Raw genomic sequence first — 144179 nt, 5'->3', positions numbered from 1 at the left:
TGTGCTAAAATTTCAATTTTTTCACATGGTAGGTTATTATAAAATAAATCATACATTGGTAGGGAAGGTATAGAAAGCAAAGTTATTTAAAGTCGAATTTTAAAAAGGATTCAAATGTGCCTGGGCGCTGTGGCTCACACCTGTAATCCCAGGACTTTGGGAGGCCGAGGCGGGCGGATCACCTGAGGTAGAGAGTTCGAGACCAGCCTAACCAACATGGAGAAACCCTGTCTCTACTAAAAATACAAAATTAGCTGGGCGTGGTGGCACGTGCCTGTAATTCCAGCTACTCGGGGGGCTGAGGCAGGAGAATTACTTGAAGCCGGGAGGAGGAGGTTGTGGTGAGCCGAGATCGTGCCATTGCACTCCAGCCTGAGCCACAAGAGAAAAACTCCGTCTCAAAAAAAAAAAAAAAAAAAAGACTGGACTGACTTTTTTAAAAAAAAGATTTGAACCATTGTTTTAAAAAGGAAACAGCTTTAGATAGTAAATTATTTACCGCCAGGGCTCAGCCCTGAGCATCCTGTGAAAAACCACACGAGCTTGGTCAAGGTCCTAAGTAGTCACCGGTGGGAGACGGTCATGGTCTCTTCACAGCATAACTCAATTGAGGCTTGAAAAGTTTCCGTCCAACTGCGGTTTTCAGGGACTTTTCTCTTCTGCAAAGTCCAAGGTGACCGGGTGGCCATCATCGACATAGCCCTGCCTCGCTGTGCTGCGTTTCTCTCAATCAGATCAGTCCTGCAAAGTCCCCAAGCCTTACTGCTGTCGTGCTGTCTTCTGTGCCATTTCAAGGCGAGGGCTCATGAAACGTTTGCTCACACGCTGCAATTTTGATACGCCGTGACCTTAGCTGTGGAGCGAGAGGCCGATAATTCTGATCACTCCAGAAATCCTGGGAAGCCAGGGGTGGGAGATGGGTGTGCTGGGGTGGCGTGGCTAGGTAGACCTCATTGAGTGGGTGTTGTTATAAGACCTGGGCGAGTCGCTGTGGCTGCCACTCTCCTGAGAACGATCCCTAGGCCTTAGTCCGGCGCCGCGCCCGCCCACACCTCCAGGTGTGCGGTCCCCGCCCTTAATTACTCTCACTAAAATTGATAGTTTACACTTGCAAAGCTACACTGGGAAAGCGGAAGAGAAATGTCTAATCATGGATATGGAGAACTAGGGGAGCGGACACACTTGCTTCGGTTTGCAGATCCAGTGAAGTGAAAGATCAGAACTAGAAACGTATGCACCTTCCTAGCAGCAAAGCTGCCTCTGCGTTCTTCGCAGTCTCCGGTGCAGGGCAGCGCTGGGAGAAACTTGGCGCCTTCTGGAAAGTTTAGAAAGTGAACTACGAAAGAGAAGGCCACATTTGGGAGTTTTGCCGGCCCCGCGATGTTTTCCAGAGCTTTTCGAGGGGGAAGAGGAGAGCGACAACGTGAAAATGCCCCGTGCCGGGCCATCCACCGGAATCCCACCAGCTGTCCGGCGCTGGGGTGAGCTCAGGAGGGGCGGGGGTGGGACCCGAGCTGCGAGTGTGTCGGCTCGGGGGCGGGGCGGGGGAGCCTGCTGAGATACTGAATGGGAGGCTAAGGCCTCCCCCCACCCCGGCCCCGCCGCCGCCGGTTACGGAGCCAATGAATGAAGGAGGGGGCGCAGAGGTCAGGGGCGCTGGGGGCGCCACACCAGGTAAGGGGTCCAGCTCGGGAGCAGGGAGGGCGGACTCTGGGGGTTTGGGAGTTGCTGACTTGTGCTACGTGGAACAAGCAGAAAAGAAGGAAGGCGGAGGAAGAAAGGAGGCTGGCGTCGGCGCTGTTCCTCCGGCCCTCCCTCGGCGCCCACTTCTCCTGCCGGCGCGCCAAAGCCGGGCAGTAAGGGCCGAGCGGCTGCTGACGCTCCCCGAGTGGAGACTCCGTCTCCAGCCCCCCTGTGGAGCGCGGCCGGGATCTGGGGCTGCCAGGGGCCGGGACCGCGGAGCCCTCCCCGCCGCTCGACCGAGCACGGGACCCCGGCGGGGTGGGCGCAGGGGGCGGCCCAGCTCTGCGCGACGGCCGAGGGGCGGGCGGAGGGCCGGGCTCGGCTGACGGCGGGGCGGGGGCCGCCAGGACTGGGCGCGCGGCCTGAAGCCAGCCCGGGGGCGGCGGGAGCGGGACGCGCGGCGGCGGCGGCGAGCGCAGGTAAAGGGGCAGGAGCGGCGCGTGGGGACGGCGCCCCCTGGGCGCGATGCCAGAGGCCGCGGCTACGGCTCGGCCGCCGCACTGCGCGCTGGGCTCACACTGTCCCGCCGCGGACGGGCTTTGTGGCTGAGGGCGGGCGCGCGTGCGAGTGCCGGTGAAAGTGTGGGTGCGCGCGCTGGGCCGCGGCACGGGTGGGTGGCCGTGCGTTCCTGCGAGCCGGCTTGCAGGAGGCGAGGCTGCCCTGGCCTCCCGCATCCAGCGGTGGACCGAGGCCCGGGAGGGAAGTTGCCGCAGCCGCTCGGGCCGCCGGCCCTCCCGTCCTGCGCCAGGTCAGTGCGCCTCGGGACCCGCCCAAGTGACACGTAGGTGGCCTCCAGTTACCTGGGTCGGGGTGGGTTCGCGGGAGGGCTTGCGAGGGGCCCTTGAAATTCTCCCCAAACCTCGTCCTGTTGGACGTGCATTGCGAGCAGTCCCCGCGCCTCCGGGGCTCCCGCACCTCTCGCTTCCCACTGAAGACTCGATTGTCCCCCCAACTCCGGGCTGAGGACTTTTAATTCAGTTTCTGTCCGACCGCCTAACAAACGTGCTTAGCAAGTAACAGGAGGCTGTAAGGCATGGGAGGGACCTGGCTTTGAGTTAATGGTTTTGAAATCGACAGCTCTTTTGGCTTGCGTGGGACTCCTTTGTGGCGAATGGATTTAAAGTTTATTCTTGTTTTTCTTTGCTGCCTTTTGGCCTTTGAAATGTTAAGAGTGAAGGCTTTCAGGACTTGTTGCTGCCTGCTGTCTGGGGCCTGAGATTGTGGCTCTCCGCTGTTGCTCCCCCTCCTTTTCATTTTTGTTGAAATCCATGGATTTTTCATAAATGTGGGTGCTGGCTTGTTTCACCATGGACGCGTCGTTTCCTGTGGGGTTAGATAGATATTCGTAAACATAAATATTGAAAACGTAAATAACTATCACAGCTAAATCCTCTATTCCTTCAGGCTCTAACAGTTTGTTTTTCACGTATTTGCATAAGTGTGTTTGCTCAGCTAAGCATAACTGGTAAGCCAGAGGTCTGTGATTCAGAGTCTGCAGTTCTGGTTAAAGGGAGACTGTGCAGTTGGAAAATGCTAAGTTTTTGCAAGAAGTTATCCCCTTGCCAGATAGAAGAGTGAGTCCCAAGGAAAAAGAGTATATGTTAGAGATGTGGTTGTTTGAACCAAACTAAATAGCATTAAAATACACAGGGAGGTAGAATGTCACCTAGTTGTTTCTGCCCTTGATTTCCAGATCCCAGTAGGAGCGAGTATAATTGCCTCAAATGCAAAATTATGAATAATAATCATCATTGTAAGTATACTAAGGCTGCATTTTTTCTTGATGCTAATTTGAGAATAAAAAAATCAAGTGGCAGGAGAAGGAGGTAGCTTGAGGCAGGAAGGCACGGGCGAGGAGCGAGGAGAGAAGGCTAGGTTGTCATCATCCCAGCCTGCAAGGCACACCGCGTCCCCTAGCGGCGCGACCTTAGCCAGTCGGGTCAGCCCAGCTGCTCCTGGTCTCTGCGTCCCCATCTGGAAAATGGATGGGGTTGGTGATCTTTGCTGTTTCTTCCAGCTTCGCAAATAACTAGAAGCCGGTGCAAGGTTATCTTATGTTAAAGCAGTAGGAAAAGGTAGGAGGGGTATGTAAAAGGTCCAGAGGGCCCGGAAGATGGAAGAAAACCAGCAACAGAGGATGCCTGGAGGAGAAAAAGCCTTGAGCTGGGAGTTCATTTCCTCTAGTTTTTTTTTTTTTTTTTTTTTTTTTTCTTTCCTTAAGGAAATCAATCATACTTTCCCTCTCAGATCAACCGCTTGTTATCCTTATTATTTTAAGCTTGTGAGTTTGTTTAGCTCATGCGCTAAGGTGAGGTCAAGGTGATCCTTGCAGTCTGACTTCTACCCGGCATCACTTGACCCATTTGCATCATTGTCTCTTAGGGGAACAGCTCCTGCCCAGGGCTGTGAGCACTCAGCATGGATTTCAGTCTCCCTGTGAGTGATGGGAAAGAAATAACAGAGGTAAGAATGTAAGTGGCAGCCCTTTCGAAATTTCTATTTTTATTCGAAGCTAATATTTTCCAAAAAGTAATTTGATTTTTTTTTTTTTGTTTCAAATTATACTGTAGACTCTGCAAGGTTTTACTGAATCTATTCCATTAGTGACCTACTAGAACATTCAAAGAGTAAAATATTCTCTCCTGCTCAGTCTTTTTGATACACAGTGACATTCAGTCTGAAGTAAGTGATATTTAGGGCCAAGACTCATTTCAAATGCTTGGTATGGAAAGTTGCAATCCGGGCAGAATACACTGTATCATTTTCACTGGGAAGGTCTAAGTATTCAGCAGATAACAGCACTTTTAGAATTTAGTTGAGGTCAAGATTTTAATGTCTATGCTTGATGTGTGTGGCCTGTCTTCCTTTTCTTTAATGTTTTGGTATCAATATGCCTACGCCCTTGAGGAACATTATTTATTTTAAAAGCCAAAGTGTGATGTAATAAAAACTTAAACATAAGCTCTTTGTTTAAAGTTGAACAGTCTTCTCTGGCCTTAAATCAGCATGATACAACTTTTTGGTTTCTTATTTTTACATATCATGTTACCCTGCTATTTAAATATCCCTGGCCTGGTGTGGTGGCTCATGCCTGTAATCCTAACACTTTGGGAGGCTGAGGCGGGAGGATCACTTGAAGCCAGGAGTTTGAGATCAGCCAGGGCAACATAGTGAGACTCTGTCTCTACAAATAATTAATTAATTAATTAATTAAAAGAATTATCTGAGTATGGTGGTATGTGCATGTAGTCCCAGGTACTCAGGAGGCTGAGGAGGTAGGATGGCTTCAGCCCAGGAGTTCAAGGCTGCAGTGAGCTGTGATTGTGCCACTGCACTGCAGCCTGGGTGACATAGAGAGACTCAGTCTCTTAAAAAAAAATCTTAGGGAAAACTAATGGATGTCTTAGAAAGTTGAGAGAAAATGAGGCAATTTTATTTCAGCAAATAATTGTTGAATGTCTTCCACTGTGGCAGATGCAAGCATGGTGAAAAGGAAGCTCCAGAAAGAGCTGCAACCGGGGGGAATATGTATATGCAGTGTTGTGTAACTGGGCGGTAGCCGTACAGTCCGAGAGCTTTGGCATGCCAGGGAATGGAGAATTACATTTGATTCAGGGAACTACCTTACAAATGTGGGTTGAAGAATAACATATCTTTTAAAAGATGAATGGTGGAGGAATGAAGACAAAGTGAGAGTCTAGGGTGATGAAGGCTGGAAAGTTACAAAGTGACACATTGTGGGGGACCTCTCATGTTATTTTAAGGAGTTGTGCTACATGGGGATAGGGAAGGGAGGAGGAAGTATTACAGAACCTCAAGATGCAGAAAGACACTGAGTAACACATATTGGGGCCGAGTGAGGGGTGTGATGATGGGGGGGCTTTTATTCTATTACAATCCATGTAACTTATGTATGGCGGCTACGTTTTAAGACACTATTGCCAGTTTACTCAAATTATAAAGGTTGTATAATAAACTAAGAAGTGGTTTCTTCCTCCCTATTCCCCCCAAATTGATAGCATTTTGTACTTTTGAGAAATTTAAGTTAGTAAAAATTAATGATGGTATTGTGTTACAGCTGGACCTCATGGGGCCTTTTGAACATGTGGGGTTGAAATCGTTCTGCAGGCACAGAGCTGTCCAAGAAAACATTTTTTCCCCCTTGCTCTCTTTTTTGTTTAGGGGAGGGCTTGCTGGTTAATGCTAATTTAAACATGACTCTTCTGGCAACTGGCATTCTTGACCCTGTTTATGTTCTAAATGCTATTTAACCACAGTGGTTGGATATTTGCAGCACAAAAGAGAAAAAATTATTATTACTTTGAAACTGGCATTAATGCTGCTGTAAATGATAGGGCAGGAGTGGTAGACGAGAGGAGACAGGAAAAGAGTTGCTCCCTGGGTACTGCAGTGAGAGATGACACAACCATAAGAGTTATTTAAGTTTAACGTCCAATAGAAGTAACTTGCTTTATATATACATATATGTGATACATGTATATATATTTATATATAATATATATATTTTATATATATTTATTTTGTATATATATATTTGAGACAGAGTCTCACTCTGTCCTCACCCAGGCTGGAGTGCAGTGGCTCAATCTTGGCTCACCTCAACCTCTGCCTTCTGGGTTCAAGCGATTCTCCTGCGTCGCCATGTTAATCAGGATGGTCTCGCTCTCCTGACCTCATGATTCACCCACCTCGGCCTCCTGAAGTGCTGGGATTACAGGCATGAGCCACCGAGCCCGGCCTGTATATATATATTTTAAATCCCTAGAGTTAAAGTGTTTAATTATCTGTCACATAGGAAGAAGTTCTGTGGGATCCATTTGGGAGGGGTATTCAGGAGCTCTACAGGCTCACACGCACTCTTCAGTACATCTGTGTCACAGGAGGGAATACATTGGTTTTCAGTTGCATACCAGAGGTGGAACTGACTTGGGTGTCTTTACATTGCTCTTGAATCTGGAGATGCTAGAGTACCCAGGAGACAGGAAAAAGAAGTGGTCGGCCACTGTGGTTCACGCCTGTAATCCCAGCACTTTGGGAGGCCAAGGCGGGTGGATCACCTGAGGTCAGGAGTTTGAGACCAGCCTAGCCAACATGGTGAAACCGCATCTCTACTAAAAATACAAAAAATTAGCCAGGTATGATGCTTGCCACCTGTAATCCCAGCTATTCAGGAGGCTGAGGCAGGAGAATTGCTTGAACCTGGGAGGCAGAGGTTGCAGTGAGCCAAAATCTTGCCATTGCACTCCAGCCTGGGCAACAGAGTGAGACTGCATCTCAAAAAACTAAAAACAGACAAACAAAAAACCAAAAAACAGGAAAAAAAAAAAAAAAAAAAAAAGAAGCTAGACTAATTTCTGTCAATTACCTTGTGAATACAATTTGAATGAATGATCTTCCCAGCAATTTGTTTTATTTTCTGCAAGGGAAATTGAGTTTGGCATGTTTAATAAATTAAGTTGATTAAGTTGGAGGAGCTTAAGGTTAGTATACTTTATTTCTTAGGACACTTCTTTTTTTTTTTGAGACTGAATGTCCTTCTGCCACCCAGGTTGGAGTGCAGGGTGCTATCTTGGCTCAGAGCAACCTCTACCTGCGGGGTTCAAGCAATTCTCCTGCCTCAACCTCCTGAATAGCTGGGACTATAGGCGTGTACCAACATGCCTGGCTAATTTTTTGTATTTTTAGAGACAGGGTTTCACTGTGTTAACCAGGATGGTCTGCATCTCCTGACCTTGTGATCTGCCCACCTTGGCCTCCCGAAGTGTTGGGATTACAGGTGTGAGCCACTGCACCCAGTCTAGGACACATTTTTGGTGGGAGAAGAGGAGGGGTAGCATGGTGGAGATGATTTTATTTAAACTCCCTGTCATTTTTTAGCATGTTAGTATGGTTTCGAAGTAGTGTTATTGTTGTATTATTAACTTGTGGAGCTGGGCCAAAGAAAATTGTCTTAATGCTTGCATGTCCCTGTCATCTAATCAGTGCTGTAGAAACTTTAACCCTGAAGTCCATGTAAAATTCTAATTATTTTTTTCCCCAGAAATGAAAGAGAACTATTTTACTACATTCATGGATTTAGGTTATAATTTATTTTATTTTTGTGGTACTGTTTAAAAAAAGTGATATAATGACAGGGCAGACCCTTTAGTCCGGTGCTAAAACAAACATGCAGCAAGTCTGCATGAGGCAAAGCAAACTGTGTTTGTTGTATTATGAAAATAAAGAAAAATGTTTTCAAAACCAGCCTTTTTCTCTAAAAGAAAAAACCTTTGACTAATAATACCTGGCCATGGATCTCTCTCAAGGGTGGGATTGCCAGCTGTTGGTTGGAGGAAATTTTGTTCATTATGGCCATTATGTGTGCTATGTTTCTTAGAGTCTAGGATTTGCTATGGAGAGATTGCTACTGTGAGCCATTCCTTTTATAGCAAGTTTTTCTGTATTTATTACCTATGTGTCTAAACAATGCTCCACATTAGACTTCATGTCCATCTGCTACACTCATTTTCTTCCTCTATGTCTAGGTGGTTCTCTTTGACCAACCCTTAACTGCCCTGATTCTGAAATTCTGCCCGAATTAAAGGATATTCCTGGTTCTTTGGAGGGAGAAATGGTTCAGGGGCAGAGGAAACATGTTTTATTTATTTACTTTTTTGCCCCTCTATCTCAGGAGTACTTAACTGACTGCCTGCTGTATACCAGGCTTTGTGCTAGTTACTAGGAGTGGGTGTGAATAAGGCAGGATTCCCACCCTCCAGGAGGAGCTTACACACGATTAACAGATCATTACAATTCACTGTAACTAACAAGTGTTATGAGAGAGATAAACTTTGCAGGAGCACCAAGGGAGGCACTTGACCCTCAGGGGTGAGGTGGTGGAGGTCAGGGAACCTGCTGGAAGATTATGATCTGGAAGGACGCTGGGAGATAAACCAAGCCTAGCAGAGATAAAAAAACGTATCGCGAGGCTTTCTGTCTGCAGTTTTGCTACTCCTGGGTAGGCCAAAGTGCCTCTCTTTTTATATCTGGAAAATAAGAATAAGAACTGATATTATATGGTTGGTGGTTCTGGTTTTCATTTACTATGTGTTCTTTAATCCTTTATATTACTCTTTCATTCATTCCATATTCAGTAGGCATTTGATGAGTACCCATCCTGTACTGGGCAGATAGCACTGCAGGAAACAAGATGGGGACAGACCCACTCTCTCTTGAGAATGGGTCTGTTTGCCTTCTATCACGTGACATTAGTAACAGAAGTTCTTTTAGAATGCCTTCAAATTCAGGCATATGTATCTTGTTATTCCTCCATTTTAGGAACATTTTCTCCAAAGTAGTCTTGATACTTTCAGGTGAGTTGGCCTTTCTGTCTTAGGGAAGGAGACCACAGAGCCTGGTAACCTCATTTCAATTTTATATGCTTGAACCATTTTGCTAAGAGTTACCTGTTTTAAAGTCTAGAGGTAGACATAGCTGTGTTTTATCTGTAGCCCTGCTTTGCTTCCATCTCATTTTCTGTATTCTTACTTTTAACCCAATTTGTGTTTGAGATTCTCTGCTCAGTGTATAGCTTGCTTTCTAGAATAATTCAAATCTAGTCTCTGTGGAAAGTCTGACTTATTATTTATTTATTTATTTTGAGATAGGGTCTTATTCTGTCACCCAGGTTGGAGTGCAGTGGCATCATCCTGGCTCACTGCAGCCTTGATCTCCTGGGCTCAAGCTGTTCTCCCACATCAGCCTCCCAAGTAGCTGGGACCACAGGTGTATGCCACTATGCTTAGCTAATTTTTTTTTTTTTTTTTGAGATGAACTCTCACTGTATTACCCAGGCTGGTCTCAAACTCCTCGGCTCAAGAGATCATCTCACTCTGGCCTCCCAAAGTTGGGATTGTAGGTGTGAGTCACTGCATCTGGCCAATACTTGTTTTGGAATCACCCTATCATGGTGCTTTGCTTCACTAATGCATTTCACTTATGATCTTGAAGTCACTCAGGGATACAAATACAAAAGAAAGCATTCCAATTAGAAGTAGCTGCATTCATTTATAAATTTTTTTTTGCAATGATTCAAACACTATAGATGTGTCTAAAGTAAATGTAAAAATCTCTCTCTGCCACTTCAGCCTTACCCATCTGATATAACCCCTTTGCCATCAGTTGGTTCCATAGCCTTCCATAGTTGTCCTTTTGCTTATATAAACCTACAAAAATGAAAATTTATGTATATTTACATGTGTGTGGGATAAGTGTGGGTATGTTTGTACATACATACATACTCATATGTATGTTGATCTGTGTATCTGTCTGTGCCTGCCTCTTATTTTCTTTTGCTTTAGAGAGGCTATATTTGGGGCTGCCATCAAGGGTGAGAAGTTTGAAGCTGGAAGAGCCTGCATGGTTCCCTTCTTGAACTGGTGCAGCATGATGTCACTCAAGAGTTCTTGTCAGAGTGATATGAATGTCTGGCTGTTATTAAGGGGAACAAGAAAACTATTTCTAGCTGTGTGACAACCAAGACGACAAAAAGCATTGCAGAAAATATTAGTACCACGAGGACTCTGCTTCATCGGGGTCTCAGGCGAGGGGAAGAGGGGCATTTTGGAGCACGTGTTTGGCATCTGTGAGTGTTTTGTTAGGTACAAAACAAGGCCTGGGTGAAAGGCCTGTCAAGCACTTCTGGAGCAGAGAAGATAGGTAGAGTTTTTCATTATAGGCAGGTTTCACTGTGAAAGTATTAAATGAGGACCCCCCACCTTAGAAGTGTGTAATCAGCAGATGATAAGGATGGTGTGTTCTTATTAAGAGAATAACATAGCTGAAACAGAATTGCCTTTTGTTAAGGGGATTCTTTGCCTTTTTCCACTACAATTGTTGAGAAAAGGATTATTTTCAAGTAAATGAAGTATTCATTCTGTACCCACTATTTGTTGTAGTTCCACAGAGAACTGCTTGCTTTACTTTCTGTGTAGACACACAGAAGCAGTACAGGTTCAAAGGCTAGGGCAAGATGACTTTTCTACATTCAGTGCAATCTGTTCTCTGGTCACTTATTTGAGACTCTGTCAATTTAGTTTCAAGCAACTGGTATCTTGGAGCCGTTCTGTGTCCTGTGTTTGGCTGAGGACACTAAATCTTTTTTTTTTTTAGACAGAGTCTCACTCTATCGCTAGGCTGGAGTGCAGTGGCACAATCCCGGCTCACTGCAACTTCCATTTTCTGGTTTCAAGCAATTCTCTTGCCTTAGCCTCCCGAGTAGCTGAGACTACAGGCATGCACCACCATGCCCTGCTAATTTTTTGTACTTTTAGTAGAGATGGGGTTTCACCATGTTCGCCAGGATGGTCTCAATCTCTTGCCCTCGTGATCTGCCTGCCTTGGCCTCCCAAAGTTGTGGGATTACATGTGTGAGCCACCGCGCCCAGCCTGAGAATGCTAAATTTTAAATAATTGATTAATTTATTTTTATTTTTTTGAGGCAGAGTCTCACTTTATCACCCAGGCTGGAGTGCAATGGCATGATCTGGGCTCACTGCTTCCTGGGTTCCAGCAATTCTATTGCCTCAGCCTTCCAACTAGCTGGTACCACAGGTGTGCATCACCATGCCTGGCTAATTTTTTTTTCTTTTGTATTTTTTGGTAGAGACGGGGTTTTGTCATGTTGGCCAGGCTGGTCTTGAACTCCTGGCTTCAAGTGAACCACCCACTTTGGCCTCCCAAAGTGCTGAGTTTGCCGGTGTGAGCCACTGTTCCTGGCTTGAGGACACTAAAATTAAGGAAGTATGGTCTCTGCTCTTTTGTAGCTCATGAACACGGAGAGACATGGACTCAAATGATTAAGATCAGGTAAGCAGTGATAAATACTGTAAACGAAGGTTCAAACAAAGAGCTGTCTGCATATCTGAGGATGGAGAGGGTAAGTCAGCCTTAGAGGAGGGAAATGACTTGCAGCAGGATGCCAGCCTTGATGGTCTGTGGAGCTCATTCCATGCAGAAGAGTAATGAGGAAGACCCAGTGTGTTCCCTGTGAGTGACAAGCATGGGGAGGAGTGCCTGGAATTGATGGTTTGTGGCAGGAAGCAGTGGGACCAGTCTTGAAGGTTGTGGAGATAGGAGGGTACTGGAGACTACTAGGGACAAAAAAGGGCGCATTGATGCCATTACCGGACAGCACATGAGAGTATGATGATTGTTGCAGTGAGGCTTGTTAGTTTTAGACATGTCTAAAACCATGCAGAGATTTTCAGCTGGTTGCTGGCAGTTTAAGTTTAAAGCTTAGCTGAGGAGTCAGCTTGCAGTATTCAGGAATAATTGTTAACTAGAGAAGTAAATGCCAGTAAAATTTATGTGATTAGCTGGAGAATACCTTTAGAATGAAACGATTGATATATTTTAACAGCAAAAGACTTACTTCAATTCTTTAGATTATTTTTCTTCAGCAGATTATAGTAGTTTTATGGTTATCAAGCATTCATGGAGCATTTACTAGGGATTCTCGTGATTAGGTGGTTGTGGGGAGATAGGAAGGAAATGGTACAAATTTCAACATAATATTCCATTGGGGTGAACAAAACATCCCTGAAACAGTCCAATCCAGCTGTTGTTATCTGGAAAAAAAAATCCTTATGATAATTAGGTGGTGATTTGAGGTCTGAGGGAGATTGCAGATATAGTTTTAATTTACAAAGACTAGTGGCAGTGAGTGTTATATTGCTGTGATGTAAAAGATAAACCTTTCAGAAGAACATTGGAAATTTTAGTAACCTAAAGACCACACTTTAAGAAACTCCTACAGGTTTGTCATACAGGTTTTAAAAGTCTGATCCCTGGTGATCAATGGGGTGACAGATGTCGCAGCTAGATCGGTCTGTTGGGGGGAAATGGGGAATGATGAGGGGGTGGGGAGGTGGGGAGAGATAGCATGGGGAGAAATACCAGATATAGGTGAAGGGGAGGAAGACAGCAAATCACACTGCCATGTGTGTACCTATGCGATAATCTTGCATGTTCTTCACATGTACCCCAAAACCCAAAATGCAATAAAAAAAAAAGTCTGATCAAATAATTTTAAGCTTTAGTTGTCTGATTGAGATAAAAAGTAGGATACAGTACAAGTTTGTCCTTTACTTAGTTAAAAAAAAGTGTTTTTCTAATTAAGAATTTATTTTCACTTTAGATAATTCTATTGGCGTGCCTTCTTGCATGCAAGAGAGAAAAAAGATAAGTTTATTCTTAGTTTTTTTCTTTCTAAGCTGTTATGATTCTTTTAAATTATACTCATTTTAATTTGATAGAAAAAAAAGTACATACTCATTTAAAAACATTTGGAATGTACAGGGGATTTATGTTCAGTTCCACGACTTAAGATTCACTTTCTTGCCGGGCATGGTGGCTCATGCCTGTAATTCTAGCACTTTGGGAGGCCAACGTGGGCAGATCACTTGAGATCAGGAGTTCAAGACCAGCCTGGCCAACATGGTAAAACTCTGTCTCTACTAAAAATATAAAAATTAGCTAGACGTGCTCTCTCAAACCCAGGAGGCAAAGGTTGCAGTGAGCTGAGATTGTGCTACTGCACTCAGCCTGGGTTGCAGAGAGAGATTCTGCCTAAAAAAGAAAAAAATAAAGGACTTTCTTACTCCATTTAGGGATAATTTCTTGTAGTTTAAAAAATATTTGCTTTTATGGAATATTTAATAGTATTCTGTTTTGTAAGTATGTACACAGGCCATTAAAATCGTTCATTTTTAATTTCTAATTACTATATAGTACTCATACTGTTTAATGTGACTAATTAATAGGTTTAATCATTCCCTATCCTATGCCTGCTTTTTTTTTTTTTTTTTTTTTGAGGACTTGTGTTTCTCTGCCCATCTTTCAGTGCTGATGTTCCCAGACTTCTATCCTTACTCTAAATGATCTCTGTGTTTGAGCTTATCCACACAGTGAACTGTGGTTTCCTGGTCTTTGTCTTTCTGCCTAGGATGTTCTTTCCCAGGTATCCACGTGCCTGCTCTCATTATTCTCATGTATTAACTCAAAGGTCAACTCCATGCCGAGGCCTTCTATCACTGCATTTAAAATTGTCTGACCCTTCATATCTACCCAGCTTGCCTGATATTTTCATCTCCATTGCACTTTTCTTCTGACTTCTTAGATGAGGACAAGACTTTTAAAAACATTCTATTTTTATTTTTTCTTCTGTTTTCCCAAAATATTTTTCTTGTTTTGTTTCTTGGAGACCATGTCTTGCTCTGTTGCCCAGGCTAGAGTTCAGTAGCTCAGTCATAGCTCACTGTGGCCTGAAACTCCTGGGCTCAAGCCATCCTCCTCCCTCAGCTTCCTAAGTAGCTGGGACCTGGGACTATGGGCTCATGCCACCAGGTTTGGTTAATTTTTTTTTTTAATTAAAACTTTTTCTTTTTTTTTTGGTGGAGACTGGGCCTTGCTTTATTACCTAGGCTAGTGTCAAATTCTCACCTTGACTTCCCAAACTGTTGGAATTGCAGGCATGAATGCCATACCTGGCCTGTTTTACCAATGTTTAGTACAATACCTTGCACATAGTAGCACCTCAAATTTTTTTGAATAGAAAAAATAATGAAATCTTGGGAGACTGAGGTTGGAGGATTGCTTGAACCCAGGAGGTTGAGGCTGCAGTGAGCCCTGATGGCAACACTGCACTCCAGCCTGATGACAGAGTGAGACACTGTTTCAAAAAACGCGAAAAACAAAACCCGAAATGTAAAATACAATGAACTTATTTATGATAAATACTTGAATAAATGAAAAAAATTACCATCTATTGAGCGCATAAGGTACAGCCTTAATTTCATGAGATTTACAGTGTAGTGAAGGAGGTAGCCTTTGAACACCTAACTACACGTGATTGAAATTAAGGAAGGTGTCCTGGAAGATTACAAACTTGTCTGGAAGGATGAGAAAAGTTTCTCTGAGAAAGTGGCATTTATGCTGAGACTTGAAGGATGAGTGAAATTAGTTAAGTGAAACTGTAGGTGAGGAGCCAAGAGGAGGGAGACATTGATAAAGAAAGGCTGGTTTGATTGAAAAAAGAAAAGCAACAAAATAGAGAAAGCTCTGGCTCTCATTACTTGAGTTGAAATCAGATCATTTGTTTTAATTGATGAAAAGTATGTAATGATAGAAATTTATCAACTTTGGCATTTTTGATGTACAGAACTAAATTTCCAATAATTTTGAAATCAGCAGTCTTTTAAATTTTGAGTCAGTAACTATTGAGAGAGGAGGAATTTTCCATCTGAAAGTTGTAACTTAAAGAAATTGAACTAGTTTAAACTCTACGTTTTGTGCTGATACAAATTACTGTAAAATTTAGAATAGTGCAGTGAAAGTAAACATTCTTGTTAATATTTGGTACCAGTGGTTCAATATGACATGGATGAAGATTGTTTTATTGTAAGTGCTCATACATGTCCATTGCATTAATCACTGGTTTCATTTCCCTGGTAAGTGAATGTGGACTGTACAGTTTTTATCTCTTGTGAATTAAGAGTTTCTATTTCCTAAAAAAAAGAGCAGCATTGTCTATAGGTGACAAGTATAATATATGTTTATTAATGCAGCCATTATAATAATATTATTCACATTTTCTATGCCCTGTTCATTTACTTCAGCTGTAATAAAGTGATAATGGTCCTTTAGTGTGTATCTACAAATGGGTTTTTGTTAGTTTTTAAAATAACAATTTTTGTGTATTAAATAACAATAGCTTTTAGTATATGTTTATCAATATAAAAGAACCCTCTGTACATTTGGAATTACATTCAACTTTTTCCCTAATATTGATACTGTCAATTTTCTTTTTTGTCTTTGTCTGAGGTAACCTCATTCTCTTTCTGGTTTTAAACTTTTGGTGTCATTTTGTTTCATATATTTTTGCCTGTAAGCAGCATTTACTTATATTTTGTTTTGAACTACCTCTTCATAGAAAACATTACTTTTAAATTTATTGTTATAACTGATACATTTAATTTTAATTCTTACTCCTAAGATTTCTTAGGCATAAGGTACAATATATATATTCATAGAAATGTACTATATTCATAGAAATGTGCTATGCCAGGCAACAGTTTGTTTCAAATCCTTATTCCATCAATATTTAGCTACATGGCCTAAGATAAATTACATAGTGTTTCTACATTTTTTTGTTTGTAGAGAAACAACATATACAATACACAAATCCTCAATAGGTTTTTAAGATGCCCAGCACGGGATTTCCAGACAAAATGGCTGAATAGGAATAGCTTTGGTCTGCAGATCCCAGAGAAACCAACGCAGAAGGTGGGTGATTTCTGCGTTTCCAACTGAGGTACCTGGTTCAACTCACTGGGACTAGTTAGACAGTAGATGCAGCCCATGGAGGGAGAGCAGAAGCAAAGTGGGGTGTTGCCTTACCTGGGAAGTTCAGGGGGTGGGGAACTCCCTCCCCTAGCCAAGGGAAGCCATGAGGGACCCTGCCCTCAGGGATGGTGCTGTCTGGCTCAGATACTATGCTTTTCCCATGGTCTTCATAACCCACAGACTAGGAGATTCCCTCAGGTGCCTACAGCACAAGGGCTCTGGGTTTCAAGCACAAAATTGGGTGGCTGTTTGGGCAGGACACTGAGCTAGCTGCAGGAGTTTTTTTTATATACCCCAGTGGTGCCTGGAATGCTAGCGAGACAGAACCGTTCACTCCCCTGGAAAGGGGACTGAAGCCAGGGAGACAGGTGGTCAAGCTCAGCAGATCCTATCCCCATGGAGCCCAGCAAGCTAAGATCCACTGGCTTGAAATTCTCGCTGCCAGCACAGCAGTCTGAAGTCGACCTGGGACTCCCGAGCTTGGTGAGGGGAGGGAGGTGCACCGTTACTGAGGCTTGAGTAGGCAGTTATTCCCTCACAGTGTAAACACAGCTGTCAGGAATTTTGGAGCTATAGAGTACCCCAAAGCCTCTGTAGCCAGACTGCCTCTCTAGATTCCTCCTCTGTGGGCAGGTCATCTCTGAAGAAAGGCAGCAGACCCAGTCAGGAGCTTGTAGATAAAACTCCCATCTTCCTGGGACAGAGCACCTGGGGGAAGGGGTAGCTGTGGGCACAGCTTCAGCAGACTTAAACATTTCTGCCTGCCAGCTCTGAAGAGAGCAGTGGATCTCCCAGTACAGTGCTCGAGCTCTGCTGAGGGACAGACTGCCTCCTCAGGTGGGTCTCTGACCCCTGTGCCTCCTGATAGAGAGACACCTCCCAGCAGGGGTTGACAGACACCTCATACAGGAGAGCTCCGGCTGGCATTTGATGGGTGCTCCTCTGGGATGAAACTTCCAGAAATAGGAGCAGGCAGCAATCTTTGCTGTTCTGTAGCCTTCCCTGGTGATATCCAGGCAAACAGCATCTGGAGTGGACTCCCAGCAAACTCTAGCAGACCTGCAGAATGTGGGCCTGACTGTTAGAAACAGAAAGCAATAACATTAACATCAACAAAAAAAGATGACCATGCAAAAACTCCATCCAAAGGTCACCAATAGCAAAGACCAAAGGTAGATAAATTCATGAAGATAAGGAAAAACCAGCACATAAAGGCTGAAAATTCTAAAAACCAGAATGCCTCTTCTCCTCCAAAGTGTCACAGCTCCTTGCCAGCAAGGGAATAAAACTGGGCAGAGAATGAGTTTAATGAATTGACAGAAGTAAGCTTCAGAAGGTGATTACTAACAAACTCCTGTGAGCTAAAGGAGCATGTTCTAACCCAGTGCAAGGAAACTAAGAACCTTGATAAAAGGTTAGAGGAATTGATAACTAGAATAGCCAGTTTAGAGAAGAACATAAATGACCTGATGGAGCTGAAAAACACAGCATGAGAACTTCATGAAGCATATACAAGTATCAATAGCCAAACTGATCAAGTAGAAGAAAGGATATCAGAGATTGAAGATCAACTTAATGAAATAAAGCATGAAGACAAGATTAGAGAAGAAAGAATGAAAAAGAATGAACAAAGCCTCCAAGAAATATGGGACTACGTGAAAAGACCAAACCTACATTTGATAGGTGTACCTGAAAGTGACAGGGAGAATGGAACCAAGTTGGAAAACACACTTCAGGATATCATCCAGGAGAACTTCCCCAACCTAGCAAGACAGGCCAACATTCAAATTCAGGAAATACAGAGATCGCCACAAAGACACTTCTTGAGAATAACAACCCCAACACACATAATCATCAGATTCACCAAGGTTGAAATGAAGGAAAAAATGTTAAGGGCAGCCGAAAAGAAAGGTTGGGTTATCCACAAAGGAAGCCCATCAGACTCACAGTGGATCTCTCTGCAGAAACCCTACAAGCCAGGAGAGAGTGGGGGCCAATATTCAACATTCTTAAGGAAAAGAATTTTCAACCCAGAATTTCATATCCAGCCAAACTAAGCTCCATAAGCAAAGGAGAAATAAAAGCCTTTACAGACAAGCAAATGCTGAGGGATTCTGTCATTACCAGGCCTGCCTTACGAGAGCTCCTGAAGGAAACACTAAATATGGAATGGAAAAACTGGTACCAGCCACTGCAAAAACATACCAAATTGTAAAGACCATCAACACTGTGAAGAAACTGCATCAACTGATGGGCAAAATAACTTGATTGCATCATAATGACAGGATCAAATTTGCACATAAAAATATTAACCTTAAATGTAAATGGGCTAAATGCCTCAATTAAAAGACACAGACTGGTAAATTGGATAAAAAGTTGAGATCCCTTGGTGTGCTGTCTTCAGGAAACCTGTCTCACATGTAAAGACACACATAGGCTCAAAATAAAGGGATGGAGGAAGATTTACCAAGCAAATAGAAAGAAAGAAAGAAAGAAAAAAGCAGGGGTTGCAGTCCTAGTCTCTGATAAAACAGACTTTAAACCAACAATGATTAAAAAAGACAAAGAAGTGCTTACATAATGGCAAAGTGATCAATGCAACAAGAAGAGCTAACTATTCTAAATATATGTGCACCCGATACAGGAGCATCCACATTCATAAAGCAAGTTCTTAGAGACCTAAAAAGAGACTTAGACTCCCACACAATAATAGTGGGAGTCTTTAACACCCCAGTGTCAATATTAGACAAATCAACAAGACAGAAACTGAACAAGGATATTCAGGACTTGAACTCAGCTCTGGACCAATCATTCCTAATAAACATCTACAGAACTCTCTATGCCAAATCAACAGAATATATATTCTTCTCAGCACTACATTGCACTTATTCTAAAATTGACCACATAATTGGAAGTAAAACACTCCTCAGCATATGTAAAAGAACAGAAATCATAACAGTCTCTCAGACCACAGTGCAATCAAATTAGAACTCAGAATTAAGAAACTCACTAAAAACTACACAACTACATGGAAACTGAACAACCTGCTCCTGAATGACTTCTGGGTAGATAATGAAAGTGAGGCAGAAATAAATAAGTTCTTTGAAACCAATGAGAACAAAGACACAAAGTGCCAGAATCTCTGGGACACAGATAAAGCAGTAATTAGAGGGGGAATTTATAGCACTAAATGCATACAGGAGAAAGTGGGAAAGATCTAAAATTGACACCCTAACATCAAAATGAAAAGAACTAGAGAGGCAAGGGCAAAGAAGTTCAAAAGCTAGCAGAAGGCAAGAAATAACTAAGATCAGAGCAGAACTAAAGGAGACAGAGACACAAAAAACTCTTTGAAAAATCAGTGAATCCAGGAACTAGTTTTTTGAAAAGATTAACAAAATAAACTGCTAGCCAGACTAATCGAAAAGAGAGAAGAATCAAATAGACACAATAAAAAATGATAAAGGGGATATCACGACTGATCCCAAAGAAATACAAACTACCGTCAGAAAATACTACAAACACCTCTATGCAAATAAACTAGAAAATATAGAAGAAATGGATAAATTTCTGGACACATACACCCTGCCAAGACTAAACCAGGAAGAAGTCAAATCCCTGAATAGACCAATAACAAGTTCTGAAATTGAGGCAGTAATTAATAGCCTACCAGCCAAAAAACACCCAGCACCAGATGGATTCACAGATGAATTATGCCAGAGGTACAAAGAGGAGCTGTTACTATTCTTTCTGAAACTATTCCAAACAATAGAAAAAGAGGGACAACTCCCTAACTCATTTTATGAGGCCAGCATCATTGTGATACCAAAACCTGGCAGAGACACAACCAAAAAAAGAAAATTTCAGGCCAATATCCCCGATGAACACTGATGCAGAAATCCTCAATAAAATACTGGCAAACTGAATCCAGCAGCACATGAAAAATCTCATCCACCATGATGAAGTCGACTTCATCCCTGACATGTAAGGCTAGTTCAACATACACAAATCAATAAACATATTCCATCATATAAACAACCAAAGACAAAAACCACCTGATGATCTCAATAGATGCAGAAAAGGCCTTTGATAAAATTCACCCCTTCATGCTAAAAACACTCAATAAACTAGACATTGATGGAATGTATCTCAAAATAATAAGAGCTGTTTATGACAAACCCATAGCCAATATCATACTGAATGGGCAAAAGCTGGAATCATTCCCTTGGAAAACCAGCACAAAACAAGGATGCCCTCTCTCACCACTCCTATTCAACATAGTACTGGAAGTTCTTGCCAGGGCAATCAGATGAGAGAAAGAAATAAAGGATATTCAAATAGGAAGAGAGGAAGTCAAATTATCTGTGCTTGCAGATGACATGATTGTATATTTAGAAAACCCCATTGTCTCAGCTCAAAAACTCCTTAAGCTGATAGGCAACTTCAGCAAAGTCTCTGGACACAAAATCAATGTGCAAAAATCACAAGCATTCTATACACCAACAATAGACAAACAGCCAAATCATGAGCAAACTCCCATTCATAATTGCTACATAGAGATTAAATACCTAAGAATAAAATTTACAAGGAATGTGAATGATTTTTCCAAGGAGAACTACAAGCCCCTCTTCAAGGAAATAAAAGAGGACACAAAGAAATGGAAAAACATTCCATGCTCGTGGATAGGAAGAATCAATATTGTGAAAATGGCCATACTGCCCAAAGTAATTTATAGAATCAGTGCTTTTCCCATCAAGCTACCATCGACTTTCTTCATAGAATTAGAAAAAAATCTACTTTAAATTTTATATGGGACTAAAAAAGAGCCCATATAGCCAAGACAATCCTGAGCAAAAACAATGAAGTTGGAGGCATCACACTATCTGGCTTCAGACTATACTACAAGGCTACAGTAACAAAAATAGCATGGTACTGTTACCCAAATGGATAAATAGATCAATGGGACAGAACAGAGGCCTCATAAATAACACCACGCATCTACAGTCATCTGATCTTTGACAAAACTGATGAAAACAAGCAGTGGGGAAAGAATTTCCTATTTAATAAATCGTGTTGGGAAAACTGCTAGCCCTATGCAGAAAACTGAAACTGGACCCTTTCCTTACACCTTATACAAAAATTAACTCAAGATGGATTAAAGATTTAAATGTAAGACCCAAAACCATAAAAACATTAGAAGAAAACGTAAGTAATGCCGTTCAGGACATAGGCATTGGCAAAGACTTCATGACCGAAAGCAATTGCAACGAAAGTCAAAATTGACAAATGGAATCTAATTAAACTAAAAACTTCTGCACAGCAAAAGAAACTATCATCAGAGTGAACAGGCAGCCTACAGAATGAGAGAAAATTTTGCAATCTATTCATCTAACAAAGGGCTAATATCCAGAATCTACAAGGAACTTAAATTTACAAGAAAAAACAACCTCGTCAAAAAGTGGGCAAAGTATATGAACAGACACTTCTCAAAAGAAGACATTTATGCAGTCAACTATCATATGAAAGAAATCTCATCATTCCTCATCATTAGAGAAGTGCAAATCAAAACCACAGTGAGATACCATCTTATGCCAGTTATAATGGCAATAATTAAAAAATCAGGAATCAACAGATATTGGAGAGGATGTGGAGAAATAGGAACATGTTTACACTGTTGGTGGGAGTGTAAATTAGTTCAGCCATTGTGGAAGACTGTGTGGTGATTCCTCAAGGATCTAGAACTAGAAATACCATTTGACCCAGCAATCCCATTACTGGGATATATACCCAAAGGAATATAAATTATTCTATAAAGACACATGCATGCATATGTTTATTGCAGCACTATTCACAATAGCAAAGACTTGGAACCAACCCAAATTTTATAGACTGGATGAAGAAAATGTGGCACATATACATACCATGGAATACTATGAAGCCACAAAAAAGAATGAGTTCTTGTCCTTTGCAGGGACATGAATGAAGCTGGAAACCATCATTCTCAGCAAACTAACAGAGGAACCAAAAATCAAACACCACATGTTCTTACTTATAAGTGGGAGTTGAACAATGAGAACATATGGACACAGGGAGGGCAACACCACATACCAGGGCCTTTTGGGGGTTGGGGTCAAGTGGAGGGATAACATTAGGAGAAATACCTAATGTAGGTGATGAGTTGGTGGGTGCAGCAAACTACCATTGCACATGTGTACCTATGTAACAAACCTGCACATTTTGCACATATATCCCAGAACTTAAAGTAAAATTTAAAAAAAAGATACCTAGCACGATGAATGTATTAGCTGCCACTTTTATTATCTTCATTGGTAAGTTGAATCATATGAGATTGCTTGTATTTACTCTTGACCTATAAAAATGGCAGTTTTGTATGGTTCAGTCTAATATTACACTCTTCAGATTTATTTGGCCATTTTCATCTTCTGCATTTCCCGAGTTAAACTCAGGATTCTTTTTACATTTGTTAGAGGATCTGTCTTGTTGAAGTTCAAAAGGTGTGGTATGTATCATGCATATGTTCCCAGAACATGCTTCTTACCCATATTTTGTACTATGTAGTTAGTGGAAATAATGCCTTGACTTTGGCTTCTTTTTCCTCTTATATTTTTAGTATTATTGCCGATTTTTGTCTTTGTGTGCACCTTCTTGAGCATTTTAGTGGGAAATTGGGATGAGTTTTATTGGGACATTTAGTTCAGTGGCTTTCAAACTTTCTAGTCATGACCCATAGTTAGAAATGTTCATACATATAAATGAATGAGACATTAGTTGCATATAGTTTATTACGTATAGTAAACTCTGACATTTTATTTTCTATTTTTTCCTATGATAATTTGTTCATTTTCATTTTAAAAAATACTGGTTACAACTCATATATTTCGAAAACAGTGATCTGATCATAAAGTGCAGTTTGAGAGCCACTGGTCTAGTCTGTTGCTGTGCTATCTAAAATCAGGTTCATTCATTTTCAACATCCATTTATTAGAGACATCTGTTATTGTGTTAGTAGCTGGGAATAGAGTGGTGGGTTAAGCAGTCATTATCACTGGAGGCATGAAGCATAGAGTCTCATGGATGGAGCATATGAACCAAAAAATCATCGAAATGTATAAATATACCGCACGACAAATTCTGTGAGGGAAAAGAGCAAAAGGGATTAAATGGGGAACCTCCTCTGTCTTTGAGGGTAATTCAGGATTTCCCTAGGGAAGCAACATTTGGTTAGGTTTGCAGAATGAGAACGGGTTAACTCTGTGAAAGACTGAGCAGGGGTGTGTATGTGTGGGATTGTAGAATCATGGAAGAAATAGTAACAGAAGCGAAATAGAAAACTGGAAGGGAAAGACAGATGGAAGGCGATCTTTGATGAGTTGGCATTTTTTCTCATACTTAGTGGGCCTTCCTGTTTGTGGCTTTTTTTTTTTAATTCACAAAAGTCAAATAGGAATATCAAGGATATTTTTGGGGGAGAAATGGGTGTTAGTGTTTATTGAAATAGTTTTATGTTAGATTAATCTAGTATATTGCTAAACAGCAGGGTTTTTTGAAGGCTTGCTCTGAGGAGCTGCACAAAGCTGTGTATGATATGTAGGAGAAGTAGATTTGGTTGGATTAAAAAATACTTTATATAGTATAATTACCAATTTAGTAAGTGTGCATAATTTGTAAGAAATTATAACACTGAAGTTAAGTTTTGATAAATGAAGATCAGATGGTTGGGTGAGTATTTCATAGCTTCTTGTTGATTTTGAAAGTAGTGGTAGTAATTATTGCTGTGCTAGGATTATTTTTTATTTTTTTCCTGGGTAGAATTTCAGTGTTCATTTCCCCCACTCCCTTTTAAAACTGTATGGAAGAATTTTAAAGAAATATTTTAAATTAGAAATCCAGAGTAAGTTCGAGACCACATGAGATGGGAGACCATAATTCAAGTGTCAGTTCTTCCTCTGCTGCCCATGGTACTCTTGACAATACCCAACTTTTGAGGCCTTGGGGTCCTTGTCTTAAAATGGAGGACTTGAAATCAGTTTGCACGAATTGTTCTCCCAGTCCTATTATTAATATTAAGTGACTCTGTGCTTTCTATTTTCAACTTTGCGCTGGCTTTAAAGACTTGGCACCCCACCATTTAACTGACTTAGTCCAACAAGCTCAGGTCAAACTTGGGAGAGCTCCAGGCATTTGCATCTTTCTGTGTCTTTGGGGTCAGGCTCTGGTGGCACTAATTCCTTCACATTGGGCAACACTGCTAATGCTTTTCCTTAAAACATGGAACAATGGGCAAAGATTAGAATTCTCTTCAGCAAATCTTTAGGACTTTTTTTTTTTTTTTTTTTGATGGAGTCTCTGTCACCTAGGCTGGAGTGCAGTGGCAGAATCTCGGTTCACTGTAACCTCCACCTCCTGGGTGGTTCAAGTGATTCTCTTGCATCAGCCTCTTGAGTAGCTGGGATTACAGGCATCCACCACCTTACTGGCTAATTTTAGTATTTTTAGTAGAGACGGAGTTTCACCATGTTGGCCAGGCTGGTCTTGAACTCCTGACTTCAGGTGATCTGCACACCTGGGTCTCCCAAAGTGTTGGGGTTACAGGTGTGAGCTGCTGCAACTGGCCTAAATCTTTAAGACGTTAACATCATAGTCTGTAGTTTGACCACACTTGAAATTAATTATTTTAATCCTTTCAGATTCAGTAAAGATAAAAAAAGATGTTTATCTTACATTTATATGCTGGATGCTTGCTTTGGAGAAATATGCAGCATCTAAATTATATATTATCCACATTTTATAAAAACCCATTGGATGAGGGTGATGTTATTTTAAAAAGATTTAAAGGACTAAGGAATCATATGGCAGATGAATTCAGTTTTAATGACTATTCCAAATTTAAGGAATATTTTATAAGAAATGGGCTTATGTGGAAGGGAATGAAAATACTTGGCAATTCAACTTTTCTTTTCCCTCCTAGCTTTATGAGGTATAGTGACAAGTAAAATTGTATTTAAGGTCTACTTAAGATGATGATATATATATATATTGTGAAATGAGTACTACAATTAGGTGTCTGCAACACAGTATTAACTATTGTTACCGTCCTGTGCGTTAGATCCCCAAAACTTGCTCATAACTGGAAGTTTGTACCCTTTGACCATCATCTTCCTATTTCCTGCATCAACTCAGCTTTTCTTACCAGTATATTAAATCAGTTGATTCAAATGCATTTCAACATTACTTTTTGTAATTCAATATGTTCACTTTCAAGTTCACTTATTGTAATGTGAATATGTTATTACACTTGTTCTTATTTTTTGTTTAGAAATTGAGGGAAGAAAGATGAGATGCATGCTTTTTCTGTTTGTCTGAACTGGACTGAATTCTTCATGCATAGTAAAATATTTACTTAGGGAGTCCAGGTAACTGTGGAGATTTTACTTAGTGTGTTTTCGTGCTGATTCATCAGTTGATTTTTTTTTTTAATTGTTGAATATCTTCCTAAGCTGATTATTATATGAAAACCACCTGTACTCTAGGCCTCTGATGTGGGACAAGGCAGGTGCAGGTCACACAGGCACAGGCAATGTTTGGGATCAGTCTGGGTGTAGGTCCAAGCAGGTACTAGGCACAGGTGCTCAAGGCTAGTACTAGGAACAGGTTGGTTCTGAAGGGCTTGGGGTCATGGGCTTAGGGCATGTTCAAGGAAGACAAAGCCAGGAAGAGGCACAGAGCTTTCAGATGTCTGGCCTGGAGTTCCACGAAAGGCATTCTGGATAGCTCTCAGAGAGAACGGTGTAGACAAAAGTCTAAACCTCCCAGGAGAAATTTATTTTCAGAGTTGGAAGCATCAGTTCAAGGGAATCTTAACACTCAAGCAGGGGTTTTGTCACTATGAACTTGGGAAAAAGTCCCAGCTTCTCTTCAAGCGTTTGGCCATCTTAAAGTAGAGAGCTTCAAAATCACAAGTTCTCATCTGATTCAGGGATTAGGAACCTTGTTGAATACTATTTCTCTAGGAGTAGGAATTACCCCAGGTCTCATGACTAAATGTATTCTTTCTACAAGAGATTTATTAAAAAAACATATTTGACATTTGCTGTGGACTGGATTTTATCCCTAATATTTATGTTGGAGCCCTAACCCCCAGTGTAGCTGTATTTGGAAATAGGGCTTTTAGGAGATAATTAGGATTAAATGAGATTATAAGGGTGGGATCCTAATCCGATAGGATTTGTGGCCTTATGGGAAGAGGAAGAGAGTGATCCTTGTCTCTACACACGTTTACCAAGGAAAGGCTGTGTGAGCAAACAGTGAAAAGACACCTGTCTGCAAGCCAAGAGGAGAGCCCTCACCAGAAACCAACCATGCTGGCTCCCTGTATTACATTTCTAGCCTCCAGAATTATGAGAAAATAAATTTCTGTTATTTAAGTCACCTAATCTATGGTACTTTTTGATGGCAGCCTAAGCTGACTAATGTAACAGTCCATTAATTTGGGTAGGGAAGAAAAGTAGTAACTCTGTCCAGTAGCTGTTAAGTAGAAAATACACGCTATCATTTACTTGCCTAGCTCTCTTCTTTTTTCCTTCCTCACCCCATTTTAATGGTGGAATAACTCAGTGAGTAAAAATGTTTCAGTGAACACAAAACTGTTTGACTTATTTAAAACTATTTGTTTTTATATGAAATACTGTTTAGTATCTTTTAAAAATACATCTTTATTATTATTTTTAATAGAGAAGGGGTCTTGCTATGTTGCCCAGGCTGGTCTCAAACTCCTGAGCTCAAGCGATCATCCCAAAGTATTGGGATTATAGGTGTGAGCAACCATGCCTGGTTCTTAGTGTATTCTTAAAAACATTAAAAAAATTATTTTTGAAATCACATTATGGCAATATTTAAATAAACAAACCCACTTATATTTGCAGTTCCCTGAGGAATGTATTTGTTATTTAATCATGTTAGTTTTGTGGTCGATTTCTGTTATGTTCTATTTTATGGTCTACTTCTACCTATAAGTAACAGATGTGTGTTTTTGTTTCTACTGATCATTTTTTCTAACCCACTGTTGCATATGGCAATATAGTCTGAATCATATTTTTAATAGCCTGATAATAACCTATTAAGCTGTTAAACTATTCATTCAACCATTGCCCTGTTTTTTACAGTTTTCTTTTGTCCTTGCTGTTTTAAAAAGTATTGCACTCAACAGCTTTCTGTGTAATTTCTTTAGACTAAGAATGAGATCACTGATTTGAGAGTAATATCATTTGGTTTCTAAGTAGATTTTAAAAGGTAGTTTAGAAACTTAACTTTCAGAAGTAATACCTGTTTGTGTTCATTTTCAAAAACAAAGAAAAATATAAAGAAGAAGAAAGAAGAAAGAACAAGAAGAAGGAAGAAGAAAAGAAGAAGGAGAAGGAGAAAAGAAGAAGAAGAAAAAAAGGAAGGAAGGAAAGAAATAAAGAAGTAAGGAAAGAAAGAAAAAAGAAAGAAGGAAAGAAAGAAAGATGGAAGGAGAAGAAGAAAAGTAGCTATACTCTCCACGTATAGATAGCCATTGTTAAGTTTATGGGATATTCCCCCTTCTAATATTTTCTCTGTAAATTTTATCTAGTTGGAATCCTACTGTGCATAACCAGTACTTTGTCCTTTCTCTTAATAGTATACAGTAAATAGAAGGGATGTTAATTTCATTCAGCTACTGCCATAGTGAACTCACTGCAGTGAACATCTTTGCAAGCCTATTTCTGCATTTCAGGTGATTTCTTTAGAGTTGATTCCCAGTAATATAATTTGCTGCCTTAAAAGGCAGGCATGACTTTTATGGCTAGAGATAGAAATAGTTAAATTGATTTCCATAAAAATGATGATGCTTCACAGTCCTACCAGCAGAGTTGGGGAAAAACTTAAAGATGGAAGTTAGTATAAGTGAAATGTGGATTTGTAAAACTTGGAAAATGATTAGATTGATAGGAAACTTTAATAATAATCTATCCTGGATGACATTGATTAGACCTCATTGGTGGATGTTCTCTCCACTGTGGTGATATCCTTCACTCATCCACAGTTTTGTATTCTAACAGAGAACGTTATGTTTCAAGCTTCCCTTAGTCCCGTGCCCTTTAACATCCTGTGAAAAGTTTTGGTTTTTAACTGCATTCACTGCATCAGCTGACAATAGGGTATTCCTCATGAGTATACTTCTGTTAGATAACTGGTTAACTACTAGAAAATGGAGCAAGTACTCTAAAAATGCATAGCAAAGAATTAAAATAAACTAAATGGTAATTATACCTGTGCTGCTTTAGTGTGTATTTCACATATTAGTCCCCATAAGCTTAATTTTCTTCTAGATGCCATTGATATTACAGTCAGGGACTACTTTTGTGCCTTGGGGAAATAAAGTGAGCTTCTTTAGGAGGTAATAAATTTGCAATTTTACTCATTACTGGAAGTAATCACATGTAATACAAGTAATCACATGTAATAATTGATATCTAATTAATGATCACTTATTAGACCCTGGAGATACAAAGGTGAGCAAGATGGAGGCCCACCTTCAAAAAACTCAGACTCAAGGGGTGGGAACTGAATGAAGATACCATGTGATAAATGCAATGTTAGAAGTTAGTTGCATGTAACTGACAGAAGAGCAGAAGATCAAACACTGCATGTTCTCACTCATAGGCGGGTGTTGAACAATTAGAACACATGGACACAGGGAGGGGAGCACTACACACTGGGGTCAGTTGGGGGGAAATAGGGGAGGGACGGTGGGGGGTGGGGAGTTGGGGAGAGATAGCAAGGGAAGAGATGCCAGATGTAGGTGATGGGGAGGAAGGCAGCAAATCACACTGCCACATGTGTACCTATGCAACAATGTTGCATGTTCTTCACATGTACCCCAAAACCTAAAATACAATAAAATAAATTAAAAAAAAAAGAAGTTGGTTGCATGTGTATTTCCCTACTAAATATAGTGAAATTTAATAAGCATAGGAAGAAAATGGGGAAAGAGGAAGTGAGAATGTGAATTTAAGCAGAGACCATGATCAAGGGCCCACCTCAGGGTGCTATTTACATATTAGAAAAGGGCTACATGTTTTGCTGTTCTTTCTTGTAGTTGACATGAAGAGGGGACTCAATGAGCTATGTTACCCAGAGAGCCCATCAGGATAAGGACTAACCAGGGGGCACAAGTCTTCATGGTGCTGGGAAAAGAGAGGATTTTATCCATGGTTCTCCAAACATTAGATGCTTTAATGTAATGAGTTGTGTCTCCAAATACAATCTTAACAATGAATGCAACGGGGGGTTAAAAAACATTGTATTGCTCAATATAGATTAATGGCATAAGGCCAGTTGCTTATCTCAGAAAAGCCATTCTGTAAGAGCCAAAGCAAGACAGTTCAGACAAGTAGCTCAGTGCTGGCTCTGTCCAAGGATAGACATTCCACATTCTTTGTGGAATGCTGACTTAGATACTTTTCAGGATGTTCCCTATGAATATTACTTCATGCAAAAGGAGATTTTGATAAGTGAGTAGCAGTGAGTTCAAGGTTATTAAGCTCAATACTGCATCCTCTCTGTGTGGTCAGTTAAGTGTGGGTTCCTGTTGGTTTGACTGAGGATAGCGTGAACAAGGATCAGCCTATGAGCATGGATGTTCTGGAATATTTTTGCTTCAAGGAGTAGAAGGAAGAGAAATGAAGGTTTGCAAGACTGGCAGTCTGTGTGCTAAATGAATTTGGCCCCACATACAATTTATTTGTTCAGGTCAAGTTTCAAAAGTCAACATAGACAGGTGGGCATTATGATTGTTCCTAGTGCAAGTGTGGTTTCTGTATCATGAATGTTGAAGACCTGTTTTTGCTAGGCATTTCACACATTTATGATACCTGGTTGGTCCCTGTGAGTCCATGTGTTTGTGACACTTGCTGGTATATGGTCACAGTATAATGATATATGTATAAGTTCAGAAGCAGCATAGAGGAGGTGGTGATTAATCTGGGTAGGGAGTAGGACCATAAAAGACTTAGTCAAGAGGCTGTGACTAGAAAGATGAGTAGGCATTTGCCAGGCATAGAATTTGGACAAGGGGGGAAATTCCAGGAAAAGCCAAGTACATATGCAAAGACAGTAGTGTGGATCAGCATTATATGTTAGGGGATTTCTGAGTAGATTCAAAGTGCTGCCTTCTCTATGCTGCTTCTGAACTTAACAAGCAAGGTGGGTGATAGCCTAAGCCAGAAGTACCTGAAGGACTCAGTTTGCTATACATGAAGAGGCTGGGCTTGGGGCAATGAGGAACCATGGGAGTGTTTAAAACAGATCATTGCCATACTAGCTTTCTGTTTTAGGAAGATTATTCTCCATACATCCAAAAGAAATAGTTGCAGGTAGAAGGGAATAGAATATATATATATTAATATATATATATAATAACATATATAAATATATAATTTATAATATATAATATATATATTGAGGATAGCATGAACAAGGATCAGCCTATAAGCACAAATAAATAAATAAATATATATATATTTTTTTTCTTTGAGATGGAGACGTGCTCTGTCGCCTAGGCTGGAGTCCAGTGGTGCCATCTTGGCTCACTGCAATCTGTGCCTCTAGGGTTCAAGGGATTCTCTTCCTGAGTAACTGGGAACATAGGCGTATGCCACCACATCTGGCTAATTTTTGTATTTTTAGTAAAGACAGGCTTTCACCATGTTGGCCAGACTAGTCTCAAACTCCTGACCTCAGGTGATCCACCTGCCTTGGCCTCGCGAAGTGCTGAGATTACAGGTGTGAGCCATTGTGCCTGGCCTAGAATATATATTTTTAGAAAGTTATTTATGAAAACATCTTTTTTTCCTATAAGTAGTTTTCCCAAGTGTACCCAAGTGTAAGAATTATTTCCTATTCTCAAAAAAGAAATACATGCATAAAATTAAAAGCAAGATTTGGAAAAGAAGAGAAAGGTGAAATATTGGTTCTCTGAAATCATTTTTGTTTACAAAAATGATACTTGTGTTTGGCACCACAGAAAAATTTAGCTAATTGAAAAAATCACCCATAATTACATTATTGAGAGATATCCATGACATATCATTCTAGGTAACTGTTGCTGTTTTTTTTTTTTTTCTCTCTTTTTTTTTTTTGAGATGGAGTCTCACTCTTGTTGCCCAGGCTGGAGTACAATGGTGCAATCGGCTCACCACAACTTCCACCTCCTGGGTTCAAGTGATTCTTCTGCCTCAGCCTCCTGAGTAGCTGGGATTACAGGTATGTGCCACCATGCCTGGCCAGCTTATGCCCGGTCAATTCATACCTGGCCAATTTTTGTATTTTTAGTAGAAACAGAGTTTCTCCATGTTGGTCATGTTGGTCTTGAACTCTCAACCTCAGGTGATCTGCCTACCTTGACCTCCCAAAGTTCTGGGATTACAGGCATGAGCCACTGTGCCCAGCACTATTGCTGTTTTTTAATCCAAAATTACATAGTGCTAAGCAATAATTTATTATCTTTCACTGTACTGGAGTGAAAAGTCAGGCATTGAAGAAGGGCTCAGTTGATACCACTCAGGGTAGAAGGTTAGAAGGGTCCCTAATTATTACTTTCCTTGTGGACTCCACTGAAATAACAAGGAGGACAGCAGGGTATGAATTTTTTTACACCCTTTATTTGCATCTATTGAGATGATTATGTGTTTTAAAAAATAATATATATTGTATGTGTCAAAACATCACTATGTACCCCACGAATATGTACAATCATAATTTTTCAGTTAAAAAATTATTTTTGATTGCCAAACCATAATTGAATGCATTTATAGGTACAATGTGATATTTTGATATGTGTATACAATGTGTGGTTAAATCAAGCTAATTAACTTATTCATCACCTCACCTATATCATTTTTAATGGTGAGACGTTTGAAATTTACTCTTAGCTATTTTGAAATATACAGTACATTATTTTTGACTCTAGTCACTCTGCTGTGCAGTGGATCTCAGAACCTATTCCTCTTGTTTGCCTGAAACTTTGTACCCTTTGATCAACAACTCCCTCTCTCCACCTCGCTGTTCCTTCATCCCTTGCCTCAGCCTCTGGTGACCATCATTCTATCTCTACTTCTCGGGTTCAACGTCTTTTTTTTTTTTTTTTTTTGAGACGGAGTTTTTCTGTTGTTGCCCAGACTGGACTGCAATGGCACGATCTCGGCTCACCACAACCTCCGCCTCCTGGGTTCAAGCAATTCTCCTGCCTCAGCCTCCCGAGCAGCTGGGACTACAGGCACGCACCATCATGCCCAGCTAATTTTTGTATTTTTTTTTTAGTAGAGACGAGGTTTCTACTAAAAAAAGGTTTCACCTTGTTGACCAGGATGGTCTCGATCTCTTGACCTCGTGATCCACCCGCCTCGGCCTCCCAAAGTGCTGGGATTACAGGCTTGAGCCACCGCGCCTGGCCTCGGGTTCAACTTCTTAAGATTCTACCTATAAGTTGAGATCGTACAGTACTGGGACATCTTAAGAGAGATAATTAGGGCTTGAGTTAAGGCAGTAACGGGGTTTGAAGGGAAGAAGGTAGATATGAAAGACTTTTAGGAGGAAGACAATGCAACTTGGCTGTTGAATAGATTTGGTTGATGAGGGAGAGGGAGGAGTGGTAGTGAATGGATAACAATGCCATTGAATAAGACGAAGTAGGAGAGAGTAACAAGGACATGGGAAGTGTATTTATATTAGATTGCTAGGGCTGCTATAACCCACAGACTGGGTGGCTTAAACAACAGAAATTTATTTTTCTCACAATTCTGGAGGCTGGAAGTCTTAGAGAATCGTGAGGACTGCTTTCTTCCGAGACCTCTCTCATTGCCTTTTAGGTGATGGTCTCCACCCATGTCTTCATGTGGTTTTTCCTCTGTACCTGCCTGTGTCCAACTTTCCTCCTCTTAGAAGGACACTAGTCATACTGGATTGGGACCCACTCTAATGACTTCATTTTAACTTTCTTAATTACCTCTTTATTGACCCTGGCTCCAAATATGGTCACTTTCTGAGGTACTGGGAATTAGGACTCAACATATGAATTTCTGGGTGGGACACCGTTTAGCCTAGAACAGGAAGGATGAGGAGTTTGATACATGTTGAATTTACAAACCCTATGGTGTATGTAGGGTGGTGGTGGTGGTTCTATAATGCATTTAGATATGTGAGAACACAGCCCAGAAAATAATCCAGATTTGGTATTTAAAACCATAGACATGGATAAAATTGTCTTCGCCAGTAATACCCAACCTTGGCTTATTTTAAGAATACCTGGGAGAGCTTTTGAAACATACCATGTGCAGGGGGTTCACTTCAGGTCATGACTCAGGCCAGGGTGGGGCCACCTGATCATTCTAATGTACATGCAAGGTTGAGAGGATGGGTCTAGGGTAAGAGTAGAGAAGAGATCTGAAAGAATGGCCCATATCATTCAAGTGGTAGTTGGTGAGAGAGAGAAGGATGGGAAGGATGGAGGTTTGAGGGGCTTCTTGCCTGATGTCCATCAACTTCTCCATGATGGATGTGCAAACTGGGGAGTTTCTTTGAGGGAATTTAAGGCTTAGAAGAGGTGCTCAGATAAATGGCGGCATTAATGGCTTCTCTTTGTGGGCTCATCTGAGATTAGAATGCATTGATTAATAGTGACAGCTTTACCTTGTCCTTAGGTTTTCCCCATGAGGCTTCTGGAGCCTGTGAGTAGGAACAAAACAGGCAGTTTGGAGTTTAATCATGTTAAAGGGCAGATTGGCAGAAAGGAGCATGGGAGATAGCAGGCTGGTGTGAGGGGAGCCCAGAGGGCTGACCATGATATTTAGGCTGGGCATTGAGAGAATTGACCTTGGATAGGGCTGGTGAACAGGAAAGAATGGAGGGAGCAGGAGGCTGGCTATTTTGGAGGGCTGAAATAGTGTGTGTGAGTGCAAACAGCTGCACAGATGCACAGTTTCAGCTGTAAAGGGAGATTTTGAAGTGTCACAGGCAATTCTGAGTGATGAGGGGCTAAGTGGTACAGTCAGTTCAGAAACTAACTTGACAGGTCCAACTGTTGGGTGTGATGAAATTGCCCTTGATAATGACTTACCTGATCATTGAGTTGTTTGCAAGAGGGAATGAGGGTTGGCGGAGATTTGCTAGATAACCTTTAAGGTTTCTTCCAGCCTCAGAATTTAACAAAATGTCTTTGTTTTGAGTCATGGCTCCCTGATCTCCCTTTTTTTTTTTTTCTTTTTCTTTTTGGAATCAGAAGGATAGAGCAATCAGGAAAACGCCATCTAACAATTCCATTTTTATTGATCCCATTGTAATTGTAAATGTTTGACAGCTTATAGCCTCTTTAAATGCCTTTGGAATCCATTAACGCTTGTTTCATAGAGTTCACACAGGGTAAAGTGGTACTTTGGTCGGAACACGCTTTGCTGAATGTCACTGATTTGTCTCCACAAAACAGCTGGCTTCTGAGACTTATAATGGGCAATTAGGACAGGAAGGAATTACTTAAATTCTTTTTAAGGTAACATTAATTGGATTCATCTTTTACCACATGGTGAGGGTCATGGTTATTACATTTACCATTTCGGGTTTGGTGTTTAACCTCTTTATTGTGGATTGGTTGGTTGTGGACATTTTCAGTTTTAGTTTTGTGGTAGGATGTTTTGTCTGTAGTTTGCATGTGTATTTAGAACTGGAATGAAGTGTACTTTTTAAAACTAGGACCCCAATAGCAAAAAGAATTGTACAAGCAGGCCGGGCGCGGTGGCTCAAGCCTGTAATCCCAGCACTCTGGGAGGCCGAGGCGGGTGGATCACGAGGTCAAGAGATCGAGACCATCCTGGTCAACATGGTGAAACCCCGTCTCTACTAAAAAATACAAAAAATTAGCTGGGCATGGTGGTGCGTGCCTGTAATCCCAGCTACTCAGGAGGCTGAGGCAGGAGAATTGCCTGAACCCAGGAGGCGGAGGTTGCGGTGAGCTGAGATTGCGCCATTGCACTCCAGCCTGGGTAACATGAGTGAAACTCCATCTCAAAAAAAAAAAAAAAAAAAAAAAATTAATACCAGGAATTGTACAAGCACTTTTGGCCTTCATCGTTAGAATGTCTTCTTGTTCAATGAGGAAATAAATCTGATCCTCATCGTGGAATTAAAAAAAATCCTCGAATGTGTTTTTTGTTGTTCTTGTTACAGCAAATGCAGATATCAGTGACTTTCATCATGAGTTTGCTTGTTTAGGGGAGAATGTTTTCTAAATCACATAAAGCTTAATATTAACAGAAGAACATTTGAAAATTAAAGTTGTGAGAGTGAAATTCTAGACCTTTCCCGAAGTTATAGGCTGAACCCAGCTGGTCTGCCCTGACCAGATACAGGAATCTCCTGTTACTATTACTTGAGATTTTCCTTCCTTCTTCCTCTCCTCTCTTTTGGCATATTTCTTTCGATTGAACACTTTTGTAGTTTTTTACCACCTACCTCAAAGGACCAAGTGTGAATGAGTAATTCCTTTATTTTAGGCTCTTTATTATGCCCCATCAGCCCCATTTAAAACTCTGTTTCATCCTCCTACCACATCCCAGATATTGTTTTCTTTTTTAGGGGACAAGCTTGGACTGGAACTGAAAGATGTGATTACCAAGGTCTCATTCTAATCCCAGCTTTACTATCAACTGAGACCAACCCAGATTTACTTCCTTTTTTGTGGACTGCCAAGATACTGAGTGGGGGTGTGTGTGTGTATGTGTGTTTGTGTTTGTTAAAGCGATAACAATATGGCCAGCATGGGGTAAGGCTGTTCTCACTGTTTACTGTGATCAGAAATGCCAGAAGTGTGTATTTAAATGCAGAGTTTTTAGCCTGCTTACAGAGTTTATGATTCAGAGAATTTGAGAAGGATCTAGGACTCTGCTTTTTTTGTTTTGTTTTTGTTTTTTTTGAGACGGGGTTTTGCTCTGTTGTCCAGACTGCAGTGCAGTGGCATGATAACTACTCACCGCAGCCGTGACCACCAAGGCTCAAGCAATTCTTTCACCTCAGCTACCTGAGTGGCTGGGACCACAGGTGTGCACCACCATGCCTGGCTAATTTTTTAATTTTTTTGTAGAGATAAGGTCTCGCTATGTTGTCCAGGCTGGTCTTGAATACCTGGGCTCAAATGATCCTTCCCCCTTGGCCTCCCAGAATGTTGGGATTACAGGCATGAGCCACTGCACCTAGCCAAGAGTCTACATTTTTAGCAGATGACTGGTGGGCCATAAATTCTTTGAGAAACAGTGGATTTGGAACTTCACTTTTTATTATTTTCCATCTCATGGTAACAGCATTTTTCAAAGTTTGGCCTATTTGAAATAGCTGTTTTGTCAAACTGTAAACATTTTTTTCCATTATAATGTGCTCTCCAAACACCTCATATCTAAACATTAAGAGCCAGTGGGTTTCATCATATTCTGAACTGGTCAGAACCAGCCAGCAAGGGTACCATATTGTGTTTTAGATTTCGTTCTTGAAGGATAGAATAAATCAGCTCTAGTGTTCTCAGTGAAAAGTGGAAATAAGTGTAAAGGATCTACAGAATAGAATTATGAGACAGAGGAAAGAAAAAAACAGACAATCTGATCTCTATCTTCATTGGCCTGATAAGCTTTGAAGTATTTGAAAAATGGGATTCAGTTTGGTTACAAAAGAGTAGCTGGGTCCCAAGGTTGGGTTTTTCAGTCAGGATCATCTGAACTACATTTGAGAGAGAATTTCTAGCAAACTGCCTGTCCAAGGACCCCACTGCTGGCCTTGGAAGGTAGTGAGCTTCCCATTACTGGAAGTGTTCCAGCAGACATTGTGGACAATAGATTCTGCAGTGACTAAAGCATTGGATAAGATGTAGAACTAGATGACCTCAGAAGTTTTCTTCTGATCATGGGATGCTATAAAATTTATGAACAACACACTTAAAATAGTTTTAGGACACTACAAGAATTCAAGGCTGAAGTAAGACTAGTTAAACTATAGTCACTCAGTTGATTATTAAAACCAAGCTCAGACTTAGACCCACTATACACACTTATGCCCACAAATGACAAATGCCAGGATAGTTTGGACTGCCTTTGAAGTTTATTATTTGCAGGTGTAGAAGCTCTTAAGTTTAGTTTGCAGTGTTTCTAAAAGTGAAGCATTCTCTTGAACTGTCTTTGATGATTTGATGTTTATACATTGTGTCTGCTGTGAATTTGGAAAGCACTGCAGAATCACTTTTTCAAAGATTGGAGGAATGTGGGATAGAAAAAATTAAGTTTTTGGCTGATATTTGGTATTCTTCTTTAGGGATCTGTTTTCAGAGATCTGTTTCTGGAAGGAGAAGGGAAGTCATGACATTTTATGTGAACTCAACTAGGCAATGTGAGGTTTTCCTATCATTAGCCAATAATACACATTTAAAGTCCCATAGAAGTGTGTTGCCTGTGATCTGATTTTTTATTCCTGAATAAATTAGAGATTAAAATCTGTGGTTTCCAGTTCAAGGGTAGTATACCAAAAAGATTTGTCTGATGTGGGTTTTTATGTCATTAAGAAAAGTTAATGACATTAGCAACGGCTAAGCATTATTGGCTTTTCTCTTTTCTTGGTTGCACTGGTCCTTTTTTCTTATCTTGAAAGGCCGTAGTAAATGTTGACTTTTTGCCTCAATTCGCCTAAGTGATTGTACATTTTAACATGTTTTAAGATAGGTGGTTTTAGCCCCTACCTTATTTTCCTGATCCTTGTGCTTCCACGGCTCTGGTTCCCAAGAATCAAAATTGAGGCCAGATGTGTGTCAACATCAAGAAATTCTGACTGGCTCTCTTGTTCTCCCCTTCCCCAGATATTAATGCAAGAAGGAAACTGGGACACCAGGGACAGCCACTGTTAACATTCTCCTATAATTTCTGCCTGTTATTCCTGTGCAAGACGTTTATGAGATCTGCATGTGTTTTTGTTCCGTGCTTTAAAATTTTAACATTGAAAGGCAGTGCTTTCCCATAACATTGCAAGTCTCTGAAAACATTGTATATAAATATATAGATATATTGAATTTTCACTTTCAATTTTAAAATGACATTTTCTTTCACAAAGTTTTATATACAATTCTAAGCCCAGCTGACCTGTGTATCCACATGTGCATATATATGTATATATGTTTTCTTAATTGTGAAATGAGAAATGAAAATCTGTAAAATAAAACTATACAAACAACAAAAAACAATGGGAATTTGCAAAATATAAAAATTATAAATCATAGTAACTTAGGATCAGTAATAAAACCTCTATTAATGTTTTTAAGTACCAAGTCTTTTCCCCTCCATATTTAGACACATAATTTATTCAATTATTGATTAAAAATTATAGGTAAAAATCATCCAAATCATGAAATTCTCACAAACTAGAAATAGTAGTTATTAACAGTTTTGCTGTATGTCCCTTTACACACACACACACACACACACACACACACACACACACACAATTATTTTCTGTTAATTTTTAAATAATGTTTTTTTACTATAAAAGTGATTCATATATAATTCAGAACCCTGAAAAATATAAAAATATAAATAAGAGATGGACTGAAATATTTCCAGTCAAACATAAACATTTTTACCATTTCTTCTAAATATGTACATTTATATCTGTAAACCCCACACTTGTCAAAAAATAAAAATGACACAAGCATATATTGCTTTGTGGCTTTTTAAAAAAATATGTAGCAATGTATCAAATATTTTTCTGTCAATAAATGCTTGATAAAATTTGTTTTGATATGGATTTTTAAAAATCTCGTTCTTAACTCTAAGCAACACTTTGAGATTTCTCCTCTGTGCCTCTTTGTAATTTGTTTGTAGTGATGGTCTAGTTAACTAATTATCTCTTCAGTTGCACTTAATCAGATGTATTACTCACCTGCTGAATTTCTAATTCGAAATACTGTATTTTTTTATTTCTAAGAATACAGTTTCTATTTTTATTTTAGGAACCCTCCTTACATTTTCTTAAAAGTTGTATGGTTATTTTTAATATGTGATCTTTTAATATGTCCTCTTAGTTTTAAGACATTTTTATTTTATAGTCTGCATTTGAAATTCCAGTATCTGTAGATTTTGTGGGTCTATTTCTGCTATTTCTTCTTTTTGATAACTCTTGTAAGTGTTGTCTTGTTTCTGTATGTGCGTTATGATCCCACCCCAGTGCCCAGTCCCCCAGTGTAAACTCATGTTTCTAGGAACCTTTTCTCTGGGAATTCTTTGAGAACTTAAGGTAAATCAGTTCAGAAATAATTGGTATTTTCTTCTATTTGATGCATTAAAGACACTCTCAACCCATGTCCACATCAGGTTGAATTATCAGCTTGAGGTTTTTGGGTGGCTAAACCAGCAGTAGGGATTCAGGTCATCCCCAGTTTATTAAGAGCAAATGTCCGGATATAAATTCCCAAGGGTGACTCTTTACTACCTAGATCCATGTGTGAGATAGTCACATTTTCTGACCCTCTCCCTGTGTGACATGGGTCAGTATTTTTTCTATTAGTTCAGCTGTTAAGGGTAAGATGTCCCAGCTTTTTGCCGAGGTCTTTGATTTGACTTCTATTTTTCACTTGATTTCTGCTTTTAAAAGCCAAAACTCAAAGTCACCTGTGATTATTGGGATATAACTGGCTGACAGACTCCATAGTTTTGTTTTCTTTTCCCAGTTGACTTCTTGACTTATTTTTGCTTCTTGGGAGATTCATGACTTTTGCCAACTTGGGTAGGCATTTACAGAGGTAGAGGTGTGTGCTTGTATATGCATACACACATAGCAGTTTTACGTGATTTTGTGCTGGAAGAGTTTTCACTGTATTTTGCTCCCAGTATTCTGAGAAAACAAGTTTACAGTGTGACTTTTAAAATAGTAGGATATGCTTTATCCTTCAAATATGTTGTTATTTACTTAATAACATTTTTTTGAGACATAGTCTTGTTCTGTTGCCCAGGTTGGAGTACAGTGGCACAATCTCAGCTCACTGCAAACTTTACCTCCAGGATTCAAGTGATTCTCCTGCCTCAGCCTCCCTATTAGGTGGGATTGCAGGTGCCCACCGTCACACCCAGTTAATTTTTGTATTTTTAGTAGAGTTGGGCTTTCACCATGTTGGCCAAGCTAGTCTTGAACTCCTGACCTCAGGTGATCTGCCTGCCTTGGCCTCCCAAATTGCTGGGATTACAGGTGTGAGCCATTGCGCTCCGCCTCTTAATATCACTTCTTGAAACCTTAAAGTTGCTTTCAATTTCACTATTAGGGTTTTGTAATGATTGTCCTAAATAGATAAGTTTACATAGGTTGCTGATTTTTTTCCCATGATAAACATCTTGAATTGCTAGGTCATAGGGTATGTTTGACTGGCTTTTGAGACATATTGCCAGAATCATTCTGCAGGGACAGAATGAGATTGTTCCATACTGAAACCCCTGGTCACAGTGCTCGAAAGTGCAGCAACTTCATTAACCTCAATATTAGAAATTTAGAAAAATTATCAATGTGTTGGGACAATGGCATTTTATTTTTAAAATCAGATTTATTTAATTACTTGAAGTTAGGTACAATTTTTCTTATGCTCATTGATCATTTGTATTCTCATAAATTTCCTGCATATGTTTATCAATTATTTTTCTATTAGGATGTTCATCTAAAAGTCTACTTGTTTATATATTTAAAATATATAATTGTCATTTTTAAAACTTAAAGAATGTTAACAGTTTATCATGTGATATAATGGATTTTTCACATATACTTTTTAAAATATAATGAAGCTTTAAATCTTTAGGTAGTGTATTAGACCATTTTTGCATTGCTGTAAAGAAATATCTGAGACTGGGTAGTTTTTAAAGAAAAGTTTAATTGGCTCACAGTTCTGCCGACTGTACAGGAAGCATGGTTCTGGCATCTGCTCGGCTTCTGGGGAGGCCTCACAAAATTTACAGTCATGGCAGAAGGTGAAGGAGGAAGAGGTACTTCACATGGTGAAAACAGGAGCAAGCAAGCACCAGTGAGAGGGAGAGAAAGAGAGAGAGACAGGGAGAGAAGGAGTGAGTTAGTTGGGGAGAGGTGCCACATACTTGACCATATGTGAGAGAACTCAGATCACTGATCACCAAGAGGATGGTCCAGAACCATTCATGAGGGATCTGTCCCCAAGATCCAAACATCTCCCATCAGGCCCCACCTATAACACTGGGGATTACATTTCAATGTGAGATTTTGGGTGGAGACAGATATCCAAACTATTTTAGATAATTACCTTTATCTGTCTTTTCTTTGGCCTTATGCTAAAATAACCTCCTCTCAACCTGGGGTTGTATAATCATTTCCACTATATTTTCTAGATCTCTTAAGGCTTTATTTTTCATACTTAATTCTAATGCATAAAAATGTGTTTATGTGCCGTAAAGATTTATCTTATACCTTATTCCCCTGTGAATTTATTTGAGTTGGCTTGCCTGTGTACCTATTTGGGGATGTGATTTGGATCAAGCCAAATTATTTGGAAATTTTTTTGTGTGTGTTGAGTCTGTAACTTTTGAATATGGAATTGCCATGGCATGGAATTGGTAATATAGATGTTTGCACAGGCAACGGTGAACTCCAAATTCATGATGGAAAAGGCAATTGAGTGTGTTAAGGAAGAAGGAATAAAATAAAGGATGTGCTAAGATAGAAGGTTAATTATAATGCTTAACCTTTAGAGGATCATTTCCAAGCATTTTATATATGTTTCTTTTTCTTCCTAATGGCCACTGGGAATGGAATGTGTGGGATTGACTAGGAAGGCTCTTGCATCATCGGGGTTTGCAGTGACTTGAGAAATCTGGGTAGATTATGTTATCAGCATTTTGTGTCTTGTGTACAGCCTTTTGCATGCATGCATGAATGAAGGAAATCATTGGACAGGAAAAAGTTGTGTTAGAATACTTGTGCTTTTGGGTAAACCAGTTCTTCAGTTCATTTTTCATTTCTGGTGGCTGTATGCCTTCATTAATTCCTCCTTTTCTTGTTCAATAAGGCTTTATTGAGCCCTGTCTGTATTGCCAGACACACTGAGAATTGGAATAACGAAGTAATTATAGTGCTGGTTTTAACCTCAGCAAGCTCAAAGTCCAGCAGTTGCCTCATAACTGAAAAGGGTTTAGTATGATGCATGTTATGACCTATGTGCAGGGTACAGAGGTGATGGCATATAGCAGGGCACACCAACACACTGCTGATGATGTGTGTGTGGCAGTGATTAAGAAGGAGACTCTTGAGACATCAGCTGGACATTGGAAGATTGAAAGATAAAGGGGAGTTTACCTTGTGGATAGGCAGTGGAAGGCAATTGTGAAATTGTGAAAACAGGATATGGAAAGCATGAAGTAACACGGTGTTTTCTGGAACTCCAGGTAGTTTTGTTAGTAAATAATGCAAGACTTGCTAGTAGGTGAGGCAGAGGCTGGATCAGGGAGGTCTGGTGGAATGTACAAAGGAATCTGAAGTTTGCTTCCTCCCTCCCAGTTCTTTTTACAGTGCTGGGATTACAGGCATGATCCGCCATGCCTGGCCCACCTCCCTCCCAATTCTAAACAATTGAAAGGATTTCCACAGTTTTGTTAGATCCTTGCAAGAGATTACATTGGAGAAAGACAGAGAGATTGAAATGAGATTAGAGATAGAGACCTTTGCTTTTGTCCAGGGGAGGTAACTTGAACAAAGCAAGTGACAGCGGGGGCTAAAGGAGAAAAAATTTTTTTTGAGACGCCCAGGCTGGAGTACAGTGTTGTGATAACAGCTCACTGCAGCTTCGACCTCCTGGGCTCAAGCAATCCTTCTGCTTCAGCCTTTAGAGTACCTGGGACCACAGGCACATGCCATCACACCTGGCTATTTTTTAAAAAATTATTTTATTTTTTGTTTTTTTATAGAGATGGAGTCTCACTTTGTTGCCTAGGCTGGTCTCAACTTCGTGGGCTCAATTGATCCTTCCACTTCACCCTCCCAAAGTGCTGAGATTACAGGCATGAGCCACCATGCCCAGCCAAGAATGGATTTGAATCTATTAAGTTGGAATGTTGGACTATGTTCTGGAATGGGGATGCATACTTAAGCATCACCAGCCTGTAAGTGTCTGTGGAATTTATTGGCATGGATAGGATGGCCTAAGGAGGGTAAGCAGAAATAGAATAGGAAAGGGCTGAGTACAGAGCTTGGGGGTAAGCCAACATTTCCTAGTCATCAGAGGAAGAGGGTCCTGCAAAGATGCTCGAAAAAAGGCTATTACAAAGTTGGATAAGAATCAAGGGAGGATGGTGGCGTGAGTTGACCAAGATTAAAAAGTGATTAATGATGCAAAATGCCAACAAAGGGTCAAGTAAGGTAAGGATAGAGAAAGATCATTTTTAGAGGGCAGTGATCTTAAGGTTTTGATTTGGGGTGGAGGAAGCCGTGGTTCATCATGTAAAAATGTTAAAGCAATAAGCACAGTTTCTTCAGTGTCCTGGGCCTTGAAAAGGGAGAATTGGGGAGGGGGATGGAAGAGAAGGGAGAGAAAGAAGTTGTGGTCAAGGGAGTACTTTTTCTTTTTTGAATAGGAAATTTAACATGTATATATTCTGAGGACTGGGAACTGAGGAGAGAACAAAACTGAAGCCACAGAAGAGAGAATAACTGAGTGAAGTAAACTGCAGTTCAAAACAAGATGTGGTCAGCTGAAGACTAGGATGAATGGGAGAGATGTCTTGCAAAGTCACTGTTAGCCAAAATTGGTGATGGTGACTATCCCTGGAGGATCAAGACATGTATTTCACAAATGTTTTTGGGCACAGAAAACAGGGCAGCCATGTACTGGGTGAAGGATGGAGCCTTGATGATGCCCTCATGAAATGATTAGTTTTTCTTAAGTCTGAGTTGTTGGGGGATGAACCTTTTTGAAATAGTTAATGTGACTTTGACACTAGGAACATTATGAATATTATGTGTCAGTTGGAATAGTGGTCCAAGACATGTGTGGATATATTTAGTTATTTTTGAGTCATGAATTCTTAGCCTAATTATTGTTACCATTACATTTCTGTTTTTGTGGGCCATATAAATCTGAGATACAGCTGGAGGTTTGGGGGAATAATTCCTAGGCTATGTGGCTGCAGTGTCTCTCCCTAACTCCCACAGAGAATGGTTTGGTTTTCATGGTCCAGGTCTGTGGGATGGTGGAGGAGGAAGCTCCTGACCTGGCCACACTGCACTGGCTCCTGGGTGACTGCCATTTCTGTGATTACAGCCACCACTTTTTAGTCCCTGAACCCCAAATAATAGGTCACCTTATGTATCCTGCCTTCCCCAAAGAGGAGATTTTTCTTCCAAATAATCAAACTCTTTAGGGTAACCTCAGGGATGCCTATGTGTTTGTAACTCTTTTAGTACCCAAGATAGCCCTTTTTCTTTTGGTTTGTGGTTCACTCTATTAAGCAAATTACATTCATTGTCCCCAGAGAATGGGTTCTAAGTAGCTTTGTGTGCCACCCTGCTGGTCTCACTCTTGCCAGCTTTTACTTGAGATTTGAGGGTGCATGTGTTGGCTCTGTCTTACCCTGGAATGTTCTGGCTTGCCTACTAAACTCCAGGGATAGGGACAGCCATAATCCTTCCTTCTCAGTTTGAGACTGAATCTCTGTGATTTAAATACTTTACTTTATATAACACTTAGACTTTTCAGCTGATTAATAGCAGCTACGCAGGAACATTTAATTCCAGAGGCAATTTTAATGTAGTCATTGATAAAATACAAACTATCATAATAAAATGATTTAATTTACAATTGATTGCACAGGATCAGAGGATTCCCGTTTCAAATGGGCTCCTGATGATCTGCCTGGATTCCCAGAATGTCTCGTCTGGGTATATAAATTAGGTTTTTTGTAACCAACACTTCATATTTTATTTTTATTTTTTGTAGAGATGGGGTCTTGCCATGTTGACCAGGCTGGTCTCAAACTCTTGGCCTCAAGCGATGCTCCTGCCTCAGGCTCACGAAGTGCTGTGATTATAGGTGTGAGCCACCATGCCTGGCCCCCTTCATATTTTAAAGAGAAGTTAACGTCTGCAGATCTACAGTGCTTTAGACTTTTGATGGACACATCTTTCTAGAGCAAAGCCCTGTATTCCTCTTTTACTGAAAGTTGTAATTGCTTTCTTGCATTAGCCTTAGCTATTGCAAGGCTAATAGAAAAAATTGTACTTCTATAGTATTAGGTCCCCTGGTTTATCCTAATTTCAATTAGTAATAAGAGAATACTTACCTATTTAGCTCTCAAAAAGCAATGAATATTTAATGATAAGTTCAGAAATATGTTACCACATTGAGCCATACTTCTGGTTTTGTGTGATTAACTTTGACACCCTGTGAATAGTGTCTGGTAAAATTAAATGCTTGTTTTGCCTCAAGAAAGCTATAATGCATATATATATTACTGTGATTTACTGTTAAGTACGTAGATTGAGGTGGTTTAGAAGTTTAAAATTGGTTTCTCAAGGGAAATGTACAACAAAAGTATGATAGATATGAATATGTGATTATAACTCTATTCCTTTTTAAAGTAAATTAAACAGTTTTATTATGATAGTTTGTAGTTTATCAATGACTACATTAAAATTGCCTCTGGAATTGAATGTTGCTGCATAGCTGTTATTAATCAGCCAAAACATGTAAATGTTACATAAAGTAAGAAGAGCTATAAACCAAGGAGAAAGTCCCAAGACAGAACTTTTAAAAACCACTGTTATTTTGAGGTAAAATATATAACTTCTAAAGAAGGTTAGCATAAATTAAAAGCGAACTTTTATTCTGTATTTGTTGGCTACATTTATATGAATTTTTATATGGAAGTTTCTATCCAGGATATTTATTAGTCATTTTGGAAGTTTTTATCCAGGATTTTTATTAGCATCTTATATGTTCTTTGAGAAGCTATATATATTATTTTTTTAAAACAGAATTCTAATTGAGCTTTTAATCTGTCTGCTAATCAGGAAGTGGAAGGAAGTGGAAGGAAGCCAGTGGTTAGTTTTAAGTATAAAAGAGATCTTCAAGCATGATCAACTTTTAACTTCTTGTTTCTGTATCATTTCAGGAAATATAGGCAGCTTTTCCTACATGAGATTGTTAGCACAGAATAACAGTAGAAGGGTCAGAAGTGAAGCTAAAAGGAAATAAGAGATCAGCATGTTGCTGGAGTTCCCCTAGGCCAGTCAAATAATGTTCAGGCCTTTAATCCATCTGGATGTTAGTTCTGTGTATGATGTGAAGTTGGAGTGTCTGACTATGTACATTTTTCCTTTTGCTTTAGAACCATTTTTTTCCAGTCCTTTTTTGTCCCCACTGTAATGTCATGTGTATCACCTATGTAACACTGTTTTGAGACTCTGTGTACCTCTGAATGTTTAGTCTGGAACAGTCGTCACATTACCTTCATTACATGGCTTTTTATATGCCTTACTCTTTGGTAGATCCAGTCTTCTACTTCTGTTCTCTTAATTTGTCTTGGCTATTTTGGTCCTTGGCATTTCATTGGAAATTTAGGAGCAGGTTTATGTGTAGACTTTCCTGGACTTTGAATTTTAATAATCATTTGGATTGCAAATAAGGACAGTTTGACTCTTTCACTCATGTTTTTTATTGTTGTCTTGTTTTATTGAATTAACTAGGCTCTCTAGAACTGTGTTGAATAGTAGGAGTAATGGTAAGATTCTTGTTATTCCTGATATTAAAGAAAATGCTTCTAATGAGAACCCTATTCCTTTTTGAGGAGTATTATTTAAAACAGCTCAGCATTTCCATGTGTTTGATTTTAGCATATTAAAAAATAGTAAACATGCAGTGAACAAAAGGGGTTATTATGAGCTTAGTGCAGTAACTCTCTTAATGTTTTCTAGAGGCATTTAGATTTAATTCTGACTCCAAAATAACAGACCTCTCCAGAGACTATATTTTGTAGGTGGGAATAAGACTATTTCCATTTTAGTTGAAAAGTGGTAAGGCTTCCTTCCACTTCATAATTTTTGTGGAAAGTATTCCGGCACTGTCCAACAGATTTTTGCAATAATGGATATGTTGTATTTCTGTACCGTGCACCTAGGAGAGTAACTATAATGTTGGACAATTGCGGGCCTAGACTTTGGGGTTGTAAACACACCCCATGTACTAGCTGCATAGTTCCTGCCTGGTTTTAGAAGGCTTATTCTTTTGGGCAAGCACAGCTCACACTGAGGCAAATGGCTCGGGGAGTGGTGCAGTCCTTGCTGGATTGCAGCCGTGGCTCTGGTGCCTTTGTGCAAGTGAGCAGCTGGCACCATTGACAAGGTTGATCCTAGTGACTACCTCTGGAGGCTCTGGACCCTGACTCCTGAAAGAGAAGAAAACTCTGGCCCCATTCCCCTAAGAAGTCACTCTATCAAAGTGGAGCCCATTGTTTCCCGAGTCACAAGTCAATACCAAGAGATTTGGCTAGTGACAAGGAATTTTTCATGTTAGAATTCTTGTACCCAGATCCTTTAGAACTAGGCTACTGTTCTCCCATATTCAGGAGGCCATGAACCAACCAGTAGATTGTTTATTGTGCTTACTGATTTATGAAAAAACTTCTTTGTACAGAACTGCTGAAAGGAGTGAGAGAAAGGGAGAATAGTAGTGTTATGTACTGAAGATTATTGTGTCTCCCTGAAATTTATATGTTGAAATCTCAGTCCCCAAGGTGATGGTATTAAGAGGTGATTAGGTCGTGAGGCCTCTGCCCTCATGAATGGGATTAGAGGCCTTATTAAAAGAGACCCTAGGCCTGGCGTGTTGACTCACACCTGTAATCCCAGCACTCTGGGAGGCTGAGGCAGAATTGCTGGGAGGCTGAGGTGGGAGAATCGCTTGGGCCTGGGAGTTTAAGGCTGTGGTGAGGTATGATCGTGCCACTCCAGCCTGGGTGACAGCAAGACCCTATCCTAACAGGCTCTTAGGAGTTTCATTAAATGTGACCCTAGAAGAGCTCTCTAGCCCTGTTTCCACTTATAAGGCTACAATGAGAAGATGGAAGATTACAACCCCGAAGAGGGCCCTCATCAGAGCCCATCTTTGTTGGCACCTTGGTCTTGGGCTTCTAGCCTTCAGATCTGTGAGAAAGAAGTGTTTGTTGTTTAAGCCACCCAGTCTGTGGTAGCTTTGATAGCAGCTTGAGTGGACTAAGGCTAAGACAAATGGATAGCTGGTTGTTTTAGAAAGCAGGGCTGCACAGTGTGGGGAGGCTGCTGCTACTCATTCCTGCTCATTCCAGTGTTCTGGAAAATAAGGCAGGATGCAGGAAGCCTAAACCTTCTAATTTATTTCTAGCTGTTCTTTTTTAGCAAGCAAAGCATTCATTGGACACCAGTTTAATTCAGTTCCATCTGCACCGTACTTAATAGATATTACTCCCAGGTTCTTATAAAGGCTGGCTGTTATCTTGGTTTCAGAGCTATTTTGAGTTTTTGTCTTCATGTGTATTTTAACTGGAAATTGGGTGTGGACATATTGGGGAATTGGGACTGATGTCATCTTTATTCAGAAGTCACTTTATGACCATTTGCAGGATTTATTAATTTCACCACAGCTTTTGATCTTAGTAAAATGTCTCTGGGTTGAGCTGACTGATCACAATGATTTTAGACTTTATTGTTTCTTAAGAGGATTGATACAGCCACCCAGAGAATAATGTAGTATATAGGAGTTATCTTTTGACAGATCAGATTCCATTTCCAAATGATATAAAACCCACCTGTGTCCACATCCTTAAGACTTCTTTTAACTCTATGATTTAATAACTTAAGAAATCTGTTTATGCATTAGATACTGCATTTCTGGTAGAGCTATGGTATGATCTTATGCTCATGAACAGAAAATGAATTTAGGAAACCTCAGACCAGTTCTTTTGGCCAGTTCTTTTCTTTAAGGAGAACTTACTATTGACTTTGTCAAAACTAAGTCTGTTGCTTTGGGTGATACCCTCTAAAATTCAGATTCAGGTGGATGACATTAAATAGCTCCATGCTACAGATCAAGTCATATAATGTGGAGGTACATTTTGCAGCTTCCTTATTCTTTTAGACACTTGCTGCGATGAAGTTCTCCTCAAACTTCACATGCTCTTAGGAGTTTCATTAAACATATGGGTGTGTTTTTAATGTGGAAGATTTATTGTTTCTTATTTTTTATTTTTTTAAATTTATTTTATTGCATTTTAGGTTTTGGGGTACATGTGGAGAACATGCAAAATTGTTGCATAGGTACACACGTGGCAGTGTGATTTGCTGCCTTCCTCCCCATCACCTATATCTGGCATCTCTCCCCTTGCTGTCTCTCCCCAGCTCCCCACCCCCACCGTCCCTCCCCTATTTTCCCCCAACTGACCCCAGTGTGTAGTGCTCCCCTCCCTGTGTCCATGTGTTCTAATTGTTCAACACCCGCCTATGAGTGAGAACATGTGGTGTTTGATCTTCTGCTCTTGTGTCAGTTTGCTGAGAATGATGGTTTCCAGGTTCATCCATGTCCCTACAAAGGACACAAACTCATCATTTTTGATGGCTGCATAATATTCCATGGTATATATGTGCCAATGTGGAAGATTTATAAATGGTAACACCTGCCCTCAGTTCTTTTTTCCACTGGTTCATGGTGTTTCAGTTACAGTCTTTATTGAATAATTCAAAAGTTCTCTCTTAAAAAAAATTTCTGGCAATCATTATAATTGACTAGGTGGAACAGCCTTCAATTTGGATGAAAGTCCAATTTATTTTATTTTTGTAAATAAAATGCCAAATTTGCCTTTTTAATGCCAGCTATTAAAAGCACTTAAAACTGTTTCTAAACAACAACACTGAACACTTCAAACACTTAACTTATCAGATACTTTAGTCTTGAATTATAAATTATTTTTAATTATTACTACTTCCAGTTTTATTAAGGCCATGTGAGGCCACTGATTTATTAAATGGACAGTTTAGTGAGTGGTTCTTAAAGTGTGGCCCCAAGGCCAGCACCAGCATCACCTGGGGATTTGTTAGTCAATGCACTTTCTTGGATCCGCCCTAGAGCTTTTGAATAAGACATACAAAGGGGTTGGGCTCATACATCTGTGTTTGGACAAGCTCTCCAGTGAATTCTGTATGCCACATACTACAGTTTGAGAGCCACCGGTGTGATATACTAGTTAACACCCCTAGCTTTCAACCTAGACCCACTTTGGGTGCTTGTTAAAATACAGATTCTTGGTTCTCTCTCACACAGCAGCTTACTCATCGACTTTGGAGACGATGCAAGAATCACTGTTTCTATATTTTGCAGTAAAGCTTGCACTGCTCACCTTGTATCATGTTAGATCACTTAATAGCCATAAATTTAGAATATAATACGTTTGTTCTAAAGAGATACTTGTTCTTGTCCAAGTATCTTTGAAGAACTTTAAGACAATGGCATGTAATTAGACATATGCTTCAGAATTAAGGGGACTTAAAAAAAATACAGGTGTCTAGGCTCTACTAAATCAAAACCTGATTAAGTTTTGTTTAAGTCTGGTTTTGTTTTGTGTTTAAGTTTCATGGGTGCTATACCATCTAAGAACCATTTATTTTTATCTTCAGCTTTCATTGAGGGTTGATAGGAGAAGAAATAGCCATATTAATATTTTTGTATATTTTATACCATTTAATAACTCTTACTAGGATTTAGTAGAAGAAAATAACATCTCTGTCTCTCTCTCAATAGTTAATATGCAACTCTTCATTTTCCCTTTTGCTTTTGTTACCAGAGAGCTCAGAGTAAAATTTTGCAATGTTTTGAAATGCGATTTCCCTTGCAAGTTTACTTTAATCCTCCAAATAAGTTTCAGATAGATTACAGAAGATTATAAAGACAAGAGTCATTGTTCTTTATAATCTTCTGTAATGTATCTGAAACTTATTTGGAGGTAATAGGGCCCCCAAACTATGTAAATGATGGAATGTCTGCCCTTTGCTTTGAAATGGGCCTCTTGTTTGGACTTTTTCCCAGCTTGGGGTCAGTGTCTTCTTTATATCTTCCTTCCTTTCATAGACACAATACAATTGTTGGTAGCCTGACTGTGAAAGAGTTAATGTTTCCCAATACCAGGCACCGACATAGGCAGTAGGAAAAATCTGGTTCATTTCATTTCAAAATACACCATACCACGAATAAGTACAAACAGCTGCAGTTTGGGCTTGTGGCCAAAAGAAATCAGTGTGGCACTGTGAATTTCAGCTGAGACGAGTTCATGTAACTTGGATCAGAGATCAGTATCCATAACGAGACCATCAGACCCAGAAGGAGAAGGGTCCTTGTATGTCACTTCAGTTACCTCCACAGCTACCACCAAAAGAAACTGGGGTAGTTCTTTGGAGAAGTGGCCTTTTAGAAATCTAAAATTATCCCCTTGGAGCCCCTTCTCTGCAATGGGTTGAACACACCACATTTTATCCCTTGCCCCCAGCACTACATGACTGTAAAATGGGGAAATCTGGGAATACAAAAGATTTAGAAACTTGCCACCTGCTCATTTTATCTCTATGACTTGGCTTAAAACAACAATCATTGTAACCTCAGCCCTTTGGCACATTGCTTCCTTTGCAAGGCCCAGGAAATTCTTGGTTGGATAGAACCCACAGCCACTGAGTCTGGTTGTTCCTTCTTCTCCCAGATTTTTTAGGTAATACCGGTTTAGTAAAAACTTATGTTTTTGTAAGTGGACTCCTTTTGTATCAGAATTCCTTTTCTTTTGAAAATATTTTTATATTTATTATTATTTTTTAAGTAGAGAAGGCATCTTGCTATGTTGGCCAGGCTGGTCTCGAACACCTGGTCTCAAGTGATCTTCCTGCCTCAGTCTCAGAGAGTGCTAGAATTACAGGCATGAGCCACCACACCCAGCCCAGAATTCCCTTTCTAATGTTATAATGCCTTATCTCTTTTTTGGAGTGGTCGTCAAATCCCTTTTCACACTAGTTAAAAGTTTTCTGTGTGACGTGTTCCATTCTCTACATATTTGGAATATCCCCCCTATGTTTTTCTGGACATGTAGGATAGCATCTTTCAGGCCCATTAGCAGATAGAAGTCTTTCAAGTGGGGCCTCACAGCTGTTTTTAGGTCTCTAGTTGGTTTTTAGGTCATGTCTCAGGCATAGGAGCTTTGCGGCTACTTTGTGGTTTTACTATTTCTTCGTAGTTTATTAAAAAAGAGATTCCTTTTCCCTTCCATTTTCTGGTGCTTTCTTGATAAACGACTTCAGCCATTATTTTAAAAAGTGTCCACTATTACATTTAAAATGCTTTCATAATAGGAAAACAGGAGTTAACCACTCACATAATTTAGAGAGGGGACCCGCCCTTTTTTTGTTGATTTTCATAGTTACCAAATCATTGTGGACAGAGAAGATTCACTTTAATTCCCCTTGCTTCACTTCCTGATTTCTTCAACAGAATGGTAACATTTGAGATGTTATTCATAGAATATATCAAAGAACGAGGCCAGCTCTTTCTTGCTGCGCCTTCAAGTTGCTAAAATCACGTATGTGACTTCTCAGGAAGCTGGAGTATTTACATATCCTCGACCCACCTAGGAATAATTCATTCTCTAGCACAATAGTAGGTTTCTTTAGATTCTCCTCTATACTTAACTGTTTTAGAGCGGTATTACCAAGAGGATTTTCACTGAGAAAGAATGGTAATATGCTGGGAGCAGGAAAGGAAATGAAATTAAGCATCTCATTATTTTTCCCATGCTGAAAATACTAGGATTGTATTCAACAGGTCTTATTTTCTTCCCCTTCCCGCCACACCCCAAAAACTTTGGGCAGGATGTATAAGTCTAGATTTAGGTTATATGCTGATATTTTTAAAGCTTTTATCTCCAGTTTAATTAGAGGCTGGTGAAGGAAACTAGGTTTTTTATTTGGCTCTCAAACTTTGAAAATAAACAAAACTTTCATATATTTGAATAGCACATTGTGGGCCAAACAACATCTGGAAGACATTAGTCTCACTGGTAGACAGAAGAAAATTCATAATGTACCATCTTCTTTTGTCTTTTTTTTTTTTTCATGCTTGCCTACATGCAGAATAATGTACCATCTTCAAAGAACATGGTACCTTGTCACATTTCTCATGTTTCCTGGAAACAGAAGTACTTAGGGCCACATTGCTGGAGCATCTGCCTTTGTCTTTGTTTTGTGTTAAATGTATCTTTCTAATACTATGAGATTTCTTTAGCTTTTTTGAAAATACAGCTAAGCTTGGTGGTAGATGCTGCCTGCACTGTTTTCTGTGGTCTAGACTTCTCCTTTTTCGGAAGACCTATTTGACTTTTGGCAACATGCCTCTTAGAGCTTGTGATTTGTTTGAGACATCTTTTCCTGTCTTCTCTAAAGTCAGGCACATGTGTGTCGGGTAGTCATGTACTTTGTAACAGTCACTTTTAGCCAGATCTTGGGGATGTCTGTTCTTATGTTTTGTAGTGATACATGAACACTCTCTTCCACTTAAAATTATTTTATGTAAGATGACTGCTTCTATCCCTGCTCCTTCCCCCCTCCTCTACTCTGCCTCCCTCAAACTTATAGAAAAGTTGCAAGTACAGTAACAAAGTGTGAAGAACCTTTTATCTCCCAAGTCAGTTGAGTGAATTGTTTACATTGATGCTCTAACATCCTCAAATACAGTTTTTCTCACAAACAAACACATTCTTCAACATAGTCACAAGGCAACCACTGAAATCAGTAAATTTACCCTGTTATCTTCCTATCATCTAATTTTTCAGATTCCATTGATATTTTCTCAAATTGTCATAATAATATCCTTGATAGTGAAGGATCCTGTTCACCATCTTGTATTATATTTATTATTAGGTCTTTTCTAAGTCTATTATGGAATAATTTCTCTGCTTTTTTTTTTTTTTTTGGCTTCTATGCCCTTGATCTCTTGATGATTATAGGCTATTTATTGTGTAGAATGTTTCGCAGTTTGGATTTGTTTCATGTTTCCTGTTGATTAAATCTGGATTTTGAACTTTTGGCAAGAACATGACAGAAGTGATATTCTCATTGCATTTCATCAGGTGGCACATGATGTTGATTTGTTCCATTATTGGTGATGCTATTTTGATCACTTAAGGTGAAGTCTTCCAGACTATTTACTGTAAAGTTATTATTTTGCCTATTACAATAAGTATTTTATAGAGAAGTGTTTGAGTCTATATAAATATAAATTTTTTGGTCAAACTTTTATTTATATTAAAATGAACTCATGGATTCTTTTTTTGTTTTCAAAGTTAAAAATGGTTAGACCAGTGAGTACCTTTCAAACTAGTTTCCTTGTCCTTTTTACGTGTCTGCATAATTCTTCGAGTGCTGTCTTAACTGTCTGCTCAAGATGTCCAAGGCATCATGTATTTCCCAAATCTGAGGAACAGACATATCTTCAAGGAGCCTGGCTCCTTTCTATAGAGAATGGTATTTAGAGACCAAGATGTAAGTGTTAGGTGTGCTCATTGTTACTGGGATATCACTATTCCCAAGCTTCTCACTGTGCAACACACATTGATAACTATTTTTATTTCTATTTCTATTCAAAGCCCTTCTCCTCTCTCTTTCTCTCCTGGTTGACCCTTCATCTCTCAGGCTTTGACACAAACTCTGGAGTGCCTTCCCATGCGGACTTCCTCTTCACCTCACTTAGACTCTTGACACTCTGCATTGGGCTGCTCTTGCATTGTTACAAACATAGGATTTGTAAAAATTGGTTTGTGGTTAGTGGTCATATTTTCTTGTATGCCAGAGTTTTCCATTTAAGGAGAATGTTCTTTATTGCATTTTAAAAAGTTATATCATTTTTAAGACTTATGCTTTCTTTTTTTTCATTGATGACATAGACTGTGTATATTTAAAGTATACAATTTGATTTGATTTGACATATGCATATACTCTTGAAATTATCACCACAATGAAGATGGTGAACATATCCATCACACCTCAACTTTCCTCCTGTTGTTTGAAATCCTTTCCTCATGTCATTCTGCTCTTGTACTCCCAGGCAACCACTTAATTGCTTTTGGTCACTATAAATTAGTTTGCATTTTCTACAGTTTTACACAGTGGAATTATACAGTAAGTGCTGTGTTTTGTCTGGCTTCTTTCACTTGGCTTATTTTGAAAGTGATAGTATTATCTATACCAGTAGTTCATTTGTTTTTATTGCTGAGTAGTCTTCTGTTTTATGGATATATAGCAATTTGTCTGTTCATTTATTAATTGACATTTGAGCTGTTTCCAGTTTTTGTCTATTTACAGATAAAACTACTAGAAGCATTTGTGCTGAAGTCTTTGTATAGACAAATACGTTCTTTTCTCTTGGGTAAATACCTAGGAGTAAAATGGCTGAACTGGATAACTAACTTATAAAGAAACTGTCGGATTGTTTTCCAGACTAATGCTGTCTTACATTCCCACATGTGTGAGAGTTGCAGCTCCTTTATCTCCTCACTGACACTTGATATGGTTGGTCTTTTCAGTTGTATCCATTCTAATAGACGTGTAGTGGTGTTTCATTGTGGTTTTAATTGCATTTTTCCTTATTGCTCTTCTATGTTTATCTGCCATCTGAATATTATCTTTGCTAAACTGCCTCGATCTTTTGCCCCTTTTTGAATTTTGATATTTCTTTTATGCTTTGGATACAAGTTCCTTATGGATATATACAAAAGTATTTTTTCCCGTTTGTGGCTTGCCATTTAATTCACTTAACAATGTCTTTTAAAGAGTAAATTTAAACGAAGTTCCGTTTTTCAGTTTGTTCTTTATAAATCATGCTTTTGATATTTTGACTAAGGAGAAAAAAAACCAAAACTTTTAAAGAATTTAAATTCCGGCCGGGCACGGTGGCTCAAGCCTGTAATCCCAGCACTTTGGGAGGCCGAGGCAAGTGGATCACGAGGTCAAGACATCGAGACCATCCTGGTCAACATGGTGAAACCCCGTCTCTACTAAAAATACAAAAAATTAGCTGGGCATGGTGGTGCATGCCTGTAATCCCAGCTACTCAGGAGGCTGAGGCAGGAGAACTGCCTGAACCCAGGAGGCGGAGGTTGCGGTGAGCCGAGATCGCGCCATTGCACTCCAGCCTGGGTAACATGAGTGAAACTCCGTCTCAAAAAAAAAAAAAAAAAAAAAAAAAAAGAATTTAAGTTCGTTTTATTCGGAAGTCTTACTGAGAGCTACAGACTGAGGACTACAGCCTGGGAGGAGTCCTTCAGAAAGGTCCTATCAGACTGCTCCAAAAACAGTGTTTCAGCTTACAGTTTATATACAGGTTCAGTACGTATAAAATCACATCAAAGTTTGGGTGCAAGAGTCTATCTGGTTATAGATTACAGAAACATAATCACTAACCCTGTCAGGTGTTCTGTTATGTGTAGGAAAAGGCAAGGACTAAGGCCATTTATCTTTTAAGGAATGCAGTGACTCAGGCAAGAGCTGGAGGGTGGGAAGCCCTGCGCTCTATTCCGTTTTGTTTTTAATGCATCTTTCTGGAGGGCCGCACATTGTCACAGAGTCAGGGGCTTTGGGAAAGCATGTCGACAAGCAGAAATGAGTAAACATGTCTTCTTACATTTGTTACTTTGTCTCACAGGTATCTTATCTAAGGAAACTTTGCCTACCCAAACAAAGTATGCAATGATTTTCTCTTACTTTTTTCCTCTAGAAGTTTTATGGTTCTAAGTTTTATATTTAGGTTTATGACACTTTTCAATTAATTTTTGTATATGGTATGGGGTATGAATCAAAGTTCATTTTTTCAGTTTATATTTTTTGCATATGGATATCTGGTAGTTCTACCATGATTTTAAAATTGTGACTTCATATTTAAAAGTAGAGAAAAGGCTATCCTTTCTCCATTGCTTGATCTATTTTACCATTCAATTAATCAAAAACTAGTTGTCCATTTAAGTGTAGAGCTACTATTGAATTCCCTATTGTGTTCCATTAATCTGTCTATCTTTATTCCATACTATACTGTCTTTATCATTTATTATACTTTCAATGGCTCTGACAGGGACAATAGTAACGACCCCTCTTTCAGTTTTATTATTAGTTATTTATATCTTCTCACCTTTTTTTCTTGACTAATCTGGTTAGAGGGTTAATTGTATTGATTTTCTTAAAGAAACATCTTTTGGATTTGTTTTATAGTTTCTATATCATTATCTATTATTTAATTTTTTTCTTGCTTACTTTGATTTTAATTAGATTATCATTTTCTAGTTTCTGATGGTAAAAGATGAGGTCATTTATTTGAGACTTCTTTTCTATTATAGATGTTTAATGCTATGATTTTCCTTATTGGTACTGGTTTGGTGACGTCCCACAAATTTTGATATGTTTTGTTTTCATTTTCATTTAATTCAAAATATTCATTCAATTCAAAATACTTTGTAATTACCGCTTTTGATTTCTTTGTTTTATAGGGTATATAGAGATATATTACTTAGTTTTCCAGCATTTGATGATTTTTCCAGAGATCATTCTGTTATTGATAATTTAAGTGTGGTCAGAGAACAGATTTTTTATGACTCAAATTCTTTTAAGTTTGTTGAGATTCATTTTATGGCTCAGAATATGGTCTATATTGGTACAGATTTCTTTTGTTCTTGAGAAGAATTTGTAGTTTGGTGTTGGGTTGAGTCTTTTCAAAATATCAAATTAGATACAATTGACTAATTGTATTGTTCAAGTCTCTTACATCCTTATGGTTTTTTTCTGTTCTGTCAATTAATGACCGTGGATTATTTATATCTGGCTATATTTGTGGATTTGTTTATCCAGTTATTGGTTTTTACTTCATATATTTCAAAAGTCTGTTTTTAGATGCATAAGCTTTTAGGATTGTTATACCATCTTGGTAAAGAGACTCTATCATTATGAGATGATTTTTTTTTTTTTTTTTTTTTTTTTTTTTAAATACCTGGTAATATGTTTTGCTCTAAAATCTAGTCTGTTAGATGTTAATATTGGCACTTTAGCTTTGTTTAGTTTAGTTTAGTGTTAGCTGGGTATTTATTTTTTTATCTTTTTACTTTTAATATATTTGTGTCTTCATATTTAAAGTATGGTTCATGTGGGTAGCATGTAGTTGTGTCTTGCTCTTTGATTCAATCTCACAATCTATGCCTTTTAATTGAGTTGTTTAAACCACTTACATTTAGTGTGTGTGTGTGTGTGTGTGTGTGTGTGTGTGTGTGTGTGTGTGTGTTTTGATATGGTAATGTCTAAGTCTATCATCTTGCTTTTGTCTATTTGTCACATCTTTTCTTTGTTATTTTTTGGATTTGATATATTTTATGATTTCATCTTCTTGTTGGAATATTATCTATAATTCTTTGTTTTGTTTTTAATGGTTGATTCAGTGTGTGCAGTAGGTTTTAATTTATTGCAGGCAACTTTTAAGTGACATTGTACTTCTTTATGTACAGTACAAGAACCTTACAACAGGGTACTTTCTTTACTCCCCTGCTTTTTAAAACTTTTATAATAAACTCTATTGTTATTATTTTCATTGATTATCTTTTTTAAGAACAACTTTATTGAGATATAATTTAATATCATAAGAGCCAACCATTTAAAATTCAATAGTTTTTGATATATTAAGAGTTCTGCAGCAGTGGCAAGTGCCTATATCCCAGCTATTCAGGAGGCTGAGACAGGATCACTTGAGTGCAGGAGTTTAAGGCCATCCTGGGCAACATAGTCCTTGTAGAGAAAGACAGAGGGAGAGAGAGAGAGAGAGAGAGAGAAGAGAAAGAGAGAAAGAAAGAGTACAACCCTCACCCCAGTCAAGCTCAGAAAATGTTTATCATTCCAAAAGAAATCTTGTATTTGTTTTCAGTCACTCCCTATTTATTTTCCTCCAAAATCCTGAAAAACACGAACCTACTTTTTTTCTCATAGATTTACCTATCTTGGATATTTCATGTAAACAGGCTCATACATTTGTGGCCTTTTGTGATTGGCTTTTTACTTAGAAAAAAAAATGCACGATACCTCATTTTGTAGTATCTATCTTTCTTTCTTTTTTGTTGTTGTCCAGTAATATTCTGCTGTTTGAAAAATACCATATTTAACTTTATCCTTTCAAAATTTGATAGACATTTGGATTATTTCTACTTTTGATGATTCTGTAATCCTTCTATGAATATTCTTGGAGAAGTTTTTGGGTGGATATATATTTTCAGTTCTTTTGGATATATACTTAGGAGTGGAATTGCTGGGTCATATAAAAATGCTATTTAATATTTTTAGGAACTACCAGATTTTCACAGTGGCTGCACCTTTTATATTCCCACCAGCAATGTATAAGGGTTCCAATTTCTCCACATTCTTATCAACACTTGTTATTCTGTCTTTTAAATAATTATAGCCATCCTAGTAGTTATGAAGTGTGGATTTGCCTTTTGTTTCCCTAATAGCTAATGATATCCAGTGTCATTTCATATTCTTGTTAGCCATTTGTATATTTTTGTAGAAAAACATCTATCCATATATTTCATTTTAAAATTAGCTTGTCTCTTTATCATTCATTTGTAAGAGTTCTTTATTCTGGATACAAATCCCTTATGATTTGCAAATATTTTTTCTTTCTATGAATTGTTGTCAATTATATTTTAAAGATACTTACATAATAAAATGGTTTTTATATTTATTCATGTTGTTACTATTAATATTTTTGGTATCCTTCATTTCTTTATGATAATCTATATTTTCTTTTCTTTCTTTTTTATGCAGAGTAGAAAGGGCAGCTCCTCTAAGCCAGCCTGTGTTGGGGCTGTGTAGAGAGCAGCTGCTCTCAATCCATGTCTCTTACAGGGTCCCTGCAGGCTGTAGTCCTCTGACGGATCCTCTGATCTTGTTTTAGGTGACCTCTGTCCCCTACGCTCTCATTTTGGCTCCACACAGATTTCCCATCCCAAACCTCAGTTACTTACTTTGATGCTTGGCTTGACCTCACCCAGCTCTTCTCCACGATATGACTTCTAGCCTCCATGCTGGTTACATATCCCACTTCTACCAGGAGCCTCCGCCTCCCGAGCATACAGGATCCAGGGGTCAGGACTTTTCTAACTAGAGGAGCTAGCTGATTTTTACTTAGGTCCTGATTCTAGCATTTATTATTTCCAGGCACACAGGCCTTCTGCTTTGTTTTCCTGAGTTTCAGTGAAAGAAGGGGAAGACCATCCCTGATGGTCGCATGCTGGATACTGTTGAGTAAGAGCCAGAGTTCCAGACCTCTGACTCCAAAGCCAACACAGGCTCCAGTTCCCTTGATGCTGTTTCTTTCCATCTCAATTGGGAATGTTTTTCTCTTCTACTCCATTTCTTTTTTTTCTTTTTTTTTTTCCATTTATTTATTTTATTGCATTTTAGGTTTTGGGGTACATGTGAAGAACATGCAAGATTGTTGCATAGGGACACACAGGGCAGTGTGATTTGCTGCCTTCCCCCCATCACCTACATCTGGCATCTCTCCCCTTGCTATCTCTCCCCAGCTCCCCACCCCCCACCGTCCCTCCCCTATTTCCCCCCAACTGACCCCAGTGTGTAGTGCTCCCCTCCCTGTGTCCATGTGTTCTCATTGTTCAACACCCGCCTATGAGTGAGAACATGCGGTGTTTGATCTTCTGCTCTTCTGTCAGTTTGCTGAGAATGATGGTTTCCAGGTTCATCCATGTCCCTACAAAGGACACAAACTCATCATTTTTGATGGCTGCATAATATTCCATGGTATATATGTGCCACACTTTCCCTGTCCAGTCTATCATCAATGGGCATTTGGGTTGGTTCCAGGTCTTTGCTATTGTAAACAGTGCTGCAATGAACATTCATGTGCACATGTCCTTATAGTAGAATGATTTGTAATCCTTTGGATATATACCCAGTAATGGGATTACTGTGTCAAATGGAATTTCTGTTTCTAGGTCCTTAAGGAATTGCCACACCGTCTTCCACAATGGTTGAACTAATTTACACTCCCACCAACAGTGCAAAAGTGTTACTATTTCTCCACATCCTCTCCAGCATCTGTTGTCTCCAGATTTTTTAACGATCGCCATTCTAACGGGCGTGAGATGGTATCTCAATGTAGTTTTCATTTGCATTTCTCTTATGACCAGTGATGATGAGCATTTTTTCATATGTATGTTGGCCTCATGTATGTCTTCTTTTGTAAAGTATCTGTTCATATCCTTTGCCCACTTTTGAATGGGCTTGTTAGTTTTTTTCTTGTAAATCTGTTTTAGTTCTTTGTAAATTCTGGATATCAGCCCTTTGTCAGATGGATAAAGTGCAAAAATTTTTTCCCAATCTGTTGGTTGCCGATTCGCTCTAAAAACTGTTTCTTTTGCTGTGCAGAAGCTGTGGAGTTTGATTAGGTCCCATTTGTCTATTTTGGCTTTTGTTGCCAATGCTTTGGGTGTTTTGGTCATGAAGTCCTGGCCTTCACCTATGTCCTGAATGGTTTTGCCTAGATTTTCTTCTAGGGTTTTTATGGTGTTAGGTCTTATGTTTAAGTCTTTAATCCATCTGGAGTTAATTTTAGTGTAAGGTGTCAGGAAGGGGTCCAGTTTCTGCTTTCTGCACGTGGCTAGCCAGCTTTCCCAACACCATTTATTGAACAGGGAATCCTTTCCCCATTGCTTGTTTTTGTCTGGTTTGTCAAAGATCAGATGGTTGTAGATATGTTGTGTTGCCTCCAAGACCTCTGTTCTGTTCCATTGGTCTATATCTCTGTTTTGGTACCAGTACCATGCTGTTTTGATTACTGTAGCCTTGTAGTATAGTTTGAAGTCCGGTAGTGTGATGCCCCCCACTTTGTTCTTTTTGCTTAGAATTCACTTGGCTATGCGGGCTCTTTTTTGGTTCCATATGAAGTTTAAGGTGGTTTTTTCAAGTTCTGCGAAGAAGGTCATTGGTAGCTTGATGGGGATAGCATTGAATCTATAAATTACTTTGGGCAGTATGGCCATTTTCACGATATTGATTCTTCCTAACCATGAACATGGAATGTTTCTCCATCTGTTTGTGTCCTCTCTTATTTCGTTGAGCAGTGGCTTGTAGTTCTCCTTGAAGAGGTCCTTTACGTTGCTTGTTAGTTGTATTCCTAGGTATTTTATTCTCTTTGTGGCAATTGTGAATGGAAGTTTGTTCTTGATTTGCCTCTCTTTAAGTCTGTTATCAGTGTATAGGAATGCATGTGATTTTTGCACATTGATTTTGTATCCTGAGACTTGGCTGAAGTTGCTTATCAGTTTCAGGAGACTTTGGGCTGAGACGATGGGGTCTTCTAGATATACAATCATGTCGTCTGCAAATAGAGACAATTTGACTTCCTCCTTTCCTATTTGAATGCCCTTTATTTCTTTTTCTTGCCTGATTGCTCTGGCTAGAACTTCTAGTACTATATTGAATAGGAGTGGTAAGAGAGGGCATCCTTGTCTGGTGCCACATTTCAAGGGGAATGCTTCCAGTTTTTGCCCATTCAGTATGATATTGACTGTTGGTTTGTCATAAATTGCTTTTATTGTTTTGAGATACGTTCCGTCAACACCTAGCTTATTGAGTGTTTTTAGCATAAAGGGCTGTTGAATTTTGTCAAAGGCCTTCTCTGCATCAATTGAGATAATCATGTGGTTTTTGTCTTTGGTTCTGTTTATGTGGTGAATTACGTTTATAGACTTGCGTATGTTGAACCAGCCTTGCATCCCCGGGATGAAGCCTACTTGATCATGGTGGATAAGCTTTTTGATGTGCTGTTGCAATCGGCTTGTCAGTATTTTATTGAAGATTTTTGCATCTATGTTCATCATGGATATTGGCCTGAAGTTTTCTTTTCTTGTTGAGTCTCTGCCGGGTTTTGGAATCAGGATGATGTTGGTGTCATAAAATGATTTGGGAAGAGTTCCCTCTTTTTGTATTGTTTGGAATACTTTCAGAAGAAATGGTACCAGCTCCTCTTTGTATGTCTGGTAAAATTCGGCTGTGAACCCATCTGGACCTGGGCTTTTTTTGGGTGGTAAGCTCTTAATTGCTGCCTCAACTTCAGACCTTGTTATGGGTCTGTTCAGGGTTTCGGCTTCTTCCTGGTTTAGGCTTGGGAGGAGGCAAGTGTCCAGAAATTTATCCATTTCTTCCAGGTTTACTAGTTTATGTGCATATAGTTGTTTGTAATAATCTCTGATGATGGTTTGAATTTCTGTGGAATCTGTGGTGATCTCCCCTTTATCATTTTTTATTGCATCAATTTGGTTTTTCTCTCTTTTCTTTTTTATTAATCTGGCTAGTGGTCTGTCTATTTTGTTGATCTTTTCAAAAAACCAGCTCCTGGATTTATTGATTTTTTGAAGGGTTTTTTGTGCCTCTATCTCCTTCAGTTCTGCTCTGATCTTAGCTATTTCTTGTCTTCTGCTAGACTTTGAGGTTTTTTGATCTTGCTCCTCTATCTCTTTCAGTTTTGACGATAGCGTGTCCATTTTTGATCTCTCCTTGCTTCTCATGTGGGCACTTATTGCTATATATTTTCCTCTACAGGCTGCTTTAAATGTGTCCCAGAGATTCTGGTATGTTGTGTCTTCATTCTTGTTGGTTTCGAAGAACATTTTTATATCTGTCTTCATTTCATTGTTTATTCAGTCAACATTCAAGAGCAAGTTGTTCAGTTTCCATGAAGCTGTGTGGTTCTGGGTTAGTTTTTGAATTCTGAGTTCTAACTTGATTGCACTGTGGTCTGAGAGACTGTTACGATTTCCGTTCTTTTGCATTTGCTGAGGAGTGATTTACTCCCAATTATGTGGTCAATTTTAGAGTAGGTGTGATGTGGTGCTGAGAAGAATGTATATTCTGTGGATTTGGGGTGGAGAGTTCTGTAAATGTCTATTAGGTTTGCTTGGTCCAGGTCTGAGTTCAAGTCCTGGATATCTTTGTTAATTTTCTGTCTGGTTGATCTGTCTAATATTGACAATGGGGTGTTAAAGTCTCCCACTATAATTGTGTGGGAGTCTAAGTCTCTTTGTAAGTCATTAAGAACTTGCCTTATGTATCTGGGTGCTCCTGTATTGGGTGCGTATAAATTTAGGATCGTTAGCTCTTCTTGTTGCATTGATCCTTTTACCATTATGTAATGTCCCTCTTTGTCTCTTATGATCTTTGTTGCTTTAAAGTCTAATTTATCAGAGATGAGAATTGCAACTCCTGCTTTTTTTTGCTCTCCATTTGCTTGGTAAATCTTCCTCCATCCCTTTATTTTGAGCCTTTGTGTATCCTTGCATGTGAGATGGGTTTCCTGGATACAGCACACTGATGGGTTTTGGCTTTTGATCCAATTTGCCAGTCTGTGTCTTTTGATTGGGGCATTTAGTCCATTTACATTTAGGGTTAATATTGTTATGTGCGAATTTGGTACTGCCATATTTTTGCCAGCTGGGTGTTTTGCCCATTAGTTGATGCAGATTCTTCATTGTGTTGATTCTCTTTACCATTTGGCATGTTTTGGAGTGGCTGGTACTAGTTGCTCCTTTATATGTGTAGAGCCTCTTTCAGGAGCACTTGTAAAGCTGGCCTGGTGTTGATGAAATCTCTGAGTACTTGCATGTACACAAAGGATTTTATTTTTCCTTCACTTATGAAGCTTAGTTTGGCTGGATAGGAGACTCTGGTTTGAAAGTTCTTTTCTTTAAGGATGTTGAATATTGGCCCCCACTCTCTTCTGGCTTGTAGGGTTTCTGCTGAGAGATCCGCTGTGAGTCTGATGGGCTTCCCTTTGTGGGTAACCTGACCTTTCTCTCTGGCTGCCCTTAGTATTTTCTCCTTCATTTCGACCCTGGTGAATCTGACGATTATGTGCCTTGGGGTTGCCCTTCTTGACAAATATCTTTGTGGTGTTCCCTGTATTTCCTGGACTTGAATGTTTGCCTGCCTTGCTAGGTTGGGGAAGTTTTCCTGGATAATATCCTGAAGAGTATTTTCCAGCTTGGATTCATTCTCTTCATTGCATTCAGGTATGCCTATCAAACGTAGATCAGGTCTTTTCACATAGTCCCACATTTCTTGGAGACTTTGTTCATTCCTTTTTACCCTTTTTTCTCCATTCTTGCCTCCCCGTTTTATTTCGTCGAGTTGATCTTCGACCTCTGATATCCTTTCTTCTGCTTGGTCAATTCAGCTGTTGATACTTGTGCATGCTTCGCAAAGTTCTCATGTTGAGCTTTTCAGCTCCATCAATTCACTTATATTCCTTTCTATTTTGTCCATTCTCGTTAGCATTTCATCAAATCTTTTTTCAAGGTTCTTAGTTTCTTTGCATTGGGTTAGAACTGTTCTTTAAGTTCACAGAAGTTTCTTACTACCCACCTTCTGAAGTCTGATTCTGTCATTTCATCACACTCATTCTCCATCCAACCTTGTTCCCTTGCTGGTGAGGAGTTGTGATCCCTTGTAGGAGGAGAGGTGTTCTGGTTTCGGGTGTTTTCATCCTTTTTGCGCTGGCTTCTTCCCATCTTTAAGGATTTATCTACCTGTCGACTTTGTAGTTGCTGGCTTTCAGATTGGGTCTCTGAGTGGACGTTCTGTTTGTTGATGATGAGGTTATTTCTGTTTCTTGGTTTTCCTTCTGACAGTCTGGCCCCTTTGCTGTAGGTCTGCTGAGGTCCACTCCAGGCCCTGCTTGCCTGGGGTTCACCTGCAGCAGCGGCTGAACAGTAAGGGTTGTTACCAGTTTTCTTCTTCTGCTATCTTTGTCCCAGAAGGATACCCGCCAAGTGTCAATCTGATCTCTCCTTTATGAGGTGGCTCTTTGGATATATAGGGGTCAGGGAGCTGCTTGAGGAGACAGTCTCTTCTTTATAGGAGCTCAAATGCTGAGCTGTGAGCTCCATTGTTCATTCGGAGCTGCTGGTCAGGTACGTTTAGGTCTTCTGCAGCAGAACTCATAAACTGCTTTTTGTTCCCAGGTGCTCTGTCCCAGGGGTTTAGGGCTTTATGAGTTTTGGTTATGCTGCTGCCTTCTCTTTTTTTTTTTTTCCTTCAGAGCTGCCCTGTCCAGCAAGGAGGCAGCCTAGTCACTGTCTGCCTGTAAAGGCTTTTTTTTTTTTTTTTTTTTTTTTTTTCCAAGAATCCATATTTTCATGCGGCATATTTTTCCTTCTGTCTGATGGTTTTATTTTTAGCATTTCTTATAGTTTAAGGTCTGCTTATGATAAATTCTTTCACCTTTTGTATATTTGAAAATGTTTTGCTTTACTTTTACCTCTGAAAAACATTTTTTTTTTATGTGTATAGAATTCTAGATTGATAGTTCCCCCTACTTCCCATAATTTTAAAGATGTTGATCCCCTGTCTTTTTTGCCTGGTTTGTTTCTGATGAGAAATCTGCTATAATCCTTATCCTTGTTCCTCTCTATGCTACATGTCTTATTATTTTTTTAATCCAGTGACTTTAAAGATTTTATCACTATGGTTTTGTAAATTTGATTGTGCATTTTTCCGTTTCTTGTGCTCATGCCTCACTGAGCTTGTTGAGTCTGTGGGTTTATAGTTTTTATTTTTAGCCTTGTTTTTTCACTCCCCCTCTTTTCCTTTGGGGACTTCAATTACATGTACAGTTGACCCATGAACAAACAACATGGGTTTCTACTGTGCAGATCCATTTATATGCAGATTTTTTTCCAACCAAATGCAGATCAAAAATACAGTATTCATGGCATGTGAAACTCACAGATATGGAGGGCCAACTTTTCATATATATGCAGGTTCCACAGGGCTGTCTGAGATATAAGTGCCCATTGGGTTTTCCTTGTCTACTCTCCAGATAAAACTGATTTAGCAAGACAAAAGAATCGTAGTACCGAAAGAATTTAATTCATGTAAAATCGGCTGAACAGGTGACTGGAATTTTATTACTCAAATCAGTCTCCCCCCAAATTTGGAGACTGAGGTTTTTAAAAGAATAATTTGGTGAGTAGGGGGCCAGGGAGTATGGAGTCTATTGATGGTGCTGAAGATGAAATTACAGGGGGTTGAAGTGGGTTCTTCTTGCTATCTGCTGTGCGGTGGGATTGCAGAAATTGTTGAGCTAGATTACCTATCTGATTGGTGCTAGCTGGTGCATCAGAACACAGGGTCTGAAAAATATCTGAAGTACCAGTCTTAGATTTTACAATGGTGATGTTATCCCTAGGAGCAACTGGGGAGGTTCGGAATCTTGTGGCCTCTGGCTGCATGACCCCTAATAATTTCTAATTTTGTGGCTAATTTGTTAGTCTTACAAAGGCAGTCTGGTCCCCAGGCAGAAGGGGATATTATCATCTTTGTTTCAAAGCTAAACTATAAACTAAGTTCCTCCCAAAGTTAATTTGGCTGCACCCCTGGAATGGACTAGGGCAGCTTTGAAGATAGACTGAGCAAGATGGAGTCAGTTAGTTCAGATCCCTTCTCACTGTTACAATTTTTACAAAGGCAATTTCAGTGGGACTTGAATATACTCAAATTTGGGTATACTCCAGTCCTGGAACCAATTCCCTGAGCATACTGAGGAACCACTGTATATTGATCCACTTGAAAATTTCCTATAGTTCACTGATATTCTTTTAGTTTTTCTTGTTTTTTTTTTTTCCTCTCGGTCTTCCATTTTGGATAGTTTCTGTTTCTACCATTTTGCTGATCTTTTCTTTATAATGTCAAATTTTCTGTTAATTTCATCCAGTGTATTTTTCATTTAATACATTGTATTTTTCCCTTTCTAGAATTTTTTATTGTTTTGATCTTGTTTGTTTTTTCCTTCGTAGAATTTTGATTTGGATCTTTTAAATATCTTTTATGTCTCTCCTTAACTTCTGGAACATTTGGAATATAGTTGTAATAACTATTTTAATGTATTTGCCAATTCTAACAACTGTGTTAGTTTGGGGCCATTTCAGTCGAGTTATTTTTCTCCTCATTGTGGGTCATATTTTCCTGCTTCTTTGTACGATTGGTAATAATTGATTGGATCCCAGAATATGTGAATGTTACCTTGTTGGATGCTAATACTTTTACGTTTCTTTATTCTCAGGCTTTGTTCTGAGTCACAGCTCATTATTTGGAAACAATTTGTTCCTATGTTTTGATTTTAACATTTGTTAGACAACATCAGCTTAGTGTTTCATCTGGAACTAATTATTTGCCGTTGTTGAGGCAAGATGCTTTTGAGTACTTTACCCATTATCCTATTAATTATGAGGTTTCTTAGGCTTACCAGTGTGAAAAGAGACTATTTCCAGCTCTGTATGAGCAGCAGGTACTATTTTCTATTTTCCTTCCAGATGGATGTTTCTTCAGCCATTAACCTTATCTCACATGCATTCTCTGATCAGTTTTCTTTTGACTCCTCAAGGGGAACATTTTGCAGAATTCTGTCTTGCCAGTTCCCTCATCTCTGGCACTCTGTTCTGTGAGCTATAGCTGTCATGAGTTTCTTGGAATCTCAGATATGTCTTTTCAACTCAGTAAGTTCTCTGGACTCCACCTGGATTTCCCCTGTATTATGGCCTGACACTCTTGAGGTAGGTAGAAAGCTGGGGCAGTTGGTGGGCCACCTTGTTCTTTTCCCACTTCTCAAAAATCATCACTGTCTAATATCCAGTGTATTGTACATTTTATCTGTTTTGTTTGTTTAGACAGGCAATTGTATCTTGTTCCTGTTACTCCATCTTAGCTCTGTACATTCTTTTTTTCTGTAGAAAATTTAAATGACCATACCACCTCAAGGTATAATACATGCATATATATTATATAATTGAATATACTGTGTATTATATATACAATATATAGAATAAACATATAATTGAATATATATTACATAATATTTGAATTGCATGTAAATGTAGTTTTAATAACAAGGTTGCCAAGTACTATAGTACTGGATGCTTAGATTGTTCCTAAAATTTTCTTTTCATATATGATACTGCATTAAGCATCCTTGTAGCAAAATCTTTGTCTTTTATATTTTTCCCACAGTATAAATTTCTAGTGGGGGAGTTACGTGCCTTCTGATTCAGCATACTTTTTAGGATCTTGATGCAACCCATACATATACACATATATCCCTAATGCATTCCAGAAAGGTTATAACAGTTTCACCTACACCAGAAATATATTTGAGTGCCATTTTCCTACTTTGTATATGAACACATCAGAAAACCATCCTTCAGAGATAACTTTCTTACGTTAAGGCAGTTTTAAATCACTATCCTTCAAGCACTCAGAATTGATTTTGATTCATTCTCCCAAAGGTGCTTGAATTTTAAGCTACTTGAAACCTTAAGTAATGGAAGATGTCTCTGTCAAGGGAACCCTCTGCTGTTGAACACTGTTGTTCAGGGCTGAGTCACTTTTCTTACCACAGCCACAGACTTCTATATTCTGACTAACTATGCCGACACTTTGTTTCCACCCCAATTGCTCTCTTTCCTTCCCTTCACTTCATATAGTCACATTCCTTCTATTTTAGGGCATGACTTTTTTTTCTTTTTAGAATTGTTAACTTTTAAAATTTTTGTTTTATTTTTATTGTTTGTAGAGACGGGATTTCACTATATTGCCCTGGCTGGTCTCAAACTCCTTGACTCAAGCAATCCTCCTGTCTTGGCCTCTCAGAATGCCAGGATTACAGACACGAGCCACCACATTTGGCCGAGAATTACTTCTAATGTTAGAAACATGTACTTACTCTTAGAAGGAAATATTCTTCAAGACTCATCTGTGGTTGGAAGAGTCTAGCCTACGTGAAGTTTGGTTATAGAGGTTGTAATTCTCCTTGTTCTGAAAACACCCCAGCTTGGCTCAGTGGCGTCCACAGTAGAAATGTATCCACCCTGCAGGGTGCTTCTCCTATAGGTGGAAATCCTAATTCTAATTTATATTTGCATTGCTCTGGGTCCCTATGCAAATGGCTGAGCGTCATGGCATGCACACACTAAAATGGTCAAGAGTTTAGACAACTCTGAAAAGAAACAGGGCAGAATGAAATCTGTCTCTTAAAGGGTAGAATTCTACTTTTCAAGAGGATTTTTTTCAGTCCTCTTTTTGAATCCTCTACCTTTATTTTCTCTTAAAATGTAGATCTCATTCCTTATCTTCTTGTTTTCTGTCTTCATGACTGATCGCACTCCCTTGAGTTCAATCTTCTCCAACTCAGAAATCTGTAGTTCTAGGCCATTCCTGATTTAATACTCCTAAGTAAAGATTTTCTCCCACTTCCTAAGCATTGTAACACGAACTAGCTTGACTTTGAGGCTAAACAGTTTGGCCAATATATCCTTTGCCTTGTAGTAGAGACAATTACTCTAAGATAGTAATCTCTATAATTAAATTTTACAATTCCCGCTTATTTTGGTAAGTGTCAGGATAGCATTCTTCTCCATCAGGACCACTTCTAAAGTGAAAACTGTATAGCTGGCAATACAGTCTTTAAAATTAAGACAGTGAGTTTACTTATATAATTTTTGGCCAATTTCTTCAGTTTCTGGAATACTGGACTCTGACCTGATAAAATACATGTAAAATAGCACAATTGTTTTAATTGTGTTTCTCTCTCCAGTCAGTGTGCGCAGGACGGGCTAGTTGTATTTCTTCTTTGGAGTGCATCGCTCTGTGCCATGTAGAAAAAATGATAGACTTTTAGACCAATTTGAGAATAAAAGGTCTAATTGGAAAGCTGGAGAAGGAAATGAGAAAACTGATCTTATTTGTGGAAAGGGAAAGATTTATGAACATAAAATATATTGTGTTCTGTGAGTATACTGAAGCAGGATCTTAGGACTGATACTCTGATTAAGAGAGGAAAGTTTCTGTAGCCACAGCTGGTGGTGGTATTTTAAAACAAAACATAAAGTAGTCATTTGGTTTCCCAAATGCATTTCTGTTTTCTTTGTTTTGCATCTGCATGTGAAACAAATGGACCCATAGCTTCATTCATTGCAGCTGAACCATTTGCTTCACTGTCAGTGAAGGGGATAGGGTCAGTGGTAGGGATAAGCAGCCCAGATAAAAAGTTTAGCATGGCCATACCTCTGTCATCCGGTTTTCCCTTTTCCTTTTTCTTTTTTATTCTTTCAACCTGAAATTCTGATTTTATCAACTTTAGAAATGAAACAGCATTGATTGGCTCCTTTCTCAAAAGGTGAAGAATGTTCTCCTTTTTCTTGTGATTTTTCTAGAGTTTCCATTCTTAGCTTATTAGCTACATGTATTTCAACTGGAATTTTTTTTCCCCATTAAAACTGCATTTCTTTTGGTCATCTTTACTATCACAGGTATTCTGTACTTATCTGGATTGATAGGCTGCTCTTGCCAGAATTTTCCTGAGCACATTATTTTGATTTGTCATATGAGTAGCTGTATTATGCTGTTGAGTGGATTTTTCAGAGAGAAATATACCTTAATTATGCCATATGATCCTGTAATTCCACTGCTAAGTATATACCCAAAAGAAAGAAAATCAGTATATTGAAGAGATCTGTTCACTCTCATGTTTATTGCAGCACTATTCACAATAGCCAAGATTTGGAAGCAGCTTAAGTGTCCATTAACAGAAAAATGGATAAAGAACATGTGGTACTTATACACAATGGAGTGCCATCCAACCAAAAAAAGAATAAGATCCTTTCGTTTGCAACAACATGGATGGAGCTGTGTTAAGTGAAATAAGCTAGTCACAGACAAACTTTGCATATTCTTATTTGTGGGAACTAAAAAAATTAAAACAATTGAACTATGGGGACAGAGAATAGAAGGATAGTTATGAGAGGGTAGGAAGGTAAGATGGTTAATGGATTCAAAAATATAGTTAAATAGGATGAATAAGATCTAGTATTTGGTAGTACAACAGGGTGAATTTATTGCACATTTTATAATAACTAAAAGAGCATAATTGGATTATTGGATTGTTTGTGACACAAAAAAAGGATAAGTGCTTGAGCTGATGGGTACTCCATTTACCCTGATGTGACATTATGCATTGCATGCCTGCATCAAAATATCCCATATACCCCATAAATATATACACCTACTATGTACCCATGAAAATAAAAAATAAAAATATTAAAAGTTGTTTTTGTTATTGCAGATAAATGAAGGCTTGGCTGACTGTAGAATTTTTTAATAATTCCATTTTTCTGACATAATCTTGAAATTTATTCTTCTGTCTTATTTGTTGGGGTGAGGTTAATGGCTGTGTCCAGCTCAATTTTTTTCCCATTATGATTTGATTTGTTTTCCCTATTTGATTTTTTTAATGGGATTTCTTTTAATTTTTAAAGTTTATTAGCTTTAAAACCTGTTTTTCAGTTATCATTTACTTTATATTTTTCCTGGAATTGTCACACTTTTTTTTTTTTTAATCGTTTTAAAATACACATAACATAAAATTTATCCTTTTAACCATTTAAGTGTACAGTTCAGTAGTGTTAAGTATATTCAGACTGTTGTGCAGCCAGTCTCCAGAACTCTTTTCATCTTGTAAAATGGAAACTCCATACCTATTACACAGCAATTTCCCATTCATCCCTCTCTTCCAGTCCCTAGCAAGTACTACTGTACTTTTTCTCTGTGAATTTGACTACTCTATTAGGTTCCTCATATATGTGGAATATTTGTCCTTTTTTGACTGGCTTATTTCACTTAGCATAATGTCCTCAGGGTTCACCCATGTCATAGTATATGCCAGAATATCCTTTTGAAGCCTGGATGATAATCCATTGTACGTATATACCAATTTAGTTTATGTCTGTTCATCTGTTGTTGAAAACTTGGGTTGCTTCTACGTCTTGGCTCTTGTAGATAATGCTACTACAAATGTGGGTATACAAATGCATCTTTGAAATATCATTTTCAATTATTTTGAGTATATATACAGAGGTGGGATTGCTAAATCATATGGTAATTCTATTTTTAATTTTTTGAGGAACCACCATACTGTTTTCCATAGTTGCTGTACCATTTTTGGTCCCGCCAACAGTGCTGAAGGGTTCCAATTTTCCTACATTCTTGCTAATACTTCTTTTTTTGATAATGGCTGTCTTAATGGGTATCAGGTGATATATTGCTATTTTGATTTGCATTTGCATTTTCCAGATGATTAGTAATGTTGAGCATCTCTTCATGTTTGACTCTGTGTGTGTGTGTGTGTGTGTGTGTGTGCACGCTTGTGTCTGTATGTTTATGTATACACATTTTTGGAGAAGTGTCTACTCAAATCTTTTGCCCAATTTTTGGTTGAGTTGTTTGTTGTGTTTGGTTTTGAGTTGCAGGAGTTAGGGAAGTTTACTTTTATTGCTAAGTAACTTCTGTTCCATTTATTCATCTCAAGTATACCAATTATGTTGCTTCTTTATTTGCTGTGATTTATATCCATAATTTCTAATCAGTCTAGTAATTTTCATTATTGTAAGCACATGCACTTTTCCCCAAGCCAGTCTTCCATGGAACCAACTTGGTTTTCTGCAGTGGCACTTCTGTCTTTTGTAGTTTTAAATTTCTAGTTTCTGCAGTGATATTATTTTTTCTTATTTTCTTAAAGAATTTTAAATCAAAGTTGTAAATGTTTATAATTTAAAAATATATAGGTAGATAATTTATTTGGCAAACAATGCTAGCTATCACTTTTACTGTGTTCACAATATTGTTCATAATATCATAAGTATTATTCCAGGTTTCTTAGGTGTATTAATCAATTCAGTTCTTACAGTCATACATGGCAGCCTTACTATTATTATGCCAGTTTTACAGAAGAGAAATCTGAGGCAGGGAGAGATGACATAACCTGTCCGATATATGTGTTTCAGCTGTATAGCCCAAGGTCACACTGGAAGGACGGGGATTTGAACCTAGGCAGTTGGATTCCCTAGCTGTACTAGTAACTACTATGCAGCACTTTCTGTCTTTCTTCCTCTTTGGAAAAAAAAAAGAAATGTATGTGCTTTATTTGAATTCTGACTCAACCAACCAAGCTATTAAACATTATAAGAAAATCAGGGGATTGTGAACTTACTGAATATTTGATGATATCAAGTACCTCTGGTTAATTTTTTAAGTGTGATGATGGTGAAGTAGTTTCCTGTAAAAAGACTTCTTTTAAGGACAAAACAGCTAAATATGTTAACATAAAGTTATTTGTGGCATATATATTATTCTGAATTATTTATTGAAGAAATTAAATGATGCTTGGGATTTGTTCCTCTATATAATCTTTTAATATATTCATTTTAATCAACATACATTTGTACATATTTATGGGATACAGTGTGATATTTTGATACATGTATACAATGTGTAATGATCAAATTAAGGCAATTAACATATCCATCACCTCAAACCTTCATCATTTCTTTTTATGGGTAACAGTCAAAGTCCTCTCTTCTAGCTATTTGAAAAAATACAATAAATTGTTGTTTGCTATAGTCACTCCACAGATCTATAGAATGTTAGGACTTATCCTCGCTATCTAGGTATAACTTTGTATATTCATTAACCAACTTCTCCCTATCCCTTCCTGTCCACTAGGCTTCCTAGTATCCAGTAAGCACTATCCTACTCTCTACTTCTATGAGGTCAACTTTTTTAGCTCCCACATAGGAGTAAGAACATGCAGTATTTATCTTTCTGTCCCTGATTTACTTTGCATAACATACTGTCCTTCAGGCTCATCCGTTGCTGCAAATGACAGGATGTATGTAATTTAAAGTGTTAGCTCTGATACTTGCCAGGAAAGAGGAGTCCTTGCTCTCTTCCTACAATTTTACCTTCCCCAGAGCTGCCACTTTCAGCTGTTTTAGCAGCCTCATTTGATATTTGCATTGAATCTGTAAGATTTTTGTAAACTTCTTTTTCAAAACTTTTAAAATTGTGAATGACAGGTTTTAAAATATGTACTTTGTGGAATTCTAAGCTTATTTCTTTTTGGCTTACCAGTTTTGAATGTTTTATAGATGTACCATGTGCAAAGGATACCATTCACATACTCCCATCCTGAACCTCCTTGTCTTAGTATTGTTAGGTCATGATTTTGACAAGGCCATTATTGAGTGTTAATAGGCAGATGACCTTGTTAATGCCATTCATACCTGAGCCATGTAGAATTCTATGAGTCCTTTTCCTCTTCTGCAAATTTTTTGTTCTGTTTAAGCTAATTGTTCTTTTGATGTTTGCTTAATTTTTGATGTGCTTTTCACTCATTCAGTCCTAAATGATCTAGGTTATCCAAATCTCCTCTTGATATATCCAGAGAGACAGTTATTGTCAAGGCTACTACTTGAGTCTTCTTGCTTATCACCCAAGGATCTCCCTTCACAATTATGCCAGGAATTCCTTTTCTCCCCCCTCCCATCCTGTATTGAACTCCTGTTTCCTGTATCACATGCCTGTCTTTTTCTTAGTTTCTAGTTTCCTCCCTGTTTTGCAGAAGAACATCCGACGATAGAACTTTAGGTTGTAAACTGCCTTCCTTATTACTTCATTGTCTTCTAGCTTTCAGGGTTGCTGTTGAAAAGTCCAAAGACTTTCTGATTCATAACTATTTGCTTATGAGCTTTCCTACCTGCTTTCTGATATTTTATAGGACCTTTTAAATATCCTTACCATTAAAAAAAAATAACTCATGATGACAGATGATGTGCTTAATGTGGGCATATTGAAATCAAATGAAGTGGGCAGGTAGGCACTCAGTGGGCCCTTACAGTCTGCACAGGTATGACCTTACATTTTAGAAAATATTTTGAGTTAGTCATTTGACTTCACCCCCACCCACGTTTCCTTTACTGTTTTATACTGGAATTTGGCTATTAGACTTCTGGACTCATTTTGTAGATTTCTCACTTTCACTGTTCTATTCTCTTTTACCTTTTTTTTTTTTTTTTTTTTTTTTTTTTAACTCTACATTTTGGGCACATTCCTTAAAGTTATATTCCAATCTGTCTACTGATTTTTTTTTGAAATTCTTAAAAATTGGCATATAAAATTATATGTATTTATCATGCACAACATGATGTTTTGAAGTATGTATATATATATATACTGTGGAATGGTTAAGTCTAGAACAAATGCATTACCTCACATAGTCTTTATATTTTTGCGGTAAGAACAGTTAACATCCATGCCCTTAGCATTTTCCAAGAATACCATATATCGTCCTTGTCTATCGTCACCATCCTATACCATAGATCTGACTTTATTCCCCTTGTCTAACTATAGTCGAGCTGACCTTGTGCTTCTTGTCTAACTGTAAATATGTATCCTTTCATCAATATCTTCCCAACTCCCTCTCCCTGAAACCACCCCAGCCTTTGGTAACCACTACTTCTGTGGGATCAACTCTCTACTTCTGTGGGATCAGCTTTTTTAGAGTTTTGAATTACTGCTTTTTAAGCATCCTGTTTTTGTTTGAATAAGTCCAATATATTCTTCTCGATGTTACTATTGTTGAACCTATTCATCTGCTCAGATTCCAGAGAGAAACATCTTTTAGTCTCAGGCCTTAGATGGTATAAGACTGGCTTCAGATGCTGTTTAGCTCCAGTAGGGGAAAGAGATAATAAGAAAGACAAGCTTCATCTCTGGCCTGTCTCTATCTCATCTTGTCCCTTCAGGTTTGGGGTTCAGGATTTTTTTTGTTTCTATCAGACTATAGGGCTCTCTGAAGAATGATACATAGTCTGAAAAATTCCTCCATTTTATCTAAATCGTTTTGTATCTGTAATAGTTTTTGAAAGTTTTGAGGATAAATTTGACTTTTCCTGGTTTCAGCACTGATGGTTTCTTCTTTTCTCCTTTATTGCTTTTTGTTCATCTATTCTGTTTTGGGGATGAAGGCTCTAAAATCTTTACCCACTTAGCTTCCCACAACCATCCCTGAGAAGTCTGTTTTATCTTTTGCATCATAATTTTATTTTTTGCTTTTTAAAAATATTCTACTTTCTGCTTCTTTGATTGCTTTTATTCAAGTTCATAATTCACATTTTCTTTTCTGGTTAATATAAACTCTTTTCTCATCTCATATTTCTTTCTATGACTACCTGCTCTGTGTTCAAAGATTCTGCTGTGTCCTCTGGAATTTTAAGACTATGAGCTAGAAATTTTCCGTTAGTAGAGTTTTATCTTTTATATAGTATATCTATTTATTAAGTAAATACTTGCTCTGATTCTAGAATCTTCCCCTTTTTTGAACCATAATATGTTATATTTGCCTGGTGGATTTAGATTTTTCTTCTTCACTTATCCTTAGGGAAGTCAATGCATATTCAGCATTGCCCTGTGTTCTTTCTTTTTTTCTTTTAAATTTTACCCTAAGTTCTGGGATACATGTGCAGAACACGCAGATTTGTTACATAGGTATACACGTGCCATGGTGGTTTGCTGCACCTATCAACCCATCATCTAGGTTTTAAGCCCCGCACGCATTAGCAGCCCTGTGTTCTTTCAAGAAATTTGTATGAGTCACTATTTGACTCAAGTCCAGACAAAGGGAAAAGGTTATATTTGTAGTAGATTAATTTACCAATTATGAATTCATATTCCTGTGAGGCCTGGGAAAAGAGCCAGCATCTGCTCCAGAAGTAATCAAAGGGAAGTTTGCCTCAAACCAGAGACTTTCTTTTAGGTGTTTGGTGTGGCACCCAGTAATTAGCAAGGTCATTGTCACTTGGCATGGCTGCCATTGCCAGGAGCCAGCTGGGAGTGTCTTTGTTCCACATGTTTTCCGTGGTAGTCATCATGGCCACCTGTCAATCAGAAGTAAATGCAGCCAGAGGTTACTTGCTTGGCTGGCCTCTGAAGCCAGGAATCCTTTTAAAGGAGTTAGTGTATTTTAAATGTACCCCAAGTCTTCTTGGGCTTAGTTCCCTCAGTCCCTATCCCTCTGAACTAGGGGTATCATTATGGGTTTAGTGGATTCTCATTTGCTTATTTTCTGGTCGTGCAGTTGCAGTTTCACACGAAGAGGATATTGTGTCTTAGTTCTTATGTCAACCTCCCATGTTGATTCTTTCGTCAAACTCCCATGTTGATTCTTTCATCAACCTCCCATGTTGATTCTTTCAAGTATGTATTTCCAGATGTTTAAGCAATAGGTGAGATCTATCTGTAGTTTCCAGGGCTGATTCAGGATATTTCCTGTCCTAATCAACTGGTCATTTTTTTTGGCAATCTGGCACAAAAAAATGAGCTTATATAGCTTTCTAATTTGGAAATTGTATTTTATACATGTGATTTGAATTGAAGAGGGGATATTGAGGTAATTTAGACCCAGTGACTGTAAAAGAATGGATGAATCATCCAATAAATAAATAGATGATAAAGTTCATCTTTTGCAAGTGAGAGGCATTAGAGGTAATTTTACAGTTTGAGAAGAGAAATAGAGATGAGAAGAGATGCCTAGGAGAATAGAAAATGGAGACAGGAAAGAAGAGAAGGGGCAACAGTAGCCCTCCAAGGAAAGTTAGAGAGCCCGATGTCAGCAGGGCAAACCCACATTACTTCATGGTTTTCTGTGGCTAGAACACAGTTTTGAAGTTCAAGCAAAGGAAATGGAGAGTTCGGCTGATGGCAGGTTGGAAGACTTGCAGAACAGGTATCCAAGTACTTGGAAGAGTTCAGGGGGTGTAATTCTTTAAAAATTATTGTGCAACTCTCTAGTTGATAGTCTGGGGCTCTGATAAGGCAGGGGTTCATCTGTTAAAGTGAACCAGCTTACTCAGCTAGATACTGCATGGCATGATTACTTAGGGGAATGACTTTTTTGCCATGTTTGGTTCCCCCACGATTTGTGCAGTTTTGTAAATAAGTTAAGAAGTAAATAGATTTCATGATATGATTTTAAGACTTCGCTCCCAAGAGAAAACTGATTTGTACCTTTGAAGTTATATCATGTAGACCTTGTATTTGGCAAAGTAACCGTACACTATTTTTTAAAGCGTTCTTGTAATGTGTGAATAGATTCAACAAAAGGCTCAAAATTAGACATGTCAGGCCGGGCGCGGTGGCTCAAGCCTGTAATCCCAGCACTTTGGGAGGCCGAGGCGGGTGGATCACGAGGTCAAGAGATCGAGACCATCCTGGTCAACACGGTGAAACCCCGTCTCTACTAAAAAAAATAAAAAAAACAGCTGGGCATGGTGGCGCGTGCCTGTAATCCCAGCTACTCAGGAAGCTGAGGCAGGAGAATTGCCTGAATCCAGGAGGCGGAGGTTGCGGTGAGCCGAGATCGCGCCATTGCACTCCAGCCTGGGTAACAAGAGCGAAACTCCGTCCATAAAAAAAAAAAAAAAAAAAATTAGACATGTCTCATGTTTTAGAAGAAGGCATTTAATTTTCTGTCTTATTTTCCTTTTGAAAATGTGAAATTAACAATCTGTCATATTTATTGGGCATCTCAAGGAAATGAAACATCCAAATGAGGGTCACATGATTAAAATTTTATGTAGATGAGAGCAGCACAATGTTCTGTCTCAAGGTTACTCTGCAGGTTGTCTGACTTTCATCCTACTTTCTCCATTTTTTATCTGACATTTTTGCTTCAAGATCCCATGTGCTTTCCATGTTTTCTTAATCTTTGATCACTTAGAGTATTGGCCTATGGAAAGAGTATAAGTCTTATCATTGGTCCTGGTTCAGACCTACCTCAGCTCTTTCATTTCCTGACTGTGGGACTGTGGGTATGTTACATAACCTCACAACGCCTTTCAAAGCCTGCGGTGTCTCCTCTGTAAAATAACTGAATAGTATCTGCCCCAAACACTAGTGGAAATGACAGCTCCAATGGTTGCCATCCAGTGGCCTCATGAATTCCCAGCCTTCCATCTTTCCCTCTGCTGTTGTTAGTAATGACGCCATGTAACATAGTTGTTTGGTGTATCTCATTTATTTCTATATCGCTTTCCTTACTATGAGCTAGGTACCTGTGTTTAGCTTTCAGACAACTCTCTATATTCTGAATATTGAAAATATTATAAGGTTATATTGCTTAATAACTTAGCTTGGTGAAAGGATATTGGACCTGAGCATGTAGTATGCATCCTTAAGAATGGAATCTTGTGTGCTTGATTTTTTGCTTTTTATTTATTATATTATTGATATATTCATTTATGTCACATAGAACAAGATAATGTGAATTATAAATCCATAAGAGGGAGAAAGGAAAAATGAAAGTAGGAGTGGGCACACAATAGTACCAGGAATAAGTTCAGTATAAAACAGTACACTGTGAGGTTCCTGTAATTTTCTTGGGTAGGTTCGGCACTCTAACAGTCATCTTGAGAAAAGCAAGGTTCTGTATACATACACTTTTCTCCTGGACTGTTTATTTACCTTCACAGTGTGATAAGTCTTTTTTTGCTCCTAACACTGGGACTGAGGAGAGTATCAGTAGTGTCACAAGGCAGCTGTGGAATTCTGTGTTGAATGTCATGACAAGATAGCTTGAGAACTTTACTACTTATTTGTCAATAAAAATAATTGCTCTAATGGGGGAAGAAAATAGGAAGGCTCTACGGTTCTAAGTAACTAGAACCTAAAGTGATTGAAACTGTAGCATGAAGGATACTGCACAAAAATGTAGCAATTAAAAATTTAAGCTTATAGAAGTTGCTGTCAAACCTAGATTATTTCTTAGAAAAGCAGCTCTTCTGAGCGTCTCATTTGCCCTGTATCCCTGTGCTAATATAGGGTAGCACCATGGGATTTGGGGGACAAAGGACTTGGAGTAAATGTCTGACTCCACAGTTCCTACTGTACAAGACTTGGATCTTGTGATCCCGGGTTCATTACTTTTACTATTATGAAAAGTATCATTTCCCAATAGTGTAAAAAGTGTTCAGGTATCATCTTCCGTGTTGGTAAAACTAGAAAGTATATTTACAGACAAAAGCTCCCTAAAGGCAAGGTTGTCTTAGCCTTACTTCTTGTGCTCCCAGTTCCCTACAGATGTTCAATAATGTCTTTTTTTTTTTTTTTTTTTTTTTTTTTTTGAGATGGAGTCTCGTTCTGTCACCCAGGTTGCAGTGCAGTGGCACCACTTCAGCTCACTGCAGCCTCCGCCTGCTGGGTTCAAGTAATTCTCCTGCCTCAGCATCCTGAGTCGGTGAGATTACAGGCATGTGCCACCATGCCCAGCTAATTTTTATATTTTTAGTAGAGATGGGGCTTCACCATGTTGGTCAGGCTGATCTCAAACTCCTGACCCCTAATAATCCATTGGCCTCTGCCTCCCAAAGTTCTGAGATTACAGATGTGAGTCACTGTGCCCGGCCAATAAGGTCTTTTGAATAAAAGAATAGATACTGTTAGGGGGCATAAAAACCACCCGAAAATGAAAATGTTTCTAAAAAATGGAAGAATTTTAAAAAATTCTTTTCTTAAAATGAAAACTTTTTTTTTTTTCCTAGACTAAATTGCAATGTGGAAAGAGTCAGATCAGCCTTTGGACAGAACTAGGGCCATGATTTACTGTAGGGAAGTTAGCATCGTTTTGAGTTTTCTTGATGAACATGTTAATAAGAGAAGATTTGGTTATACATTGTGCTTATTTACCTCCTTAATTTGAGGATGTCAAAAGGATTTTAGAAATGCACCCTTTTTCACACAGGTGGATGTCTGATTTATGAAGCTCCCCATCCACCTATCTGAGTACCTGACCTCTCATGACTGACTCCTACAGGATCAGGTATCTTGCCTTTCTTTAGTCTTAAAAGCGGCAACTAAGTTCCTTAAGGAAATATAGGCAGAGAACACAATCACTTTTGTTGTTTCATATAGGCCTGGTGCTATAGTCCTGCTGTAGTCCTGGTTCTAACATTAAATATGTGATTCTAGTCCCTTTTCTTCTCTCAGCCTCAATTTTTCTTGTGCAAATAGGTGGGATTGGACTAGTTGATATCTAATCACTTGATGGTATTAGGGCAGTCCACCCTTATCTGAAGTTTCACTTTCCACTGTTACAGTTACCTGCAATTAAACTTGGTCCAAAAATATTAAATGAAAAATTTCAGAAATAAACAATTTACAAGTTGTAGAATAGTGTGGATGAAATCTCACTGTCCATGTGATTCATCCCTTTGTCCCGCATTTCCACACTGCGTATGCTACCTGCACATTAGTCACTTAGTAGCTGTCTCTGTTATGTACAGGATTGGCTATTATTCACAGTTTCTTAGTTTCTTTCTTTCTTACTTCCTTTTTTTTTTTTGAGACAAAGTCTCGCGCTGTTGCCGAGGCTGGAGTACAATGGTGCCATCTTGGCTCACTGCAACTGCCACCTCCCAGGTTCAAGCAATTCTCCTGCCTCAGCCTCCTGAGTAGCTAGGATTACAGGCATGTGCCACCATGCCCAGCTATTTTTTGTATTTTTAGTAGAGATGGGGTTTCGTCATGTTGGCCAGGCTGCTCTCAAACTCCTGACCTCAGGTGATCTGCCTGCCTTGGCTTCCCAAAGTGCTGAGATTTCAGGCATGAGCCATCGCGTGGGACCCACTATCCAGTTTCAAGTATCCACTGGGAGGTGGGGGTTAGAATTCACTCCTCAGATAAATGAGGGTGGTTACTGCATTCTCTTTGCCCTCTATGTAAGCCATCAGTTCTTCACTGAGGATTATTCAGTTCTTTCATTATATATGTCAGATGGCTTTTCCCCCTCAGCCACCCTCCCTAGCTCTGTGACTTGAAACTGTCTCCGCAGAACATCTAGCAGGGACACAGAGTTGGATTCAAACCTATGAAAATTCCTCAACTTAAGAGTATTTGGACAGATAATATGGAAATCATGGAATTTAGATGTTAGATTTTCCTTATTGGCTTCCTGTTTTCATTAAGCTGTTATTTGGCACTGATGTGTAGGGATTCTTGCCTCCTTTGGCTAATGGTACTTCATACCCATATGCTAGTCTTTTATGCTAAATGTGGGTTTTCCTGTTGTTTTGCAGGTACATAGTTTCTCCTAGCATGACCTCGATCTGATTCGCAAACAAGAACATTTGTCTCCTGTAGTTCTGGGGCCCATTCACTGCCTACAACCACAGAGCGGTCATGGCTGCCATCTCTACTTCCATCCCTGCAATTTCACAGCCCCAGGTAAGGGCTTCAAACTAGCAGAGGTCTGAGGTAGTCATAATTTTGTCAAATATTTAAATTGGGTTTTAGAAAGTGTGTTTGACTCTAGGGATCATGTATATCTCTCTCGCTATCATTTGGTGCATATTTGAATAATGGTGCTTTTGTGAGTGAGGTGCCATTTAGTTCAGGAAGCAGCTGGAACAATGAACAAGTGATTTTAGTGAACTGGCCTCTGTTCTTAGGATGCCTTGGTTTTCAGTGCTTAGGATGCCCAACTGTCAGTATAGGCATCAGACTCTAAATCAAAATAAGTCGACAGTAAACCCTGCTGCTTTTCCTCTCTTGACTTCTGTGGTGGGGGTAGGAGGGTGGGTGGGGTTTAATGAAATATATCAGAATGGATCTAACTTTATAGCAAGTTTTCTGAGGGCTGTCTTATCCTCCTCCTATACTTACTCTTTTGCCTTGACCTGCTTTATGAACTTTGAAAACAAAATGCAAATCCAGAAACTTCTGAACAGCAATCATATGAGTTATTTTTTTCTGTTCAGTGAAGAGCAGTAATATGGCAGAAACGTGGTCTTTGTTCAGATGATTTTACAGCCTGATCTAATCAAGCATTCACTGGACTCTTTCAGATTCAGCAGGCAGCATAGTTCAATGTGGAAACAGACTTTGGAGTCATAAGGCCACAGTTCACATCCCTGTTCCTCTGACTGCGGGATAAAGAGCCTTAGTCATGCCACCCTCTCTCAGCTTCAGTTTCCTTGCATGTAATCATTCCTCACATGATGGTTACATGGATTAAATGATAGTTTATATACATGTGACATATAGAGCACTCAGCAAGTGTCATTTCCCATTTACTCTTCATTTATCTTCTTTCTTTCTTTTTTTATAAAATTATACTTTAAGTTCTGGGGTACATGTGCAGAATGTGCAGGTTTGTTACATAGATGTACACATGCCATGGTGGTTTGCTGCATCCATTACCCTGTCAACATTAGGTATTTCTCCTAATGCTATCCTCCCACTCCCTGCTGTCCCTCTCCTAGCGTCCCACCCCCGACAGGCCCTGGTAGGTGATGTTCCCCTCCCTGTGTCCATGTGTTCTCATTGTTCAGCACCCACTTATGAGTGAGAACACATGGTGTTTGGTTTTCTGTTCTTGTGTCAGTTTGCTGAGAATGATGGTTTCCAGCTTTATCCATATTTTTCTTTCTATAGTGTGACCTTCTCTCTCATTCATGACAATCATTTTTTGCCCAACTTTATTTATTTATTTATTTATTTATTGAGAGGGAGTCTTGCTCTGTTGCCCAGGCTGGAGTCCAGAGGCGCGATCTTGGCTCATTGCAACCTCTACCTGTTGGGTTCAAGTGACTGTTCTGTCTCAGCTTCCTGGGTAGCTAATATTACGGGCACCTACCACCACGCCTGGCTAATTTTGTATTTTAGTAGAGATACGGTTTCCCCATGTTGGCCAGGCTAGTCTCAAACTGCCCTCCCAAAGTGCTGGGATTACAGGCATGAGCCACTGCATCTGGCCTCAGCCAACTTTAAAGAAAAAAGCATACTTTCAAGAAAGAGCTATATTGATTGAAATTTGAATTTAATACAGAACATTATTCCACACTCTTTTTTTCAGTATGATTTTGCAGGCTATTCAATTTTATATGTATTTCAAGTAGGGGCGTGTGTGTTTGTGAGAGACGGAGCAAAGAAAGAGAAAAAGGAGAATAAGGGACATTTTTACTTCATTTAGTATAGTGTTTTCTCCTCAGCACCATTTGGGATGTCAGCATTGTTATCAGCCTTGGGATTTTATCATATGAATAAAGCCTTTAATTCATATCGTATGAATAAAGAATAAAATACTAAGGTCATTAGTATTATTTTCCAGAATGTTTAGTGTTACCACCGTCATATGCATTTCTCTTTCTGGTAAGGGTATCACTGTCCTTTCAACATTTCATTTACTTTGGGTGTTTGGTTTCCCTTATCCTCAATAGATTTTTTTGGCGTGTGAGAGACTTGGAGAATAGGCAAAGGGATTTAGTGCCTGTTACCTGAGGTCACTATTTCAAAGTCCACTGCAGCTGTTCCCATGTAATGACTCTTGTTAGTCCTTTTGTGAGGTGAGTTAGGCTAGCACAGGTTTTCTAGACAAGGCATTTCCATATCCCAGTGTTGCTGCTGTCATCTGTCAGCATTTCCAATGGCATTTTCTTATCAGCTGGTGAGGAATAGAAATACCTCTACATGACTCATTTAATTACAATGTTTAACACTACCCAAGGGAGAAAGAGGTTATATTTCATACAATCACTGGGGGAAATGTATACTCTTGTAAATTCTCTGTGGGAAAGTAAATTGGTACAGTTACTCTGAAGGGTAATTTGACAATATCTATTAAAATTATACACTTTTGCACATTCCCTGCTTCTGTCTTGGAATCTACATTAAAAAATCACTCACACATAAGCTCAAGGAGTGTATAAAATACTCATTGAAGCACTGATAGCAAACCAAGAAGTACAAAATTGTGTGAATATCCAATAGTAGGAAGAGTTAATGAATTCAGGAATGTGGACATGATTGAAATACTATTCAGTAGTTTATTTAGTTTTTCTTTTTGTGACGGAGTCTTGCTGTGTTGCCCAGGCTGGAGTGCCGTGGTGTGATCTCAGCTCACTGCAACCTCCGCCTCCTGGGTTTCAGTGATTCTCCTGCATCAGCCTCCCAAGTAGCTGGGATTACAGGTGTGTGCCTGGCTAATTTTTGTATTTTTAGTAGAGATGGGGTTTCACCATGTTGGCCAGGTTGGTCTCAAACTCCTGACCTCAGGTGATCTGTCTGTCTCGACCTCCCAAAGTGCTGGGATTACAGGCATGAGCCACCACACCTGACCACTCTTCAGGAATTTTCAAATGAAGATATCTACACATCTATGTATCACTCAAAGATATTGTAGGGAAGAAAAAGAAAGCAAGATGCAAAATAGCACGTAGGGAAAGATACCATTTCAATTCTGAAACAAGATTGTGTATTTTTTGGGACAAATATATGATACATTAATGGAAGTACATAATGAAAGATCTAAAACATACGTTCTTGACATAATGGTATTGCCCCAAGATGACAAAAATTGGGTCTTGGGAGATGAAAATATCCCCCCAAAGCTAATACCTCTATCCAACAAAATCCTATTCCTTAGTATTTAGTTTTTTTCTCATTAGAGAGAATTTAAATTTAATTAACTTTCCTCCTTAAGGATCACTAATGAGGATTAAAAAATGGCCAAGAAACACTGGTTTCTTGAAGGAGGCGCATGGGCTCACCAGTCACCCTGCTTCAATTTATTAATTACCTGAGCCTGGAGGGGAAGGTGTTCACCCTCTTAGTGCCTCTATTCCCTTACCCACAGAATGAGCATAGCAATAATGAAGCCAACCTGATAGGGTTGTTTTCCTCATAAGGATGAAATGAAATAATTTCTATAAAACTCAGAACAGTGCCTGACACCTATTCTGGGCATGTATAGCCCAATACGTGTTAGCAAGCATTATTATTGTTCAGCAAGCCTTGTAGCAGGCCTGGGGGATACAGGAATGAATAAAAGAAGTAAGTTTTGCCCTGCCAGAGTTTAGAGATACAGTGGGAGATATATAGGTAAAACAAAAAGTTACAGTGCTTTGCCACCAATGCAGGAATGCACAAATACAGGAAGTATGGGCGCTCTGGGAGGAAAGTGGAGAAACAAGAAAAGCCTTGGAGGATCAGGGAAGGCTTCTTGAAGGAAGACCAGTAGGCTGAGAACAAATGAATATGAGTTATTTTGGCAAAGGAGAAGGAAAGGCATAGGTGAATGTCAAGTGTTCCAAGGTGTGAGAGAGAGCAAAGCATTTAGAATTTTGTTTCGGATGGTTGTGGTACAGTGCGGTGTGGGATTGTAAACAGTGATGTCCCTAGAGCCACCTATACCAACTCACAGAGGTGGATTGTTAAATTTTCAGGAGTTTTGCGAGCTGATTGACTTCATGCTAGCAGCTTGAAATCAACCACATGGAATTGTTACACTGCAGAAATTGGCAAATGCTAGAATTAGCATAAATGGGTTAGGTTATAAAGTTGGAGCTTTTACAAGGTCTTGCAAACCATAGTAAAGAATTTAACATTGATCTTAAGTCTTTGTTAGCTTAATGGTCCCAGCCTTTGCAATAGACCTGGGTTCAAGTCCTGACTTTCGATAATTCTTTTACTGAGCAAGCTTGTTAATTAACCTTAACCCGGGTAGTTCCTTCCATTATTCTCACTGCATTTTGGGAATAGTGGAAGACTCTTATGGTGGGGGAACTAAGCCCACTGGGAAGGAGTCAGCTATATACTCAGGCATTAGGTCATAGAGACAGATAGCTTCTTCTGGAGAGATGCAGACCATTGGGTCACTTGGTTCCCAGGATCCTTTGGCCAATTATGGGCCTCCTGATTATATGTCAATTCTCCGCATGTAATTTGTGCAGTCAAATTTAGTCTAAGACTGACTTGCCCTTGCCCATAAGCTTCTACTGATGTCGTCTCCCTTATCAGTTTTCCCCAGGTTCAAAAAAGGTAAAAATAATTTAGATATAGCATCTTTTTAGGCAAAGTATAATAATCAGCTCATTCTATCACCTTAGTCTGGTATTGTTTGGTACATCAACTTGCATTCTTTTCAAGTGAATTCAGGGACCTGTGTAAAGATAAATCCACATTCAAGTGTAAAAGGCCTGAAAATCCTTTTCTAAGGCTAACACAACAATTTTAAAAAAAGCTTTTGGTTTTATTCATTACTGTATTCATTTGGTAACAAAGAGCATTTTTCTAATCAAGGCTGACTAATATTACATATAAACTAATTAATATGAGCAAATAGCTTGTGATTGTTTCAAACAACAATAGGGAAGAAAGCTTGCATTGTCACGCCTGCTGAGATTGCTGTGTAGTTAGTGAAAGATATGCCTTGTGCTTTGAAGTGGGGCAAGTTTGTATTCTCTGCTTTACCCCCTGCCTGGACTGTGAGACAGATTTTTGTTTTCTCATGCTGAGAGAGCACCTAGCTCTTACAAAGCTAGGTGATGAATACTAAGACGAAACTGGACTAGCAGCAGCAAGAAGACTCTGTGTTTGTAGCCAATTTGTAATTCTGCTGGTCCAGACACTGATAAAGAATTTCCTTATCCAGAGGAAACTCCCAGAGTGTATTTGTAGACAGGAACCTGTTCATCATGAGGTCGAGTTAATGTGTTCACATCCTGTGGATATTAGGGTCATGGGGATGGAGTAGGAAACCAAACAAATATGCAGTTCTCCAGAGCCGTTATCTCTTTGTAGAACTGTGTTAAGCATTACCCTGCACTTGGTCAGATTACTGTGGGTAGAAGTTGGATTTAAAGTTTCATCTTCATTTGTCATGAATAAGTCAAGTACCAGAGTGAGCAGTTTGTCATCTCTCAAACCTAGGATTATATTAGAGACCAGAATAGGTATCTGAGAACCGAAAAAGTATTCAGGAAAGACTCTTCTTCATCAGTATTTTTCAACGTGTATCATTCTGTCTCTCATTGTTATGTGACCATTAAAATTTTTTTAATATTTATTTACTTTAATAAGTTATTGTATTTTAAAATAGGTTGTGGGATACATGTGCAGAACATGCATGTTTGTTACATAGGGATACATGTGCCATGGTAGTTTGCTGCACCTGTCAACCTATCATCTAGGTGTTTTTTTTTGTTGTTGTTGTTTCTTTTTCTTTTTTTGAGACAGAGTCTCACTCTGTTGCCCAGACTGGAGTGCAGTGGTGCGATCTTGGCTCACCACAACCTCTGCCTCTCAGGTTCAAGCGATTCTCCTGCCCCAGCCTCCTGAATAGCTATAACTATAGGCACGCACTACTGTGCCCAGCTAAGTTTTGTATTTTAGTAGAGATGGGGTTTCACTATGTTGGCCAGACTGGTCTCGAACTCCTGACCACATGATCTGCCCACCTCAGCCTCCCAAAGTGCTGGGATCACAGGTGTAAGCCACTGCACCCAGCCCGTTATCTAGGTTTTAAGCCCATGTGCATTAGGTGTTTGTCCTAATGCTCTCCCTCCCCTAGAGCCCCACCCCCAACAGGCTCTGGTGTGTGATGTTCCCCTCCCTGTGTTCATGTGTTCTCATTGTTCAGCTACCATTTATGAATGAGAACATGTGGTATTTGGTTTTCTGTTCCTGTGTTAGTTTGCTGAGAATGATGGTTTCCAGCTTCATCCATGTCTCTGCAAAGGACATGAACTCATTCTTTTTTACGGCTGCATACATTCCATGGTATATATGTGCCACATTTTCTTTATCCAGTCTATCATTGATGGGCATTTGGGTTGGTTCCAAGTCTTTGCTATTGTAAATAGTACTACAGTAAACATATGTGTGCATGTGTCTTTATAGTAGAATGATTTATAATCCTTTGGGTATACCCAGTAATGGGATTGCTGGGTCAAATGGTATTTCTGGTTCTAGATCCTTGAGGAATCGCTATACTGTCTTCCACAATGGTTGAACTAATTTACACTCCCACCAACGGGTTAAAAGCATTCCATTTCTCCATAGCCTCACCAGCATCTCTTGTTTCCTGACTTTTTAATAATTGCCATTCTAACTGGTGTGAGATGGTATCTCATTGTGGCTTTTATTTGCATTTCTCTATTGACCAGAGATGATGAGCTTTTTTTTTCATATGTTTGTTGGCTGCATAAATGTCTTCTTTTGAGAAGACATTTCGTATTCTTCGCCCACATTTGGATGAGGTGGTTTTTCTCTCATAAATTTGTTTAAGTTCCTTGTAGATTCTGGATATTAGCCCTTTGTCAGATGGATAGATTGCAAAAATTTTCTCCCATTCCATAGGTTGACTGTTCACGACCACTTTGGTTTTAAGCCAGGGAGATAAAGATATTTTGATTCCTCCAAGTGATTTCCTGTAGCTTTCATTGAAAATGTGAATTTGGGTAGATTTTCAGTGTCTTACTTAAGAGGTTCTTCCTCCAATTCTCATTCAGGGTTCTGATAAAAGATTATTAGGGGCGGACGCAGTGGCTAATGCCTATAATCCCAGCACTTTGGGAGGCTGAGGCGGGTGGATCACCTGAGGGCAGAAGTTAGAGACCATCCTGGCCAATAAAAAAATACAAAAATCATCTGGGTGTGGTGGCACGTGCCTGTAATTCCAGCTACTCCGGAGACTAAGGCAGGAGAATGACTTGAACCCGGGAGGCAGAGGTTGCAGGGAGCTGATATCATGTTCCTGCACTCCAGCCTAGGTGACAGAGTGAGACTCCATCTCAAAAAAAAAAAAAAAAAAAAAAATTGGTGCCTGCTTGTTGTGTTTTGGAAGACACTTGTTTTTGGACATCCTTACTTATGGGTTCTCTCAACAAAATATGTATTTCCAAAATCTGTGTTTTAGAAGATTTTATTTCTGATATGAGAAAGTAGATTTTTTTTTTTTTTTTTTTTTTTTAGTAAAAGGAAATGAATTTTAAATTTAATGGGTTTCTTTTTTTTGAGGCTGAAAGATTTGTGGGTTTTTTTTTTTTTTTGGTAGAACTTTGTACTGTGATAGTTTTCAGACATTCACAAAAATAAAAATAACAATGAATCTCAATATAGCCACCACCTAGATTCAGTAATAACATTTTGACACACTTGCCTCATTTGCCCCTTTTTTTGGGATGAAGTATTCTAGAATCCCTAGCATTGTCATCTTTTAAAAAATACCCTCATGTTAATATGCATATCGAAAAATAATTTGCTTAAATAACCAAATTATCACACTTAGCAAAAGTATAAACAACTTCTTAATATCACTTGTTACTCAATTCATATTCAGATTTATTTAGTTGCCTTTCTAAAATGTGTTTTTGTAGTTGGTGGGTCATTTTTATTTTTTAAAAAATATTGATTAGATCAGCTTACTATTTTGCATAAAATGATTAGATGACTCTTAAGGTTTAAAAAGGCAATTTGACTTCCTCTCTTTATTTTCTAAGTGAGAAAATAGATTGAAATTATAACCAGAATGTTTCATGACTCAAGAATACAAATATGAAACACACAGAAGGCTACAAAGTAAGGGAATTAATACAGTGGTTGCAATTATTAAATTATGAGTCTCTGAAGTAAGGGATTGCACATTATCTTGTTAGTGCTTTCTTTCAAACTAAAATGTGAACAATTAATTGCAGTATGAATTATGTTTCCAGTGCCACACAATAAAGACATAGTGTGATCTGGCCTTGTCTAACATGGAATTGAGAAAAGGCATTGCATGGGCATAGACCCAGGTGGTTTTGGTTCAAATCTAGACTGTTGTATACCATAGCTAGGGCATCTTCAATATATAGGTCTCTTTCAGCATTTTTTTTTTTTTTAATCTCTAGAATTCCAATAATACACTGTGGGCACAAGTTTAAATGACAAAATAACTGCTAAGTGCTTTGTATGGTATTAGCCATTTAATAGATACCTGACATATGTTGGTTCTTTCCCTTTTCCCATGATTATTCTGGAAGTTTTTTACAGGGAGAAAGAGGTAACCACTACATATGGTCTGTGTATGTGGTGTGCCAGAAAACCCATCAAAGGAAGGCCATGTTAGATAAACACTCTATGGAAAACTCCAATGTATTGCCAGGAATAAATGCATGTGGAGATAAACATTGAGACTTCTGACTTCATCTTGAACCGTGTTTCTATTAGAAGTTAAATTTGTTCTCATATGGCAATTTAAATTCATCTTATGCCTCCTTTTGTGTTTATAAACTCTGATAAGGTTTGAGAGGAGATACTGTTTTGGAATCTGAGAGCCCATTTTGAATGCTCTATTCATAAGACGAAATTGTACAGGGGCACCTAGGGTAAACCACATATGACACCTTTCATGTTTGTTTATTTTTCTTTCTAATACATCCTTTTTAATTGGTTTAGTCTTTAATGGTTAACGGAGCTACTCCTTTATCCTTCAAAGTGGATGTGGCTTTCTCCCACTTCTTGCCTGTTAGGGAACTGTTTGCCCGATCTTCTTTTCATACCCTTAACTTCTCCAGCTGCTTTTCTTTGAACTTGTGTTGCAGCTTTGCTGTAAATACACACTAAGGTGGGATGATGACCTGCTGTTTTTTTTCTGAGGAAATAAAAATTATAGAGTCCAGGAGATTTCTGTCTTTTAAGATCTGTACCTTGCCTTAATAAGACTGTCATTAAAAAAATCAATCTTTCCCTGCTGTGTGATAATATTAATACTGCCATTTGGTAATTGTATAACATCACTTAAGAACTACCCTTAAGTTAAACTTATTCCATTTCATACATGATTGTGCTAGGCAGGCTCAGGCCAGGAGAGAAGTAAAAGTGGGTTGATACTTGCTTCTTACCATCAGAGAATATGTTTATGAGAGGGTCATGGAGCATATTAGTTTCTGAAAGCATATGTTGGAAATAAAGCAACTTTCAGTGATTCAGACTGCCTTTAGTAGCAGGAGTTCCAGTCCTGCAGGAAGAGGATTAGGATGTGTGTGCTGGCGAACTAGGTAGCTGATTTCAAAGTCAGAATGTCCAGCAGGTGATATCAAAACATTTGGACTTAGACGAGCTTCTGCCACCAAACATAGGAAGGTTTCGTAGTGCAGCACGTGTAGGCTCCAATTCTCAGGGCTTTGCATACTTAGAACTGTGTTTATTATTACCTTAATTGTGGTTGACTGGTTACCAAAGTAACCTAGTAAAGACAATGGAGGAGAAAACCCAGGGAGCATCCCAGCTCAATGGCATAGGCTATAGTGCAGGGCTCACCTCTGAGATGCTGGATTATGTAGAGATGACTGATGGAACTTAGGAATAAGCTGTTATGGTCAGATGGAGATCCCACTTATGTAAGACAGGTCAAGATGGAGAGATTCAACTATAGATCATTCCACTGTCTCATTCAAAACTAGCTGGAAAACTAGGGCAACATTGAAGTTGCAGAGGGGAATTCAATGCTATGGCAGCGGAAAAAGAAAAGGCAGAACAAACAAGGTGGCAAATGATTGCAAGGATTATAGTAATCAGTTATACCATGGTATTTTACTCTTTCAAATGATGTATTAGGAATATACATGATATGGTTTGGCTGTGTATTCACCCAAATCTCATCTTGAATCATAGCTCCCATAATCCTCACATCATGGGAGGGACCTGGTGAAAGTAATTGAATCATGGAGGTGGGTTTTTCCCATGCTGTTCTCATCAGTAAATAAGTCTCATGAGATCTGATGGTTTTATAAAGGGCACTTCCCTGCACATGCTCTCTTGCCTGCCAGCATGTAAGATGTGCCTTTGCTCCTCCTTTGCCTTCTGCTATAATTGTGAGGCCTCCCTTATGTGGAACTGTGAGCCCATTAAACCTCTTTTTCTTTATAATTTACCCAGTGTTGGATATTTCTTCATAGCAGTATGAAAATGGACTAGTACAATACATTTACTCACAGAAGTATTAGGAGCACAGTTAGCTTTTTTTTTTCCTTAAAATTGTTATAATAAATTGCTCTCAATATCTAAAATATTAAGTGCTGCTTTTTAAAAATTGTACAGTTTATAGCTTTCTCATAGCTCATCATAGAAAAACATAGTTTGCAGAGATAAGCTGTTTTGTAATAATAAAAAGAGGACAATAATGGAAGGTAGTAGAAGATAATAAAAACTAAAATAGTTACAAAATTCCATTTTAAAAATTGAAATGGAATAAGATCATAATGAAATATATTGTTATTAGCCTTTCAGCAAAATGGGATAATGGAAAATAATTTTTCATTTTCATCAGGATGAATTATTGTTTTGATCTGTCAGTTCACGTAAGGCTGCATTTTAGAATGACATTTGGTTTATGAAGGTTCAAGTCCTCTGAGTTACCTGATTAGCTTCAGGAGAATAGATGTCACAGAAATTGAGTTCTCAAGGTTCAACATATAAAAGAAAGTGATGTTGGCCAGATGCGGTGGCTCAAGCCTATAATCCCAGCACTTTGGCAGGCCGAGGCGGGTGGATCACGAGGTCAAAAGATCGAGACCATCCTGGTCAACATGGTGAAACCCTGTCTCTACTAAAAATAGAAAAAAAAAATTAGCTGGGCATGGTGGCGTGCGCCTGTAGTCCCAGCTACTTGGGAGGCTGAGGCAGGAGAATTGCTTGAACCCAGGAGGTGGAGGCTGTGGTGAGCCGAGATCATGCCATTGCACTCCAGCCCGGGTAACAAGAGCGAAACTCGGTCTCCAAAAAAAAAAAAAAAAAGAAAGAAAAAGAAAGTGATGTTTTTCTCTTTGTTTACAGATGAGGAAACTAACATCCCCTCCCCTTTCTTCCTCTCCCACTTAATGGCTCAGACTGAATTTGATTTCTTTCTTTCCTTTTTTTTTTTTTTTTTTTTTAATATTAAGCACAATGAAATACATACAGTTATAATGCAATAACATAGCCATTACCAAGCTTTGTAAAATGTTAACAGTTTGATATAATTTCTTCAAAATCTTTTTGGCCTTAATAAATAAAACAAATCAGAAATGATAGATAAAGTTGGAGACTTTTTTACTCCTTCCTAATTCTATTAACCTCCTCTTTGCCCAGACCATTAATTGATATTTATCATCTCTCTGCATGTGTTTGTGGATGTATACATATGTGAGAAAAACATAAAAAATATATAGTAGGCTTCTGTAGATTTATTTATCGATACATAATAGTTGAACATGTTTACAGGGTACTTGTGATATTTTGCTACTTGCATGGAATGTGTAATGATCAAGTCAGGTTATTCAGGGTATTCATCACCTCATGTACTTATTATTTCTGTTGAGATGAGTTGGGAACAGATTCATGTGTTCCTATCCATATCACTGTGTTGGGAACATTTCAAGTCCTATCTTCTAGCTATTTGGAAATATACTATACATTGTCATTAACTATAGTCACCCTACTCTGCTGTCGAACATTAGAACTTACTCCTTCTATCTAACTGTATGTTTGTACCCATTAACTAACCTCTCTTTATCCTCACCTCTCCATTACCCTTGCCAGCTTCTGTTAACCACCATTCCATTCACTATCCATAAGATCCGTTTTTCTAGTCCTGTGTTCATAGATCTCATGCCTGGGATATTTGTCTTTCTGTGCCTAGCTTATTTCACTTAATATAATGACCCTTTGTTCCATTTCATGTTGCTGCAACTAACATGATTTCATTCTTTTTTATGACCAGATATTATTCCATTGCATATATATGCCACATTTTCTTTATCCATTCATTAATTGATAGGCACTTAGGTTGATTCTATGTCTCTGCTATTTTGAATAGTGCTGTGACAACATGTGGATGCAGGAATCACTTTGATATACTGATTTCTTTTTCCTCTTGTTCATCTTTTTTTTTTTTTTTTTTTTTTTTTTTTTTGAGATAGGTCTTACTCTGTTACCCAGACTGGAATGCAGTGTTGTAATCTCAGCTCACTGCAACCTCTGCTACCCAGGCTCAAGTGATCCTCCCACCTCAGCCTCCCAAGTAGCTAGGACTACAGGTGTGTACCACCACACCTAGCTAATTTATTTTATTTTATTTTATTTTATTTTTGGTAGAGACGTGTTGCCCAGGCTGGTCTCGAACTCCTAAGCACAAGCAATTTGTCTGCCTCAGCCTCCTAAAGTGCTGGGATGATTCCCTCCCTCCCCCTCTTCCCCCTTCCTCCCTTCCTCCCTTCCTCCCTTCCTCCCTTCCTCCCTTCCTCCCTTCCTTCTTCTTTCTGTTTTATTTTTATTTTTTGATAAATAGCCACTAGGGGAATAGCTAGATCATATGGAATTTCTGGTTTTAGTGTTTTTTAGTTAAGAAATCTCCATACTGTCTTTTATAGTGGTTGTACTATTTATATTCCCACCAACAATGTATAAGTGTTCCCTTTTCTTTACATTCTTGCCAACATTTGTTATTTTTTTCACTTTTTAGTAATAGCCATTCTGACAGTCAGATGATATCTCACTGTAGTTTTGATTTTCATTTCCCTGCTGATTAGGAAAGCTAAGCATTTTTTTCATATACCTGTTGGCCATTTGTATGTCTTCTTATGAGAAAGTGTATTCATATCCTTTGCCCACTTTTTAATGAGATTATTTGCTTTAAAAAAAAACTCGACTTGTTTGAATTCCTTCCTTGTAAATTCTGGATATTAGTCCTTGTGAGATGAATAGTTTGTGAATATTTTCTCCCATTCAACCAGTTGCCTCTTCATTCTATTGATCATTTAAAAAGTTTAGTTTAAAATAGTCCAATTTGCCTGTTTTTGTTTTTGTTATTTGTGCTTTTGAGGTCCTAGCCTTAAAATATTTGCCTAGATCAATGCCCCGAAGTGTTCCCCGATGTTTTATTTAGTAATTTTATTGTTTGCAGTCTTAATAAAGTCTTTATCTTGAGCTGATTTTTATATGTGGTGAGAGATAGGGTCCTGTTTTATTGTTCTGCACAAGCGTATCCAGTTTTCCCAGCACCACTTATTGAAGAGGGTTTCTTTCCTCAATGCAGGTTCTTGATGCTTTTGTCAAAAAATACATTGTCTGTAAATACAGGGATTCATTTCCCTGTTTTCTATTCTGGTCCGTTGGTCTATGTGTCTGTTTTTATACCAATACCATGCTGTTTTTGTTACCATAGCCTTGTGATATATTTTAAAGTCAGATAGTGTGATGTTTCCAGTTTTGTTCTCTTTGCCTAGGATTGCTTTAGCTATTCAGGCTTGTTTTTGGTTCTGTATAAATTTTGGGATTGTTTTTCTATTTCTGTGAAAAGTGATATTGGTATTTTGATAGGGATTGCATTGAATCTGTAAATCACTTTGGGTAGTATGATTATTTTAACAATGTTAATTTTTTTGATCTAGGAGCATGAGATGTCTTTGCACTTGTTTATGTCCTCTTCAATTTCTTTCATCAGCGTTTATAGTTTTCCCTGAAGAGGTCTTTTCCTTCCATGGTTAAATTTGGTCCTATTTTATTTTATTTTTATAGCTGTTGTAAAGGGGATTGCCATCTTTAATTCTCTTTCAGATAGTGCACTATTGGTGTGTAAAAACACTACTGATTTTTGTATGTTGATTTTGTATCCTGTAACTTTACTGAATTTATCCAATGTAAGAGATTTTTGGTGGAGTCTTTAGATTTTTCTAGATGTTAGATTATGTCATCTGCAAAGGGGGTGCAATTTGTCTTCCTCTTTTCCAATTTGTATGCCTTTATTTCTTTCTCTTGCCTGATTGCTCTGGCTGGAACTTCTAGTATTATGTTGAGTAGGAGTGGTGAAAGTGGGCATCCCTGTGTTGTTCCAGTTCTTAGAAGCAAGGTTTTCAGCTTTTCCCTATTCAGTATATTAGCTTTGGATTTGTCATATATAGCCTTTCTTAGGTTGAGGTATGTTCCTTTTATGCCTATTTTGCTGAGAGTTTTGTGTCCTGAAGGAATGTTGATTTTATCAAATGATTTTTTTTTTTTTTTTGCTTCTATTGAGATGGTCATATAGTATTTGTTCTTCGTTCTGTTAATATGATGTATTGTGTTTATTGATTTGCATATGTTGAACCATCATTGTATTCATGGGATAAATCCTACTTGATTGTGGTGCATTATTATTGTTGTTATTATTTTGAGACAGAGTCTCACTCTGTCACCTATGCTTAAGGGAGTGTAGGACTCCCTTAAGTATTTCTTGTAGGTATGGTCTAGTAGTAATTCCCTCAGGTTGGAGTGCAATGGCATAATCATAGCTCACTGCAATCTCAACCTCTTGAGCCCAAGGGATCCTCCTGCCTCAGCCTCCCACATAGCTGGGGCTATAGGTGCACACTACTATGCCTTAAATTAAATTATTAATTTAATTAATTAAAATTAAATGTTAAGTTAAAAAATTTTAAAAAATATATATTTTTGGTAGAGATGGCATCTTGCTTTGTTGCCCAGGCTGGTCTTGAACTCCTGGGCTCAAGTAATTATCCCACATTGACCTCCCAAAATTCTGGGATTACAGGCTTAAGCCGCTGAACCGAACGTGATATATTGTCTTTTTGTTGTGCTGTTGGATTTAGTTTGCTGATAGTTTGTTGAGGTTTTTTTTTTTTTTTTCATCTGTGTTCAGCCAGGATATTGCCTTGCAGGTTTTTTTTGTATGTTGCGTCCTTGTCTGGTTTTGTTATCAAGGTAATGCCAGCCTTGTAGAATAAATTAGGAAAAATTCCCTCCTTTTTGATATTTTGGAATCCTTTGAGGAGAATTGTGTTAGTTCTTTGTAAGTTTGGTAGAATTTAGCAGTGAAGTCATTTAGTCCTGGACCTTATTTTGTTGGGAGACTTTTTATTACTAATTCAGTCTCATTATTCATTATTGGTCTGTTTAGGTTTTCTACTTTTTGATTCAATCTTGGTAGGTTGTATGTTTCCAGAAATTTATTCATTTTGTCTAGTTTTCCAGTTTGCTAGTATATAGTTGTTTATAATAGTTTATGATCTTTTGCATTTCTGTGGTATTAGTTGTACTGCCTTTTTCTTTTCATTTATAATTACATTTGAGTTGTCTCTTTTTTCTTGGTTAGTCTAGCTAGCAGTTAAATTTTATCTTTTCAAAACACTAACTTCTTGTTTGGTTGATCCTTTGAATTTTTTTTAAGTCTATTTCATTCACTTTTGCCCTAATCTTTATAATTTTTTTCTTCTATTTATTTGGGGTTTGATTTTGTTCTTTTCTAGTTCTTTGTGATACATTGTTAGGTTGTTTATTTGAAATCTTTCTAGTATTTTGATGTAGGAATTTATTGCTATAAACTTTCTTCTTCACACTTCTTTGTTTGTATCCCATTGGTTTTGGTATGTTGTGTTTCAATTTTCATTTGTTTCAAGAAGTTTTTTGATTTTCTTCTTAATTTCTTCCTTGACTCAGTGGTCATTCAGTAGTATTTTTTTTAATTCCGTGTATTTGTATAGTTACCAAAGTTACTGTTATAATTGATTTTTTTTTCTGTTGTGGTCTGAGGAGATAATTGGTATGATTTTTATTTAAATTTGTATGATTTATCCTGGAAACTGTTCCATGTGCTGATACAAAGAATTTATATTCTATAGCAATTGGATGAAATGTTCTGTAAATGTCTATTAGGTCCACTTTTGTCTAAAGTACAGTTTAAATCCAACGTTTCTTTGTTAATTTTTTTTCTAATGCTGAGAGTGGGGTGTTGAGATCCCCAAACATTATTGTTTTGGAATCTGTCTTTTCCTTTAGAGCTAATAATATTATACATCTAGATGTTTCTGTGTTTGGTGCATATGCTTAGAATTGTTGTATCTTCCTGGATTGATTCTTTTATCATTATGTAATGACCCTTTTTGTCTCTTTTTACTGTTTTAAAGTCCATTTTATCTGATACGTATTTAGGTACTTGTGCTAATTCTTGGTTTTCATTTGCATTGAATAACTTTTTCTGATTTTTACTTTCAGTCTACATGTGTCTTCACAGATGAGACGAGTTTCTTGTAGGTAACAAACAATATAGTTGGATAATATTTTTAACTCCATTCTGCCAGTTTATATCTTTTAAGCAGAAAGTTTAATCCATTTACATTCTTGGTTATTATTGATATGTGAGGGATTATTCCTGTCATTTTGTTAATCGATTTTTGGTTGTTTCGTATATCCTTTTTCCTTTCTTTCTTATTATCATTGTGGTTTTGTGGTTTTCTTTAGTGGTAGCATATGAGTTCTTTCTCTTCCTCATTTGTGTGTTTGCTCTACCAGTGGGTTTTACACTTTTGTGTGCTTTCATGATGGTAGAAATGATCCTGTTGCTTCCAAGTGTAGGACTCCCTTAAGTATTTCTTGTAGGTATGTTCTAGTAGTAATTCCCTCAGCTTTTGCTTGTTTGGGAAATTATTTATTCTTCATTTATGAAGTATAACTTTGCTGGGTATAGTATCTTTACTGGCAGTTGTTTGTGTGTGTGTGTGTGTGTGTGTGTGTGTGTGTATGTGTTTCTGTTTAGCAGTTTGAATGAATGTGTCCATCCCATCCCATTCTCTCCCAGCCTGTACAGTTTTTCCTGACAAATTTGCTGTTAGTCTGATGAGGGTTCCCTTATAAGTGACTTGATTTTTTTTTCTTGTGGTTTTTAACACATAGAATTCAAATATTTGATCCATATATTGTGTCCCATACGTCACATAAGCTTTGTTTATTTTTTTGTCCTTTTATTCCTCTTTTGGTCTGCCTGTGTTATTTAAAAAGACCTGTATTCAAATTTTAAATTGTTCTACTTGGTCTCGTCTGTTGTTTAAGCTTTTTGAATGTATTTTGTATTTTATTCAGTGAATTCTTTAGTACCAAGATTTCTGTTTGGTTCTTTTTAATGGTATCTGTCTCTTTGCTAAATTTCTCATTCATATCCTAGTTTTTCTGATTTCTTTTTATTGTTTAATCTGAATTCTCTTATAACTATTTTTAAAAATATCATTATTTTGAATTCTTTATCCTGGATTTCATAAGTTTCTTTTTCATTCAAGTCTATTGCTGAAGAATTACTGTGCTCTTTTGAAGGTGTCATATTTCCTTGCTTTTTTTGTTTCTTTTGTTCTCATGTTGATAATTTGCACATCTGTTATAAAAGTCTCTTATTCCAGTTTTGTGAATTTGCTTTCATAGGCGAGGATGTTTTCCTGAAGATGTATTTATTGTGTTGGTTGGGTAGGGCACTTTGGCTTTGATTCTGAGTATGTGCAATAGTGTAATCTGCATGTAATTTCTCTGGGTGTAAACACATCAGTAGTGTCTAACTTTTTAAGTGGCTTAGGGTGTGGTTGGTTGTGGTGGCTGTGGCAAAAATTTGCTGGGGATGGGACATCAGATGGGTCAGTCCTTGAGCCTCAGTAGTGGCGGTGGCAGGCTGAGCATGCCTGTTTTTGGTATATGCTGGTACAAGTATAAGAGGTCCAGACAGGCTGATTCTTGGGCCTCCAGGCTTGCCTGAGAGGCGGCAGTGGCCAGGCAGGTGGGTAGATCCTTAGGTCCCTCTGGGTGTCAGATGTGGTCTGGGAGATAGCAGTATTAGTGATGGGACCACCCTGTGGGACCCAAGTGGTCGATACTCTGTTGACAGTGGCTTCAACAGGCTAGGAGGGCCAGTTGCCAGGCCTGCAGGTGGCACATATGGCTGTGTGCCTGCTGAGGTGATAATAGCAGTTTGGGTGAGTCCATCCTCAGGCCCCCAGGAGGCATGCTTAGGTGCCAGTGGTGGTGGATGGGGCAGGGTGATCCCCAGACCCCTGGCTGGCATGCTTGAGCAGTGGGCGTAGACAGTGGGGCTGGGCCAGGTGGACGTGTCCTCAGGCCCCCAAGTGCTGTGTGCCTGTGTGGTAGGTAGGGGCAGGGTGATCCCCAGTTACTCAGGAGAATCCTTGGTGGGGGTGACAGTGGCTGTGCTGTGGTCCTACTGCTGGGGAGGGCGGGGGTTGCTTTCAGTGGCAGCAACCATAGACAGGTGGTTGGAGAGCCCAGGTGGCAGCTATAAGCAGAGTAGCCTTTCCTCAGAGCACTTTTAAATGTGTTGTAGCCCTGCTATTGTGGGCAATAGAGTTGCTGCCTATGGCAGTCAGCTCTGGTGGTGGCTGCAGGCAGGGGATGTCAATGTAGCTTCAGATATGTGGAGAGATGGGGGTGTTGGGCCCAGGGTAGGATGCAATTTGGTGGGGGCTGGGCTCTCAAAATGGTGTCTTGCTGTAGCTGCTTAGGACTAGAGGGTGAAAGGGAAGGTGGGAATGGCATGAGCTCCATCTCTGGAGTAATGCTGTTGCTTGGTCTCCACACAGCTCCCTACATTAGTCTCAGGGCCTTTGTAGGTTGAGGGGCTTTCCTGTGGCTAGGATTGCAATCTGCAGTGGGAATGTGGACCACTGGGGGGTCAATTCCCCTTTCCTTGCATTGAGGAGCCTTTCCAGGTTTCTTGGAGTCCCAGAACAGCAGGCGGCCTTGCTTCCCTCTTCTTCCTTGCTTCCCTCTTCTTCCTTGCTTCCCTCTTCTTCCTTGCCTTAGGTGTTTTTTGTCACTTCTCTGTTGAATTCCAGTACTCTTTCTTAGGTGGTCCATTTGAAGTGTGATTATTTACCTGCTATTTCGGTTCTTCTTTGTGGAGGAGGCGAGTACCATATGCCTCTAGTCAGCCATCTTGGTTTTTGCATGTTTTTAATATTCACAGGAATAGTGTACTGCTTGTATGCTTACACAAATTGCTTTTGTCATTAGCATAGCATAAAAAATAAACTTTGTTTATTTTCGTAATATATCAAATTACAAATATATATATTTTGTAATGGATCTTTCTGGTAATATTGTGATTCATTCACCAGGTAAATATTTGTGTTGCTTTTGATATTTTGCTATTATAAAAGAGTGGCAATTGGAATTCTTGTGCCTCTCCTTAGGCACATGTGTGATTTTTTTTTTTTTTTTTTTTGACTAGAGATAGAGTCTTCTGATCTAGTGTGTGAATATGTTCAAAGTTAATAGATTTTGCCAAACTGTTTTTCAAAGCTATTACACTAAATTTTACTTTCACCAGCACTGTAGGACTGACCTCACTGACTCTTGACATTTTCCAAATTGGTAATTTTTGCCAATCTGATGAAAATAAATTGGATCTCACTACAGTTTGTAATTAATTCTCTGATTCCCAGTAAATGTAGTTTTCTTTTAATGTGCTTATTGACTGTTAAGGTTTTCTCTTCTGTGAATTGCCTGTTCACATCTGTGGCTATTTTTCTATTGGATTGTTTGGCTTTCCCCTTTTTGATTTGTAAGAAGTCTTTATATTTCACTGTAGAGAAAGTCTTTCTTATGTGTGTTTCTAACATTTCTACTAGTTTAGTTTTTCTTTTCACTCATATTTTGCATCACGGAAGTTTTAAATTTTTGATTAGTCACATTTTATCAATGCGTTTTGGTCATATTTAGAAATATCCCCCTCTTCAGAGCTTATAAATATATTTTTTCCTTTTCTTCTTAAAATTTTAGAGATTTACTTATTTTATATATATATATATGTTCATGTTGCCTGAAATGGATTTTTGTGTTTAAAGTAAATATTCAGTTTTCAAGTATTTTTACAAGAATGAACAGATATGTCATTTTTTCAATTGATGGGTAAAATCGTATCTCTCATATCAGGTTATCATATGTGTGTTTCAGGCTCTCTATTCTATTCCATTGTGCTATTTATGTATTTCTATGCTAATATCACAATATCCTAACTACCATCACTTAAAATGTAGTATTCAATAAGGCATGTAGTTATTAGTTTTCCAGTTATCTTGGATATTGTGGTTCTTTTGTGCTTTCATGTTAATGTTCAGGAAGTCTGTCAAGTTCCATGAAAAACACCTTTGGGATTTTAATTTTATCATGTTATATTTACATACTGATTCTGGGAAAATTGACATCTTTACATCTTTATTCACAAAATATTTTATTTCTTCATTTATTTAGGTTTTCTTGTAAGCTTTTGTAAAGTTAGACTTATTCCTAGATACATTAGAGCTTTTGTTATTGTAAATGTGTTCTTTCTTGAAATGATAACTAGAATCTTTTTTTTCTGGTGTTTTTATAGGAGCAGTTAATTCATATGACATGATGATTAATTCAGAAAATTTGTTAAACTCTCTTAGTACAGTTTGTTTATAGGTTGTCTTGCATTTTTTATGTAGCTGATTGTATGACATGTGGATATAAATAAATTGTTATTTTCTGATTGTTTTTTTTTTCTTTTTTTTGAGAAAGAATCTCACTGTGTCACCCAGGCTGGAGTGCAGGGTGCTATCTTCAGTCACAGCAACCCCAGGTGCAAGCAATTCTCATCCCTCAGCCTCCCAAGTAGCTGGGATTACAGACGTGCACTACCACGCCCAACTTTTCATATTTTTATTATAATAGAGATGGGGTTTTGCCATGTTGTCCAGGCTGGTCTCAAATTCCTGGCCTCAAGTGAACTGCCTGCCTTGGCCTCCCAAAGTGCTGGGATTATAGGCATGAACCAATGAGCCTGGCCCTGTTTCTGTTTTGAAAGCGAGTGCTTAAATATGACAGGAATGTCATGTTTAAGTATGATATGTTTTAAAAGTGAACACGTAAATATGATAATTAGTGTATATTTTGATAGCTACCTTTCAGTAAGTTAAAGAAATTATCTTCTAATTATAGATTGGCAAAATATCGTGAAAATGTAGTAAAAATTACCAAACACATTTTCATGTCTTTTGAGATGATCATTGGCTTTTTTTCTCTCTTTGAATTTGTTAGAGTGACTAATTATGTAATCAAACTTTTAAATGTTAAATCATCTTTGCATTTTGGAATGAACCCTATTTAGTCGTAAGAAATATATATACATACATACAACCCATTTAGTCATACATGCACATGCCCTGTCGTGTGTGTGTGTGTGTGTGTGTGTGTGTGTGTTTGAAGATATGTATTTGATTTACTTGCAGTTTATTTAGAAACTCTCATTTATGGTCTTAAATTAGATTAACTCATCATTTATCTTGTTCTTACTCTCCTTGTTCTTGTAACACGATTCTGCTGGCTTCTTATGGGGTAACCAAATAAACTTGGGAAATAAGTATTAGCAAGTAATTTAGGTAGTCTTCAGAACAAATGGAAGTAGAATGTTGAGCCACAGTAACATGTAAGATGGGAGTGGAGGCATTGGAGAGAAAACATAAGGGAAGAGGATTACCTTTAGACTTCAAGTCAAGTATGCATGTTAAAATATTAAGACTAAGCATTAAAGAATAGAAACAATATATAACTCTTGAACCGATAGAGGTGGAAAAGGGAGAATGCAATCTGTTCAGTTTTGTCTTTAATCATTTATTATCTGACATTCTTGGATCTAATCCTGCTGTGGACTGTTCTGCAGATTCTCACATGTGGCATCCTCCTATGTTTTTTTTAACTTTTGGAAGATGAGTTTATATTCAGTGGGGCTGGCTTGAGAGAATCCTGTGTGGCTGTGTTGAGGTCTCATCCTCCAGAGAAGTTTGATATTTGCTAGTGCTAGGTGGTGAGTGGGAGGAGCATGGGGATATCACAAACTCAAGGACCTTGGTTTGTGTTAATGTCTTCTCCTGTGGGTTCTCAGACTTGACAGATAGTCTAACTTCAAATCCCAACCTTGTGTGATTTGTGGGCCTAGAGTCATGATTTTCTTAAGGGACTCTTATTTTCCAACATGGGGCCTGAGCTTCAGACAAAACTTCCTTGTTCTCCCCAGTGCAAGTAGAAATATCTTTTTTTTTTTTTTTTTTTTTTTTCTGATCTACTCACTTACTGATAGGAAGATCTTTGACGCTGCTAGCTTGATGGGTGGGTCTCAATTCCAATTCACTGCCTCAGTCAAGCCCAAGGGCTCATCTATTTCCCAGCAGTATTTAAAGCCCTGTCCCCATGATCTCTGACAATCTGCTGCCTAGACAGCCATTCACCTTTGTTTAGGTTCCCTCTTAGCTTAGCAGTGCATCTAAGGACTATTTATTATACTTTATCCAGCACATCTTAGTGTTTTTAGTGAATTTTTCCATTCCTTCCTCTTAGGACTGACACAGAATTCTTTTTACAAATTTGGCAAGTATGATGATGTGTACCTTTTCTCAGCATGGTAGACAGTGGGCTGTAATAGATAAAAAGTACTTTTATCAACTTAACAATATATGTGTTCCACAGTTTCTTTTTACATATGTGTATATCACGTTGCTATACATTATTATTCTATAAGAAGTAGCACTTTATGTACTTTTTCAGATAAACCTTCTGAAATTCACTAGTTGCATATTCTTCAGCAATTTTAAGAATTCTAGTTTTAAATAATTTTTAGTGGATATCAGTATTGTTTTGTGGCCTATTTTCTATTTCTTCTGACAACACATCTCACTTTTTAAAATTTCCAATTTGAAGCTCTAAGAAGGATGAGGACATTTTTTTTCTTGTTAATAGAGACTTAATGGAATTTAAATAAATTCTGTGCTGTCTGTTTTCTAATCTTTTTTGGAGAAAGAAAATAGGCCTCATTATTTTGAATTTAATAACAAGAATTTAAAAAATCTTAGAGTTCATTCTTGCCTTAATTTACAAATGAGACAACTGAGATTCAGAACAGCTTTGGAATTTATTGAAGAGCAATTGAGCTGATTGAACATGAGAATCAGAAAGAGATCTGCTTAACTAAAGCTACAAATCAGGCCCCTGCTCACTCTACTGTATTTTAACAGAGGTAGAGAAAGTAAGTTGGTTTGATAGCCCACTGATTCACTAGAAATTTGTGTCTGAGTGTACTTTATTCATCCGTCTAGTCAGGGTCTGCAAGACAGACCCCCGCAAATAGTGACCCTGACATATTACTAGTTCTTTATCAGCATAGATTACAGTCTCCCTTAGATTATCTCAGTAGAGTACATATTTACATTAATCTCTAAATACTAAACCACAGTGGTGTAATTACTAGTATGGGAGTTTATACCAACTGTTCCCTTTTCCTTTTGGCTAATGAATATGTAATTGTCTTTCAAGAGATTAAAGAACACATCAAATATGCTGTGAGTGACTCCAGGCAGGCACTCGGGTGCATCAGTTCTACCCCAGAAGAAATAATGCAGTGCCATGCCCAACCTGGTATCCTATAAATGTTCACGAATGTGTGCATGGGTGAATGAAGTGCATGGTGAAGATGAACACCATATGTGACTCTTTAGAGTTTAGGCTTTGCAGATTTGTTATAACTTATTTTTAGATTACACAATAAGGTGAGGAAAATTTCTGAGATTTGGAACATCTACTCTATAGAGCAGCCAATGAGATTACTTCCCTCCGACCCTATCATCCTAAAAGAAAATAATTGGTGGATGAGAGAAAGGGCATGAGTATGAACTTCTCTTTTCAGTTCTGAGGACAACTTAATTTGGGAATAATGCTGTCTTCTTTATGTTTTTGTTTTTTGGGCAGGGCAAAATTCTGTTATAACTTCTTATTACAGAGAAGTTTCTAATTATAGTGATTCGGATTTTGTAATAATGAACTGTTTAGAAAAGTACTTATTGAGCTTTGTATGAGTGTATTTTTGTTCTTCCCAAAATTTCTTGCAATAAATATGGCTACTTTGTAAAGATGAAAAGAAAATCATCTATAATCTTACCTATATAAATTTTACAAAATTGTCATTCTGTATATTACTTATGATTCCCTCCTATTTTGCATTGTTTTTCTTCAGTAATACAAAAAGTTGTCATTGTGCTTTAGTGTGTTAATTATTCAATTCAGTGGTTTTTGAATCAGCATATTTAAATTTATTTTTGAAAACTTGTTACAATTTAAATCATGTCTCATTTTTACTTAATAGGAGAAAATTAATACCTTTACATTCTGCTTCCCTATTTCAAGTTTTTATCTATATAGTAAGTAATTTTAATCCCAGATTATTATTAAATTGCTATTTTATTAATAGGTATAGCTTCTTTCAAGAATTATTTTTGATATCTGCTTTATGAAGAACAATTACTTAGAATGATGTTCTGTGGGTTTTAATGCTTGCTGCCAGGGTCTTGTATTTATTGTGTGTATGTGTTTGTTATTTTCTTATGACTTAAATAATGTATATACTTTCTCTAGGAAGGAAGTATAGATGGAATGTAGATGGCATTCTTTATAATATTCACATTTCTATGACTGTTTTTTATTGTCCTCATATGAAAACATCAATGTGCTTAGCATGTATCTCAAAAAATTTCTCTTCATAATGGGTCCGTTCTTAGCAATTCTGATTCTCTTTCTCCTCAGATATTTGACTTGTTAATTAATTCATTTTTTTCCTCTAAACTCTTAGAATTTTTCTTTACCATTGAGATCCCAAAATCTCATCAAGATATGCCTACATTTTAGTTGATTTTAATTAACTTTGTTTTGTAATCTATATAAACTTAAATCAGTAATCTGAGATCTTTCTTTTTAGGCAAAAACTTGTCTTCTGTTTGGAGCTGTGTTTCTTCAGCTTTATTCTAATCTTTCTTGGATTCCTCGTGCATCTATAGTGTTTTTCTTATATGTGCCTTCTTTTCTTTTGTTTGCGTTATCTCTGACTCTTTCTTCTGTTCTTGCCATCTCTGACACTTTTGAGTGTTGGGTGAATTTCTTGTCTTCTACCTGCCGTTTCAGTTTTCTGGAATTCTTATACTTCATTTCATTGCCTGCATTGCTGTTTTTAATTCAGAAATTGTTTCTCAGTTTGCTCTGGTAGGTGCCATAATGGCTTCCAAAGATATCCATTACTTAATCCTGAGAGCCTGTGGCTTCTACCTTGCATAGCGATAGGGACTTTTCAGATGTGTTTCAGTTAAAGATGTTGAGATGGGGAGATTCTCTTAGATTGTCTGGGTGGGCTCAGTGTATTCACAAGAGTCATCAAATGTGGAATAAGAAGGAAGAAGTTTGAGTGTCAGCCATGTGAGAAAAACCTGACTAGTCATTACTGACTTTTGAAGATGACAGGTGGCCATGAGCCAACAGATGTGGGCAGCCTCTAGAAGTTGAACAAGATAAGAAAATGGATTCTCCCCTAGAGCTTCTGGGAAGAAACACAGCCCTGTCCTCTCTGTGATTTTAGCCCCATGAGACCTATTTTGGACTTCTGACCTCTAGGACTGTAAGATAATAAATGTGTATATTTATGCAGCTAAATTTATAGGAGTTTGTTAAAGTAGCAATAAAAAACTATTTCAGTGAAGCTTTTACTGATTTCTTTTGTCTTCATAATGACTTCCTCTATTTTCATTGTTACTATATTAACAAAACATATTGAGAACAAAAATCAGAGATGTCCCATCATTTAATCTTTTCTATCTCTTCTTTTTTTTTTTCCCTCCCATGCATCTGCCTCAGTGGGAGGTGATTTATTCTTCAGTGGGAGATCAATGATCATCTCCTTTGATTACATTTTTCCCTGTTATGTTCCATAATTGTTTTTCTGTCATTATAGCCCTGACTATCTTACTGGCTTATAGTCCAATTGCAGTTAAATTGGATTCTCTCTGAACTATGTGGGTTTTCTGCCTGAGTCTATTAGCCCCTGAAGAAGCAGGAAAGCCCATTCACACTGCCCTTCTGACTACTATTGGAGATGCTTTAAGAGTCTCCACTGCTTATTCTCCTGACTTGCTGCTTTCTGCAAACAATAAGAGAGGAGATTTAATTCCTCTGTCAGTTCAGTCCTATTGTCATAAATCTAACTGAAATTCCTCTCACTTCTTAGGCATATTATACCCTCTCTATTTTTAATTCCTGGTATATTTTCTACTCTTTCAATATTTAGCTGCTAATATTCATGAAATACAGAGTTCTTATCCAGAATCCTCTTACTATAGGATTTTAAATCTGAAATAGACCTTTTGTATAAGTTAGTCCAATTTCCTCATTTCACAGATGATAAAATTGAAACGAGTTTTGTCATTAAATATGTATGGTTTTTATGATATTACATTCAATTGCTGAGAGAAAAGAAATGGCATAGGACAGGGCATTTTTCTCTACCATTAGAGAAAATCTGTCAGTTTTACTCATCTTAGTACATTGTGGCTTAAAAAGATAATTTATACTTTTTTGTAGTGTTTCTTTGTGGGAAGGGCTAAGAAGCTTCATGTATCTCTGCTTAACTTTGTTGCTACTTAGTTCTCGGAAGTTGGAATGCTTTGAAATAATATATGCCTGATATTTGGTTTAAGCATTTCTTGATTCAGAGAAGGTACATAGAAACTAATGAAAAGAAGAAACTTATATTTGTCTTGACAAGGTTTAAATATCCTTTACAGAAAGGAAATTTGTAAAGTTTAAACATTTTTGGAAATATCTTAAATGTATGCAGGAAATCAATATATATTTAGCATATAGTCCATGGAAGAGTTAGATACTATACAACAATGAATAAGGAAGCTGGAATCTCTGCCCCTATAGGGTTTCATAGCCTAGTGTAGAGGGGATTAACAAATAACTAAGCAATTATGATACAGTGATTCCCTGGACCAGCAGCCTTGGCATTACTTGGGGCCCTACCTCTGATCTACTGATTCAGAAGTTCTTGGGGGTGTGTCAGCAATCAGTGTTTTACAAACTCTCAGGTAATTCTGATACAGGAAACTGCTGTTTTCTCAACCAGAGTTGAGAGAGAGGGTGTTGGGGCGGGGTGGGGAGGAGAGAAAGTGAGAGCACAGCACATTAAATACAGCTGAAGCTGAGAGTTTGAGTCATTAATATCTTGAGTTGAGGCTGGAAAGGCAGGTAAGTAAGGTCTGATAAGATGATTGAAGAGTCTAGACTTTTATCTAACGTGCACTCATAAGCCATTAAAACATATCCAGTAGGGAAACAGCTCGATCAAATTTTTTTTTGGTTTTTTTTCAAGACCGAGTCAGAGTCTTGCTTTGTCACTGAGGCTGGAGTGCAGTGGAATGATCTTGGCTCACTGCAGCCTCCACCTCCTGGGTTAAAGCGATTCTCTTGCTTCAGCCTTCTGAGTAGCTGGGATTACAGGTGCCCACCACCATGTCTGGCTAATTTCTGTATTTTTAGTAGACGGAGGTTTCACCATGTTGGCCTCTGACCTCAAGTGATCTGCCTACCTTGGCCTCCCAAAGTGCTGGGATTACAGGCATGAGCCACCATGCCTAGCCAGAAACAAGGTTCTTGAAACGGTAGGAAGGGTTGGGAGAGCACTTGTGTGATGAAGGGCACAACTTGTCTGCTGTAACAGAAGAGAAAAATGGATTATTGAACAGATAATTTTGTCTTTTTGGTGGGAGAAAAGTGAGGAGGGAGTTCCAATCTGATTATTTGTATTTTTCTCTGGCAACTCTGATGAAGAAAGGGAAGATGGGGTTCAAAAGTTGGAGAATGATAGGTAAGCTTAAAATAGTCATTGTACAGGATATGTAGAGTAATAATTAGGGGGAACCAGATTATCATGTAGCATTGAAGTTCCAGTTGAAGATAGATGTCATTAATTTATACAGGCATCAATCTGCAGATGTGTTGGTTTTCCCTAACTTTTCTCAGAAGCCTTAGTGTACATGTGGAAATAGCAACAAATTGGATTCATCCAAGACTGATGCTATTCTAATATATTGTTTTGGAAGTACAATGGGATAAGGAGATGTAAAGATAAAACCTTCTACTCCCTTATCTAAAGGTTCCAAAATCCAAGAAACTCTGAAAACTGAAGATTTTTCATAACTCATTTGGTTTTAAAACTCCTCTGAATGAATTTATATGAGGCTGTTTATGCCTTCATATATCAAATTTAATATAGGTGTTCATGTTTTGCTTTCTAAATTGCGTGATTATGGAGTGTTGCCCTAAACTCTGCTGTGGATGTTATATTGTGTATGGAATATGAACTGTGCAACTGTTCTTAAAACCAGAAAAATTCTGAATTCTAAAGGAATCCTGGTTGGGCGCATTGGCTCACGCCTGTATAATCTCAGTACTTTGGGAGGCTAAGGTGGGTGGGTGGATCACTTGAGGTCAGGAGTTCAAGACCAGCCTGGCCAACATAGTGAAACCCTGTCTCTACTAAGAAAATAAAAAAATTAACCAGGCATGGTGATATGCTCTTGTAATTTCACCTAATTGGGAGGCTGAGGCAGGAGAATTGCTTGAGCCTGGGAGGCAGAGGTTGCAGTGAGCCAAAATCACACCACTGCACTCCAGCCTGAGCAACAGGTTGAGACTATCTCAAAACAAAACAAAACAAAACAAAACAAAACAAAACAAAACAAAACAAAACAAAGCAAAAAAGGAAGCCTGACTCCAGCATCTTCAAGAAGAGACTGTGTTTCTGTGTTAGCAATAAAGAAGTTGAAAGGATATACTATGGAATCTAAGCTAGAGAAGGGAAAAAAAGGGGAAGATGGGGAGGGTAATCCACTGGGAAAAATAGAAGAGTCAAGAAAATAGGTAATTTCAGAGAACTGAAGTATTGGGGGTCAAGTGAGAAAATTAAAGAATGCTAAGTTGTGATGAGTAATTAGAATGTCTCTAATTTCCAAAGGGAGTCAGTTTTGGGTGATTACAATGTCCAGGGTGTGGCCATGGAGGTGGGCAACTGAGCTGTAATGGAATGAGGGATGAGGTCAAGAGAATGAGAGGTAAGAAAATTAGGTGGATGACCCAGAGTGATGGCAAGATTTGGGATGGAATGGGACACTATGAGCCAAGTTTTTCTTCAATGAATGAGGCACTGTGGAAGGTACAAACAATACCAAGATGTGTAAGACAAGGTCTTCACTCTTTCCCTGGACTGTGATCTCTTTACGAAGCAGACAAGTAAAGAGATAAATGATTATACAGTATATTAAGTATGATGTTTGAAGCATAATCTAAAAGCAATTGAAGTCTAGGTAAGGAAAAGAGAATTGAGATGCCTGGGTAAGTCAGAAGACTAACCACTTAATTGCTTCATATTGTTCCTGGAATTTTCAGTGTTTGGTAAACATTTATACATAACCTATGGATATTCAGTGGAATATTTGATCAATAATAGTGGTTAAAAGTCTTATATATTTTAGGTAATTTATTAGACACAAAGCAAAATAAAAATGAAACAGTAGAATGTGAACTGTCTTCAAGATACATTTTTCAATTTTGGAACTTCTGAGTAAGTGTAAGGCTTCAAGAATGACTTACTTTATGTGATGCATAATTTTCTAATTTCTCTTTTGTTGCTTATTTTCTAATTTTGTTTACATAGTTTTGTTGACTATATTATTCTATTTTAAAGTGTCTCAATTCTTTTTAGATTTAAGTGAGAATATAAATAAGCAAATATATTCTTATCAATGATATTGAAAAATAAGTAAAAATGTTATAAAACGTTATCACTCCACACTTTAAAAAAATATGCTGCATCTAATCTAAGTATATTTTAGTTGCAGAGCATTGTTGAAGTGTCAACTACTCTCTGGAGGTTACGTTGGGTCCTCCATAAAGAAAAAAATATTCTCATGTCATAGATTGGTTGACAAGTGCTATTCTGGGGTTAAGGAGTTGTGGGGGTAGGCAGTGCTGACCACAGGAAAGTTGAGCAGCAGATGCTGGCTTTGGGCAAAGAACCTTTGATGCACAGTGACTTCTTTGAAATGTTGGGAATGATGGTTCTTGTGGGAACCTGCATTACAAAATGTCTATCCCACTGAGAATAGAAATGCAGAATAATAGGGCAATGATACCATATCTAGAAACCATCTGTGTTTACAGATTCCCTAAATAACAGGTCAAATAGATTTTACTATGGTAAATATTCCAGTTGCAATATTCTGCAACATTTTTGTCTGTCTCAAGTATTTTAAGCGAGATTTCTGGGCCATGTGGCTTTTCTAGTAAACTTCAGTGACATGCAACCACTGAGAAGAGACCTTGTCATTTATTTTACTCCAACCGCCTTTGATCTCGAGGAGAGTAATGTTGTGAGAAATCTTGGGGTTTCTACATAATCACAAGATGGTATACAGGACCAAATGTTCAAATTCTTTGCTTTTGGTTTTCTGTTGCATGTGCTATAGAAGTCTTGTGTTACCTCTATAGCTTTAAATTTGGGTCTGTGGCTTGGTTTTCATTATCTTTTCTTCTTTTTCTTTTAGTTCACAGCCATGAATGAACCACAGTGCTTCTACAATGAGTCCATTGCCTTCTTTTATAACCGAAGTGGAAAGCATCTTGCCACGGAATGGAACACAGTCAGCAAGCTGGTGATGGGACTTGGAATCACTGTTTGTATCTTCATCATGTTGGCCAACCTACTGGTCATGGTGGCAATCTATGTCAACCGCCGCTTCCATTTTCCTATTTATTATTTAATGGCTAATCTGGCTGCTGCAGACTTCTTTGCTGGGTTGGCCTACTTCTATCTCATGTTCAACACAGGACCCAATACTCGGAGACTGACTGTTAGCACATGGCTCCTTCGTCAGGGCCTCATTGACACCAGCCTGACGGCTTCTGTGGCCAACTTACTGGCTATTGCAATTGAGAGGCACATTACAGTTTTCCGCATGCAGCTCCACACTCGGATGAGCAACCGGCGGGTGGTGGTGGTCATTGTAGTCATCTGGACTATGGCCATCGTTATGGGTGCTATACCCAGTGTGGGCTGGAACTGTATCTGTGATATTGAAAACTGTTCCAACATGGCACCCCTCTACAGCGACTCTTACTTAGTCTTCTGGGCCATTTTCAACTTGGTGACCTTTGTGGTAATGGTGGTTCTCTATGCTCACATCTTTGGCTATGTTCGCCAGAGGACTATGAGAATGTCTCGGCATAGTTCTGGGCCCCGGAGGAATCGGGATACCATGATGAGTCTTTTGAAGACTGTGGTCATTGTGCTTGGTAAGTTTTGTCTTGGCTGTAACTTACTTTATAGATTCCCAATGGCTTAACATAAACCACATTATTTTATGACAGAGGTAAACAACAGTATGAATATTCACCAGGTATATAAGCAGGAATTACAAGGGGATGAGGCACCTTTATATTAAATGTCAGCTTATGAGTTTTTCTAAAATTATAGAATTAGCATTAGGGAAACATGGGTCTCAGTGGTACAATATAAATGATGATGATGTAAAAGATGTCATTGAAGAGCTTGGAATATCTAATATTGAAAATACCAGAATTACTAATCAAACTCATTTAGTTTTTCTTACAGCCTAAATTGCGAAACTTCTGCATTATGGTCTCTGTATTACAGATTTTCAGATAGAAAGTGCTTTAGTAGAATATGAATATGCGTCCATATATAGTTATTTTTATTAGTCTATTCTGTAATTGTTACTACATTATAGGTAAGTATATCAGGGTTTACTGAACAAAATGGATCGGAATTAATGATATTCTCTGATGGTCATCTTCATGAAAACTTCCTTCTTTTAATTTTCTATTTGTAGTAATGATGGATAATTCATATTTCAAGGTGAAGAGCAAGATTTGTAGACTCAAATACCTTCTGCTTTTAAATAAGCATTGTTTTTCCTGGATGAAAAATTCATAATAGTGATCAAGAATAATATATTTATTCACTTATGTGTGTAGAAGGTAGTTACACACCTTCTGTGCTGGCTCTGTGCTGGCTCCTGGGGATATACCCATGAAAAGAACAGATATGGACATTTCCTTTGAAGCTTAGAGTGAGAATTTTTAAAAATAATTACCCAATGGAATTACATATTCTCCGTAGACTATATTCACGTTAACATTTGATCAGCTTAAAAAAATCTCTTTTAAAAACCATTCATCATATCATCTTTGCCTATGGAAACTGAAAAAACCTTTTATCACCTCCTCTTTCCCCACATAAATTCAATGGAAAGAGTTCATATGGTTCTCTGTGCTCCAATTTGTATAGCATTTTTGAGTGAATGTAACATGGAATTATATGGCTCCACTGGAACTCTGGGAATTCCCTTAATTTTAGCCACTTGAAGGAGACAGTGTCTTAATGATCATTAAATAAAGCAGATTGATGCATAGGGCCCATCTGTTTTGGTTAGGGTGAATGCATCATGGACGTCATTTCCAGCTATACTCGTTGGCCCTCTTGTAGACCTGTGAGAATAATAACTAAGCCTTGGGATCATTGACACACCTAAAACCTTGCCTAACTAACTGAAACACTGAGGACCCCATCACCTCAGATATGAGATTGTCTTATTCTATCCAGTGAAGATTAGTGAATTGCAAAAATGGTTCCTCTGTATATTTATTAACAGGACCTTAAGCACACCTACGCCACAAGGCCATATTTTCCGTGATGTGGACGAAACACATCTTGGTTTACCATGGATGCTATTTTTGTATGAAATAAAACATGAGACATTAAATAACATGAGACATTGTACTTCTATATTGACTCAAATGTTTATTTGTTGATGATCTAAATGTTGGTTGATGTTTTTTATATGTATGAACTTTTTCTATTATAGTGCTACTCATAGTTCATAGAATTGCCAGCAGCAAATGGCTACTGAACTTGGGACTACTAACCTGCCAAGTTCTTGTTTTAATTTTGACCTTTGTATAATATCTTGTGTATTACAGTGTGCATTGTACTGAATGATTCATGTAATACTAACTTTTGTGCGTCATTGAGTTGTTCTTCAGGTTGAAATAATCATTTTGAGGCTATAGGAGCTAGTGTTTGAGTGTACATCTGCCCAAAATGCCTCTTTCCCATGCCTAACCACTGCCGCTATACAACCACTAACTTTAAAATAAGAGAAATAATATTTAAACTAGTATACTCCACAAAGATCTAATGCAGTTGACAGCTTTGGAATAAATAGCATGATTTTTAAAGCTATGAGTTGGAAGAAGTGTTAGAATAACATGGAAAATCCCATCAGGGTAATGGGTCAAGGTATTTGGTGAAGAAAGATGGGGATATGATTGTAATATAGGAAGCAGAAATTAAATGGACCATAGCCTTTTTGAGAAAAGTAGCGAGAATAAGAGAATGGGCAGGATGTGGGCAGGGAGTGGTTGGAAAGCTTAGAATAGGGAAGTCACAATCCTAACAGATGTTTGTCAAGGCATGGTGCCTAATGCCATTCGTACAATATGCTCCCTGTTTGAATTGTAAATGTCCATCCTTAGATAGGCATGGCAATATGGAAGACATGGGTTGGTCTTGTCATAATGTAGGCAAACCCCAAAATTGGGGCTCAGCCTGGGAGAGTTCTTGTCTCTGCCCAGGAAGGAATTCAAGAGTGAGCCAACAGTGAAAGAAAGCAAGTTTATTAGGGCAACGGTATACAGCAAAATGACCACTACGTCGGCTGAGCAGGGCTGTCTCCTAGGCAGCATAGCACAGAGTAGCACTCATGGATTGCTGCCTAGCTATATTTGTACCCACTCTCCTCTCCTCTCCTCTCCTCTCCTCCCCTCCCCTCCCCTCCCCTCTCCTCTCCTCTCCTCTCCTCTCCTCTCCTCTCCTCTCCTCTCCTCCCCTCCCCTCCCCTCCCCTCCCCTCCCCATTCCTCCCCTCTCCCCCTCTCCCTTCCCCTCTCCCTTTTCTTTTTTGAGACAGAGTCTTGCTGTATCACCCAGGCTGGAGTACAGTGGCACAATCCCAGCTCACTATAGCCTGGACCTCCTGGGCTCAAGCAGACCTCCCACCTCAGCCTCCCAATGAGCTGAGAGCTGAGACTACAGGTGCATACCACCACACCCAGCTTTTTTTTTTTTTTTTTTTTGTAGAGACAGGGTTTTGTCATGTTGCACAGGCTGGTCTTGAGGTCCTGGGTTCAAGTGATCTTCCCACCTTGGCCTCTCAATATGCTGGGATTGTAGACATGAGCCACCATGCCTGGGCCTCCACTCTTAATTATTTGTGAACTTCCCGGAAAAGGGATGGGGAGTTCCTGAAACCATGTAAGGTTAACTTCCAAGTCATTGCCATCACATTTTTAAACCCTCATGGTGCTGGTAGGAGTGTCTGATGCAAATGTATTATAATTTCTGGTCCTTGCTAATTCTGGTTGGTTTCTTTGCTACATCCTGTTTTGATCAGCAGGGTTGTGAAAACAAGTCCTGCTGACCTCCCGCTTCAGTAGGAACAAGAATTCTGGTCTACTCGAAGTTCTTCTCTTTGTAAATTAGTCTGTTGATAATCTGGTTATTTTACTTCGGTTTGTGCATATTTGGTTTTTAATATTTGTCTTTACTGATGGACAGCCAGCTGTGTGAGGGCAGGCAGGATTGTAATGATTTGTTGTCTTTTTTTTCCACATTGCCTGTCACGGCTGTTTGGTACACAGTAGGTACTCACAGGAGTGCATGTGATGACAAAACCAAGTTTCTGTGCCTTCAAAACTGAAGAACAGAGCCACTGTAATGAATCCACTACAGTAAATGCCACTTTATTCAGCTATGTGGGAGCCAAGCCTAGCGGCTCTCTTTCGTTCCACGCTTTCTAAAATACAGCAGCTTGGAAAACGCCTGGCTACAATGGGTGCTCAGTAAATAATGTGTTTGTTTTACTTTCATTTATCCTGGGAATGATCAAAATGACCCCTGGGTTTTAGACCTATTCAGTCTTCATGATCAAGAGAACAATTTGTTGGTCAGCAACTGAATTCCTGTGAGTCAACTTATATTAAAATAAAGGCACCTTTGAAATTAATGATGGGCAATATCAATGGTTGGTTTTTAAGCATAATCTTGTATTTAGCTGCTTTTGAGTGAGTACTGGACCTTAATAATTATTTTTAGTTGCGAAATACTTATGTGGCATAAATCATGTGCTATCTTAGAAATCGGTATTTGTAAATAACAACCCTATGGAGTATGGGGACTGTTATTGATTTGTTATCCTTATTTTCCAGATGATAAAAACTGAGGTGCGGAGAGGTTAGGTAACTCTTCCACCACCATACAGGTAGTAAGTGTAGGAGCTGGGATTCAAGGTCAGGCACTTGGGTTTCAGAGCCCAAGTATTTTTTCCCTCCATGTTATGCTATTTCTCTTTAATCAAAACAACTAGCAGCACATGCTGTATGAGTTATGACATTTGAACAGCAAGCCGTGTGCTATTAAATTGAAACACTGTGATCTCATTTGTTTCTGTTGAAACTGCCTAGCCTTGCTGCCTGGGCTTTGTTTCCCTGGGCAGAAAAAGCTTTTAAGGGAGGAATCTTTTCTTCCTTTTGCTTCTGATGACTCTCATTTCATCCACCCTTTTCCACTGTTTGTTGTTGTAGCACCACTAACGAATGGCTTCTGATTGAGGGAGGATTTTGTTCAAGGTATAGTTAACTTGAAGGTTCATTGTCCTAGCATGAAGTCATGTAATCCCCTCCCTAGGCTTGAAGTCTCCCTACTTGACATTTTACCAAGAATTCCTTCTGAGTCGGTTCCACCATTGAATCAGAGTGGCAGTCAAGATGTTCTTCCTTATTTGACCACGGCGTGTCTTGAATTATAAGTCCTTTCCTTTCTGGCTGTATTCTTTGTGATGACGCTTCTGTCTGGGATACTTAGTAAGGAGGAAAACCAGAATTTGAAAAGAGAAAATCATGGTTAAGTTGTGGAAATTTTTACACCTGAGTCCTGGGAGAGACATAAACTAAAATGAATCCAGGTGTGGCTCATCTCTTTGGGGAGAAAGGGAGTGTTTTGGGGAGACAAAAATAGTGTTTTGGAGGGACAAAACACTGTTTTTCTAGTTTGATCTGTTCTGATTGGAAACGATCACCATGGAAGCCAAATTACTCCTTATGTGTTATATACTCTGTGCTAGGTTCAGTACGCAGCCTTACTCTTTTGTGTTGTTTATAATCTTACATCAAGGAGTTGCATTTTCCTCATTTTACTTTGAGGGAACTGAATTAGGATAGGATAAGTAGCTTGTCTAAGATCGTTCTTTTTGTAAGTGGCAGAGCTGGAAATCAGCTGTCAGATTCTTGTAGACCATGCCTTTTGGTCACAGGACATGGACTCTTCACATACCATGGTGACTGTCACCAGTGGTGACAAAAGTGGGAGTCAGATAAGTTTAAGACCATTGTTTTCTTGTTCATTCTGATGAAAAATTTAATTTGGCTGTATCCTGTTAGTAAATCTGTATGTACTTCTCTTTTCAGTTTACTTCAACAAACATGTTGTTGAGTGCTAATGGTGTGCTAACGTATAAAAGAACATTCTTTATAGAGCTTATGATGTAGTAGAGGAGACTAAAAAAGAGTTGCAAAGCGCTCAGGTTCCTGTGGTAGTAGAGTTATGGGCAGAGAGGGATGATGAGTAGAGGGACAGGAGGGGCTCCCAGAGGAGGCAATATTGAGCTGAGTCTTGCTGGATGTAGAGGAGCTTGCCTTACTGTAGCATTGGGTGGAGGAGAAGGTGACCAGGTTATGAGCAATGATGATAACCTTTGAGGAACTCAAAGTAGTCAGGTGTGATTAGTGTATAGTGGATATGCCAGATGGAGTTTTGACAAGAGGGTCAAAATCTTTATAACATACTAAGAAGTTTGAGCTTCTGTCTGTGGGAGATGGGAGATACCAAAGGGTTCCCCAAGATCTAAAGAACACCAACTTCTTATAGGTAGCATCCTCACATAATGTATCGTCCACACTGAGATGCTTTGGGGAGTGAAAACAGGCACTAACCGTCGGGACTCTGGGATGACAGGCGTAAATCCAGTCTGTTTAGGGCAACCGAGGATGTATGGTCACCCTCCTCCAAAACTCTGCTATTTGTTCTCTTTTTATTTTAGAGCCGGGGTTTCACCATGTTACCCAGGCTGGCCTTGAACTCCTGAGCTCAAGTGATCCGCCCACCTCAGCCTCCCAAAGTGTTGATATTACAGGCGTGAGCCACCATGCCCAGCCAATAGTTTTTTCTATGTTCCCTTTGAGCTTTTCAAATGCTGCTCTCAACATTGGACTTGTATTACTGTGTATAATTGGTAAAGCTTTTTAAAATTAATTAATTTTTTTAAGGCTGGCGTCTTTCCAGATTTAGAATTTTTAGAACTTGAAAGGATCCCTAAAATTATATCATCCAAATCCCTCATCTTACAAATGAAGAGACTGAGGCCCCCAAGTTAATTGAAAATTTCAGGTCTTAGCTCATGATCCAAGCCAGAATCCAGGTTTCCTGACTTCCACTGAGGTACTGTTTTTATTGCCTCTGCCTTGTTCAGTCCCATCCATACTTTCCATCATCTTCTTTTTTGGGAACATCAGCATGTATTTATGTGGCTAGCCAGGATTAGGTGTAAACATTGTGGTTGTGAAGGTGACTGGTTCTCACAGAAAGAGTTTCCTTGAATAGGTCTTCTTATAACCAATTGGTAATCTCCCTCCCTAATGAAACCTTGAAAAAAGTCATCTGAAACTGAATTGCTTGTACATTATTAGCATCAGATGTGGTAGCTTTTCACATATATTAACATCCTGTTAGGTTTCTTGACAACAGCATTGTATTACTATTTTTTATTCCACTTGGTTTTTATATGAAGTTTGTGCGTGCGGTCTCTCTCTCTTTCTCTCTCTCTCTCTCTCTCTCTCTCTCTCTCTCTGTGTGTGTGTGTTCACTGAGGCAGGGCACCTCTGGAATCTACTCTTCACTCTGACATGAACTCTCTGGGTGATTCTGGGCAATTTACTTTCCCTGAGTGTTAATTTTTCTGTAGGATGAAGTTGACCAATTTGATTTCCAAGATTACTTAGGATTCTTTTTATTCTATAAATAAAATTGTAAGGACAGTAACTACTGTGGATCAACCATATAGGGCTTTCTAGAGGAAAACTTGAAATGGGATTGGGACAAAAATAAGGGACTATGATTCTTCTTTGTCTAAACGGTGCATCCCACCTTCTTTTTATTTTTCAAGGCTAGTCGAGTAGAACAGTGGGAATGGAGAAAGAACAAAGAGATCTGTAATTGGTTATGATCAATTAGTTGTGCACCTCCCTGCACTGGGTCCAGCCATTACCTTCTCTAATAATAAGCTTTTAGATGCCCTATCCCCCATTAAAAGGAGTGGCGAGTGTATAAAGGATCATCTCAAAGAGATGAATTTGGGGACTTTACTTTCCTGTGGAGAACCATGTGGCAGGAAGAGAAGACTTCCCAATTGGTCCTGTTGGTAGGGGCAAGGAGTGGATACAGAGTCTCTTATTTCCTGGCCACAGGTGACCAGCTACACATTCTGTTACTCTGAAGAGAAATTAAAGCTTCCCCAAGTCTCCTGAGGTCCCAGTGGCATCCCTGTGAAGGCCTCTTTGAGGAAGAACCTGAGAGAATATTCATGAGAGCCTCGATTGTTTGGCCCCGCCAGTAGGCTGCTTGGCACCAGGGGTGGTGGCCAGGAGAGAGTCCTTGCAAAAGTCCCACAGTGCTTCCCAGACCCCACACCCTGGGCTTGGGTCAAAATAGAAAACAACTTTCAAACACCAGCTCTTTATACCCTTTTGTTGCCCATCTCCATTCAAATATTTTTTCTCAGAAGAAACATTTAAACAGAAACAGAAACCAAAAATACCACATGAACCTAACAGAGTTTCTTTTGAAATGCGGACAGAGGAACCAGAATATGAAGCTTTTATTTTAGCTCTGTCAAGAGTGATTCAGGTCTTGTCTGGCTGAGACTCTTGTTCATCCAAATATGAATATTGGAAATTCATTTACTTTTCCTGGCCGTAGTAGGTAATAAATGATGCAAATATTCGTTAAATGAATTGTGGTGACCAATGCGAATCACTGTTGCCTACGGGCTGAGAGTTTAGATTTGGAGTAAGATAGGCCAGAGTTTGAAGTTCAAATCCTGGCTCTTTGCTTATGAATTCCATAATCCTGAATAACTGACTTAACCTCTCTGAGGCTTAGTTTCAGAATTAATAAAGTAAGAATTATAGGCCCTTTCTCAAGTGGTTGTGAGCATTAGATGAACAGTTTTATGTAAAGCACATATATGTGGCTTACAGAAAACACTTAATGGTAGCAAGTATTATGATTACTCTTAGGTTCTGTCCTCATGAGCACTCCCCTCCTTTCTCTTTCTTTTGATACATCCACATCCATTCACATCTACCTACACATGAGGTCTATGTATGATTTGATGTTTGAGATGATGCTTCATTTCTATGACATAGTATGAAGTTACTATTGTGTTCTAGCAGCTATTGGCTTGAATCATACCCTGTAAATTTTCATCTCAAATGGATGGCCTTTGCTTTTACTGCAGCTTTGCCTATGCCCTACTTGTTGAGCCTCAGGCATATTTATGAAAAATCCTATTAGCATCCCGGGAAATGCCAATAATTTTGACCTGCTAACTCCCCAGAGAAGGTTAAATGGTGTTGACTATTAAAATGAACTTTGGAATGGAATAGGGCACTTTGTTAATATCTGTAAGAAAGTCATGAACTCCCTCAGATGGATCTGCAGTACCAAGACACAGCTGAAAGCTGAGGCATCATCTAGGGCCAGTGGTCTCTAAACGTTTTGGCCTCAGGGATCAGTTTCATGGAAGACAATTTTTCCACAGATGGATCGGAGGAGAGGGGATGGTTTCTGGATGAAAATGTTCCACCTCAGATCATCAGGCATTAGACTCTCATAAGAAGCTTGCAACCTAGATCCCATGGATGTGCAATTCACAACAGGATTCATACTTCTATGAGAATCTAATGCCACCACTGATCTGACAGGAGGCAGAGCTCAAGCAGTAATGCTTGCTCATCTGCTGTTCACCTCCTGCTATGCAGCCTGATTCCTAACAGGCCACGGACTGCTACAGGTCCATGGCCTGGGGGTTTGGAACCCCTGATCTAGGGTACCATTCTGTTTCCTTTGGATCAGCAGTGAAGGACCATGTCTGGCATGTATGGAAGAAATGGCAAATGTTTGGGGTCATGAGACCTGATTGCTATTCTCTAACCAGTCCTAACTTCACAGTGTGACCATTTATGAATCCTTTAGGATTCGTCATTATTTACTTAGGAAGAAAATGATATTTATTAATAACTCCTAATCTCTCACTGCTGCCTGATGAATCACTGTGGAGAATCATCATAGCTGTTCCATGATACCAGGGCATTATCTTACTTCCCTGCACATAGAACAGGGCCTGACACTCGATTTTTTTTGTTTTGTTTTGTTTTGTTTTGTTTTTTTGAGACAGCATCTCACTCTGTTGCCCAGGCTGGAGTGCAATGGCACAATCTTGGCTCACTGCAACCTTTACCTCCCAGGTTCAAGCAATTCTCCTGCCTCAGCCTTCCAAGTAGCTGGGATTACAGGTACCTGCCACCACACCAGGCTAATTTTTTGTATCTTTAGTAGAGACAGGGTTTTACTGTGATTGGCCAGGCTGGTCTTGAACTCATGACCTCACGTGATCCACCCATTTCAGCTTCCCAAAGTGCTGGGATTATAGGCATGAGCCACCATGCCTGGCCAATATTTGTTGAATGACTACATGAAATATACCTCTTGTTCCGGATTGGGAGTTTTATAGATTGCCTAGTTAAAATAGTAACATACAGGTAGCCTAAAACTCAATGTGATTTAATAATGGGTCCCATTCAAAGGGATATTTGCCATAAGATTGTTATAATGAAGGAGCTATAACTCCCGCCTCTCAGGACTTTAAGGCTAAGTTTCAGTGCAAGCTTGTTAATAATAGTTTATTTTGTCCATAAACATGCATTGAAATCTTCTAGACTTTCTGTTAATGAGTATGGCTGCAAAGATCAACAAAAATATGTAACCTGCTTTCAAGAAGCTCTCATTATAGTAGATAATGACAGATAATTTAAATAAGTGCAATATAATATGGTAAATACAACATAATATGATAAAATAGGCAAAGTGCTATGCGAATGCTGTATTCTCACCAGGCAATGTCTGGAAAAGACTTCAAGATGAAATTGACATTGGAATTTCATCTCAGATGATGTATAGAAGTTTTCCAGGTGAGCCTAGGCCAAGAAATTATTTCTTTTTTTTTCTTTTTTGAGGTTTCAGAATGTCTTCAGGTGATTTTTATTATTGCTATAGCAGTTGAATTCATAGGCAGCTGTTTCATCTGGAAATATATAGTTCTATTTTCAGAGGTTTACAGTCTTTGCAACTTGAAGCATCATTTCTAATTCCATGATATAGATTGAAAAACTGAGAATGAACATGGGATGCACACACATGAATTGCCAAATTTAGCCAATAAATATAATTGCATGGGATATACTTATGCTAAAAAAAAAAACCCAATAATTTCTTTTTATCTGAAATTACATTTTAACTGAGTACCTTGTATTTTATCTGGCAAGTGTAACACACACACACACACACACACACACACACAGACACAAACACTATTGGCTATTGTCTGGGAAATATAGCATTTTAGATGGCAATCAATTCTATATTACACGGATTTTCTTTGTCTTATAGGCTTCCACATTATCCTGGAGTTCGATTTAACCACACAAGAAGTTTCACTTAATTACTATTTTGGCATTTTATTTTGAGTTGCCTTGAAATAAAGGATTGTATTCAGTTTATAGAATCTTGTATTTGTTTCTCAGAAATCATGCTTGCTTATGAACAAGTAATGCTGTATACTTCTATGTCAAAATTGAATTTTTCTCTTCTGTTACATAGTCGTTGTCATGTTCTTTAAAAAAAGCATTTTAATGAAATTTGTTTTTCTCACATAATTTTTTTCTTCTGTTGGTACCTTTGATATTTTTTTCTTTGAGATCTAACTAGAGCCTGTGCCTCTGAGAAGCTACTTTTTATTCGTGTATTTTAGCGAAGATGATAGTGTCTAGACTGAATGTGGTCATGGCTTTACTTAAACCCTGGTAGGGCTCCTGCACCCATAGAGGAGTTATTATAATGATCCAAAGCAAATATGAAGTTCTAGTAGGGTGACACAGCAATAACAGGGTCTTTTTGAAGAAATGGGATTTAATCTGGCATTGGGAGACTGGAAATTCATGGCTTCACTTATTTATCCTGCCCAAGTAGACTTTTGTTGACACAAAGAACACTGCATTTTAAATTGGGTTTTCCATGAGTTCATTCTAAACAGGTATTTCTGTGCTCCAGAAAGCTTCTCATATTTATATTGCAGGCATGAACTCATTCACTCAAGTTATTTTCCTTTCTCTTGGGAGAGAGAAGATAGCCACTTAAAAGCCGAGCCTTAAAGAACATGCAGAAAAGATGGATGAAGTGAATAGTCAAGAAGCTTTTGCTGTAGCCAACAAGTGATTCACCATTTTATGCTGAAGGGACTGGGTTTGCTAACCTTGCCAAGCATGTGGTACTCCTTTGTATATTGGTCCAGTCCGAGAGGAAAGGCCAAGCTATAAATTGAGAAGCTGGAATCAGTGAGTTTCTGAACTAAGGCAAAAGAGGCTGTATTTAGACATTCTTTAAAAAGTGTGTGTGTGTGTGTGTGTGTGTGTGTGTGTGTGTGTATAAAATGATCAGATGGTAGAGATTAGAGCACTGGCTTTGTTTACTTTGGCAAATTATAATGTTTTAGAGGAAAAGCGAAGATGCTTTAATTAAAAACACTATTTCTGCGGCACCATATGTGTGTTCTAGAGTTACTAGTACATGCGAACTCCTTAGAGTGGAAAAGAATGCTATAGAAACAAAATTTGAGTAGCTATAACTGTAGTTTGTTATATAGTGAGACAGTAAGATTAATGTAATTCCTTAGTGGAATTTCTTAATGCTTTAGTTCAGTCTAAATTAGTACTAATACTTTTAAAGCAAGAAATCAGTCTGAAAGCATTTGTAAATTTAAAAAGCATTAAAATTAGAAGCAGAAACAAAAAAATACATTCACTTCCATATATTGCTCTATCTATAACTATTTACTACCATTAAATTATAAAATATTACATGTTCAATTTACTGTCCTTCTACAGTTACTGATTTATAACTTTACTACTAATAGATGCAGCTTTATTACTAGGAAGCTTATTGAGATCATGGGACATTTTGACCCATTGTTTTGATTAGACATTGAGGACATTTTTGTACTATCTTTACAAATATGGATATTTAAATCAGAATTACAGTAACATTGAGTTTTATTGAGAAGACATTTCTGGAGTATATATTATTAATTCACTTTAATCCCTTCAACATATAGCACAGTGGAAATATTTCTAGTTTGCTACAGTTTTCAGATTTAACTAAAATGTTCATAAGAATAAAATCTTTGTGTATAAATTACACAATAAAGGCTTAACTTATTGATTAGTTTTTTAACATATCAAATTGCAGTAACTAAAGCATCTACTATTGTGAGTTATTTTTCCTCTCATGTTTACTTTTCCTGGGCCTTATTTTACAGCTAAACTTTATAAAAAAGGTTTGATTCATTTGTGAAGTTCTAATATGTAATACACTTTATTGTGTGCAGTTTGGCTGTTTTCAATTTTTCCTACTTTTCTTAACTTTTCCTCGGTCAATATTTTTAGTTTTGAGAGTTAATTAAAAAAATACAGTGATAATAATAATGGTTAACATTTGAGTGCTTACTAATCATCAGGACTCATCAAGTCATACTTTTTCCCAAACTGAGTATAATTTTGAGTACAAATCTTAATCTTTCTGAATTTCAGCCCCTTCATCTACCAAATACAGAAAATATATTTTTGTGAGGATCATATTGGATAATGAATGTGAAAGCTCTTTTTATAGGAAGTGCCACACAAATGTAAGCTATGAATGTTTTTGCAGCTGCTGCTTATAGAGCAGTGACCCAAATTAAAAAAAAAAAAAAAAAAAACGTGGAATGCTAAGTAAGAAATGTGATGTAGTGTGGTTGCAAAGGCATTAGCTGTATTCTAATTTCAGATTTGCCACTTACTAGTTGAGATGACATTGTACAATCCACTTAACCTTAACGACGACTTCTTTATCTGTACAATAAAGGATTCACTGCATCAGTGTTTCTCCAGGTGGTCTCAGGACCACCTTGCATTGGAGTCACCTGGGATGCTTGTTAAACAGGCTGATTTTTGGGCCTGAGCCTAGACTATTGAAGCAGAATCTTTGTGTTGGCACTCAGGCATCAGTACTTACGTCACACAAACCTCGACAATGACAGTGCGAGGCGTTGCTGGCTTTGGTTTAAATTACATGGCATTCAGCCTGTCCTTGTTCAATGTTAAAGCCCTTTTCACCTTTTCCACTGAAATGGATACATTTTTGATACTGTGAGTATCTGTGATTGCCCCAGGCATGTGAGTTTGCACACCTGCTTTATAGGGGAGAGGATCAGATGGGAAAAGGAAAGGAAGGGAGAGTTAGGCACAAAAAAAACACAAAATCACTAGTACAAAATTCTTGGTTCTTGAAGAGCTATCAAAGAAAATCGATTCTTTCACACTAAATAGATTTTCCTCTCAAAATATTTGAAACATTCACACTAATTAGTTATATCACCCTAGGAAATTTTGTCACCTGTAAATTAATGTCTGAAAATCACCCAATCTACTAAAAGGTATCTTGAGAAATTATGGGATATCTAAGAATGTTTCGAGTAGGCTTATGGTTTTATATTATTCTGAGAATAAACCATTTGTATCCCCCAAGAGCGGGGGTGGAGCAACAATGTTTGTTTATTTTTGCATTAACCTAATACAGTTGTATGTGTCTGCATGGAAACTTTTGTAGAAAAAGCATCAATCAATCATTTGCTTGTTCATAGGCTTTAATTTCTTCCTGAGTCAGCGTCGTATAATCTGAAGAGCTTGGGAGTTGGACTCACATGTCCTTGTGTGCAAAAACCCAGTTCTGCTGACATATTAACTGTGTGACCTGGAGCAGTATATTTGACCTTTCTATAGAACTTCTATTTCCATCTGTAACTGGGGAGAGCACTCTCCCCCAAATGGGAGGTTGTTGAGTAAATTAGATTTGTTCAAGTGCTTAGCGTGCTGCCTGGCACATGTTGCAGTGAATGTGATGTTCTCATGCCTTCCCTATGGCTCAAATACATGAAAGGGCCACCTGTGGCCTGCTGTGATTAGTGGTTGGAGCTACCTTCCCAGAATGGTTATTCCTTGAAGTTATCTAGCTTCTTTTGTAGGCCTGTGTAATGATGGTAAGCGTGTTCCCATTATCTGCTGGTACAAGGTGAACTGAAGGTTCTATATGGGGATTCCATTCATTGGTTTGTATATTTATCTGTAAATTCATCCTTTAATCATTCATTCAGTTAATGAACCTAGAATCTCAGCAGGATTCTGTAGACTGTCATCTATCAGGATTATGAAATGATCAGGACTGTGATGTTCATAGAGTCTTCCAAAGCCAGGCTTGAATTGTCTATATGGTAGCAATGATAAATGATTTTCCAGCATATTATTTATATATCATATATATATATGGTATATAAAATTAAATATATATTATGTCATGTGTCATATATCTATATCTATCCAAAATCTTGAGAAAAAACTATATTTTTGTGTGCCATCCACTGAGCCTGTTTGTCTCCTTGGGTGCCATAAAGAGCACTGCAACTATATACAAACCAATTCAGCTTGGGTGGCGTATTGCCTATTGTGTAATGGGAAAACAAATAGCAAAATGTATAATCCCTCTTCACTTACAAATATGACTAAAATACAGGGAGAATAGGAGTCAGATTCATGGCAGATGTAATTATGAAGCAAATATGGCCATGACATGCTACTGTCTACAGTCTGGTAGGAAGGATGCCACATATACATAGATAACTATTGAGAAGGCAACAGGGGACAAAAGTACCATTAAAGAAGTACAAATAAAGCCGTGTGAAAATTGAGACTATCTTGTTGGTAGTAAAATCAGGAAAGCTTTCTATAAATGAATTTTATGACACGGGTGTTAACGTGTAGGTGATGTTTAGGGAATGAAGTATTACATTTACCTTGTTAAGTACTGAATCTTATTTTAATCACATTTCCTCTTATTATTTTTTAAGAGATAGTATACTGCTTTGTTGCTCAGGCTAGAGTTGAACTTATGGCCTTTAGTGATCCTACTGCCTCAGCCTCCTGAATAGCTAGAACTACAGGTGCATGCCACCACACCCAGCTTACTCTTTTTTTGATTAGCAAACTAATGCATATTCATTGAGGAAAAAAATCATTTAGAATTTTACCTTTCATAGTTAACCAAAATATTAAATTCAATATACTGTTTCTTTCTAGTCCTTTGCTAATTAATAGCTTACAATTCAATTCATACAATACATACAATTTCATAGATTCTTTAAAAGATTGTCTTGAGCATTTTATTATGCCATTAAGTAACCTCTGAAAGTGTGATTTTTCTACTCAAAGTTCAGTACATTCATATGTTTAAAATATATAATCATTGGACATTTAAGTTTTCTTTTTTTTTTTTTTGCTATTATAACATTAGTGTAAATATCTCTTATGATTCCTTCCTCACAGAGTAATGAATCTTAGGGACTTATTGTTAAATGTTCTTTGGAAAGTTTGTGCGAATTTATACTCTTACCACAAGGGGATTGGGAGTATTTTGTCACATTCATGCCAGTATTGGATTTTTTAAAATGGCACTATGTTACAACCATGTTATTTTTATTCATGATTATAAACATTAGCAAACCTAGAAAAGAGACGGAAACTTTTTAAGGATTTAGAAACTTAGAATAAACAAAAATAGGAATGCATTTGGCTACATATAAATATATGTACTCCTTTGAAGTACTTTGTTCCATGTGAAAATCTAGTGTATATTTACTTCTTTAGAAACCTAAAGACTTAACAGCTGAACAGTACAGCATGGTGATTAACAGTGTTACTTTTGAAGTCCCAACTTCCTGGATTCTAATCCTGACACTACTGCATACCAGCAGAGTCCACTTGAGCAATGTATCCAATTGCTGCAAGCTTCAGTTTCCTTGTCTGTTAAATGAGAGATAAAGAAGAAACAGTAAAACCTCAAAGGTTAAGTAAGATTATTACACAGATGTTTCTTGACTTACAGTGGGGTTACATCTTGATACACCCATCATAAATTGAAAATATTATAAGTCAAAAATGCACTTAATACACTTAACTCTGAACACCATCACTTAGCCTAGCCTACCTTAAACATGCTCAGAACATTGACATTAGCCTAGAGTTCTGCAAAATCATCTAACACAAAGCCTGTTGTGTAATAAAGCCTTGAATATCTCATTGATTTATTGAATACTGAAATGAAAGTGAAAAACAGAATGATTGTATGGGTTCCCGAAAGTACAGTTTCTACGGAATGCGTGTATCACTTTCACACTGTTGTAAGGTCAAACCATTTTAAGTCAGGGACCGTCTATATAAGATGTCAAGTATATAAGTACTTGGTAGGTACTGTTATAAAATACATGATACATAGCTTATTTTCTTCAGATTATCATATTATCATGCTGAAACCTAAAGTCCCTGAGTTTTGTGGCAGACCTTTATTATGTCTTGAGCAGGGCCAGGCTACAAGGGTAAGGGCCCATCTTGTTTCTGGGACTCAGTGGGGCAAGTTTCCCTTGTGTTGAGTGGTGCGGCCATGTCAAAGTATCCTAGAAAATCTTGAAAACAGATATGCAACTCACTTCTGAGATCCTTTATGTTTCTATCTTCCCTAGATAACTTATAATCACTAAGTAATGTTCCCACGACTTCTCAGTTCAGTGCTCATACTGTCTCAGGTTTTTTACAGTGCCCCAAAGCTAAAAGAAATACCTAACAGTTTCATTTATTAAATCACTTACTTCAACTTAGTAAGTATATAAATTAGTAGTCATTTTGTAAAACAGAACCATATAAATAGAATTATTTTTATCTAACTCTTAATATTTACTGAGGGATGTATGCACCTGTTGGGCACTGCACAACTTCTCAAAACTTGAATCTAGATTGGAAACCACCATCTTTATTTTCTGTTCCACACTGAGCTTTATGTTTACACTTCATTTTTATTATAGCAGATATTCTATTGCAAAGACATGATGTCATTGAAAGGAATGTAATGCCATCTAATGTTGAAGCGCTGAACTACTTCATGCTAGTAGTTCAGAGGGTGTCTGACAGATGCTGTTGAGTGTTAGTTGCGCTCAAGTTAAAAATATCTAGTAGTGTTCCTCTGAATTCACTGTGGCACCTCAAGGTGCCTTGGGGCACAGTTTGGGAACCAAAGCCCTACTGCATTTCTGGTTTCTGGCTTTACTTCAGTTTTGTTTTCTTTTGTCTCACTGACTCTTGTTCTTCCCCAGTTCCTACTTTTATTTCTTGGTCCTAGCTCTCTGGTTACTTTCTCTGTTGCTCAGGGCTGTTCTCTGCATAGTCACCATCAAGCAGCAGCAGCTTCTGCAGCTTCTGACCTTTGCAGACCTAGATGCAGCCCTGTAGGCTCTGATGTGGTTTGGAAGCTGGCTGTAGGTCAGTTGATGTGTTCTAAATTCTACAGGACTTCTTCAGTTCACAACTCCAGGGAGCATTACGTCCATCATAACCTGCCCTAACGACAGTGCCTTTCATGTGGCTGGCCATTAGGTTCTGTGTGTGGCGGTCTCCCTGCAATGTGGGTGGGCTTGTCCTCCACATCAGGTCTCCTAGCTCACTAGGAACACTCCCTGCTTTATAACAACAAAGACTACCTGTATGCCGAGACCACATCTCATCGCTCCTTTTCTTGGAATATCGGCCCAGAAAATGTATTTCAAATAGTGGAGTGGTTAATTGTGGACTCTGGTTTAATCTGCTTAATTTTTTTTTTAATCACAGGTTTATCACTTTTAACTTCCTGAAACTGCAGATTCCTCTTCTGTAAAATAGAGATAATTGATTTTCCTTCATGTGAGAATCAGATGAGAAGTTATGTGATGCTCCTTAGATCACAGCTCACTGCAGCCTCAACCTCCTGGGCTCAAGCCATCCTCCCACCTCAGCCTGTCTGTTTCTTGTTTTGCTTTTATTTATTTATTTTTTGACAGGGTTTTGCTCTGTCACACAGGCTGGAGTGCCTTAGTGATCATAGCTCACTGCAGCCTCAAACTCCTGGCTCAAGGGATTCTCCCACTTTACCCTCCTGAGCAGCTAGGACTATAGGCAAGTGCCACCACGTCTGGGTAATTAAAATTTTTGTTGTTGTTGTTGAGATAGGGTCCCATTATGTTCCCTAGGCTGGTCCAGGACTCCTGGCCTCAAGCATTCCTCCCACCTCAGTCTCCCAAAGTACTGAGAATATAGACATCGGTCACTGTCCCTGGCCATATTTGGTTTATGTATACTACAATACTGTATCTTTGTAGATGTACGATCTGTGATGATTTTTACAAAATTATAGTTATGATAGTTCAGATAGTGTTTTACGTATTTTAGACATGATAAAACAGACTCAGAGAGATTATGTGAATTGCTGAAGGAAATTCAGTATTTGATAGACCCCTTACCCTAACCTAGGATTGTAGTTCCAGTGCTGGTGCTCATTACTTGCTATTTTGCTGACTTTAGTATTTCAAAAGCTACAAACAAAAGAAGAAGAAAAGAAAAAAAAAGGAAAAGAAGATAGCTATTCTCTGATTTTTTTTAAACAATGAAAATTTGCTATTTCTGTGTGTTAGTATAGGTAAGTACTAGAATGGTTTTAATTAGTGCATAAAAACCACAACAGTTGAAAAAAATTGCCAATGCTTTCTCATTAGAAATAATTAGATAAATTGCGTATCAACTTTACTTGAACTATGCATCCAAAGCATTGTATTCATCACTCAGAAAAGTATAATACAAGCATTGGTAAGTTTGATTTCCAATTGATAGAAAAATGCTTCAGAAAAAGAGTCAAATTTTCTCTTCCCCTCATTCTCCACTTTTCCAAATGTTCAGATACCTAATACCCATGCTAGAGCTGTTGCTGCCTAACCACCTTCTGGGCACAGTGGCATGGAAATACATCATCAGGGTTTAATTTTGTACAGAGCAGAGAGAACATGCTTATTATGGAATCAAGTCTCAGCTGAATAGCCTGGCCTTAGGCTGTGTTTTGATCTCAGTGTTAAAATGGAAATGAAACATTGCCTCCTCCTTTGAGGTCTATACAAAGTTTGCTGATTCTGTGCTTGTTCGGTGATTTTCATGCCCAAGTAGGTGAAGGGAGAATAACTACGTACATAGAAATGCAGCTTTGAGGCTGAAGGCATTGACGTGTGTGTGCTGAGTCACTATGACAATCTAAAGAGGACTCTGTTGGCCAATTAGAACATTGTGGAAGTTACAGGCTGTCTGGGTTAAACATTTTCTGGTTTATTGGAGGCAGATTTCTTTGGGCAAGCAAGCATTGAAACCCCCACAATGATATCATATGATGGTTCTCCAGCAAAGCATTTTGGATATGGTGACAGCTGCTTTAGTTTAAGTATCTGGAACATCTAATGTGGGAGAACTTGGCTAAGTGATGTGAGAAGTAAAGAGAGGAGGCTGAAGTTTCCATGACACTTTTTTTTTTTCTGTTTAGTTGATTAAAAGGCAATTCCCATGCAAATTGTCTCCGTCTATTCATTTTCTGTGCGACATAACAAATTGTCACAAACTTGGTGGTTTAAAACACACCCATGAATTATCTCTCCATTTTGTAGGTTAGAAGTCCAGGCAGCTTACGTGGGTTCTGTGCTCAGGGTCTCACAAGCTCAGTTCGGTTGCATTCTCATGTAGAGACCCGGCTAGGGACGGATCTGCTTCCAAGTTCTTTAGGTTGCTGGTAGAATTCATTTCCTTGTGGCTGTAGAATTCATGGCAACTTGTGTCTTCAAGGCCAGCAATAGAGAGAGAGGAAAAAAAAAAAAATCTCTACTTCTTCCAGTCTCTGGCCTCTGTGAGAGCTCACTGAAATAAGTCCAGCTGACCCAGGATAATCTCCCTCTTGATCAATTTATTGTCAATTTAATTACATCTGCAGAACTCCTTGACTTTTGCTATTTAACAGAACCTAATCAAGGGAGTGGCATCCTATAACCATTGCCATATTCTATGGTTAGACTGGAGTTACAGGTTCTGCTCATACACCGGGGAGAGGGTACTACACAAGAGTGTGACTCATTTTGGGGCATCCTAGGGTGTGTTCGCCAGAGATGTACCATTTTGAGTACAGATGGAAAAAAAATTAGCTTTTTAAAAATGCTGTTTTAAAGGAATTGATGTTATTAGGTTGAAGACTAAAGAATGGAATATTATGTATTTAAATGTATGCTTATTTTTTTAAAAAGTTGTGCCAGGAATATTAGTCGTCTCTTAAAGAATGTATCCTCTAGCACTTCATTTTTCAATTTTCCTCTTTAAATTTTTGCTACAGAGACATTAGTCTTCTTTGAGTCTCAGATCTCTTTACCTATTCCTTCACTTTCACCTCCTTCATCCCTTCTGTTTGTTTTTGAAATGACACATTTCTAACCTGACAGTTCCTTCTGTCCACTCACCTCAAGGATGGCTAGAAGTCTCATACCCAGACCACTTACTTCCTGAACACAGTGACATGGAAACACGTAATCATGATGTAATTATATCCCTACAGATAAGCCAGCAGCTTTGTTGGGTTCAGGTTATAATCTGAGTGTCTGCAGAATGGCCTGTGGGTGAAAGACCTTAGATTGTTTCCATCTCACTGTTAAAACATAAAAATTTATTTTCTTTTTGGTATAGGAAACATGCTGATTTTATACCTGTTGGGTAGTTTTTCTGTCCAATAGGAGTATTGCTTAAATAATCTTACAGAGGTGTGCAGAGTATGTGCCTGTTTATTTGTACTTAATGTTTTATTAAAAAGAGGATTTGGGTGGGTGCAGTGGCTCACGCCCATAATCAGCACTTTGGGAAGCCAAAGTGGATGAATTGCTTGAGTTCAGGAGTTCGAGACCAGCCCGGATGACATGGAAAAACCCTATCTCTGCAAAAACAAAACCAAAAACAAAAACAAAAGTTAGGCGGTTGTGGAGGTACATGCCTGTTGTCCCAGCTACTTGGAAGGCTGAGTTGGAAGCATAGCCTGAGCCCTGGAGATGGAGGCTACAGTGAGCCACGATTGTGCCACTGTACTACAGCCTGGGTGGCAGAGCGAGATGCTGTCTCAAAACAAAGTATTTAAGAGAGCTTAAAAACATGCATTCAGTTCAGAGGACAAAGTTGAGTCAAAAATAAGCAGAAAAAAAAAAAAGGGAAAGAGAAAAAGAAATCTAAGAAACTGACATGGAGTCAGGTAAAGACGTATTTTCTAGCAGTTAATGCAGATGTAAAACACAATAAGGTTCATGATTTGGTGCCCATAAAGTAAAACCAGAAGAAATAACTCTTCTAAGTACTGAGTCCAAAGGGGCATTTCTCATGTGGGCATTGCTGTGTGATGGATGCCTCAGCTATGATGTGATGTTCTGGACAGCTTTACATTCTTTATGGCACACAGTACCATGTCCCATAAAGTTGTGCCATAAAAAATATAGCCCAATCATGTGGCTTTCTAATATGTTGGTTGGCTCTCTCAAGAATCAGGTTTAGCGTAGTGTTTCTTAGTCCTATTAAAAACTTATTGCCCTGCCCCCGAAAAGCTTAAGAACTTTTTTAAAAATTATTTTTGAGTTGGAGTTTCACTCTTGTTGCCCAGGCCGGAGTGCAATGGCGCGATCTCAGCTCACTGAAGTCTCCACCTCCTGGGTCCAAGTGATTCTCCTTCCTCAGTCTCCCAAGTAGTTGCAATTACAGGCATGCGCCACCATGCCTGGCCAATTTTTGTTTATATTTTTAGTAGAGGCGGAGTTTCACCATATTGGCCAGGCTGGTCTTGAACTCCTGACCTCAGGTGATCCACCTGCCTCAGCCTCCAAAAGTGCTGGGATTACAGGCGTGAGCCTCCATGCCCAGCCAAGAACATTTTAAAGTTTTGTTTTTCATACCTTAGCTTATATTTGAAAAGTTGTTTTATCTTCCAGCTACAAAGTTGTTATAATATTGACAGTGTACATACCTAGAACTAGTTATTTTGCTGTATCTGCCCTCAACAGCCTTAAAAAAAAAAAAAAGAATGTATTTTGGCCTATCCAAAATAATGGATTATATGCTTCTGCATGCATTTTAGGTTACAGTTATTTTTTCCAAGTTTTAAAAATATTATCTTTATTGGTAACATCTGGATATACCTTTTTTATAATTTCCAGTTAAAGTCAGTGGAGTTTTTTTGGGGGGAGTGCTTGGGAGTAATTAGCATTCTCTAGAGAAAATTGGGGAAAATTTAAAAAGACATCTGCCTCATTAGAAGACTGTTCCACCTCAGCTGCAAGAAAGAAGAGAAAAAAATAATCATGGCCAACCCAAGGGTCTCTGCATAATAATAATAATGGTCTTCCTAAGGAGGGTCTGAGTAATCCAGGCCACCTGGGTCTGAGTCATAAAACCTGCATGCAATACTTATTATTCACTACTTTATTTCTGACTATAAAAGCAAATAGTATCCTATGTCAATGTTTTAGAGTATACAGAATCATTTCAATAAGGATATAAAAGTGATTTTGAACTTCACCACCATTTTGACATACTTCCCTCCAGTGTGTTTTTTCTTGTGCCAATATTGCATTGTGGTGGAGCTAAGGCCTCTGGAAGCATCCAGATCTAGAGTAAGATCCCAGCTCCATCATTCTTAGCTGTATTGCCCAGAGAAGTTTCTTGACCTCTTTGAACCTCCATTTCCTCATTTGTAAAATAGAGACAGTCTTATCTCATAAGGTTATTGCCAAGGACTACATGAGAAAGTATATTCAATGAGCTTATTAGCACAGTGCAAATTATAGGACAGGCCTCAGTAGATACTAGCTATTGCATGCTTATATGTGTGTACACATCCATTTAAATGTGGATAGCAGTGTTACGTAATTGATATCATGCTCAAGTTTCTTTTGTCCTTTAAATTTAACATCTGTCTAACATTTTACCATAGGTTATATCATTCTATATTTACCTGTTTGATATTAGTCATTTATGTTGTTATTACCATGATTTTCAAATTTATAATTTGATAATTTATTATTGACAAACACTCAGGAGTAAGCAAGAGAGGTAAAAGAGGGCAAACTTGTTCAATTTTTCTTCTTAGGGAAGTCAGTGTCTTATTTTTGATGATAATAAATATGGAAAAATAGCTAAAATATGGATCTAAGGAATTTAAACCATTCATATCCATTTATGTCTTTGTAATTTCAGAAATTTATTCTAAGAAAAAATGTGTATATACAAATATATGATTGGTTATATGTGTATATACACATATGGACATATGTATGTATATACACATATACACATTTTGCATGAGATGTTCACAGGTGGGATTCCGGAGATGGAATTATAGACACTTTTTTTGTTGTATATTCTTGTTTTTTTTTTTTTTTTTAAGACACAGTCTTGCTCTGTCTCTCAGGCTGGAGTGCAATGGTATGATACCGGCTCGCTACAATCTCCGCCTCCTGGGTTCAAGCGTTTCTTCTGCTTCTTCTGCCTCAGCCTCCCAAATAGCTGGGATTATAGGCATATGCCCCACTCCCTGCTAAGTTTTATATTTTTAGTAGATACAGGGTTTCACTATGTTAGGCAGGCTGGTCTCCAGCTCCTGACCTCCAGTGATCTGCCTACCTCAGCCTCCCAAAGTGCTGGGATTACAGGCATGAGCCACCATGCCTGGCCTGTTATATATTTATGTTCAAATGTTCTGCAATGCATACTTGTTATTCTCATGATCATAAAATAGCAATAAATATTAATGTTTTTAAAGTGAACGAAAATAAAAACTATGAAATTATAAACATACTTTTGAGAATACAATTATACAGGGACTTTAAAAACCAAATTATCCTTAAGGACAATGTCTGCATCTTAAATCAATGACCTTAACTGCATGTGCATGCAGCTTGCACAAAGGGGCTCTCACTGTCATTCTGATTATTAAATTCTGTCTTTTTTTTTTTAAACTTTTGAGATCTGAGGCCGGGCGTAGTGGCTCATGCCTGTAATCCAAGCACTTTGGAGGTCAAGGTGGGCGGATCACCTGAGGTCGGGAGTTCAAGACCAGCTGGACCAACATGGTGAAACCCCGTCTTAAAAAAAAACAAAAAAACTTGTGAGATCTGTTTTATTAAGTTTCTATACAAGCCAAGTGGCTAGAACTAAGGATGTGTTTCATTTTGAGGATGAGAGTAGCAGTCAACTTAGCTTGAGAGCTAAAACATTCATTTTTAAGCAGGAGAGGTAAAACACAGAAGCATCATCTCAGCAAGCAAAATAAAGTAAATTTTTTTCCCTTGAGTCTTTAATAAAGAAAGGAAGTGAAAGAGATAAAAAGAAGTCTGTCTCTGCATACTGTAGTAGGCATCTTCCATGTCAGTATCAACATTCTGCCTCCCTTGAATAAGACTCAGTCTGGGAAAGAAGGAAAACCAAGAATTATTCTCACAACCAGAATTGTTCTAGAAATTTTGTAGAAACACATTGATTAAAGGCTGATATGGTTTGGCTGTGTCCCCACCCAAATATCACCTTGAATTGTAGCGCTTCTAATTCCCATGTGTTGTGGGAGGGACCTGGTGGGATATAATTGAATCACGGGGTGGGTCTTTCCCATGCCATTTTGGTGGTAGTGAATAAGTCTCACAAGATCTGATGGTTTGATAAGGGGAAACCCCTTTCACTTGGCTCTCATTCTCTCTCTTGCCTGCCACCATGTAAGATGTACCTTTTGCCTTCCACCATGATTGTGAGACCTCTCCAGCCACATGGAACAGTATGTCCATTAAACCTCTTTTTCTTTATAAATTACCCAGTCTCAGGTATGTCTTTATCAGCAGTATGAAAATGGACTAATACAAAGACATTTGCGTATGCAATAATAAAATGGTTTGAAAGTTAGGGAGACAGCTACATAAGACAAAGGGAAACAGAATTAGACAAAGGCAAGCAAATTTCTAAGTTCTAGGGCATGGAGCTTGCTTTCTCCTGGGAAGAGTTGTCTTTTGAGATGCTAGCATCCTTTGTGGATAGCAAACAAAGGAAAAAAGTGAAGAGGGAACTCCTTTTTGTCCCGGATCTCCTGCCAAAAGTAAAAGTTCGTGATGCTCGTCAAGCTTGGATGTGTCTTGTTAATACAGTCTGGTAATAGCCAATCTCTTGTGGAGAAATATAGCAGGTACTCAACTGAACTTCTTAGACATTCTTTCCACTTTGAGCGTGTAACCTTTCCTCTACATTATACAACATAGTCACTTTGATTCTACTCAACAATTTAAATGGATCCCTATTGCCTAATAAGGAAAGCTAAAATCTCTTACCCTAATGTTTTCATCCTTCCAAAATCACATTGCAGCCTGTCCTTCAGTCTTATTTTCCATAACTCCACTTCGTTTGCTTTGTTCCATTCAAAATGTGCTTTTTTTGTTTGTGGGAATATCTTAATTAGGCTTATCTGCTGGTCTACTCTGATTATTACATAGTTTTGTAATATCTAAAGCTAAAAATGGATATATGTACTTATTAAAATAGAGCTTGATACATGTGTGTATACATATATGTAAAAGTACCTTTCATCAGACTTTTGCGAAACCTTGATTTAGAGACTTTTAGAAAGAAATATGTGTGTATGTATATTATTATAGGTTGGTGCTGTTTTTAGTTTTTTTAGGTTAATGAACTTTTCTGATTTGACTGACTTGTAATAGTGGTAAATATTACCTTTTGGAAATCTGTACTTAATCTAACAGGGGCTCTAAAAGTCGGTACTTCTTATGCTGCATGATCTGGCAGAAAAATGTGTTTGGAGTCAGACAGTTCATTACCTGAGTTATATAAACAAGAGGCATCTACATAGATACATAGCTAAATTCCTAGATAGATGGCACCTGTTATATGCCAGATGGATTTCTAGGTCAGGGAATATAATGGAAGATCGGGATTTGAATTCAGACTTTAGTTTGAATGGAGCTTGAAAAGTCAGTTACTTTCAAGTTTAATTTCCTCCTCTGGGAAATAGCACAAATAGCACACACGACACTACTTCATAGGATGTGCTAAAGAGTAAATGCAAAGTGCCTGCCATGCAGTCCTGGCTTAATGCCTGTTAACCTCCTAACCTTGTTCCTATGACAGAACTTTCTGAGGTTGAAAATCTGATCTTCCCAGATTTGACCAGTTGCTCTGTTTAGTTGAGGTCAGCCCTTTTCTTATTTGGGACAGTCCCAAAAGAGGCAAGATTACCACCCTTTGAACTGAAAGGAGCCCTTCCCATCTGGAGGGTGAAGAAGGAAGAACAGAGTGTCCTGGCGATGTTTAGAAAGGAATCTGTAGTCCTTCTTCTTGGACACAGTTTGAGTAATGCAAAAACTGTGATATGGAGACACTGTCACCATCAAGAAGCTTATGGGCATATTTCAACAGTTGGTTCAAATTTAGACTATGCCAGCTTCTATAGTTGATGAAAGACTAAATATCCAAACACTATCTCCATTAATACAATTTCAATACTCCCAGAATGACGAATGTCTGAAAACGGGTTTTATTGTGAAAGGAGAAGCTCATTTGGTATTTCCTCTTCTCTCTTTGCTTTTAGAAGAAAAAAAAAAATGAGAAAACTCTGTAGTTAAGGTCTTTGCCCCTAATGATTCTTTTTTTTTAAACTGTCATGAAAAGATAAGAGTTTTTCTTTTTTAAAGTTTTGTATTCTATCCCTGGGTCAGGGATCAAATATTTGCATTTGTAAAGAAGTCAGAATTGTCTTTGAGGGGTGGAGATTCCTGGCAATGCTCAAGTTCACAAGTTGCAAGATTCTGTGATGTGAAGTTCTTCTAGTCATCCAGTGATGAAAAGGGTCACAGCAAAGAGATCTGGCCTCATGGGTGGTCAAAAGTAGGGTGTGTTTAGAAAGAAGTTGTTTTTCTTTCCATTTTCTGTTATTAAGCATTTAAAAGCTGTAATGTAGTCACATTGTTTCTGCATTGATACTGTGCTTTCCTTTTTCCCTCCCACATCCCTCAGTAACCCAGAAGTATATTCATCTATCCACCTACCTTCACTTCCTATCACCCAAGGGTTTCTGCCTTTTAGGTTTCCTTTAGACTGAGATACTGTCTCCCTAGCCTTTCTGCTTTCTGGCTGGCCCTTAAAACAATCACCCAGCCCTTTTCATTATTATACATGTTAATTCTGATCTGAATTGGGAAATAGGCATATGGGAAAGATACAGGCATTCCTTGGAGATATTGCAGGTCTGGTTCCAGACCACTGCAACACTGCAAATATTGTAATAAAATGAGTCACACAAATTTTTTGGTTTCCTGGTTCATATGATAGTTATGTTTGCACTATACTGTAGTCTGTTAAGTGTACAACAGTAGTATGACTACAGGCATGCACCACCGTGGCTAATTTTTTGTACTTTTAGTAGAGACGGGGTTTCACCATGTTGGCCAGGATGGTTGATCTCTTGACCTCATGATCCACCTGCCTCGACCTCCCAAAATGCTAGGATTACAGGCATGAGCCACCATACTGGCCTTTTCTTTTTCTTAAATTAAAAAAATTTGAAGTATCTTAAGTCTGCTTCTTCTTCTTCTTTTTTTTTTTCCGAGACAGTTTCACTTGTATTGCCCAGGCTGGAGTGCAATGGCGTGATCTTGGCTCATTGCAACCTCCATTTCTTGGGTTCAAACAATTCTCCTGCCTCAGCTTCTCAAGTAGCTGGGATTACAGGCACCTACCACCACATCCAGCTAATATTTTGTATTTTTAGTAGAGACTGGGTTTCATCATGTTGGCCAGGCTGGTCTTGAACTCCTAACCTCAGGTGATCCACCCCCCTTTGGCCTCCCACAGTGCTGGGATTATAAGCCATCACATGAGGCCTTAAGACTGCTTCTTAATTTTGTTTTCAAATCCTCCACTTTTTTTTTTTTTTTCAAGACAGGGATTTCCTCTGTCACCCAGGCTGGAGTGCAGTGGCACAATCTTGGTGAACTGCAGCATCTACTTCCCAGGCTGAAGCAATATTTCCACCTTAGCTTCCCAAGTAGCTGGGTCACAGGTATATACCACCACGTCTGGCTAACTTTTGTATTTTGGGTAGAAATGACACTTTGCTATGTTGCCTAGGTTTGTCTCAAACTCCTGGGCTCAAGCAATCCACCTGCCTCAGCTTCCCAAAGTGCTGGGATTACAGGTGTGCGCCACCATGACCGGCACAGGTCATGATCTTTCTGCTGGTGGAGGGTCTGGTTTTGATGTTGATCATTGCTGGCCGATGAGGGTGGTGGTTGCTGAAGATTGGAGTGGCTGTGGCAATTTCTTAAAATGAGACAGCAATGAAGTTTGCCACATTGAGTGGTTCTTCCTTTCACAAAAGATTTCTCAATAGCATGTGACACTTTGATAGCATTTTACCCACCGTAAAACTTTTTTCAAAATCAGAGTCAATCCTCTCAAATTCTAATGCTGCTTTTTCAACTAAGTTGATGGAGTATTTTCAATCCTTTGTTGTCATTTCAGCAATGACAACCAGCGTATATTCTATCTCCAGAGACCACTTTCTTTGCTCCTCCATAAGAAGCAACTCTTCATCCATTAAAGTTTTATCATGATATTGCAGCAATTTAGCTACATCTTCAGGTGCCAATTCTAATTCTAGTTTCTCTTGCTCTTTCTTCATATCCGCAGTAACTTCTGCCTCTGAAGTCTTGGGCCCCTTAAAGTCATCCATGAGGATTGGAATCAACTTCTTATAAACTCTTACTAATATTGATATTTTGGCCTCCGCTTATGAATCATGAATGTTCTTAATGGCGTCTAAAATGGTGAATTCTTTCCAGAAAATTTTCAACTAACTTTGCGAAGATCCATCAGAAAAATCACTATTTATGGCAGCTCTAGCTTTACAAAATGTACTTCTTAAATAAGACTTGAAAGTCAAAATTAGTTCTTGATCCATGGGCTGGAGAATAGATATTGGGTTAGTAGTCATGAATACAACATTAATCT

At 38.4% G+C, this 144179-nt stretch overlaps 1 protein-coding gene across 1 annotated transcript; it reads left to right on the top strand.

The window, feature by feature from the left end:
• The first annotated feature begins 81751 nt into the window (after window positions 1-81751).
• On the top strand, window positions 81752-117019 carry LPAR1 (lysophosphatidic acid receptor 1). Its single transcript, XM_032240333.1, has 3 exons — window positions 81752-82066; window positions 83322-83469; window positions 114252-117019. The coding sequence occupies exons 2-3, from the start codon at window positions 83425-83427 to the stop codon at window positions 115047-115049; spliced, it is 843 nt and encodes a 280-aa protein (XP_032096224.1). The 5' UTR covers window positions 81752-82066; window positions 83322-83424; the 3' UTR covers window positions 115050-117019.
• Window positions 117020-144179: the final 27160 nt, after the last annotated feature.

This window comes from Sapajus apella, unplaced genomic scaffold (genome assembly GCF_009761245.1).
Source record: "Sapajus apella isolate SASKATOON/1434 unplaced genomic scaffold, GSC_monkey_1.0 scaffold46, whole genome shotgun sequence".
Classification (NCBI taxonomy): domain Eukaryota; kingdom Metazoa; phylum Chordata; class Mammalia; order Primates; family Cebidae; genus Sapajus; species Sapajus apella.
Note: the sequence above shows the minus strand (reverse complement) of the source record. Positions and strands in the feature narration are given on the sequence as shown.

Excerpts from the sequence above, each read along its gene's own strand:
- LPAR1 (XM_032240333.1), top strand. The coding sequence starts at position 83,425 with ATGGCTGCCATCTCTACTTCCATCCCTGCAATTTCACAGCCCCAG. Across the intron at positions 83,470-114,251 it reads CTGCAATTTCACAGCCCCAG|TTCACAGCCATGAATGAACC; the intron begins GTAAGGGCTTCA and ends TTTTTCTTTTAG.